Below are 144179 nucleotides of genomic sequence, written 5' to 3'. Positions count from 1 at the left end.
CCCAAATAGCCAAAAGTATCTTAAGCAAAAAGAATAAATTTGAAGGCATCGCACTACCTAACTTCAATCCATACTACAAGGCTACAGTAAGCAAAACAGGATGGTACTGGTACAAAAGACAACGCTTATACCAATGGAACAGTTTAAAGAACCCAGAAATGAAGCTGCACTGTTAACAGTCATCTGATCTTTGACAAAGTCAACAATAACAAGCAATGGGGAAAGGAGTCCGAATTTATTAAATGGTGCTGGGATAACGGGCTATTCACATGCAGGAGATTGAAACTGGACCCCTTCCTTTCACCATATACAAAAATCAACTCAAAATAGACAGAAGACAGGCTGGGCGCGGTGGCTCATGCTGGTAATCCCAGCACTTTGGGAGGCCGAGGTGGGCGGATCACGAGGTCAAGAGATCGAGACCATGGTGAAACCTCGTCTCTACTAAAAATACAAAAAAATTAGCCGGGCATGGTGGCGGGCGCCTGTAGTCCCAGCTACTCGGAGAGGCTGAGGCAGGAGAATGGCGTGAACCCGGGAGGCGGAGCTTGCAGTGAGCCGAGATTGCGCCACTGCACTCCAGCATGGGCGACAGAGCGAGACTCCATCTCAAAAAAAAATAGACAGAAGACATAAATATAAGTCCTAAAATAACTGTTTTAAATCCTAGGAGAAAATCTAAGAAATATCATTTTGGACCTGGGCTTTGGAAAAGATTTCATGATGAAGTCTCCAAAAGCAATTACAACAAAAACAAAAATAGACAGGTGAGACCTAACTAAACTAAAGAGCTCTGAACAGCAAATGATACTATCAACAGAGTAAACAGACAACCTACAGAATGGGAGAACATATTCACAAACTATGTATCCATCAAAGGTTCTAATATCCAGAATCTATAAGGAACTTAAATCAGTAAGCAAAAAACAACCCCATTAAAAATGTGAAAAGGACATGAACAGACACTTCTCAAAAGAAGATATATATGTGGCCAACAAGTATGTGAAAAAATGCTCAAGATCACTAATCATTAAAGAAATGTAAATCAACATTTCTACAAACCACAATAAGACACCATCTCAAACCAGTCAGAATGGCTGTTATTAAAAAGTCAAAAAATAATAGATGTTGGTGAGGTTGCAGACAAAAGGGAACGCTTATACACTGATGGTGAGAATGTAAATTAGTTCAGCCACTGTGGAAAGCAGTTTGGCTATTCCTCAAATAACTTAAAATAGAACTACCATTCGACCCAGTAATCCCATTGCTGGGTATATACCCAAAGGAATATAAATCATTCTACCAAAAAGACACTTGCCTTTGTATGTTCATCACAGCACTACTCATAATAGCAAAGACATGGAATCAACTTATATGCCCATCAATGATGGAGTGGATAAAGAATATGTGGTACTTACACACCATAGAATATTACACAGCCATAAAAAAGAATTAGATCATGTCCTTTACAGCAACATAGATGCAGCTGGAAGTCATTATCCTAACCAAATTAACACAGAAACAAAAAACCAAATACCACATATTCTCACTTATAAGTGGGAGCTGAACATTAAGTACATGTGGTCATAAAGATGGAAACAACAGACACTGGGGAATACTTGAGGGTGGGAGGGGGAGGAGGAGAGGGTCAAAAAACTACCTATTGGGTACTGTGGTTACTACCTGGGTGATGAAATCATTTGCACAAGAAACCCCAGCAACATGCAACTTATCCATGTAACAAACCTGCACATGTACCCCCGAACCTAAAATAAAAGTTGGGAAAAGAAAGAAAAAAGAGTAACGAGAGTGTACATCTGCATGTTGCTCCTGATCTTAGTCTTTTACCATTAGATGTGATGTCAACTGTCTTTTTTTTTGAAGATGCTTTTTTATCAAGTTGAGATAATTTCCATCTATTTATATTTTTCTGAAAGTTTTTGTGATGAATAGGTATTGAATTTTGTCAAATAAATTCATATGATCATATGATTTCTCATTTTTTAGCTTTATGATGGATTACACTGATTGAGTTTTGAATACTGAACAAGCTTGGTATACCCCAAATGTCTCATTTGGTTATGGTATAATTGGTAATATAATTGGCATATAATTACTTTCGTACTTTGTGAGATTCAGCTTGTTAATCTCTTTTGATGATTTTTGTGTTAAAATTAATGAGAGATATTGATCTGTTGTTTTATTTATTTTTAATGTCTTTTTCTGGTTGTGGTATTAGAGTAATATTGACCTCATAAAATTAAGTGGGCAGTGTTCTTTTCTTGTATTAGTCTCCTATTTCTATTAGTTTCCTATTGCTATGGTAACAAATTACTACAAATTTAGTGGTTTAAAACAACCCAACACAAATATATTACCTTACAGTTCAGGAGTTGGTTTATTTGGTGCCATTGGGGCTCCTGCTGCTCTCAGCTATTGCTGCTTGAGGAGGAGAAAGGGATTTCCCGGGGTAACATGGCTGGGTGTCATGGTGAGACCCACCATGCAGTTGTCCCCCTACTATTTGGTTTCTATGAGAAGACGAAGAGAGTTTTAGGCCAGTGAGGACAATGAGACTTCTTGGACCATGTCACTTGCCATGACTGGGTCTCTTTCTCTAGTGCCACCTGCACAACTAGGGGAGTCTCCAACCCATGGGTACAGGCAAGGTTGTACTCTGTACTTAGATAGCTTGTATTTTGGTCTCTACACAGTGGCCTTATTATTTCAGTGGAAAGGGCGAATCTCAGGCTCAGTAGGGAAGGAGAGTACCTTCCCTAGCCAATCTATCTTCTTTGTAGATGCTGGGCTCACTTGATCTCATTTGAGAGACTTCTATTAAACCATGGAGGAATGAGCATACTTAGGCTTTCTTCTGTTGTTAGACTGAGGGTCAGAAAATGCCAGACTGAGTGGGCTTCCTCTGTTGGGTGAGAAGACACAAGATACTGTGCTATTCCTCCAGTCCTGGGTTGGCACACCAGCTCACCTTCTTCTTACTACCTTACTATTTTCTTACTAGAGTTCTCCTTTGGTTGTCTCGAACTATTTTCAGGGTTTAGAGTTTTACTTACCAGGTAGAAGTAGGGAAAAATGGGTCTACACCACCTTGTGTAGACTAAAAGTCCTAATATTGTTTCTTATTTATCTGTTTTTATTTTTAGTGACTGTTACTATTTTTTCTTCTTTTGGCTTAGTTGAATAACCTTAATATTCCATTTTGATTACTCTCTTGGCTTTTTATCTATGTCTCTTTTTAGTAACTTTTAGCTGTTGCCCTGGAGATTACAACAGACATTTTTTACTTCTCTCAATCTTCTATGTTATCTTCTAAGAGATTTATAGTTTTAAATTTTACATTTAGATCTGTGATCCATTTTGCATTAATTTTTGTGAAAGCTGCAAGGTCTATGTCTAGATTTATTTTTTGCATGTGGCTGTTCAATTGTTCCAGCACCTTTTGTTGAAGAAACTATCTTTTCCCCATTGCATTGCCTTTGCTCCTTTATCAAAGATCAGTTGACTCTATTTGTGTCAGCCATATCTAGACTACTCTGTTCCATTGATATGTTCATCTCTTCTTTCACCACTACCATGCTGTCTTGATTTTTGTAGATTTAAAGTAAATCTTGAAGTTGGGTAGTGTCAATACCCCAACTTTGTTCTCCCTCAATATTGTGTTGACTATTCTGGGTATTTTGTATTTACATGTAAACTTTAAAATCACTTTATCAATATACACAAGATACCATGCTGAGATTTTGATTGGGATTGTGTTGAATCTACAGATCAAATTGGGAAGAACAGACACCTTCACAATATTGAGTCTTCCTACCCATGTACATGGAATACATTTCCATTTAGTTAGATCTTTCATGGCATTTCTTTTCTTTTCCAGAGTTTTGTAGTTTTCTTCACATCGATTTTATAAATATTTTGCAATATTTACACTTAAATATTTCATTTTTTGGTGTTAATGTAAATGGATTGTTTTAATTCCAAATTTCAATTGTTCATTACTAGTATATAAGAAATCAATTGACTTTTACATATTAACCTTGTATCCTGCAACCTTGCTGTTAGTTATTACTTATTAGGTTACAGGAGGTTTTTGTTGTTTCTTTGAAATTTTTTACATAGACAATCATGTCATCTGCAAACAAAGTTTTATATCTTTTATTTTTACAAATCTGTACTATTTTTTTTCCTTCCTTTGTTGTAATAGCCTGAATGTGTTCCCTTCAAGACTAATGTGCTGAAACTTAATGAACAATGTGATAGTGTTAAGAGACTGAGCCTTTAGGAGGTGTTTAAGCCATGAGAGCCATGCCCTAATGAATGGACTAGTGTCCCTACAAAAAAGACTTCAGTGAGAGAGCTCACCTCTTTTTGCCCTTTTCATCCCTTTCACCATGTGAGGACACAGCATTCCTCCCCTCAAAAGAGTGCAGCAACTGAGACAAGGCTAGTCCCTTCTACTTATGAGTCTGTACAATTAAAAACAAGTTAGTTACTTCCAAGATACAATGGGAATATAGGCACTGGGTAAGCACTCTCTTTCCAAAAGGGAGTAGAGATGGGGCCCTCCTCAGACACTGAACCTGCTGGTGCCTTGATCTTGGATTCCCAGCTTCAAGAACTGTGATAAATAAATATATGCTCTTTATAAATTACCCATTGTCAAGTATTGTGTTATAGCAGCACAGAGTAAGACACTTATCTTACTGCATTAGATAAGACTTCCAATACTATGTTAAGTAGAAGTGGTGAGAGGTACATCCTTCCCTTGTTCCTAATATTACCAGCAAAGTGTCTAGTTTCTAACCATTAAGTATAATGTTAGCTGTAAGTTTGATGTAGATATTCTACCTATTAGGGTAGTTCACTTCTATTCATAGTTTGCTGGAGAGTTTTTTTACAAATGGGTGTTGGATTTTGTCAAATGCTTTTTCTGCATCTATTGTTATGATAATGATGTCTGTTTTTTAAATCTGCTGATGTGATGAATTACATTAATTGATTTTCATATGGCTAGTTTTTAATAGCATTTATCACTGTTGTGTATTCATACACACACACACGCACACACGCACTTCTGTTTACTTTTTTTCATTCTCTGTCATCTCCACTAGACTGTAAACTCAAGCACCCAGTATATTACTTACTCATAAATATTTGTCAAATGAATGAACTTATCTCCCTTGATATGGTTCGGGTTTCTGTCCCCACCCAAATGGAAAATTGATACTGGGAAGTGGGACATTGCTATAAACCTACCTGAAATTGTGAAAGCAGCTTTTGGTCTGGGTAATGGGAAGAGGTTGTAACACTTTGGAATGCTCAGAAGAAGACAGGAAGATGAGGGAAAATTTGGAACTTTCTAGAGACTTGTTAAATTATTGTGCCCAAAATGCCAATAGTGTTATGGACAATGAAGTCCAGGCTGAGGTGGTCTCAGATGGAGATGAGGAACTTATTGAGAACTGGAGCAAAAGTCACTTTTGTTATGTGTTAGCAAAGTGGTTGGAGGCATTGTGCCCCTGCCCTAGGGATCTGTGGACCACTGAATTTGAGAGTGACAATTTAGGGTATCTGACAGAAGAAATTTCTAAGCAGCAAAGCATTCAACATGTGGCCTGGTTGCTTCTAGCAGCCTATGCTCATGTTTGTGAGCAAAGAAATAATATAAAGCTAGCATTTGTATTTCAAAGGGAAGTAGAGTGTAAAAGTTTGGAAAATTTGCAGCATGATCATGTAGCAGAAAAGAAAAACCCATTTTCAGGGAAGGAATTCAAGCTGACTGCAGAAATTTGCATAAAAAGGGAGGCAAGTACTAATGTCAAACACAATGGGAAAAAGGCATTTCGGAGACCTTTGGGGCAACTCCTCCCATCACAGGCCTGGAGGCCTAGGAGGGAAGAATGGTATTGTGGGAGAGCCTCAAGGCCCCGCTACCTTGTGCAGGCTTGGAACACTGCTCTTTTCGTGCTGGCTGCTATGGCTCCAGCCATGGCTCAAAGGAGCCTAGGTACTCAGACTCCTGCTTCAGAGGGTGCAAGCCATAAGCCTTGGTAGCTTCCACATGCTGTGGAAGCCCATGGGTGTACAGAATGCAAGAGAGCCCCTGCCTAGATTTCAAAAGATGTGTAGAAAACTGGGATGACCAGGCAAAAGTTTGCTGCAGAGGCAGAGCCCTCATGGAGAACCTCTACTAGGGCAGTGCAGAGGGGAAATGAGAGGTTGGAGCCCCCACACAGAGTCGCCCCTGGGGCACTGCCTATTGGAGCTGTGAGAAAAAGGCCACTGTCCTTTAGACCCCAGAATGGTAGATAAACTGACAATTTACACCACGTGCCTGAAAAAGCCATAGGCACACAATGCCAGCCCTTGAGAGCAGTCATGGGGGCTGAGCCATGTAGAGCCACAGGGATGGAGCTGCCCAAAGCCTTTGGAGCCCACCCCTTGCATCAGTGTGCCCTGAATGTGAGACATAGAGTCAAAGGACATTATTTTGGAGCTTTAAAATTTAATGACTGCCTTGCTGGATTTTGGACTTGCACAGGGCCTGTAGCCCCTTTCTTTTGGCCAATTTCTTCCTTTGGAAAGAAAGTATTTACCCAATGTCCATATCCTGCTTGTATCTTTCAAGTAACTAGCTTGTATTTTATTTTACAGGCTTATAGATGGAAAGGACTGGCCTTGTCTCAGATGAGACTTTGGACTTTTGAGTTAATGCTGGAATGATGTAAGACTTTGAGATACTCTTGGGAAGGGCATGATTGTATTTTGAAATGTGGGAAGGACATGAGATTTGAGAGGAGCCAGAAGTAGAATGATATGGTTTGACTCTGTGTCACCACCTAAATCTCATGTCAAATTGTAATCCTCAGTGTTGGAGGTGGGGCATGGTGGAATGTGATTGGATCATAGGAGGACAGATTTGCCCCTTGGTGCAGCTCTTATGATAGTGAGTAAGTGCTCCCGAGATTTGGTTGTTTAAAAGTGTGTGGCACCTCTCCCTCTCTCTCTTTCACCTAATCCAGCCGTGTAAGACATGCCTGTTTCCCCTTCACCTTCTGCCATGGCTGTAAGTTTCCTGAGGCTTCCCAAGCCATGCTTCCTGTACAGCTTGCAGAACTGTGGGCCAATTAAATCTCTTTTCTTCATAAATTATCCAGTCTCCAGTATTTCTTTATAGCAGTGTTTGAAGGGACTAATAAACGCCACTTATATTTATTTTTAATCTACTGAGAAGCTATGCAAGGAGGATAGCAGTTTATTGGAGTCTAGCTACTGGATAGACACAGAAGAGACTTGGAAGAGAGACGGCATGATATCTGTTCCTCTTTGGTTACAGACAGCAGGTTTAAGCTTCACTGGTGAGAGGGCTAAAGTGAACGAGTGATTGAATTGTTTTGCTGTGAGATATCATGGACTTGAGGAACAAGCAGAGTTTCTTTGGGCCTAGGTGACAGAGTGTGACAGAGTTGTAGAGAAGACAGCAATCCTATTTTATAAATGCTATACTCCAGCAGGTGGGAGCTCAGAGCTACTGTAATTTGAGCATTAAATGTGACCTCCTTTGCATCTGCAGTCTGCATTTGAGGTATATACAAAGTACAACTGGAACAGAGCTCTGCTGGATATGTCTTAAAACGTCTAGGTTTTTAAAAAAATCCAACTTGTTTATTTCAGGGCAGCTTATCTTTACCCTGAGTCCTAGTCCTTGGAAATATCAATTCCATTTGATTAGTTTCATAGTTTCAGATGTATTCTCTAATGGTACCCAAAACTAGGCTGGCAAATCCTTCTGGACCCTATGTCCAGAAGATCTGAAATGCTATAATGCCAGAGCCTTCCAGTCTAGAAGGAGCTCTCCAAGAAGCCTGTTTCTTTCATCTCTAGCCATGATTTATCTTATTTTTACTAACATTCATTGTCTAGACTTCTGCCAGCTTGCAACAACTTTTACTCTTTACTTTCAGAAAATCTTAGCCTTTCATGCTGGAAGTCTTCTAATTCTTGTTCCATATTTCTGTCCCTAGCTGCCTACAGTGAACATCTGTGGTTTTTTTTTTTTTTTTTCAAGCATTCATTGACCCATTTCTTTATTTAAAGAAAGAATCTTGAGTTTCCTTTGGGGAGCTATTCTTTCTCCACTTTAAGTTCCTGCAGTATGGGTGGGGTTGATCTCTGCCAGCTCTCAGGGCAGGCCCTTATATCCTAAGCTTATCAGTGCATGGCATAACTTTGAGCACTGGGATTGATTCAAGTGTGATTATTTGGCCTCACTGGGCCACAAAGAGTCAGACCCAGAACTTCTTGTGAACTATTAGAGAGAGAGAGAGGGAGAGATAGAGAGAGAAACAGAGAGAGGGAGAGACAGAGAGAGAAACAGAGAAAGAGAGAGAATATTAGTCTCTTTCTGCTGTTTCTATATTGTAGAGGATGAAAGATCTGATGGTCTTTCTATGGCCACAAAGGAGGCCCCTGTCAAAGCCAACGTATCTGGGAGAATGGGGCTGAACAGGGCTGAAAGAGACAGAGAAAACTGGGTTCTGCTGACATTGTTCAATCTCTGTATCAAACCATACCTGGAAACAATCCAACCCCCTGAACTTTTCAGTTTTGTAAGCTACTAAATTTCTTCCTGATTAAGTCATTTTGGGTTGGATTTTCTGTGATTTGCAGCCAAAAAGATTCTGAACAATACACTGTTTGTCTGGTCTTTAAATACTTCCAACCGAAGGCTGTCCGCTTGCTTTGCTCTGTGTTGTGTGCTGGCATTGGTGCTGACTGCAGTGCATGGTCCTTGACCTTGGTTTCCCCTTGGACTTTGAATTGACAGCACCTGACTGGGCTTGACTTTGGTATCTCCTCATGGGAATGCTTGATCTTGATCCTTCAGTCCCATAGTCTACCTGCAATGCTGAATCCTCACCCACCAACACCATCTCAAGCCAGAGCCCAGTTTTTGATTTCTAATTGAGCACTCCGAATATTTTATTTCTGCAATAAATTTTAGTCAGGTTATTAGAACTTATTAAGAAGTGTCCACAGGAAGAGTTTTTCCTCACTCACCATCTATGCTGATCTGCGTGTGGTCAAAATGAAACAAAGAGCTCCAAGCAATCTTATCTTCTAACCACGGTGTGCATGTGCTTGTACTCGTCCTGAACTTCTTTGGGCCTGGGACACTCAATGTCATCTCATACATCAAGTTTTATTAACCTCAAGAGGGAACTCAAGGGAAAAAGGAGGAGGGCCACGGTATGTATTCAAATGGGATGCTTGTACTTCTTTTAGGAGATATGATGTGGCCTGCCTAGGAGTCACGTTAATCAGTCTCATCTCAACTTCTAATATTAGCTGAAAATCTGTGTGTTCACATATGTTGATAAAACCCAGTGAATTATCCCAAATCCAGCATCTCAGGGTGTCTGTTTCTGCTGCATAGACACGCATATTCTTGAAAGTGTCAGTAGCAGTGAAGGTGCCACTGAGGAAATAGCACTTCATCCTTCTGCATGATCCTGCAATACAGAAAGAATCATGGATTATCCTTTCTTGTTTTATAAGTGAAAGTGGCAGAGACTGAGAATCACAGAACCACAGAATGTGTTGCAGAGCCTGAAGGGCCTAAAATTAGCTAAACTTGCTCTTTCAATATACAGATAAAGGGATCAAGGTCCAGAGATGTCAAGTGACTTGCCCGAGGTCACACAGTCAGCTGGTGGCAAAGTCATAATAAAGACCTAGGTATATTTGTGTGCAAAGCAGCACTCCTTGACCATATCCCCCTGGGGCTTAATAGTCATGAGTAGAATTGCTTTTCCTGAAAGTAATATGTCCTTAAAAGTCAGACATCCCTGACTTTTAGTAAAACAGGGGTGTCCGACTTTTAAGGACATACTACTTTAGGGAAAAGTTTGCATTTAGTCCTTCATGTAAGGAAATGAACTTGTTAGCTCTTTTAAAGCACCCCAAACATAGTGACTTTAAACAATAACCATTCATGATGACCCACAAGCCCATCGACTGGCTAGGCAGTTCCAGTCTGGGAGGGATGACAGTGCTTCCAGCAGTGCCCCCATGTGTCTGCTGTCTGATGGGAACTGATTTGTCTAGAAAGGGCCCAGCTAGGATGGCCTATCTCTGCCTTATGTGGTCTTTCATCCTCTGGCAGCATAGCTTGGGCTTGTTCACATAGCGACTTGGCAAGTTTCCAAGAAAGGGTTCAGGGCTTCTTGAAAGGTAGGCCTGGGACTAGCACATCTTCATTTATGTCACATTTTGGTGATCAAAGCAAGTCACAAGGGCAGCCCAGATTTGAGGGGTGAGGAAATAGATTCCACTTCTACCTGGGAGGAGGTGCATAGGCACTTTGTAAGAGGCATGGACACAGAGAGGGAAATAATTGTAGATATTTTTGCAAACAATCTACTTCAGGTGATGTAATCCCTCTTATTTCCAAAAAGAGCCTAAACTATCATAGTCTTGGCATAAATATAATAGAAGGTTAATGCGTATGTTTCAAATGAGTTTTGCCATCTCGCCCTTCATGAGAGTACATGTGAATGAGTTAATAATGTGAGTGTGTGTTGTACCGGAGTGTGTGTGTGTGTGTGCATGTACATGTGAATTTGTGTACTCTTAAGTCTTTTGAGATGCAGGCTTCTTTCTGCAAGGACACTTTGTAAAGCCAGGGCATTTTAGGACCAAGGAGACCAACCTGACCTAAAAGAGCAGATGATGCCAGGCCCCAGCAGACCCCATCTCAAGTGGCAGATCATAAATGTGAGTCTATTTCTTGGTAGCAATAGCACATTGGGCAATAGAGTTTTGTTTTCTAACATCAGAAAACACATAAATTTGTCTGCACAGGCAAAGTATTTCCTGGAAAACTATCTCAAAAAGAGCACACTAGAGAAGAGACGTTAGCTTCAAATACAGCCATTTTTCCAGAGTCTTCACCATAAGGAACAAAAATCCTTCAGCTCCCAATCCACAGGGTCTCACCTGAGGGGTCAAGGCCACCATCACTGCCAAGATGCCAGTACATTTTCACTTACCCTAACTTTGTGGCCTCAGAGAGGACAATATCCATACCCCTTACCTCATCCCTACTAAGGTTATAGACTTTCTCACAACTAACATTTACTGAATAGCTGCTGAGTACCAGTCACTTGTCTAGGTGCTAGGTTTATAGAGCAAAAATAACAGTCATGGCCCTGCCCTTATATAGCCCACATTCTAGTGGGAAAAGAGGACAATAAACAAAGAGATAGTCTAATACATAAATACAAAAAATGTGATAAATGATATCAAGGAAATGACAGGGTGTTTTTAAAAAGAGAATAAGAAGGGAATCCAGTTGAGTTTAGATGATTGGGCAAGTCCTCACTGAAGAGGTGATGTCTTAGCTGAGATCTGGAGGAAAAGGGGCCTAGACAGGTAGAGAGAAGAGGAGAGGACCATTCTAAGTGGAGGAAAGAGCATGCACCTAAGTCCTGGGGCAAGAACAAGTTTAATGCTCTGGGATTTGGAAGAAGCTCAATGGAACTAAACTCCAGTGAGTAGGAGGGTTCAAGACGAGAGTGTAGAAATAGCAGAGACCAAATTATGCATGGTCTTGCAGGCTAAGTTATGGAGTTTGCATTCTATTTTCAGAGTAATAGTAAAACAGAGATGTGTTTTCTCAGACTTTCTCAGGAAATCCAGACATTCTTCACACGCTGTTGTGAATTCTTGCGTTAGGAAGTGTTCTAGGAAACTAAGGTGGAAACACCTGCAGCTCCATCCCCCTATCTCCTGAAATGAACAGGTTTGTGAGCCAATGTCCTTGTCCTCAAGAACCAGCCCAGACACAAGTCCAAAGCTATCCAGTCTCAGTGGATTGAGCTGTACAACCTTGAAGTGCACGAGGGTCCCCCTTGCCAGGCCAGGTGGGCTCTTTCTCCCTCCCAAGACTTGTCTTCTCTTCTTCTTGTACAATAGGAGCCCAGTATGTGCTGCTCCCACCTGGAGTCTCAGCCTCTATCGGTCTTGTCCTCATTCTCACTTCTTTCTTCCTGGCTCCTGGATTGCACCTTCTCGTACTAAAAGCTTCAGGCCCTTCAGCCAGCGCAAAACTGATAATCCACTCCTTTACTCTCCCAGAGGTCCTGACATTTTCTCTCCACTAGGGCCCATTTATTCATTAAATGGTCGAGTGATTCTGCTCTTTGTGGAAAGCTTATCTTCTTTGCCATTGACGTGAGCCAATGCTGCCAACATTTCACCACCAATCTCTCCATTTATTCTCTCCTCACCTCTTTCTAGCATCTTGCTATGTTGAAAGACATCTCTCAAACATGTCACATCTAATAACAATAGCTAACTTTTATCAAGCACTTTCTATATGCAAAGCATTGTCTTAAGTGCTTTCCATGCAATGTCTTGTTTAATTCATGTACTATACCATAATGCAAGGGTGGCAGACTGTATTTTTCAAAGATGTCCTCAACAATATCACCAGTTTCACATGCCCTTCTAGAACCTCTCCACTTGCCCCAACTCTCATTAAGAGGCATAATTTAATTATCTTCCCTGTGAACCTGGCTTGCATATAACTTGGTCATAATCAATAGAGTACAGAGTAACTTGTTGATTTCTGAGGCTTGGTCATAAATGATACAGCTTCCCCTTGCTAGAAGAGACACTCTCTTGTATAAGCTGCTTTGAGCGCCTAAGCATAAGTGTGAGCTGCCTTGGGTGTCCAGGCACAGGAGTGAGCTGCCTTGGGTGTCCAGGCACAGGAGTGAGCCGCCTTGGATGTCTAGGCATGGGAGTGAGCCACCTGGGGTGTCCAGGCATGGGAGTGAGCCACCTTGGGTGTCCAAGCACGAGAGTGGGCTGCCTTGGGTGTCTAGGCATAGGAGTGAACCTCCTTGGGTGTGTCTGGGCATGGGAAAGAGCTGCCTTGGATATCTAGGCATGGGACTGAGCCGCCTTGGGTGTCCAGGTGCAAGAGTGAGCAACCCTGGGTGTCCAGGCACAGGAGTGAGCCACCTTAGATGTTCAGGTATGGGACTGAGCAACCCTGGGTGTCCAGGCACAGGAGTGAGCCACCTTAGATGTTCAGGTATGGGACTGAGCAACCCTGGGTGTCCAGGCACAGGAGTGAGCCACCTTGGATGTCCAGCTCAACTGAATCTTCAGATGCAGCAGCCCCAGATGACATTAAACTGCAATCACATGGGATTCACATATGCAATCATATGCAATCACATTTCAATCACATATCTGCCCAGCCCCTAGCCTTTCCAAAATTGCTGACCCCCACAGTCATGAGCAGTTGTTTTAAACTGCTAACTTTTGGAGTAATTTGTTACAAAGCAATAGTTATCAGAAAGATAGGCATTCTTATGGGTCTTGCTTTGTAAACAAGTGTTCTAAGACTCAAACAAAGTAAATTCCTTCCCCAAAGTCACAGAGCTCTTAAGTGATGGAATTAGAATCTTCGGTCTTTCTTTTCTTTCTTCTTTCTTTCTTTCTTTCTTTCTTTCTTTCTTTCTTTCTTCTTTCTTTCTTTTTGAGACGGAGTCTCACTCTGTCACCAGGCTGGAGTACAGTGGCGTGATCTCAGCTCACTGTAACCTCCGCCCCTGGGGTTCAAGCAATTCTGCTGCCTCAGCCTCCTGAGTAGCTGGGATTATAGGCATGTGCCACCACGCCCAGCTAATTTTTGTATTTTTAGTAGAGATGGGTTTCACCATGTTGGCCAGGATGGTCTTGATCTCTTGCCTCGTGATCCACCCTCCTCGGCCTCCCAAAGTGCTGGGATTACAGGCATGAGCCATTGCATCTGGCCCAATCTTTGGTCTTTCATACTGCATGGCCTGTGCTATCACTGTCCACCTATTAAACAACAGTCTATGCAACTTAGTTATGGGTTTGGTATAGGTCTGTAAGTCATGGACCCCCATTCATGGACGGAACTCAAGGTTGGAAGTTCCTGTTCTAGGCTCATTTGGGGGATTAGCCTCAGGAGCTACCTCCAAGGAGAATTCACATATCATGAATGGATGGTCTGTGTGCCATGACCACTCTCTCCTGCAACTAGCAGGGGTGTTTTCTTCAACTTCAGAAGGCAGCATAAACTGAGTTAAGAACACAGGGACGGGGCTCTGCCATTTAACAGCTCTATGACCTTAGAGTAGTCAGTTACTCCACTTCTTGGAGCCACAGGTTTCTCAGACGGAAAATTGATGATGATAGTAGAACATAATTCATAGGGTTGTTCGGGGTATTAAGTGAAATAATGTATAAAAAGTACCGATCACATTTCCTGGCAGTTAGCATGCTCCTTCTTAATTAGTTACTATTGTTAATACAGGTGAGAGTCAGATACACACTGAGCCCTGTGAAAAAAACATGTTCTTTCACCCACTGCTACTACTCCATAGAACCCCTTTAACAGGGCTTAATTCACCTGGTTTTCCTCACAAAAGCCATGATTAAAGGTAGAACACCTCGGGTGAGTAACAAAGCTCATGCTGAGTAAAAAGAGGCCGTCCTGATGCATTGTCCCCACTCCCCATTTCTTCACCCGAAGGCAGGATTGCCTCAGCACTATGATTTAGAATTTGAATATCTGACTTCTCTGGCTTCGGTGTCCTCATATGAAAAATAGAAATGGTATTGATTACCTCATGGTGGCTGTGAACATTTGACGAGATGATGAATGTCTGGCACTGGAAAACAGTGCTTGGGGAAGACTAACAGTTCTTCCTGGCTGCTCTTTTCTGGGCCATTCTCCAAAGGGTGCTAAGTATTACACTTCTCCCTCCTCCCTCCTCTCACTGTTGTCAGAAACCTCTGGGCTTGTAGCAAGGGATTTCAAGATGCTGAATTTCTTCTATGGAAATTCAAGCAAAGCTGAGGCACTGCCCTGATCCATCCTTCTTGTGGGAATGAAAAACCCCCTTCCACTCTTGAGGGACAAGGAGATCAGATTTATGGGGCTCCCTGGTATCACAATCACATAGGCTTTGGGAAGCCCATGAAGAAACAAAAGAATGGTAGAATGTGGATTGGAAAGAGCACTGGATTTGAGGGGCAGGAAACCTGAGAATCAGACTCGTGGCTCTTTCCCTTTTGAGCTCTCTCTCCTTGGCAATGGCATTGAGCCTCAGTTTCTCTGTCTTTAAAAATGGGGACAATAGTTATACCTGTCTTACTTGGATTACAAGCTTACTGTGAAGTTTAAAAAGAACAAGAGGGTATGATAGAGTCTCTGCAGGTGTCCTTTATTGCTCTTAGTCTTGGGCAGGAATCTAGTCTACTTACACAAAACTAAGACAGCATTAGCAGGAGTCCTCAGAGAGAAGCAAGGAGCAGAATCTTCGTTCTGTGCACTGGAAACCACTTTCATTCTCCTGAAAGGGAGTAAACTTACTTTCTTTTTGTAATATTCTCCTATTTCTTACTCCTGAGAATGGCATTACCCTAGCCAGCTCCGTAGAAGCAAGTCTAGACACCCTCTAGCTCACTGTCCATACCCAATCATCAAGTCTAATGAAGTAAATAAGGATAATTAGTAATTACAGAGTATATGCAATGTACCAGGGATAGTTCTAAGTGCTTTACATGGATCATCTCATTTCATTCATAGAATAACTACTATCAGGTAGTTGCTTTTATTATCTCTCATTCACAGATGAAGAAAGTCAGGTGCAGAGAGGTTAAGTAACTTGTTCCAGGTCACACAGCTGGTAAGGGATCCCAGCAGGCTTTGAACTCTGGAGGCTGACTTCAGAGCTTTTGCACATAACCACTACCCTGATCCTCTCCCACCATGCTGTCTCCAGCATCTCTTGCTGACATTCCTATGGTATGTCCTAGCTGGCGTAAGTGCCCTGGTCTTACTCTTCTATGAACCATTCCCTGCACAGGTACCAGAGAATTCTTCCTAAAAGACAGCTCTGATCAAGTCACTCTCTGCTTGAAGATTTTCAAGGGCTCCCCATTTTCCACAGGACGAAGTCCAAGCTCCTCCAATCGGCCCATAAATCCCTGGGTGGTCTGGCCCCTGTGAGCCTCTCTCCAGCCTGCTTCCCACTGCACTCTGTGCACTTTATATTCAGGGACACTGGATTGTTCTATGCTCCTTCATTCTGCTATATTTTGGTGTATTAATATTTCATCCCTGATCCCTCCTGACAGCCTCTTCATCAGCTGAAAACTCCTACTCATCCAAGTCAACTACAAACCCTTCCCTACCCCACCCAGGCCCTTCCCCTAGGTTCCTTGAGCATCCTGGGCTTACTCCCATATCACGTTGGAATGCAACAATTTGTCTGCAGGTCTATCTGCCAATAGACCACAAGTTCCCGGAGGCAGAATCCTCTTCAGCTCTTGACACCTTCCTTAAGTCCAGTACTATAGGGCATTCATAAACACTGCCAAAAATACTTTTAGGTGTGGAAAATCATTCCTACTTGCATGATGGCACAATACCAGGTAACAGTGCACTTGGATCCCAACCTATCGTCCTGGTTTCCTCACAAGAAGGAAGCCTCAGCAACTCTGCCTAGTCCCTGCCCTATCAAAACCCAGAAATGCACGGGTTTCAGCATCCACGCACCCTCTCCTCGCATCTCCCTCCATCATCTCTGTCTTCTCACTATCTCGGCTCCTGAGGCTCCTTTCCATCCATGCTAGAGTAGACTGCTCACTGCTTCCATCACCAGCCCAGAACAGACAGGGTCTACTCTCGGTCCACTTTTCAGACCACCTACTTTCTCACCTAGGTTTAGCTTAGACAAGGCACACATTTTTCAAGACAACATGGTGAAACTCCGTCTCTACTAAAAAATACAAAAATTAGCCTGGTGTGGGCCGGGTGCAGTGGCTCATGCCTGTAATCCCAGCACTTTGGGAGGCTGAGGCGGGCGGATCACGAGGTCAGGAGATCAAGACCATCCTGGCTAACATGGTGAAACCCCGTCTCTACTAAAAATACAAAAAAAATTAGCCAGGCATGGTGGCAGGCAGCTGTAGTCCCAGCTACTTGGGAGGCTGAGGCAGGAGAATGGCGTGAACCCGGGAGGTGGAGCTTGCAGCGAGCCTAGATGGTGCCATTGCACACCAGCCTGGGCAGCAGAGTGACAATCCATCTCAAAAAACAAACAAACAAACAAAAAAAAACAACAACAAAAATTAGCTAGGTGTGGTGGCATGCACCTGTAAACCCAGCTACTTAGGAGGCTGAGGCAGGAGAATCACTTGTACCCTGGAGGCAGAGCTAGCAGTGAGCTGAGATCAGGCCGCTGCACTCCAGCCTGGGTGAGACGGAGAGACTCTGTCTCAAAAAAAAAAAAAAAAAAAAAAAAATTCAAGAGGCACATTTATTGAGTAACCAGGGGAAGCAACAAAGAAAGAGGTGGCTAATAAATGTTAATAAATGTGGGATTTTATGGATCCCAGGCTCCTCCTTGTGTCTGCCTTCCACACTAGGCTGTGAGCCTCACAAGGGCATCTTAGATGCAGCACAGTGCCTAGGCTGGGAGTGTCTGTGAAATGAATGAATGAATGAGTGAATGAATGAATGGTGACATGTTGGCAGATTATTTGGCTCAATTCTTTCATCAGGACACTGCTAAGAACACCCAGTAGGGTCACCTGTGTAAGGACTACTAGGAAACATACTTTGCACAACATTTCTGGTGGATGGTGTGAAAAAGTGTTGTTCCTTCAGGACTTCCCAGGGCACAGGATGCCTCAGGGCTGAACTCCAGTCAGGGGGAGGAGAAGCTGGAGAAGAAGCAACATTTCCCTGTGGCTCGAGACTGGAATTCCAATTCTCCACTTGAAAGGGAGAACATCATCTAACTTATCTCTGCTCCAGGGTAGACCTGCGAGAGGCTGCCAGGGAATCTGCCATGTGTTTTATTTTTCCGCATTGGTGTGTAAATGACAACTAGCTGCCTTTCCGGCCGGAGGGAGGCTTTTGTTTAATGCAGGCTCTGGAGAGATGTCTCCGCAACCCGCCCCTCCAGCGGAGAGGTTTATCTAATTGCACATGCAGGCCCACCTCCCTGTTCTGCTTCAGGAGGCTTTGCTGTTTATTGCATGCCCTGCCATGCATGAGCTGTCACCTCTTCTGTGAAGCCTTCCTAGCCCCGTGGCTCACAATCCCCACCAGAGCCCCCTCTCTCCCAGACTGCATCACCCATATATAACCCAAACTGGCAGCAGTCTACTCATTTGCTTTTGCTACGTAACCACCATGCTACAACTTGTAGGCTTAAAACAATAAGCATTTACGAGCTCACAGTTCAGTGGGTGGTTCCTGGTCTAGGCTGGGTTCCCTCTGGCAGCTTCAGTAACCTGTCAGTCAGCTAGGTTCTGCCAGCCTAGTGAGCTACACATCTCTTGTCTTCCAGGAGGTTAACCTGAGCTTGTATGCATGGCTGTGCAGGATTTCAAGGTGAATACAGAAGCTGAGGGAGGTCTCTTGAGGCCTAAACTCTGAATAGGCACAACATCCCATCTGCCCCATTCTATTGTTTAAAACAAGTCACAAAGTCCAGCGTTGATTTCAGCATCTGGAAAACAGGCTTCACTCTCTAAGGAAGGAGATTTGAACCCATGTTGCATAGAGGCATGCATGTAGGAAGAGAAAGAACTTGCAGCCGTTTGGCCATCTGCAGGTGGTCTGTTATACTGGTTTATTATTTAAACTTGGACCTGATAAGGATTAGGTCTGAGACTAAAATCCAGGAATATAAATTCCAAGCAACTGTCACAATAAAGTCTGGCATTTAGCCTATAGCTCGGGCTTTGAAGTCTTCAGACCTAGGTGTAAATTCTCTCTCTGCTTCTTGTTCATTTTGTGACCTTGGGTAAGTCACTTCCTTCTTTTGAGCTTCCATTTTATCTTCTGAAAAATAGGAATATTAATAATATCAGCTTTGCGGGATATCTGTAAGGACCAAATGGCATTTGAGCAGAAAGCCCTTAGCACGGAGCTTGGCACAAGGTAAATGCTTAATTAAAGTGGCTTTTATTATTATGATTATTCTTAAAAACAGTGGATGTTTTCTCATCTACCATAAACTAAAACAACGGAACCCCTCTCTCGTATTCTTACACTGTGAGTTCCTCAAGGGCACCGTCTATACCTACAAACATATTCACTCTAGCGTTGTTTATTATAGAAAAAAATGGAAAGAAGCATAAATATCCAACAGTAGGGGGTTGGTTAAATGAATTTTACTCTATCGACCCAAAGGATTGCAATGTAGTCATCAAGAATGATGTAGAGCTCCGTGTGCTGACATTGAAAGCCGAACATGATGTATTGTCAAGTGGAAAGGAAGGTTGCAAAACAGTACATATAGTACAAAGCCATCTGTGTAAAATATATTTATGTGTAGATGTACAAACAGAGGTCTTGGTGGAAATATGTAAAAAATGTAAAGATGGGAAGCTGTCTAGCTTCATGTTCTAAGATTATAGGATTTCACCCCTTTATCTTAGCTTCCCTAACTTCTCTTCAATGAAATATATTAGTTAAGTAAATTTTTTTAAAAAGTTGCAGTGGGAGAGCCACTTTGGGGCACCACAAAGCCAAGACTTCAGAACCACTGCTATGTGCCAGGCCTTGAAGGTGGCATTAGGAGTTTTTGAGCCTCTTAATGCCAGGCTCTGTACTAGATGCCTCCTCCCCAAGGCTCTGGGGTGTGTTTTCTTTTTTTTTTTTTTCAATTTTATATTCTTTTTCATTATTATTATTATTATACTTTAGGTTTTAGGGTACATGTGCACTATGTGCAGGTTTGTTACATATGTATCCATGTGCCATGTTGATTTCCTGCACCCATTAACTCGTCATTTACCATTAGGTATATCTCCTAATGCTGTCCCTCCCCCCTCCCCCAACCCCACAACAGTCCCCGGAGTGTGATGTTCCCCTTCCTGTGTCCATGAGTTCTCATTGTTCAATTCCCACCTATGAGTGAGAACATGCGGTGTTTGGTTTTTTGTCCTTGCGATAGTTTACTGAGAATGATGTTTTCCAGTTTCATCCATGTCCCTACAAAGGACATGAACTCATCATTTTTTATGGCTGCATAGTATTCCATGATGTATATGTGCCACAATGTCCAACAACGATAGACTGGATTAAGAAAATGTGGGGTGTGTTTTCACAGAAGCTACAACAGTTAACTCCTGACCCTCACTGTGGGATCGCTTTTCCCTGAGGGCACCAACAGCTGCATCTTCCTTTCTTTGCTCTTGGAAACATTCCAATAGTTCCCAGGAAGCCAGTGTTGGAGGGAGAGGTAGGGTAACTGTTCTCAGGGGCTCTTCCATCCCCTTTCCAATCAGCTTGGGAGATGGAGGGACAAGGACCAGATCCAGGTGTCCAGGCTTGCAGCTCAGGCCAGGGCAGTGGATGGGGGCTAGAAGACCAAGAACATTCAGGGTGTAGGACCGGGGACTCTACTACCCTCACTGGTGCGACCAGAAAGGAAGGTACAAGTCAATGGCAGCACCTGAGGTACAGAGACCTGACTTAGAGGGGCTGAGCTACTTAAAAATTAAGAATGTCCACTAGCCATGATGCAGACATCATCTCACCCAGGAGACCCCTCAGGCCGTCAGAGAAATAGATATCCCACCCCAGGCCACACTGTGTTTCCCCACCTCACCTAGATCCCCAGCTGAGTTCGCTCCAGAGACTGTGCACTTTCATGGGACATGAAGCATCTCTGTTAGGTACTTCCCTTACTGATTGACCTAGTTTCTCCTGTAGGAGCCTCTGGGTCAGTGTATCCTCTTAAGGGTTTGCCAAAAGCAAAAAGACCAACCCCAGCCACTTAAACAAGAGGAGATTTGATGCTTCTTACCAAAAGAGCATTTGACACGTTAAGAACTAGCATATCCCAGTAAGAGTGGGTTATGTTGATGATGCAGCTGTGGCTGGATTCTAGCAGCTGGGCAAGTTTGAGTGTGATTGTTGATACAGCACAGTGACTGGGGGCTTTTAGGGCATGGGAACCGGAAGATGAAGATAACTGAGGAAAACAGGGTTTGGGGAGCAACACAGTGATTTTAAAAATATTTGGCTGAGGCATTTCCCTAATAACACTTTGGATAGATCAATGAGGCCATTTCCCTGGTTAACCACAGAGAAGCATGGTGGATATGGCTTCCGCCCTTGTCATGCCAAAATGCAACTTTTGTGGGCGTGTGTGGATGTGATGTTGAGTCACAATATTTTTAATTATGAGGAAGTTTAGAAATTGAGGCAAACTTTCTCCCACCCCCATTTGCCAACAAATTAAGGCAGGCTGGCTGTGAATTACCAGCCATCATTCTTCCCTTTTCCAACTCCCATAATTGGGTTAGAATACCTCTGTTAGACTATGATGCCTCCAGAGCTTGAGCTAAGTTAGAGCCTTTTATAAATTAGGCTATAAATGGGAATATGTTTTCCCATCTGGTATCTAAATTTAGAAAATCTGCCATTTTGCATGAGGCACTGAGATAAACAGCAAAGCCCAGGGTTCTGTGGTATTTGTGTGTGCTCGAGATGCAGCATGTATGCATAGTAGTGGTGGAATCCCTGGGCTTTATAGGAACTGCTGAGATGCCACTTCTGACTCTACTACTTATTACGCTGTGGCCTTGGACAAGTATCTTACTCTGTCTGTGTCTCAGTGTTTCCATCAGCAAAATGGGGAAATGAGAGAGCCAGCCTCATAAGGTTATCATGGAATCTTTGTAAAGTGCTTAGAATGCCTTTACAAGGCACAGTCCCTGGAGCGAAGTCAGCTGGGGATCTAAGTGAGTTGGGGAAACAGTGTGGCCCAGGGTGGGATATCTATTTCTCTGAGGGCCTGAGGGGTCTCCTGGGTGAGATGATGAGTGTCTGCATCATGGCTAGTGGACATTCTTGATTTTTAAGTAGCTCAGCCCCTCTAAGTAAGGTCTCTGTACCTCTGGTGCTGCCATTGACTTTTACCTTCGTTTCTGGTCGCCCCAATGAGGGTAGTAGAGTCCCCGGTCCTACACCCTGAATGTTCTTGGTCTTCTAGCCCCTGTCCACTGCCCTGGCCTGAGCTGCAAGCGTGGACACCTGGAGCTAGTCCTTGTCCCTCCATCTCCCAAGCTGCTTAGAAAGGGGATGGAGCAACCCTTGAGTTCCGTAAGAGAGGGACCGAGTAAACCTTAACAACCACTATTCCTAGGCTTAAACTGCATAAAATTCCAAGGGCACAAAGGCATCCTAGTACAAGAGATCTTCTGGAGCGACACAAAGTGAATGTGGCATTGGTGCGCTGTCTTTTCTGAGAAGGTGGCCTTCACTGTCACAGTTGTCTGCCTTAACCCAGCTAGAGTTACACCCAACTCCCTGCCTGCCTTCACCCCTGCATCCTTACAGTCAGACGTGGCTGGAGGGAAACCTCTAATGGCTCTCCTCTCCAGTATATGTCCACCCAAGTCAAAGAGACCCTTAACACAATCTGATAATTAGGCACCAGACCCTGACTCCTGCTCTCTCTCCATCTCCTGAAAAACTATTTCACACCTCCTTCTTCCTTCTCCTCCTCCCCACTTTTAGTGCTAGCCTTCCTCCCTAGTTCCCTGAGAACATGGACAGGCTCAGAGGATAACTTTCACAGCTTTTCAGAGCCTCGATATCTGCATCTTTGCCCATAGTGCTGCCTTCCCTCCTGCTGAGCTGTGCACGCTCCTGTTCTAGGCCACTCTCAACCTATGCACCAGATTTCATCCCTTCTTGTCTCAGAAACACGTCCACTGATCTTGACAATATCTCCTCTGTTTTCCTCATATCAATTCTCCTTTGCTGTGGCATCATTCCCATAATCATGCAAACATTGTTAAAACAACAACAGTCTTTATGATGCCTCTCCCACCCCAGATCCTCCCAAATCTCTCCACACCTCCTTACAACACTGTTTTGGAAGCATTGCCCATACGTATGCTATCGACATCCTCTCCTCCCATTTCCTCGAATCTGTTCAACTCACTTTTATTCCTACAGCTCTGCAAGGTCACTAGCAACTTCTTGTAGCCTAATCTAAGGTCAGCCCTCAGTGCTTAACCTCCTCAGCCTCTCAGCAGCAGCTGACGCAGCCACTTGCCCCCTCCTGCCTGAAACACTTTCTTCTCTTAGTTTCTTATCCACCTCTTGCCTTATTGGGCAACTTCAACCTACTTAGAGGTTGGTTCCCTCTTTTCTCTCTTGCCTTTCAATGTTGACGTGCAGTTTCACTCAGTCTCAAACTTTTTCTCTTCTCTATCTGAACTAGGTTGTCCTATCTGGTCTCATGACTTTAAACTCCATGTTTAGGCAGAGGACACCCAAATGTGTAACTTCAACCCAGGTATCTCCCCTGAATAGCCACATATCTGATTATTTATTCAACATCTCCACTTGAATAACTAATGGACAGCTCTGACCTAAAGTATCCAAAAGTGAACTTCTCATAGCTATCACCACACTAGCTCCACTTGCAGTCTCAGAAAATGGCAATGTTATTCTTCCACTTGTTCAGGCCTCAAATCTTGGAATTATCTCAACTCCTCTCCTTCTTCCCCCATATCCAATCTGTCAGCAAATCCAGCTGGCTCTTCTTTCAAAATTAAGCCAGAATAAGGCTTCTTCTCACCACCACTGATATTACCACCGTGGCCAAAGACATGATCATCTCTCACCTGGATTATTTCAGTCTTCTTCCAATTGGTTCTCCTGCACTTCTGCATCTATTCTCAGTGTAGCACCTGGGTGAGATTTTGATCCTTTAAAAATACACATCCTGTCATGTCACCCCTCAGCAGCAAACCCTCCCTTAGCCTTCCTTTTCACCTCGAGAAAAAGCCAAAGGCCTTGCAGTGGTATACAAGGGCCAGAGGCCCCCACTGCCTTCTGGACTTCAGCTCCTGAGGCTCTTGCTGACACTGACCCTGCTCAAACCACACTGGCCTCCTTGTTGTTCTTTCAGTGTTTCAAGCAAACACTGACCTCAGGCCTTTTGTATGGGTATTCTCTCTCTAGAAATCTCTCCTCCAGTGATCTGCATGATTCACCTAATTCAAACCTTGCTCAAGTGTCACCTCCTCAGAGAGAGCTCCAATCCCTTCACCTCTGTTGCTCCCAAACTCCTTCCTCTGTTTTATTTCCCTCCATATTTCTTCTCCAATAGCAGAGCTCCTCATCTGTTTTGTTCACTGCTATAGGTCCAGAACTTAGCACACTTAGTAGTTCTCAAAGAACTTTTGCTTAATGAATGGATAAGTAAACCTACTCTCCCCAACTCCTTGTCATGTGAGTTGTCATGGGAATGTGGAAGGTATAGTGTTGGGATGACAGCATGATGGGGTCAGTGGGGAGGACCTGGGAGGTAGATACAATTTTGAAACTTGTAAATTATTTAAAAGCCCTCTCTCACTGAGTAAGGTTTGGCCTGGGGCATGAAGGCAATCGAGTCTTCTAAGGTTCTGCAATTCTGACATCTCTGTCTTAATTTACATAATTCCAAGGGCTACCACTGGTAAGGTACAAGGACATCCATGAATGGTGTATGTACCATGCATTTGCCACAGATTTCCATGGGTATGTTATGTCTTCCTTAAAAACATCTGGTGGGCAAGGAGGGGTGTTTGATGTTTTCTGTATCGTTTGGAAATCTCATGGTTGTAACATGAGTTACGTACTTACTAAAGGCTGATTGACAGATTGATTGCACAAAATGTAAGAGGAGCCATGAAGGCTGGGAGATGTTCTGCAATGAGGTTTACCATCTAACTCTGTAACTAGAGGTTTAACTAATTGATTGCCCTTTGCAGTTACGGTGAGCTTGCCTACCTGTATTCTCTTCCCAGTAGAGCTATTAGACAGTACAGGGAATAACCCCCAAATTCCAGTGGCTTAAAAAAATATAAGTTCGTTTCTCACCCACGAAAAGCCCAGTCAGGTATTTGGAGGGTGCTCTACCAGGAAGGAATTCTTGGACCCAGGTTTAACCATTTTGTGGTTCCAGCACCCCTAAGGGTCTGGGAGTCCTCTGTTAGAACCCCTGCTAACAGATGTGGAAAGAGAGGAGATATCCTGAGTGGGAGGACTGTGTGGCAAACATGCCCACTCCCATTCCCTTGGTCAGAATTCAGTCACATGGTCACACCTAGCTGCAAGGGAGGTTGAGAGACGTCATCTAGCCAGCCATGTGCCTGGCGGGAAAAAGAAATGGTTTTGATGGATAGCAATTAAGTCCCTACCATGACGGAGAAACTGAAGGTCAACATTAGCCTACCCCAGACCACATAATGACAAATTCTGTTTCTCAGATAACCTTGGGTAAGTTAAAATCACCATGTCTCAGTTTTCTCTCTCCAAAAATCCTCTTCCTCAATCCCCTTTTCTCCTGATCCTATTAACTTTCTATGAGGATGAAACATTTACGATTTATTTATCCATGACTTAGCTACTTCTTCTAGGTTCCACTGACTGGTCTAGCTCACAATTCGTGCTGAGATCCAAGATCTACCACACTAGAAGCTTAGCAAAAGCTTCCATCTTTTTACACTGTTATTACTAGTTACTGAGAATGTCCCGGGAACAGGCAAGAGCACATGCAAAGGTCTCAAGGCAGGAAGGAGTTCAAGGGGGCTGGGAAGCATCTATGGCCTGGAGGCTTGGCATGAGGTGCCTGGTATCAGGCATCTCCAATCTACACTGCCAATTGTGTGAGCTTAGACAAGTTATGTAATATCCAGGGCTGTATTCATTTGGGTTTACTAGGGATAATAGAGGCATTGATCTTATAAGTATATTGTGACGATTGAATGAGATACCATATCTGGAATACTAACTATGCCTGACGTGTTAGCTGTTATTATTGTTACTATATCACCGTAATTATGTTAAAATCATCAGCCAACCTTTGCCTGGGTCCTTGTTTCAGAAGACTTTTCCCTCTAGGCAGCCTCTGCCTTTCTAATCCAGCATCTACATGGCACAACCACGGCCTCCCAGGGCAGATCATGTGTTTGTTGTAGCTGCTATGGCTCCATCGAAACCCAGGCTCCGGCCTTGTGGCCCTGCTTTCCAGATGACACGTGCCCTGAGCACATGAACCTCGATCAGCATCAGATCCATCTGTCCACTCTTGCCCTGCTTTTCTATAATTGCATTTGTTTTGTACCACATAGGTTAGAGTTACGTTCATTGGACTGGTCGTTCTGGAAATCCCTACTCTGCCAGGAGTTTCATATTTATCCATGTTGCAACTGTCTTTGAATTTTAGCTCAGAACTACAGCCGGAAGATTCTCTGAGGCTTGTCGGAACGAAACTCTTGTGAATGAGGAGACAGCGTGGCCTGGCTTTCTGACACTCCTGGCTCCCTTTCAGACCCCTTCCCTCAGGCAGAGAGGGAGCCCTCCCTGCCCCTCAGGGATTTGCTCCAGACATCCAGGGGTCAACGGGAGGTCCAGAAACCTGTCAGGTGAGGCCTTCCGAAAACAAGCAATCCCTGTACAATGAAGGGAACCTCTAGTCCCTCCTCTCATGGCCTTTCATTCCAAGCAACAGGCAGTGACAGGACAAAGCAATGCTGACAGCTTGGTGGAGCTCATTGTGGCGGAGGTGTGAGCTGAACGGAGCTGGCTTGCCGCTGATGTGCCCTGTGTGTTTACCTACACACCACAAAGGAAGCAGGTTTAACCCTTCACGGAGCCTGTCTCCAATTTAGCTCTGATTGTTCATTTATTCATTTGTTTAATCAGTTGCTCAAGAAGAATTTGAAACTACTTCTTATGTGGCAGGCACTAAGATTAGTACTGGGAACACCAGTATAAATAAGACTGCTTCTCTCCTTGAGAAACTCATGTTCTAAATACACAAGAGATTACAAAACAGGGTACAAAATGCTGCAGTAAAAGTGAGCGTTGGCCAGGCTCAGTGGTTCATACCTGTAATACCAGCACTTTGGGAGGCCAAGGTGGGTGGATCACTTGAGCCCAGGGGTTTGAGACCAGCCTGGGCAACCCCATCTATACAAAAAATACAAAAATTAGCTGGGCATGGTGGTGTGCAGCTGTAGTCAGTCCCAGCTACTTGGGAGGCTGAGGTGGGAGGATCGCTTGAGCCCAGGAGGCAGAGGTTGCAATGAGCGAGATTGCGCCACTGCACTCCAGCCATGGCAACAGAATGAGAACTTGTCCAAAACAAAGTGAGAATTAAGTATTATGAGAACACAGAGTAGGAAGGGGGGCAATTTTGCCTGATAGGGGATAGTAGGTCAGAGAAGCCTTCCCTAAAAAAAGAACATAACAATCTTGAAGAAATAGGCAGAGAATCTGGAGTGTGTTGAATAAAGTTATTTTGGTTTCAAGTAACAGAAAGTGACTGATTGGTTAAAATAGAAGAGAGTTATTGGGAGAGTCCTTGTTGTTTCAAGGAATCCAAGGAAGAGATGAGCAAGTACATCTCAAGAGCTACAAGAAGCCAAACGCTCTATAGAGCTTGCCTTGAGTTAGCATCTTCACTAACTCCTAGTCTCTGAGTCTTTTCCGGGTCCAAAATTCCAGATTCTTACAAGAACTTGATTGGCCCAGCTTGGTTCAGAGGTCCATTCTTGGCTTATTTATCTGCACCTGAAGACACAATTCAGGTAGTTTAGACTCAACCACTGAATCCATGGCCTCTGGAAAAGAGGGCTTCAAAGAAGATAGGTCACCATGGGTTTAGTGCTTACACCAAGAGATAGCTTTTGGAAGAAGACAGGGCATTCTGGTTGGAGAAAGCAGTGTGGGCAAATGCATTGAAACATGAAGGCTGAAAGGCCCATGCTGTGATTGTGGCAATACAGCAAATTTGGGGTTATTTTCGTTGTGCAACCTCTGTAACATTGCATGTAAATTGAATATCCATTAATCATGTCATACTCCGTATGCGCGAAGGGAACCTGATATTTACAGTCATTTTAGTTAAGCTTTCTTGACTAATTTAAGCCAAAATGGCACTTATTGGAAACTTATGGGAGGTGGGCACAAAATTGAAAAGGAGTGAGAAAAACCATGTTTCTAATTGGCAGGATCTGAACACGTCCTGCAAATTGTGGTGGCAGACACCTCTCTGCCTTACTCTGGTCACCATTGCTGGGTTGAATACAGTTGAGCTGTGTGCAGAAGGATGCCTCCAGAGACGTGCAAGCCAGACATGAGGTGAGGGCAGGATTCACTGTTTCCCAGGAACCTTGTCCCACAATTAAACAGCGAGAGTGCCAATAGGTGGGAGGATTCCGACTTCTTCAGGTGAACAGCTTGCCTCATCTTGACTTGGGCACACCTTAGAGGAATAGTTGTTTTGTAGAGGGGTGGCCGTTCTGGAAACCAAGTCTAATGGCTGGTGTGGATGTGGAGAGTCAGGAATCAGCCATTGCTTCAGGGACTGTGGAAGAGGGTCCAAGATCTCTGTGGAGTCTGGGGAGTGTACAGGTGAACTGCAGACAAGGCCAGAACTGTGCATCCCTCTTCCTTTCCTCCCCCTACATTTTACTTCCCTAGAGAATTTCCACACCTACTGACACCTTGCACCACGGAGATGAAATCCACTGCCACTGGAGTCAGACAGGCTGGGTGTGCCTTCAGACTCTGCCCCTTTCTAATTAAGTGAGCTTAGGTGAATTATCTCACCTCTCTGAACCTCAGTGTTGTCATAAAAAAACATGGATGTAATTGTAATCATGTCATTGGATGGGTGGTTGTGCAAATGAGATAATGAATATGAATCACCAAGCCTATAGTGGATGCTCAATAAATGGCAGTTGCATTTACGGTTGTATTTTTAAACTGGTATTATTGTCGTCACTCAAAAATGTATATGCTGGCTCTCAGCCTATGGGCCTAAAAACAAACACCCATAAAAGGATTTCTCTCACTCTATTCTTCTGGGAATCTTTCCAAGTTTTGTTTCCTAATTCTGCTGGTCCACCTTGCCTGTTCCTCATTTATGAGTGATCATCATAGATTTGCATTTCTATGATCTATCAAGACTAGGAAGGAGATGGGACCAGATGGAACCAGGATTGAGCAGGAGGCTCTACTCTGGCACTGGACTCCCAGAACGATTGCCATCTATCCTTGATGCCACACTCATAGGGGCATGGAGAACTCAGACTGGACCCCTGTCATCTCCTGTATTGCTTAGAAAAGCAATTGGCTGCAAGTAACAGAAAACTTGGTTGAAAGTGGTTTAAACAAATAGGGGTTTATTTTTCTCACATCCGAGGTGCCTGGAGGTTGGAGGCTTCTGGAAATAGCTCAGCACGTGGATAATGTCAGGGGTGGCATCTCTGAGACTCTCCTGGCCTTTACATCTGCATTTTGCTTCATGACCACAGTTGGTTGCTACAGCTCTGGACAGGGCACCTGCGTTCAAGGTAGGAAGAGCAGAAGGAGAAGAGAGAGAGACAGCTCTAGCCCTGCCTTTCCCCTTTCATCAAGGAGGTAGAAACCTTCCCAGAACCACTCAGAAGACTTCCAAGACTTCCAGATGCCACTGGCCAAAAAAAAAAAAAAAAAAAAAAATGGTACAAAAGCCAACCCTACTTGGTGAGAAAGCAAAGCCTGGTCTTGTTATGTTCAGATTAGGGACAAATCTGGCTCATCTACAAGGACTGGGCACATCATTGCTATGAACAAAATCAGGTTCAGTGGGCAAGGAAGAAAGAGGGAATGAATATTGAGGGGGCAAGAAACAGAACCTGCATAATTTCACCCCCAGAAATTTAATCTCTGGGAGTATGGACCACAGCAGGAGAGCTATGGCCAATGAGGGGCTGCATCCAAAGTGGGTGTGTGAGGCACATGCCATTGGAACTCCTCCAGGGCATCGGTAGGCGTGGAGATGCTCTAGGGAGATAAAATGTAGAGAGACACAAGAAAGGGTGTGCACAGTCCTGGCCTTGTCTAGAGTTCACCTGCACACTCTCCACAGAGACCTTGGACCCCCTTCCACAGGCCCTGAAGCGGTGGCTGATTCCTGATGCTCCACACCAGCATCAGTCATTCACTTTGGTTCTCAGGACAGCCAACTCTCTATAAAACAATTGTTCCTTCCAAAGTGTGCCTGAGCCAGGACTAGGCAAGCTGTTCACCTGAGGAAGGCAGGATTCTTCCACCCCACTGGCATTCTTGCTGATCCACTGTGGGGCAAGTTTCCTGGGAACCAGTGAATCCTGCCTCCACCCCATGTCTGACTTGCACATCTCCGGAGGCCTCCTAATTAGATTGCTCCAAGTATCTGTTTGATCCATGTTGTAGATACTGTTTGGGCCTTTTCTAAGTCCCTTTACCTGTTCACACATTTCCCCCTGTGTTGCTGTTACTGCTGCTGCTGCAACTGCTGTGGCTGTTGACTTATGACTAGGACTTCCTCTGAAAATTTGCCCTGGGAATGTAGGAAACTCCTGGCCTGGAGAAGTCTGGGAGGTTACACTCAATGACTAGTTGGTATGAGCAGATAAACACGTGGCCTTTTTCTCTCACTGAATCATTACTCTGTGGTGTAATTTACACTCCAAAGCATCCCCTTGGGTTGGGCAAAGCTAGACTTTCTGAGTCCACAGTCTTGCTTGGCTCTTTTTCCTTCTGTTTCCTGCTTCCTTCTGTCCCTTACAGGTTTCCTTGAGGAGCTCTTCCTCAACAAATCTTAAATATTTCAGACTATCTTTCTAAAGAATGAAACCTAATACAAACCCTGTGCCAAGACTGTGCTTTGCAAGTGTCATCAAGCCTTGGGTACCATTCCAGGGACTATCACCCGAGATCCAGTTGACCCTAGTAGCAGGAATCCTCCAGCCTCACTCGCTTGTCATCTACCATCTTTTACTTCACATATGGAAGACCCTCCTTCACGCTCAGCTTCTATATTCTCCTGCCTTCTCATCCCAACACCGCTCTCTGCCCCCACAGCTCTGATCCAGCCTAACACTCCCTACAAGCTCAAACTCTTCCCAGAACACTCCTTTCACCTCCCACCTTAACCGAGAATGAGATCTCCCCAGAGGACACCGCTGCCTCCCTGGTCTTCTCAAGCTGATGCTTCTCATTCTGCCGAGGTACAAAATCTCAGGTCAGCATTCTCCTTGCTCCTCATGACCACTCACAAGCCATTACGCCTCCACCCTCATATTAAAACACATCTCCTTTGTTTCCCACACCATCTGGCCATATCATTAAAATCAACCAATGGCATTTCCCTTCACACAGCAATTCCCCTTCATACAAAAATATTAGTGCAAACTGAAAGGATGTATTAGTGCAAACTGAAAGGTGAGAACATTTATGATAACATTGCTTGTGACAGTAATAAAAAGAAATTGGAAATAATTAAATATCCATCAACAAGAAGTTGACAAAAAAATTGTAGTGTAGCTGTACAGTGGAAGTGAAGTGGTAAGTTTTTTGTACTGACATAGGAGATGTGTGTGATACATAAATGTGAATTGAGCAGCAAATCTGATTGTAGACAAATGTGGTATAATCTCGTTTTGTTAAAGCAAAAGAGAAAACATGTATATGTTTTTAAGATTAGGAGGATTATCCCAGGCCTAGGCTGAATGTCCCTTTGTTAGCAATATCCCAGCAGATGCTGCTATGGTTTTGGCCAAGGAACTGCTCGGAAGCACCACAAAATATTCAGAGTGCATAAAATTAGAACAGAGATATCTATGTAGCTCTTGATACAGTGTACTGATGCTTGATTTGTCCTCCTGGCAGGAGTCTAATAGGTGGTACTAAGATTCAAAGGCTCTGAAAACCCCATTCATAGAGCTCTTTTAAATATACATCTCAAAATTGTGCATATGACAGAGTCTCCATCTCATCCCTCCAGATAGGAGAGATCCAAGCAGGAAGTCTGCCTGCAGTGCCAACAAGTTGTCATAAAATTCTAGCTTTATTGCCTTCTCTTCCCATATCAATCCCCCTTCCTCCTGCAAATAGCAATCAAGTCAATCTAGCATTGTCTCTTCCCTTCCTATGTCTTGTCAGCAAGGAAACTGACAAGTGCGGAAATGTGCAGGGCAGAGACACCCACAGGGCTAAATGTGAGGATAGGGATGGGGGGAGGGGGGCTTTGACTTCGCATTGATTGCTTTTGTAATCTTTGAGTTTGGTGCTAGAATCGTACATTATCTTTGTAATTGCAAAGAAAGATTAAAAATGAATTTTAAAAAATACCACTTGACCCGTTATGACACAGTATACTTAACTGAGAAGAAAACCCTGATATAAAGGGTCTTATTGAATGTAGTGGTTAAGAACAGGAATCCTGGCCATATGTTACCTGGGTTCTAAGCCCACCTCTTATTAGTTTTGAGACACTGGTAAGTCACTTAACCTCTTTGCAGACTGACTGCACGGTTTGTGCCCTACACAACTCTAGGGGGCACCACTGACATAGACTACCCTTGGAGCTGTGTGATGCAGTGGCACAGGGACGCCCTGCCTCTCTGCTCTTTGTTTTCTTATTTGTAGAGTCACTATAGTAATAGTACCCACCTCCTAGGCCTATTCTGGGTATTCAGTAAATTAACACACATGAAATGCATAAAGCTCTACCTGGAACATAATAAGTATACAACGAATATTAGCTATCACCATTATTACTGTCACCATCACCACCACCATAATCATTATCAGCAGCAGCAGCAGCATCAAAATAAGTCCAGGAAGAAGATCTGTGTCCTTAGGTCTCAATCCATCTGATCTCTTGAACACAAACTCCAAACCGAGCTCGAATTCTATTCAGAGAAAAGATATTCACCTTTACTCAGAGATGAAGGCTCCATTATCTAATGAGGGTCTCCTAGAGAACTCTTCTCCAGAGATGCAGATGGCTTGAAGGCAATGGTGCCCTCAGGAGATGGAGCAGATCTAGAAATCTCTCTGAAATTGCTATAAGCCAGGAAGGAACTCTCCATAATCCTGGTCTTACGATGTCCAAACTGACTTTGCACCATCTATTCTACATAGTTCTGATCATTGGCTTTGCCACAGGCAATCTCATCAAGAAGCTCCCTACACTCTGATAATGTTTTACCTTTCCTTGAAAGACTTACACATTAAAGGATTATGAATTCAAGTTAAGATTTTTTTTTTTTTTTTTTTTTTTTTTTTATTATACTTTAGGGTTTTAGGGTACATGTGCACAATGTGCAGGTTTGTTACATATGTATCCATGTGCCATGTTGATTTCCTGCACCCATTAATTCGTCATTTAGCATTAGGTGTATCTCCTAATGCTGTCCCTCCCCCCTCCCCCCATCCCACAACAGTCCCCGGAGCGTGATGTTCGCCTTCCTGTGTCCATGAGTTCTCATTGTTCAATTCCCACCTATGAGTGAGAACATGCGGTGTTTGGTTTTTTGTCCTTGCGATAGTTTACTGAGAATGATGTTTTCCAGTTTCATCCATGTCCCTACAAAGGACACGAACTCATCATTTTTTATGGCTGCATAGTATTCCATGGTGTATATGTGCCACATTTTCTTAATCCAGTCTATCGTTGTTGGACATTTGGGTTGGTTCCAACTCTTTGCTATTGTGAATAGTGCCGCAATAAACATACGTGTGCATGTGTCTTTATAGCAGCATGATTTATCAGGCTGGGTCCACCCTACAAGTGCCTATCTCCAGCTACCCTAAGGAGAATGCACCCCTGTTTTCTTGCAAAGGTCTTCATTATGGTCCCATAAATATGTTCCCTTAAGTCAAATATTTATATGCAGAGAGAATGGAGATGTGTCACTTGTAGCAGAACCTGTGCAAAGAAGCTGATGGTACCAGGGTAACACTCCAGTGTATTCTGTCATTAGGGCAGGACTGGAGTGCTGTGTATGAGAGTGATAGTCAGGGTTCTAACCCTGCACCCAGGAATGACACAGAGGGTGGGAGTGGTAGGTTGTGGGAAGACTTGGAGTTGCCACACCCAAGGCTTATCTCTGGCACATTGACTTCTGGATCTGGTTGGTTGCAAAGGAAACTTAGGGGAAACACAAGAAGCCAAAGATGCGGGCAGTCCTTAGAACTGGATCTGAACTTTGGATCATCTTGGACTTGGTTAGTGGTGGTGGAGGTATGGGACAGGGAAATAGCTGTCCCACACTCATACCCAGTTCTAGCCCTGTGACAGACTCAGGTGGCAGCCCTATAGAGTCTGAGATTGACATTTCTGGGAAAAACCTCACAGGCTTCATCTCACCTTCCTCATTTCCCCATCCTCTTCCATTGCTTGTGAGTTCACTCAACACAATTCCTCTATCCCAAACTCCAGCTGTCTGACTCCTGATTCACCACCTACCCACCCGACATACATTCCCAGTACAGGCAGCAACTAAATGGTTACATCCTGGTTGTGCTCTGGCGACTTCCCTATTATCTCCTATAACATTGCTGTGCCTAGAATAATCCCACGCCCTTTGCAATCTGTCTCTAATCTTCACGACAAGTTGGTCAAACTTCTTGTTGTGCCCATTTTAAAGTGAAGGAAATTGAGGTTCAATTCTCTTCATTTATAACATGGGGGAGAATAAGAGCTACCTTGTTCAACTACCTTGTTCCTCCTTGTTCAAAGCTTGTCTTTGACATTTGAAGATAATGTTTATGATAGGCACAGAAGATTTGGAGTTAGGTCATGCCATTCTGATGGCTAATTCTGATCAAGATTATGAGCAGAAATAATGTGTGTCCTTTTGGGGAAAATGCAGTCATAAGCTCTAGGATGACTGTCCTGTCCAGCTCTCTCCACTAACATGAGAAACCGTGTGTTAAGATATCAGAGTCAAAGATGGAAGCCCACCAGACTTCTAAGGTGCTGATTAGAAGGGAACTGCCCTGGAGAGCCACTGAGCTTGCTGCAAACTTTGCATGGGTAATAAACAAATCTTTATTGTGTTAGGCTACTGATATTTTGCGGGGTTATTTGTGTATGGAAGACAAGGCACTCAATACACACTGTCATCGCTATTTTATCCAACTCCATTGCTAAATGCTATGCTCCTCAAGGTCAGAAGCAATGCATTTCAGTTTCAAACTCACACTATGTAAAGGAGGTTTTGCTCTGAAAGAGGGTTCTCTAACATGCTGATGATGTGGATCAACAATTCATAGAATAAGTATCTTTGGAGATACTGCCTTGTTATGGTCTGTCGCTTCAGTGTGCTAATTTATTGGAGTAGAATAATCATAATCATAATGATCATTATTATTATTTATTAAGCAACAGCTATAGGCCCGGGACTGGGCTGAGCATTATGTAAGCAGGGCAATATTTAATTTAAACAATGTTGGAGCCAGTCCAAGTTTGAAGTTGCAGAATTTAAAAAGGAGGTTATATCTCCAGATCCCTAACCTCTTCCTTATACTCAGAGATGTATTGACCCCTACCTCCAGGCCCTACTACTCTTGAGGTGCATGCCTGAAATATCCTTACCATCCTGGCTTTCTTAACAGCTTAATTGCTGAGCAACTCATTTGGAGCCTGCAGAAAACTCAGATCCCGAAGTACTTCTGCTTCCCCCTCCCTCTTCTCCTGGCATCTTTGCATTGAGATAGTGAAATACACTATCAAATCCTTGATTAGATATTGACTTCTAGAAATCTATAGTAATACTAATAGCAGCTACTGTTTATTGAGCCCGTACTAACACATTAGCTTGTTTGGCATCACAACCACCCTGAATCAGTACTATTACAATTCCCACTTTAGAGATGTGCAAATTGGAGTTTAAGTCATTTAACCAAGGTCACCCAAATAATCACCGTCAGAGTTGAGAGTTGAACTTACGTGAGCCTCACTTCAAAAACTAAGCTCTTAACTACCGTACTTGAGCCATTCTACCTTTATTGTATGTCTCAACTTTGTAGTCCCAACAAGAGCAGAAATGTTTTTAGGACATGGGCCTTTCCAATGGAAGTGATTTAATGCAGAGGAAAAGATGTGAGATTTTTTACAAAATATACAGTCATGAGTTTGAATCACAGCTTACCAGTTACTGGCTGAGAAGTGTGTCAGTGAGGACAGAGACACGGGCTACGAATTGATCATAGAAACAGGGATGAGAAATGAGAAGCTGGGCTACGATGAGTTGAAAGTTTGGGGCCCCCGATAAGAATGTCTGTAAAAAGGCCGAATAAATACATAAATAAATGTTCAGAGGCTGGACAAACTGTGATAAACATGGGCAGAACTCATAAATATCTAGTTATTTTCTTCCTGGTCATGCCATGTGACTAATTCTGGTCAGGATTATAAGCAGAAATTATGTGTGTGTCGCTTTTGGGAAACTGCAGTCATAAGCTCTCAGATGACTGACCCACTCTCTCCGCTAACATGGGAAACCATGTGTTAAGATATCAGAGTCAAGCATGGCAGCCCACCAGACCTCTAAGGTGCTGATTAGAAGGGAATTGCCCTGGAGAGCCACTGAGCTTGCTGTAAACTTTGCATGGGTAATAAAATTCTTTGCTGTGTTAAGCCACTGATATTTGGGGGAGGTTATTTGTTATTGCAGCATAACCTGTGTATCTTGACTAACGCCCTTGTATACCCTGTACACTTCACCCAGCCCGATGAACAAAGAGCTGGGGAGTGGGGGAGAACAGCCAGGTAGCTGGCAATGCGCTAAAGTGGAATGATGAAGTGTTGTCACATACCAAGAATGGGGACCGAGCAGTCTCAAACGCCTCTTGAGCAAGTAGTGAACATCGAGGAGTGAATACCGAACATGAAGGTCAGGTTTACCCAAAGGGCCAAAGCTAGAGGCAGATCACAAAGGAAAAGGGCTGATTTTGTATGCACCCTCACCACCCCCCAAAGACCTATACAAGCACGAACAATTGTTGCAGCATCTGGTCCCCCCATCGTTCCTGACACTGAATCTCCATGGAGTCAGATGTCATTTCAGGTGGCTAGCCCCTCCTCTAGCTTTATCCTCCATAGGGGTTTTCGAAAGGCTGGGCACTGAGAAGATGCAGTAGGGCTGTCAAGGTTAGATGACGTCTTCAAGACCCTCCTCAAATGCTGCCTCTTCAGAGAAGTCTTCCTACATCACACATGCCAGATTCATCTCTGCCTTCCCAATCTCTCCTAGCACTCAGACTATACTTTTACGATAACATCTACTCCTGCCTGCCTCAATCCAGAGTTCCATGTGCCTGGTTCGGTCTGTCCTCTATGTAGTGAGCTCCTGGAAGAAAAACACCAAGTCTTGTCCAGATCGGAGGCTTGCTTCCCCAGTACTTTGCTCCCTTCTTTGTATACCTTCAGTTGAGTGGAACTGAAAAGAAAGCTTGCTGAGCTGACAAAGGGAAAGCTGAGGCTTGCTGCAACCAAGGCTGCTTTCCAACCTGAAATGTCAGGGTTGGTTGCAGCAAGCTTTTCCTGTGGCTCTCCATGTTGACCTAGACATTTCCATAGCACAAAGTATATAACAATAAGGTTATTCGATTAATATCTGTCCACCCTACTCACACTTAACTTTGTGAAGGCAGGGTCTGTGTCCATTTGGGTCATGATGAATATTTTTAGATCCTACCATGGAGTCTGGTCCATGGTAGATGCTCAATAAAGTTATAGAATGAATGAATGAACTGATCTGTGAATTCAAGGTGAAATATCTCCTCTTCTTGCCAACGGACTCTGTCTCCCGAGACTTTCTTTTCCAGCTTTGTTCTTAGCCAACTTTTCAAAAGAGGTAATCAAATTCTGACGATCTTTGTCCTCAGTCTGCTGGCCTCACTGATTTCTGAAGAGAGCTCTTCATTGGAAACTTCTTTGGCTTTTAAGGACAGGGACAGAGAGAAATGGGCCCTTCATTTAGCTGACTGAACCAACAAAAGAGAAGTTTAAGACAGAAAATGAATATAGATCCAGTTGCAGCAATTAGAGGGGAAATCAATAGAACATCATCAACAGCATCAGACCCGTGTAAGTCAGTGTCTCCAGGGATGGGTCGGCAGAGCAGTGTTCATTTCATTTTTGTTTTCCTAACTTAATCCCCAGCAAGTGAAGATGGATAGGTGTGGTGGGTGGGGAGGCGGTGATAGGAGAGTAGGGAGGAGGAGATAAGGCAGAGGCAGGATGGGTTGGAAAGGGGAGCACAGGATCCCTTCCTACATCACCTCCCCTGCCCATGGTGGGCAAGGCCATGGGGGGGCAAGTCACATCCCTCTCCCAGCACCAGTTTGAGAGTCGCATGGGATTTGCTTGGGTTTGAATCTCTGGACCACTATAGACTAGTATGTGGTTATGGGAAGTTTACTGAGCCTCACTGAGCCACACTTTTCTCATCTGTAAAATAGGGATTGTGAGGCCTGCTCCACTCACGAGGAGGGAATGAAAGAGCTTACGCAAGCCTGGACAGCAGAATGCGGCTACAATACCACAGTCCCGGAGTCCAGGCTGACTTCTTTAACGCTCCCTTGCTCTGCATTTGACCCAGTGAACGTTCTTTTCTACTTTTTAAGCTTCTTCTCTTTGTGTGAACGCTCTCAGCCTTTATTGGGTCACACATGTCTCTGAGATTTTAATAATAAAACTAGAGGTTCAAAGCATAGTTGTGGGATTCACAAAGATCTGGGCTGAAATACTGGTTCTACTTTTTATTTTTTTTTATTTTGAGAAGGAGTCTCGCTCTGTCACCCAGGCTGGAGTGCAGTGGCACGATCTCAGCTCACTGCAAGCTCTGCCTTCTGGGTTCACACCATTCTCCTGCCTCAGCCTCCGGAGTAGCTGGGACTACAGGTGCCTGCGACCACGCCTGGCTAATTTTTTCTGTATTTTTAGTAGAGACGGGGTTTCACCTTGTTAGCCAGGATGTCTCGATCTTCTGACCTCGTGATTCGCCTGCCCAAAAGTTACTGGCTGTGTGATCTTGGCCATATTACTCAATCTCCCTGTGCCTTACTTTCTTCAAGAATAAAGTGAGAATAACAACAGTCTGTATCTCATAGGGTGTGATGTGAATTAAATGAGTTAATATATGTAAATGCATCAGTGCTTAGAGCAGTCCCTGGCACAGAGTAAGTTCTGAGTAAATGCTACTATTAATAAAAGCGAGGGAAATGCCGCTAGTAAAATGCACACGGGCACACACGTGCATTCATCCTCATGAAATTGATCCCTAACTCTTGCTTAGTGATTCTTGCAGGGAAGAGTCCAGGCTGTAGCCTAGCATTTACTCCTGGGCATTGTCTGGCTCTCGTCTACAGAATCAGATCTATAGGTTTATGGAGCGCCTACCTACCCTTCTGCAAAAGGCATCTCCCAACTGTCCCGCATAAGATCAATCCCACACATTTACCTCGGTCCGCTTTAAGCCCAGATGAGGACTCTGTCAGGCAGTGATTTAGGGCAGAGACTTTACTTGGGTCTGAGAGATGGGCCAGCCAGCCAAACTAGGCTCAAGGAATCTTGCAAACTTCATTCGATCTGGGCGTGGGTTGACACAAAAAAGGTTAGCCCGGCGCAGGGAGGGGCGTTCCTGGTTATATCAGGCTGAGAATGTATTTAATGGGCCTGAGGAACCCAGACAATGGCTGGAAACAGGGAATCAGAGCCAGCCTGGAGAGAAGCATGGGGGATCTCAGGGGACGGGAGGCAAGGCGTCAGCCGAGAAAGCTGCAGTATTCAGGACTTAGGAGGCCCTGGAAAACCAGGGGCTGGGTCAGAAGCCTGTCAGTGGGGGCAGAGCACCCACACAGGAGGGGGAGGCTGTGGCTTGGGACCTGTGGGGCTATCTCCAGCTCATGGGGCAAGCATGACTCCCTCTTTCACTGGAGGGACAGGATCCCTCACCATTGCCAGGCTGGTGTCCCATGAGTCCTGGGACTGAGGCTGCAGTGGGAGAGTTTAACTTTGCCTGTCAGAGAAGGGAGTTGGCTGCCAGGAACTGATCCCAAAGGTCTGACTGTTCCTCTCCAAAAGTGCTGGAGATGCTGCTTCTCCTCTGAGCCAGAGGTGGGAAAGGATGTGGTAGCCGGTAGGGTCAGAAGGACCTGCAGAACAGAGCTGGACTTTCAGATACATCTGTCTAAGTGGCTGATGTGTAGGGAAAGTCAGACTCAGCCGATGGAGCTGCCGTCCTCCACCACTGTGATGAGCAGGCCAACCAGCTGCTGGGATGGGTCTTCCATGGATTTCTTTAGCCTGGATTTGCTATGTTGAAGGAAGTGAGGAAGAAGTGGGCAATGCTAACGTTGTCCTCCTCCAGAGGGGACCTCAGTGATGTAATTCCTGCACATGGCATAAGTCATGCACCTCATGAACCACAACTCTTAACCCCTTGCCATAGAGACAGTGGAGTAGAAAAAAGAAAGGATTTGAGTATCAGTTAAGCCTAGGTCGGAATCCCAGCTTAGCTGTTTGTTACCAGTATCACTTTGGACAAGTGACTTAACTTCTATGGGCCCCAGCTTTTACATCTATAACATGGAGAAAAATCATACCAACTTTAACAAGGACCTCAGCTTGAGTCTAAATGAAATTCAGCTATATATGGAGTGGGCTCATCAGAAACTAGTTGGTATAAGAACCGATGAAGCATTTTATCCACACATCCACCCACCTATCCATTCAACAATCCAACTAACCGACCATTTGACATATATTTATTGAATGCCTGTTCTTAGCTAATTAGAAGAAATTCTCCCAAGGAATCAGATGTCAAGGTCTTGACCCGGTAAAACAGCCTAGGACTGAATTTGAGTTGGAGGGGGGGTGCGAAAAGAGGGAAAGAGAAAAAGAAAGGGGAGGACAGGGAGGTGTGATTCTTGAGTACAGCATGGTTTCTGACACTTGTGTTTGTCTCCCAGCCTAGTCCCCACTGGTGTCATGCCACTGTCCAGTGGTAAGTGTAGGGGGTAGGCGAGAGTGGGGGCATTGATGGAACCATTTCAGCAACTGCATAATACATCATGGCACAAACAGAACTGTATCAAGTCCTCACTAACAGATATGTCATAGAATAGAGGGGGAAGAGACAGACATCTTCCTCAAATTTTCTGCCATGCAGAATTGCAGAGTGGAGGCTCCAGTGCAGTGGCAGAGAATGCAGTGTCTTGTGGTTCCACTGTAGGAACATAGGTGCTGGTGAACAGCAACAGTAGACACCATGGAACATGGCAGAGCCAGAGGAAAAGGCAGGGAAAAGGCAAGGAAAAGCAACTATAAGCCAAGATGACAGGACTCCTGGGAAGCTACAGAAATATTTGTAAGCAGCTAGAGATTATGCCCCAGCACTTGAGGACAACAAATCTGTGAAATCTGAGTAGTTATTAGTAATGTGGTCCCATTTGTACCTACAGGTAGGCAAAGCCTGTGGTGGTCCCTGTTATGTTACTTTGCAAGGTTATTGCACAGACATGTGGTGATATGTTTAAAGAGTTTGGTCCATTGTAGATCCTTAAAATAAGAGTTATAATAAGAATACTATTACTGTTGCTACTGAGGTAATTATCATGGCACAGATTTAGGCAGGTATGTTGATGGCCACAACTTCTGGCTGATTGAGCAAAAAGCATGCTGAGAGGAAGAGAGAGAAACCCAAATCCTAGTTTTCTAAGTTTGCATCAATTTCACACATTTCCAGCCCAATGCTCTGGAATGAGGAGGGTGGTCTGACCTGCTGACAGCTGCCCGTAGCTGTAGCATGATGAGGACTGGCAGGAAGGCAGCAAAGGAAATAGAGGGAGCTGAGGGATAAGCCACATGGACACAGAGCCCTGGCTAGGCCACATGAAGTCCTTGAGGGCTTCTGTGACAAGCTCATGCTGTGTTTTCTGTTGGAATGGGGCTGTGGAAGTAACATATATCAATGCTGCTTGTGTGCCAGGTGGTAGGACCTCGTACTGAAGAGGACGTGGTCTGCTAGGGGCATCTGTTCCTTGTGCCCCTCAGCATCCTCACTCCTCTTCTGGTTGCTTCTCTCTGGACAACCATCCCCTTAACTAGTCTAAACCTAAATCAATCAGCCTTCTACTGGCTGTGGTGGTTGAATCGGGGAGGAGCATAAGGTCTGATCAGAACCTGCAGGTACAATGAATCTTTCTTGGGGAATCTGAGATGTTTCCTTGGCTAGGCTAGAAGCAAAGAGGGTGTGACTGCTGGAACTGCTACAGCCCTCTTCCTACCACAGGGGAAATTCCTGTCTGAGAAAGGAGCCAACCTTGAAGACAAAAGTACAAAGATAGAAAAAGAAACCAGGACATGCATGGTGAAATTCCTTGAGCCTCTGCACCAAACTGCACCTGAGGCAAGTCCTATTTCCTGGAACTTAAAGTTACAAGAGCCATAGATTTCCTTCCACTTCATCCAGTTTGGATTGGGCTTTCTTTAACCTGCAACTGAAAGAAAACTGACTGAAACCAAATCACTACCTTCAGAGGGCTTTACTGTCTAGGTGGGGAGAGAAATAAGAAAAGAAGTAGTTTGCTAGACTTTCATAGCTTCTCCATGAGATAAACATGGGCTGTGGGAGCCACCAGGGCTATGTATGAGTGGGGTGTCCCTCAGTCCTTAAGAAGAGCGTGGGCTGACATGTTGGAGTTGGGTGGTTGGTGTAATAGCACAGAATACCTTTGTTCTCACAAGTCAACATTCTCAGTCACTTCCAGCCCTTTCCTACTTCCAGTTTCTAGTGCCTTCTAGTACCTGTTCTACCCCCTGCTTTTAGATAACTTACCTAATATCCACCCATCTATCCATCTATCCATCTATCCATCCATCCACCCAAGCATAACTACAGTGTTGCCATCTCTTCCAGCAGGAAAGCTAAATCAGCATGGTCTATGTTTAAGGTCCTAGGAGTTCCATGCAGTTGTGCCTTGGGTGCAAGGTCAATTCAAAACACCATCATGTAGGGCAGCCAACTATCTCTACCTTGAAGTTGACAGAAAGTTTTTGGAGGGGAAATTTAGCAAGATCCAGAGGGAGGGACAGACAGGAGGGAGAAAACCAAGGTGGAAGGTCGTCTTCGTAGGACCACAGCCTCTGCTCTGAGTCAGGTGTTCTTGATGACAAGAACATCCTGCTGACTCTGCTGGGAGCAAGGAGTGGGGCTCTTCCTTTCCCGTGCAGTAAGTTTTGCATGAGAGATGTGAGGTTAAAAGGCAGACTTACTAATTATGCTGCTCATTCATATCTTCATTCAGCTCATTGCCAGTCCTGTGCTAGTCGCAGAGATGCCCTCAAACAACAGATGGTCTCATACTAACAATTGCTTCACGCTGGGAGTCTTCTGTGGTACTCAGGTGAGTTTCTCTCTGGCTATCAGTCCTCAGCTCCAAACGTGAGACGGATCCAAGTCTGGCTTCTCTCGGAGTTGAGGGTCCAGTCCTGATGCGAATAATACTGATAATTTCATTATTTTTGCTAATTCTGCCAAATCCCATTATTTTGGCACTTTACTTTCTAAATACAAAGTAATTCTTGGTTAATTTAGAAAATTTGGATGGCACACAGGAAAACACAAAGGAAATAAAAATCAGTAACCCACTGCCAAGTGAAAAATCAAGTTAACATTTGGAAAATACATGTTTCTAGGTATATACGCACACACACATTCATAGTGTTGTCTATATTGTTTTATAGCCTGCTTTTTTTCACTCAGCCATACATTATATTCTCTTATGTAAGTAAATATTCTTCTACAACTTTGTTTTAATTATTCCATAGTATCTCATATTATGCGTATTTCATAATTTATTTAGCCAACTGCCTGTGGTTGGATATGCAGGTTATTTTTAGTATTCATTAACATAAATAATGCTTTATTGAATATACTTATACATACATAATTGCACATATATTCCCCTTGATCATTAAGACAAATTCCTAAAAGTAAAATTGCTGAGTCAAAGGTATGGATGCACATTTTTAAGGCTTTTGATAGATATTGCCAAATTGCCCTCTAAAAAGGTTGCACCGATTTAAGCTCCCTCCAGCAGTGTACAAGAATGCCCAATTCCCTATACTTGTTGTTGATTTAATTTGCATATCTTTGTTTCCAGTGAGATTAAATTTTTTCTCATATGTGTATTGTCTATCTGTAATTTTTCTTTCGTGAATTGCCTATTAATGTCAATTGCCTATTTTTTATGGGGGTGCTTATCTTTTCCTTTTTGACTTCTGAGAACTCTTCTTGTACATCAACCTTTTGTCTATAATATATGTTTATTACATTTTCCCCAGTGTCTCATTTGCCTTTTAATTTTGCTTGTGGTGTTTTTTAACCCAGTGAGGATTTTGTTTTTAACTAATCAAATTCATCAATCTTTTCCTTTATTGTTTTTGCTTAGAAATACTTGAATGCTTAGTAATGTGTAGAAAGGCCTAACCACCCCAAGTTTATATAAACATTCTCCTAGAATGTTCTGCTCATTCTTTTATGGTTTAAATTCTTTTGTATTTAACCCTTTAACCACCTGAAATTATTATGTTGCTTGTTATGCAGTAAAGCTGGAATGGCTATAACTTTAATTGTTTTCCTAAATAGTTAAGAAACATTCCCAATGCTGTATCACCCTTTCTCCCCTGGTATGAAGCAGATCTATGGGTGTAAACAATACCTGCGAGCTCTAGAGATAACAGTGATTTATTTGAATGGAGTTGTAAACTGATGATGGGGTGGGGACATCTTTGCCTCAGTTGGGTCCCTGGAGTCCACGGCTATTTATCCAGCAATATTTACAAAGTGCCTACAATGTGCACTCTGGGAAGTGCTGGGAAAAGAGGGGAGTAAGAGAGCCTTTCTGCTCAGTCTTTCTGGTGTCTGTACCAGATAATGTAGGAGACACTGTGGTGTACCATACAGAGCCCTCTATAGGACACGGCCAAGGCACTTACTGACAGCTTACAGTTCCCTCCCTAGAATTTCCCTCCTTCCCCCAAAGGTTACTGCCTGGCCCAGGTTATGTACACTCCCTGGAGACAGCCCACATCCTACAACTGGTCTATGAGTAGAATCAAAAGCCCAACCCCCTTACCTTAATCCAGGACAACTCTGAAGGGCCACCCAGCTCCAGTGCTCCCTGTGGGATCTGCTGAGGTCTCCATTACAACTACTACATCCCAACTCAACCTCTCTCTCGGCCCAGTCCTTCTTCCCTCATTTGTCCCCTTCCAGATGTTCTTGAAACCATTCCCTCCCCCCATACTCTGCACAATAAAGTCCCTGTATGCAAATTTCCATCTCAGAGTCTGTTTCCCTGAGAACCCCATCTGAGACGAGGTGCATGGTTGTGGTTTTTGCCACACTGAAGAGGGGTGGATAAGAGGGTGACCCCTAGGCCATAGCAGGTTGGCCTGGGCAAGGCTCAACCCAGCAGGCTTGGCTCCATCATCTTCATCTTCACAAGAACATTATACATCAAGCTCTATCTCTTGAATTATGTAATGGGCTCTGAATAGAAGGACCATTTAGCATCAAAATTATGAGTTTTAGTTTTAGCAACAGAATTGTGGTTTCAGAAGTTCTCTCCTGGACAAACTTGCAACCATTAGGCCACATGCTCTAGGACAAGATACTAATAAAATGTCACAATTTAATTGGCTTGTTCTCACCCAGTCCCACCTGGTGGTGCTTCATTTAGCTGACCTGAACAAAACTGGGCCCTTGTACTTTAAGCTTTAAACACAACTAGGTTCTTCTCTTAGGAATATTCACATAATTGCTTCCATTTTTGGTGGCTGTTGACATGCATGTGTGTGTGTCCGTGAAGCATGTGTGTGTGTTTATAGGAGGCTAAAGCCTCAGAATAAGGACTAGGTTCCTCTTTAGTTCAATCACCACAAAGGAGACAGAAACATCCCAGCTCCTCCTGAGGTGTCTACATGTAATCACACACTTTGCTTTTTCCCTTTTGGCTGCAGCAGGCCCAACTTTACAAGCCCAGACAATAAGATTTATTACCTCATATTACAATCAGGCCAGAGGCAGGGAAGCTCTGGGGTTGATTAATTCAAAAGCCCACAGATGGCATGGAGGGGAACCTAGGCTTTTTTTATATTTTCTCTCTGCCATCCAGGATATCTTGGCTTCATCTGAAGTCTGATTTACCCCGTGGCTCTACAGCCATTTCCAGCCATCATATCTAGACTCGTTGACACTGAGAAAAAGACAACATCTTCTCTTCTCTGGGTGTCCTTTTAAGAGCAGGTAGATCTCTCCTAGAAGCAATCCTGCAGATGTTCCCCCCAGATTACTGCCCAGACTTAATTCCCAATCATTGGCAATGGGGATGGGATTAGTTTAGACTCATCAGGATGCACCACTCAGGGTTGTGTCCACTTCCTCCAAGGAACATGGGCAAGTTGGGGAAGGTGGATATCCAACAAAATAGGGGTTCCACTGAAAAGGAGGGAAGCAGGGCTGGGAATGGATATTGAGGGTTGGCAACCACCCTGTCGCCACACTTACCAGCTCACATGGGCAAAGGCAGAGCAAGAATGGTTTGCTTCAAGGCAGTGCAGGGGAGACCTGCAGGGCAGGATGGGAAGGTAAGAGGAAAGAAGGACTCTCACACTTCACAAGTGAATTCCCTTGTGTCCAGCTGCTCTCCCCTGCTGTCTGCCCCTCACCAGCCGGGATCCAAGCCCTGCTCTGTTTGTCATGAAATCTTGAGCACATCCCATTTTGCTCCATTCTTAAAGATCTGTAGTTGAGTGATCACAGGAGGAATGGCTGGCTGGAGTAAGACAAAGAAATACCTGAAGAGTGTGGGTCTCTCTGAGCTGCCCATAGATCTTCTAAGGCTTTGAGGTGATTACAAACAGCCCCTAATATCTTTGGGCAGATCTTCAGCATACTATTTAGACTGTGCTGGTTGGAACAAAGATTAATAGGGATAAAAGACATCCAAAAGAGGAGAAGAGGGTGCCACAATCAAACACTGAGCTACCCTGTTTGTCCCTTGTCCACTGGCCCAGACAAGCCACATACTAGAGTAATTAAAACACTCGCAAAGGTGGTTACCAAGCCACAGTTTGTTGATATTTAAGGAATCATGCAAGTCTGGTAGTGACTGGAAGTCTGGGAACTGGTAAATATCATTCACATTTTCAGTCATCATAGGGGGCAAGTTCTATAAGCCATTGTCTCAACCCAGAAAAGGGTATCCGGTGTCTGTAGGGACTGGACTGTGAGGGTCCAGCCAAGGATGTGAGGCTCACTGTTGGTCTGCCTGGGTGCATTTAGAATAAGTCATGTCAGACCGACCTGATTTCCTTCTTTGCCAGGGCCACTTGAGTTTGAGAGCAGGGACATGTGGTAGACACAAGGTCAGTTCCTGCTTGACCTAGCTCTACCCTGCTGCATGCTACTGAAAGTCTCAAGTCTCTCAAGCCAGACTTGCTCAATCTTGGCAGTGAATTCGGTGCTGCAGGGGTGTTTGTCTGGTCCACCCATTTTGCCTTCTGCTGGGATATGCCAGCACTATCCACCAAGGACCTGAAACCAAGACACTGGGCTGCTGAGCCCACAGTCATGCACTCACTCATTCACCTATTCAGTTTCTCATGCATCCATCTACTGCCAAGAATTTACAAGTGCTCCCTGTGTGATAGGAATGAAGCTCCATTCTGAGGACACGGTGAGGAATGAAACAGACACCGTCCCTTCCTACGTGGCTCATGCAGTCCAGTGGGGGCAGAAAGGGAAGGTCACCACATCCACTCCTCTGCGTTTGGATGACAAGAGCACTTTTCAAACTTTAGTGTGCACAGAAATCGCCTGGGGCTCTTATTAAAATGCAGATTTTGATTAAGCAGACCTGGGACAGATCTGAGGTTCTGCATATTGGAGAAACTTCCAGAAGAAACTCATGTCCTTCATCCTTGGACCACATTTTGAGTAGCAGGAGACTAGAGCACCTTGTGGGGTAGAGGGTGCTAATTCTCTGTCCTAAGAAGGCAAAGCCCCAGCCATCTTGGCAACTGTCTGGTATCAGATATCTGCTCATGAGTGCCACCCTCCAATATGTCTAGAATATCTATCCATCATCAACCTCAGCAGGGAAATTACTTCACTCTGGCCAGCTTAGTACTGGTTCTCTGGAGGCTCTTTTGCACATGCGTAGAATCTCTGAGCTCCAAGAACAACGTGGGGAAGATGGTACAGAGCTTGTCACTTCAACCAATTTACATCTTTCTTTGCCATCTCTGTCTGCTCATCCTCCTCCTCATCAATCATCCTCATTGTAGCTAACACTTAACCTCACACTTCCCACAAGCCAAGCATGTTCTTAGCGTATTACCATAGGCATTAACACATTTAAATCCCACAATCAAGCCTGTGAGGGAAGTACTGCTAATAGGTAGGTATGTATTAGTACTCCCATTTTGTTAGTTGGGGAATCTAGGCACAGAGAGGTTAAATAACTTGCCCAAATTCGCACAGCTGATAAAAGAATCTGGGCTTCCTGGCTCCAAAGGCCATGCTGTCAACCATTAGCCTCTACGTTTTATTGGAGATCTATAAAAAGACTTTGCATTCTTCCATTGAGAATTCCAATCAAACAAGCCAAAGCTAAACAGGGGAGAACCTCTGATTCCTCTCTGACAGGTCTCTGCTGTGGCACAGCTTGGGAGGAGGAAGAAGAGGAGGCCGTGGACAGGCAGAGAAAAGCAGAGTTGGGATGCGTTGACTGGAATACTTTGAAATCTTGGTGAGATTAGATCTGCCTATTAAATTGCAACTTGTGAGTGGATTTGGGGAGCTAAGGGGAGGTGGAGGTGTGGAGGTGGAATGTGGTTGCTCTTGCATAAAGAACGGGCCCCACAGGAGACAAATGCCCTGGCTCTCCTTGCAGAAGCTGGAAAGTGATACGGTCTAGGTGTGCAAGACGGTGGGCACACAGTGCTCCTCAGCCCAAATGGGTAATTCTCTTTTTTTACTCAGTGTGGGGACCACTGTAGGGGCCCCTGTGGGTAGATCTCACTGAAGAGGCACCCTGGGGAAGTCAGCCACAGTATCACTTTCTTCTCCGCTCTAGCCTCTGCTTCCCAAACATTTTCTCAGTGTGGGATTGATGCCCTGGAGGCAGAGGGGGAACAGGAAATGAAAACCCCATGAAAAATGCAATGACTTCATTTTAAATGTATTAAAGAGCCTGCTCATTTGTATTACTGTTGTCCCCAAACAATTTTATAAGCTTAACCTGACTTAAGTTGCGCCTTGGGTTTCCCAAACCAACTTTGATTTGTGGGGATAATTCACCACTACATGGAAACAAACTTTGCTCTAAATGTGCTATCCCTAGCTGAATCCTCACAACGATCAGGCTGATGAAAGGCCCATCAGATCACCCAGGCCTCAGAGGCTGGTACTGGGGCCAGGTGATTGCAGTGGTGTGCGCCATCTGCCCCTGGATGTTGATGCTGTGCATGACGTGAAGTGAGCCCAGATGCAGCACAACCCCCAAGAGTCCTCTGACATTAGCATCCAGCCCTTGCTTACCCTGTAGGTGCACGCAGCCCTTGCTTACCCTTGCACATCAGGGAAGAAGGTAATTTCAGGGATAAATGAGCCACAATTTTCCCCTTTCCTTCTAATGTTCCATGTGACCCAAAGTTTCTAACTTTATGTCTCTGGAACTCTATTTTCTGCTTCTGAAAAGTGGAAGAAAACTTTGGCTTTTGAGTAGCATTTGTCAAGAGACAGAGGCTCCCCTACGTAAGCCTTTCTAAGCTTTGGGAACTTGGGCCACTCATGTCCCCTCTCTGGGCCCTAGAGTCCTAGTCTGTAAAACGAGAGGATTGGGCTAGATGGCTTTCAAAAACACTCACCTTCATTGAATTAATGAGCGTGTCAGTTAATGGGAACTTCAGGTGGGGATGGCAGAAAATGGAGCTGGAGAGGCAGTGAGGGAGTAGATGGTGCTGGAGTTCGGGCTGGTGGGGTGTGGACTGGTGCAGCGACACTGCAGAGAAGTATATGCCCTATGAACCTGCAATCCCACATGGAAATTCTCACACCAATCCAAAGGGGACATGTACAATAATATGCATGGCATATGTGATTTGTCAGGGAGAGAGCTGGAGGTGAGCTTAGTGTCCTTGCAAGGCAGTGGAAGTGATGGAACTAAGTGTATGTGCACCAACATGAACAGAAGTTAACACAGTGAATGAAAAAATAAGAAACACGTCAAGGTCTTAACACAATATTGCTTATGCAGATGAAAACAATTCTTATATTCCAAAGGTTCACGCAAACTCAAGGATACCCATACAACACTACAACACGTGTGTGTGGCTGCCTATAATAGGGAGAATAGTGACAAAAGAGAATACACATCAATCAGAAAGATCCTGACGTTAGTCCCCCACAGACCAAGGAGTATTTGACCCTGATTAACTTGACCTTTTGTACGCCGGGTCCACAAAAGAACTCCAAACAAACAAAACAAAAATCCTACACTAACAATAAAAAGCATTCCTGTGTAGGTGATGGGAAACAAAAGAAAAATATTTTTGTTCTTTGTTTCTGTTTCTGTAAGCAGGAGAGTGATAAAATTTTACTTCTGTTTTAGAAAGACTTCTCAGGTGCTTATGAAAAGAATGGACTCGGGAGAGGGAGGGTCTGGGGTTGGGGAGGCCTGTGAGGAGGCTGTAGCCAAGTCTAGGGGTCAGTGGTAAGGCCTGAATGAAGATCATGGCCAGGTGGGGTTGGGATGGGGAGGGGCAGGTAAACCTCCACGATTAGGCCCTTTGAGAAGGGTACAGGCTTATGAGCTTCTGGGTCACCTGGTGGGTCACAGAGGAGGCCAGTTCTGGTGTAAGGGACAAGAGTATGGACCCGACCAGACTTGGGCAGGGGCAGTAAGGAAGTAGAACCTGGGTGGACTGCTCTGCAGTAGCTCAGTCCCTTTGGGAGAACACAAGACCCCAGGGCCAGGAGGGCATCCCCAGAGGCTGAGCTGAGAGGTGCCCACAGACAGGGCACCTGTGGCTAGGAAACAGGGTTAGGTGCTGCTTGCAGGTGCTGTGTGGACAGGGAAGAGGAACTAGATTGGATTATTTTGTCCTTCGCCTGATTCATATTCTCCTTCTGACTCAGCCCATTCATCAAGCCCTATGTGACAGGGGCTTTCCATCCATTACCACATGTAATCCTCACGCCATCCTTACAAGGATAGAGCTGCAGAGGTCAACCTTGACCCTGGCCTTTTAACCAGATTCGCACCCTGCACCACGTAGGTGCCTTCCCCAGCTTCCGGCAAGCACTGCAGATCTTTCTGTCTTGTCCACTCTTTCCTTATGCCTTGCCTGGCTCTACTCCTCTTACCTTGCTTGTTTCTTGAACTCCACCCTGGAAAACATTGCCTCCCCAGCTCCCCAAAGACATACCTTATTCCTATAATCTGGCTCCTCCCCATCCTGTCCATTTATCTCTGACCATCAAGACCCTGAAGCTTTTCTAGCAGTTGTCAGTCAGGCAGGTGAATTGTCTCTCGTAAGGCCACACAGCCAGGGCAACTGGGTTGAATTCAAGGGCAGTGACTCCAGGTGCAGCACTCTGGACACTCTCTGGGCTATGGGGAAAGAGAGCCAGGGTGGCCCTGAGGTCAAGCTGCTGATCTCCAGAGACCCTGGTGTTTGCTCCCTGCCTGGATCCTGGGAGTCACTGGAAACAGAGCTCAGAGGAAACGTCTTTCCATGGCAGATGAGCCTCAAATTCAATTTCCCAGGAGGAGCCCAACAAGGCCCTTGAAACGTGGACATCAAGGAGGAAAATCAATCGTCTTTTCGGTTTTCACCTTGATGATTGATCTGCTGCTTCCAGCCCCTTTTTTCTCTCTCTCAAGTCTTCAGACGTGGCCTCTCTCCCTTCGCAATTTTTCCCCTCTCATCTTTAAAGTGTAGGGTTCCCTGATTCTGATCTGAAACCAAAATACACTGCCTTATGCAAACTGACCAGATATTGGTCACGTGATTCTGAACTTTTTATTTTCTCTGAAGGAGGCCCTAGTTAGCCCATAGCAGGGACTCACATTTGCCAGGTCCCTGCTATGTGCTGGGTCTTTTTGCAAGCACAGCATCACCTCATAGTTAATTCTCCCCCAAAGCCTGTCCAGATGGATTTTATTGACTCCAGATCTCAGATAGGGACACCAGAATTCAGGGGAGAGAAGCAACCTGCCTGATACCATACACATGGTTTGCAGCAGGTAAGGCAGAACTGAAACAGAAACAGTGCTTGTCTGCCTCTTTTCTCAGGACCAGGACTGAGCACCCCAAGTGGAATGGGCACTTCAGCTGGGCAGTGTTAGAATCTCTCTTGACCTTGACCACAAAGAGGTTGAGTTATTTAGGAAAGCAGCTCCTAAGTAATAGAGGGGCTGTGGGGTGCTGTTCATTCGTTCAATATATACTAAATACGACCTCTTTTCCCAGACACTCTGCAGGGCACGGAGGGCACATACATGAGCAATAGAGATTCCTTTCTCTGCAGACGTTATGGTCTAGTAGGAAAGCTGACTAAGAAAACATGACCAAGTGAGGTAAGAGCTGTGGTAGGGGAAGTACAAGGCGTTTGGGAGCATACACCAAGGACTTCCAGTCTCATCCACGGAAATATTGGAAGAGGAGTCCCAAAGAAGAGACTGATAATCTGAGATTACCACTTTGCTATAAAATGGGTAAGAGTCAATCTGGCCAAGTGGGCCAGTGGGACTGGGGTGGGCGTGTCCGTCGGAGTGGGCAACAACAATCACAGTGAAACTTCAGTTTCTTCCACCATGAGCCAGGTAAGTCCCTTAGGACGGGGACTGTTCTAAGCACTTGACATGTGTTAAGTCATTTAATTCTCACAGAAGCGCCATGGTAGAAAGTCCAGAGGAAGAAAGAGGTTTAGTATGTCTGAGGCAGATGCTTAGGGAGAGAGGATGCTGCAGAAAAAAGCAGGGACACAGACAAAGTAAACAGGGTTGTTGATAAAATTGGAGATACTCACTTTGAATTTCATATAAGCAACAAGTTTGTTTTTAGTATATCTCAAATATTGCATGAGATATACTTATGCTAAAAGAATTGATGTTTATCTGCAATTCAAATATAAATGGGTGTCCTAGATTTCTATTTGTTAAATATGGCAACCTTTGTTTGTGAGCCATGTTGAAGGGTTCAGCTGCTGGCCTCAGAGCAGTGAGGGCTCTTGGAAGGTTTTAAGGAGAGTGGCATGGCCAACTCTGTGCAGTAGAAAATCGCTTTGGCTGCATTATGGAGAGAAGCCCAGAGGCAGGGAGGCAGTTTAGAGAGCACAATTCTAAGTCTATGGAAAGCACCTGTTCTCCAGGTCACAGCACACATTAGCCAAGCGTGTTGCTACCTTTCCCATGCCCAGCTCAAGTAGCCCAGGTGCTCACTAAGTAAGCATTGAGCACCTGCAACATGGAGATCCCCCAACGGCTCCTGAACCTGGTTAGACCAGTGCCACGATAACGTGATAGGCCCCTGAAGAGCCCAGGTAATGGGCTTCTAAATCAGGCCTTGGGCAGTGAGCCACAGAGCAAACCAAAGAAGGCTTTAGGGAGGCTTGAGCTGGGTTCTGAAGGATGCATTAGGAATTCAGTTCTCTCTGCTACAGCTGCTAAACTATATCCTAACTAACACTCTCTTAGACTGTGCCTGCTTCTGTACCCCTGGCTCCATGAGTCGGTCTGTGTGTAGTTAGTTGTATCTTCTACTTTATATTAAAGGAACATGTTTCCTTTTCCTGTGGCTGTTGGCATCTTTCCATCAATCATATCACTGTCACCTTGAGACAGTCACACCCCAGGGAATAAGGGAAGGGTGTGCAAGCCATGGAAATGGCACGTGCACCAGTGTGGAGACAGAGAGCAGCATGATGCCTTCTGGAAAGTGTGAGGAGCTCTCTGGAATAGGAGGGGCGAGCAAATGAGGGGAACAGTAGTAAGAGCTGGCAAGACCTAACAGTAGTAAGAGCTGGCAAGATCTGGAATTGGAGGGGCTGGTGGGTAAGGGGAACAGTAGTAAGAGCTGGCAAGACCTAGGTCATGAAGAGCCTTGTGCCTTAAGACATGGAAACTTTCACTAAATACTTGTGGAGAGACACTGAAGGATTGCAAGCATAGAACTGACATAATCAGACAGGATGTTCTCAGGAACCACTCAAGACAACTCTGGCTGCATTTTGCTTGTTCTCTGAAGACAACTCTGGCTGCATTTTGGTTGTTCTCAGAAGACAACTCTGGCTGCATTTTGGAGGGTGGTTTGAAAAGAATCTACTGCTGCTGAGAGAACATGAGGGCACTGGGTCTTGGAAGGAGACAGCAGCAAATCAGAGGGAAGAGACTCTTCTCTGGGTGGGTTTTGGAGCCACCCCTTTTCACATTCAGGAAAGAGAGAAACCAAGAGACAGAGAATGCCAGAGAGAGGCTGGGGCCTGTTCCGTCCTTATTTACAAGGCTGAATTAACATCCAGTGGATTTTGAAGGTCTCTTTCCACCCAAGGACTCGAGAGCTGCTATAAGGCATAAGAGAGACTTCTCAATGTATTGGCTAAGCTTTTCCTGAAATCATGCTACGTCCAAACCCCCACAAATGTAGTAGCTGAAAACAGGAGTCACAGATTGGTATAACTAGTGGAACTAGAGCGGTTGTAAGGGAGGAGTATATATTTATTACTTTTATTTGGAGTTGCACCTATTTTCAAGCTGCCGGTCTGTAGGTTAGCTGGAGTGCCCTTGCTTCAGACCCTAGGTCTGTAGGTCAACTGAAGAAATGCTGCCCCATGTGTCTTATTCTGGAGCTCAGAATGTTCTTACCACGTAAGTTGAATGCTCCCAGAGGGCCAAGCAGAAAAGTGTTAAGATATCTCATCTTAACACTTAGACCTCACCCCTTGCCACCCAGATTCTGTTGGTCAAACAAGTCCCATCGCCAAGCTTCACATCAAGGGGGTGGGAGGCTATATTCCTCTCACAAAGGTGGAGGAGAAATTACATGTTGAGCAAGTATCTAACTATCATAGTTACTACCGAGGGGCACTTACTAACCCAAGGTCAAACCTGCCTGATCACAACAGGAGAAAGTGCCACACATGCAGTCATACCCTTCATTATGACGTGAGTGCTCTGTGCCTTGGGATTCCAGCTGAAGACGAGCATGCCTGCAAGAAGTCTAACGCTCTCCTGGTCTTTCCATGAAAGGCACCTTGAATGAAGGCCAGAAATTAGGTAGGATCTGCATGTATTTTACAGGGGAAAGAGTATAGCAAAACTTGCAGCTTTATCATGAAGAGTATTCACCCCAAAATTAAAGCATAGCCAAATGAATACTGAGGCTGGTCTACTAGAGATCTATTTTGATGGGAGGCAGAGGAGCCTACTGGGAAGTGAGTCACCCCAAGGAAAGAATGGGTGAGATGCATAAAGTGATGAGTGGTCCATGGGGTGAAATGAGAAGGGGGAGCTCCTAGCAGAGTGACTCATCTATTGCTCAGTGCCACTCAATTTCATGAACCCCTGTCTGGGTACAGGGTGAAAGGACGTTCATGGAGAGTGAAAAACTTCACAGTGCTTTTGCTGTGTGGTTTCTAGAAGCTTTGGAACCAGGACTTTTTACAGCAACAAGTGTGTATCAGTGTAAGGTTCAACTAAAGACCCAAAATGAAAGCGGCTTAAACAAACTTGTGTGATGGTTCCTTGGTGTCATTATGGAGCGAGACCGTGTCATTCTCAGTAGGTGACTTCCATTCTCAAGGCCAGCTCACGGTCTAGGAGAGCTGCTGGAGCTCCAACCATCACACCTGCATTCCAGACAAAGTAAGGAGGAAGGGAAAAGGAAGCGAAAGGGTATACCTTCATTGTGTTAAGATGCCTTTGAAGTCTCACATTGCATTTCTGCTTCAATTCTATCAGTCAGAACTTACTTTCACAGCTACTTGTAGCTGCAAGGACTACTGGGAAGTAGGATCTTTTTGCTGGATGGCAATATGTCTAGCTAAAAATTTAAGATTTTTAATAAGAAAAAAATGATAATGGAAGACCACAGCATTCTCTCCCACAAGGAGAAAATACCAATGTAGATACCCTTGATGCTGGGTGGCATTAACTTGATCTAGAGTTGGCAGTTCCTCTGGTTGAAGCACTGGTATCTTCCGTATTGCTGCAAGAACTGACTAGTTTGCTACTGTGAATATCAGAAGTCATCCCATAGTGACCTAGAGCGGAGAGGAGAAACAGGATGCACACTGATGGTTGCCAAGAAAAATAATATGTAGGCACAATCAGACCCTAGCAGGAGGCTTCCAGAGAGCCCCACAGAGTCTGTTAGGATTAAACTAGGGAAATACTGTATGTGCCTGAAATTGTGAGTTCCTTCCTATCCCAGATGGGATAATCCAGGAGCCAAAAGTTATGAGCCTTAGTCTAGACCCATTGCTGTGCTTCCTTGGTCACACAGCATCCCACGCCCTCCACCTCCCTGTGCCCCTGCCCCATGACTCTGCCCCGGATTCTTCACTGTCTGTGTTACTGAGCTATGGAAATTGTGTTCTGATCCACAGGGACTTCTTAAAGCTAAGAGCTTCTTGTGGGACCTGAAATTGTCCTCACAGTGATTTCATTCAAAGTAATAACAGCATCAGATGCTATAGAAATCTCATGCTCATGATCATAAGCATTTATAATAGCCCATCATTGAGCAAGTGCTTACATTGGAGAGGAATTTCCATGGAGAAAGTCAATCTTTCCAAAAATGTTAATTTTTTACGTGAGGAAATTAAATGAGATGCCAAATTGTCTCTGTCATTATGTTATGTTGCCCTTCCCTCCTGAGCATTTACTACTCTGATCAGTATGACATTTTCACATGCAGCAATGCAGATGGGGAAATTTGCCTCCTGATGGAGACCCCTCATTTGCCCATTAGCCAGCTCTGCATAAGCAATCAATCACCTGTTCCAATTTTAGGGCAGTCAGAGCATCAGAGCAGAGTTAGAGATCTCCAGACCCTGAAGATTTGGCCACCTTTTGAGAGGTGAACAAGGGAAACTCTCCTCCTGGCAACAAATGAAATCAAGCCTCTGGGAGACAACAGTCTTGGAATATGTGCATGAGGAATTTGGGGACACCCAAATCCTGACTTGTCTTGTTCCTTCATGAAAGACCAATCCCGGGTGATGTCCCTTAGTCTCCTTAGCCATGGCTGGCTTCTCTGTACGATCCATTCCAGTTTCACACCCTGCTCTGCTGCCTCAAGCTACCTTGGGAAACACCCACCCTGGGGACCCTGGTGAACCAGTCCTGAGCACACTCCAGCTCTCTCACCCACTCACCTCGAGAGTAAACCCAGGCATCCAGCAATGGGTCATGTACACCGAGTTACTGCACCCCTTGTCTACTCTAGTCATCTTCTCTAGGGATTACAAGCTTCTCAAAGCCCTAAGAAAAATATGAGGCATGAAAAAGGAAACGATTGACTTCAAAATGCAAAAAGAAAGCAGCAAAATCAAAATTAATGTGTTTATGTAAATGCCTATGAAGTATAGCATTATGTCACCTTCATTAATTGTTAAATTTAATATTCATAAAAATGTCATTACACTTAAAAGCTATTTGCAGGTTAAATAGTTACTCAGAGCCAAATGATTTTAAAAGCAAAATCATAAAAATCCGTTCAATTTTTACAGGAAAAATTTATATTTAACGTGGGATGTGGGTATATTTAAATATGCTTGATGTGGTGTGGGGTAGAACTTCCAGAAATGAGCACTTAGGGCCTTTGAAAGTCATAAAATGCCTGTGAGTATGTGGTCTTGAAAGAATGTAATTAAATATTAAAGAATCTGTTAGATTGTACACCAAGCCATCTAAATGCCACTATGGCAGTGGTTACACAGATTATAGCAAACAATGGATTGGCACGCAACCATTACAAAGAATGAAGTGAACTTATATGTGCTAACAGAAGAAGATATCCAAGATACAGTGTTACGTGAACAAAGCAAGTTGTAGAGCAATATCTACAGTGTGGTTTATTCTGTATCAAAATACTTTGTGTGTGTGAGTACACAAATAATCATGTAAATGTATGCTGTTATATAGGTGAAAAAAGTGTTAAAGGATCCACAGAAAGAGCAGTAATTTACGTCTGAAGGTCAGAAATGAGGGGTTAGGAGATGGGGGACATCTATTTTCATGTTTATAATACTCTATAATATTCATCTAAATTGCAAGAAAAAAATGATAGGTGCATATATTACTTCTATAATTTTCAAACAACAGCAACACAATTGCAGAAGGGAGTGATATGCAGGAAGACTTGAAAGGGAGAAGTTTGCAAATGAGGAATTGGCACTGTTGATCTAGCACTGTCCATGGGCTACACCTCCGAGCACGGCTGACATGGCTACAGAGGTGAGTAGAAGGGGCGTCCAGGGGTGGTTCAGCTGACTCAGCAGAGCCTGGAGGACACAACCCTGCAGATTTTTTGGCCTTCCTTTGCTCAGATTCCGCATGCATTAAGCAACCTTCTGATTCAATGTAGTTTCATGATGCAACCAACATTTATTGAGCATTAATTGTATTAGTTTTCTGCAGCTTCTTTAACAAATAGACACGCATTTAGTGTATTTTCTTATAGTTCTGGAGGTCGGAAGTTCTAAATGAGTCTCACTAAGCTAAAATTAAGGGGTTAGCAGGGCTGCATTTCTTTCTGGAGGGTATAAAGGAGAATCCATTTTCTTGTCTTTTGCAGCTTCTAGAGGTTGTATTCCTTGGCTGGTGGCTTGTTTCCATCTTCAAAGCCAGCAGCGCTGCAACTTCAAATTTCTCTCTGACTCTGATCTTCCGCCTCCCTCTTCTACGTATAAGGACCCTAGTGATTACATTGGGCCCCCCTGAAAAAATTCAGGATGCTCTCCCCTTCTCAAGGTCAGAGAATTAGCAACTTTAATTCCACCTGCAAATTTAATTCCCCTTTGCCATGTCACCTAACATATTCACAGCTTCCGGGTATTAGGACATTTTGTGGGCCATTATGCTGCGACCACACCAATTAAATGCTAAGTGCAGCTCAAGAATCTAAGAATACAGTAGTGAGCCAGATACAATCCTTGCCCTCAGGACCTCTCACTCTAGAGAGGAGGCAGGCAGTATGCTGGACCCTCCAGGTAGACCTGCAGGGGTAGAAAGGGGTGGCCAAAACTAGTTTTGAGATTTTTAGCTCACCCTCCATCTCCAAGGTATAATGAGTCACATTTGAATGTCAGAGGATGAGAGGTGGGGTGATTTATTAAAGAGAGCTGTCTGTGAACTGTGTGCCCACCACCACCACCCCATGGGGAAGGGAGGTACAATCCCCCTCACCTTAAGCCAAGTGGAGAAGGAGGCTTTGAGGGGACCTCTTGGAGAGCTTGATATGTGTGCCTTGGAAATAGAGGGAGACAATGTTCTGGTTTCTGACACTCATTTAAAGCAAAAGCTCAAGGCTCAGCTGATGGGGTGCAGGAGGCTGCACTGGGGATACCAACAGAGTGTAGTGACGTGGAGGCCAGGTTGCCCAGGAGTCAAGTGGACTCACGGAGACAACTAGTCTGGAGACATCTTCAAAAGGAATTTTCCCAAGAAGGGTCCTTAAGTTAGAATTGTACATTACTCAAGCCCAGAGGGAATCCATGCCAATCACTGCCAGTCCAGCAGGGCCTGACCTTTCTCTCTCTCCCTCTTCCTGCTTATCCCTGAGGAGTCACTGACAGCCTGGGGAGGGGTGAAGGTGGAGGGAGGGATAGGCAAAGAGAGGAATGGAGAAGTAACCTCGCACCCTCCTGCCTCTGCTCCCACTCCCCTAAAGCAGGCTCAAGCTCAGGAGAGGGAAGAACTGTCACTTTAAATACAGCTTTGAGATTTAACTTCTACACTGCACTGGATATGGTCACTACTGAAATGAGATAATTTGGGGCCTGAAAGTGACCACAAGACTTTATTATAAAGGTGTGACCAGCCCACATTAGGAGATCAGCCGAAGATTTCACCCAAGAGGTAGGGAAGTGGAAATTCGAAGGAAAAGTTTAAGCAAAGGGTGTTTTTTGCTTTCACCCCAGCATCCTGCTCATTCAGTGGAAGCATCGCAGGTGCTTTGCTTCTCCTCTGAGGCCAAAGTCCACGCTGAACTCCAGGCCGCTTGGCTGGGGCCCTGGCATCCAGTCCCCTTCTTGCCAAAGCCTCCCTCTAGGGCTGCTGATCCCCATCCTAGATTTTCTACTTCTTGATTGGTGCTCACCCACTGACTGGCTCCTAATGGCCCAAATCCATCCTGCCCTCAGGGTTCCAGATTTCCTTCAGTAGCCAGGTTCTAACCCCACCCAGTTTCTCCCCTCTCACCCCACCATGCTCCAGGCTGTCCTTCAGATGCACCAGAGTCTGTCCAGTTTGGACAAATAAATCTGCGCTTTCTCTCTCAGGCCCTCGTGACCAAGGCGGGGGCATTTGTAGTTGCTCCAGTGGCCTCTGGAGTACAGACTGAGCCTGCTGAATGGTTAGAGTAGGGAGAAGCTGGGCTCCCGCTCTGAGGGGCTTCCTTCCAGGTGTCCAAGACATGGGCACTTGTAAGCCTCCTCTTAATTGCACCTCTGGCCTGTTTGTGAAAATACATCCAGGGAAGAGAAGGGTTGAAATCCTCAATGGATTCACAGTTTCACTGTCTAACGCTGGTTTGCCTTTGCAGTCTCACATCTGACCACACATACACCTGCAGCCTCACTGAGTCCACACTGGGCAGCTGTCCGAAGACAATGTCGATGACAGCAACAGCAGCTAATACATCTATAGAGCTTACTGTGTGCCAGACACTCTTCTGAGCTCTTTATGTGTATTAACTTTTAAAATCTCCACTCCTATCCTATCCAATCGGTACTTTTATTATTGTTTGTTTATAGGCGAAGAAGCTGTGGCACAGAGAGGTTAACATGCCCAGCGTCGCACAGCTAGCAAGGGGCAGAGTCTGGTTCCAGCCTTCACACTCTGGCTCAAGTTCTTCTGCTTAACCGCCATGCTCTGCTATTTGCCTTTGCTCATACTGTTCCCTGTGCCTAAGGCGCTCTTTCCCTTCTTGTTCTCTCCTCAAAGTCCTACTCGTCCTTCAAGGTCCAGCTCAGAGGTGTCTTTCTGTCTTCAATTCCCCGGTCCCCACCCCCATTCCCCAAGGAAGACTCCTCGGCCTGTCTGGGCTGTCAGTGCACTTGCTACCCACTTCAGTTAGAGGAGTGCATTGCACTGCCTGCACTGTTGGTTCCCAGGTCTGTCTTCTCCTGTGGATGGTAGCTCCAGAGGCAGACACAGTTTCTCTGCAGCCTCAGAACTTATTGCAGAAGTGTTGATGAGCTGAAGTGAATTTTCCCTGGGTCTCACACCTATGATTGTATCCCATCCCCCTGATTCATGCAAGGTGATTGTGAAGATGTGGGCTGTTGGGCTCTTTGATATGGCTGGGGCACCTTGAGAAGAGCTCAGAGTCTGGATCAAGAGCTGAGGCCAGTGCAGTGTTTAATGCTGAAGGGCTACATGGAGCCTGATGGACTCCTTTCATCTCCTCCCCTGGGGAGCCGTGTGCTTCAGTTTGCTTTGTTCTCACAACCTCAGCCAAAGCCTCGCTAGCCTGGCAGGCTCAGGGGACTGTTAGGCACTAACATGTCTGTGCATGTTGAAAATGTCAACTGGAGCCAGGTGCGGTGGCTCACGCCTATAATTCCAGCACTTTGGGAGGCCAAGGCGGGCGGATCTCTTGAGGTCAGGAGTTTCAGACCAGCTTAGCCAATGTGGTGAAATCCCATCTCTACTAAAAATACAAAAATTAGCCCAGCATAGTGGCACGTGCCTGTAGTCCCAGCTACTCGGGAGGCTGAGGCATGAGAATCACCTGAACCTGGGAGGCGGAGGTTGCAGTGAGCCGAGATTATACCACTGCACTCCAGCCTGGGTGACAGTGAGATTCTTTCTCAGGTTGATAGATGATAGACAGACAGACAGACAGACAGAGAGAGAGAGAGAGAGAGAAATAGATAGATGATAGATAGATAGATAGAAAGAAAGAAAGAAAGAAAGAAAGAAAGAAAGAAAGAAAGAAAGAAAGAAAAAGAAAGAAAGAAAGAAAGAAAGAAAGGAAGAAAATGTCAACTGGGCTCTTTACCCCTGCCCAAACTGCTGCCTCCATTACTCAGAATCTTGGGAATGAGGCCATTGTCCAAAAGGCCAACTCTTGGCCAAGTATCCAAGTGGAGAAAAATCCCTAGTCCAGGCTGACTGGGAAAAAGGGATGGGGCTGAGGCTGAAAGCTATTGCACAGGTTGGCAGTAGGGGAGCCCCAGTGTGTTCTTTTCCAGGGCCCTCTACAGGCATCCCTGGACACCTTCTCAGGCTTCTCACTTGCATGCTACAAGCAGAATCACTCACTATTGCCACTCATGTATTTCATAGAGCCTCAGAACCAGAATGAGACTGCAGGCAAGGCAGTGTCCAGCTGCCAACTCCTCATTCATACTAGATGTTCAAAGCATGAGGCATCTGTGGGAGAGTCAGGTAAATCAACCCTGTAAGCAGCTGCATACAGGGGTCTGGGCCAAGGCCAGGGAAGAAGTGGGACCCTTCAGCTGTACACTATCCACAGGATGCACTGCTAGCTTATCCATGGACCCTGGAGTCTAGCAGAAGGCTAGAACATGCACATACATTGCACATACACACATGTTCCCACACACATGCACACATCACTGGAAGAACTGTCTAGCTCTGAGAAGGAGGCAATAGTATGTGCTGGGAATGCCAGGGAAGATTCCTGGAATAGTGGGCTTGGTGGGTAGGTGGAGCCAGGCTAAGGAGAATAAAGAAGCTGAGTGCCATTTAGAGTGGCTGCTTCTCCTGCCCATTCATGTTTCAGCTCAACTGTCACCTGGTATGGCCTTCCACTGCCTCCCTAGAAAACAAACCCCCCGTCACTTCCCATCCCATTACTCTGTTTCGTTCTCTTCTGAGGACTTATCCTATTTGAAATTATCTATTTTTATTTGCTTGTTGACTTGTTTGTTTATATGTTTACATGTTTATTGTAAATCTAATTCCGTCAGGGTATAAACCTCCATTCAGGCAGGGACTTTACTGTTTTGTTCATCCCTGTATTCCCACTGCCTGGTACATTTCAAGTATTCAATAGTTTTTGAGTGAATGAAGGAATGAACGAGCTCAGGAGTGGAAAGATCAAATAGAAACATGCACAGCTATACTGCCAGCAGGAGACTTTTCTGTGCTCCCTTTGCTTTATTTGTGAGAGAGGCAGCCTTTAATTTTGCTGATTTGAAACCACTCCCTCCCCTTGAGATTTATGAAGCCCTACCCGCTGCCTGTGGGCCACGGCCTTAGGAATAGCTGTGACAGATCCACCTGTGGTCATCATTGTGGCTACGTGCCCCAAACCAGCCAGCCTAGACAGACACCCTAACACCCACTTCTACTTTTAGGTCTCTCTACAGCCCAAATCACCTGCTGCAATAACCTGATCAGGAACTTGAGGGTTTTAATTTCCTATTAGAGAAAATATTCATTTGTGGAAATTCTGGAGACAATGCCATGCATTTGTCACTTTTATCCTGGCTGGAGTGGAGCTGGAGGCATTCAGACATATCAATATGCAACCATGAATATCAGGACATATATATTTAGCTGGGGAAATGCACAGGGGCTTCAGCCTCAGAATAAAAACCTTAGCCAGAGGGAGGACTTAGTGATCTGAGGAATGTCTTTTAAGCCTGAGTCTCTCTGGACCAAAGGGTAGAATTATTCCAAGGTAAATAAATCAGTCCTGTTCCTCTTCTAGGATCAGGTAGCTTTGAGAACTTTAGCGACCCCAGAAACCTTGGACAAACCATTAGAGTTTGACTGTAAATCTGAAGGCAATCCTTCTTCTCTTTTAAAAAGAAAACCTTTGAAAATGATGTCAGTTATCCCGCCCCCTTAAAATAAAATTTTATTTTATTCTATAAGTGCATGCTCATTGAAGAAAATTTGAAGACAAAGGATGACAAAAAGAAGGAAATTACCATCATTCTATAACCTAAATAGAGAAAACCACTGTTAGCAGCTTTCTTTCTTCCTCTCTGTCTTTCTCTGCTTCTTTCTTTCTCCCTTTATCCTTTTTTTCCTAGGGAGATACACATATATTATATATGCTTTTCTCCAAAATCATATGGCCATATGTTTAGTACCCTGTTCACACACAGACTTACAAATGTACTGTGAACATTTAGTGATGTCTCTCTGTATTCTTTGAGAAATATGGTTTTAAATGGCTTTACTACATTCATATTTTGTTCCATGATATGTATAATCATCCTCTTCTGCTGGGCATTTGAGTTGTTTTAATCCCCTACCTTCTCATCTGTAAAATAGAGATAATAATGGGATGTACCTCACATGGCTGTTTGAGGATAAAATGAGATAATGCATGTGAAAGGCTTGGCAGAGTGCCTGGCCATTTTACACGCTCAATAAATAAATATTAGATTTGCCTATTATCATCCATTTTGACCCACCTTAAAAATGCTGTAAAGATCACTCTTGTAGCTAAATTTTAATGTAAATTTCTGAATGTTCCCTTAGAATACATTCCTAGGGAGAGAATATCTACACCCGAGGCTATATTTTTAAGGGTTTTGATATAGGAGTACCTGTTTCTTGTACCCTCTCCAGCACTCAGTAATATATGTACTTTAATCTCTTTCAATTTGATAGACATGTTATTTGAATTCGAATATCTTTGTCTACTAGTGAAGTGGAATTTTTTTTCATATGTTGCTTCGCCACTTGTGTTCCTTTATTTGTAATTCATCAGTTTGTGTGTTTTGTCAAGTTTTTTCCTGCTGAGTGCTTACTTTTGTCCTAATTGATATTAATTTCTATATAGTCAGGACATTAACCTGTGTGTGTGTGTGTGCATGCATGTGTGTTTGATATCATTTTCCAGTCTCATTTGTTCTCCTTTAAACTTGATTTATGAACTTCTTGGCAAAGAGAACTTATTGTCTAATATTTATGTAGTCAAGTCCTACATTTTCTTGAATTGCATTTTTTTTCTTCCTTTGCTTTTTGGTTTAGAAATCCCCTCTTCACCCAAAGATCAAGCAAATATTTATCCTGGTTTTACTACTATTTTATTTCAGTTACTTTGTACTTTTACATTTAACATTTGTTCTACATCCAGGTAGTGGTTATGATGTAGTGATCGCCGGGCGCGGTGGCTCAAGCCTGTAATCCCAGCACTTTGGGAGGCCGAGGCGGGCGGATCACGAGGTCAAGAGATCGAGACCATCCTGGCTAACATGGTGAAACCCCGTCTCTACTAAAAATACAAAAAATTAGCCGGGCGTGTTGGCGGGCGCCTGTAGTCCCAGCTACTCGGGAGGCTGAGGCAGGAGAATGGCATGAACCCGGGAGGTGGAGCTTGCAGTGAGCCGAGATCGCGCCACTGCACTCCAGCCTGGGGGACAGAGCAAGACTCCGTCTCAAAAAAAAAAAAAAAAAAGAATGATGTAGTGATCAATTTTATTAATTTCCAATAATTAGCAATTTACTTCAGCATGATAATCATCTATTCTTTACCCAGTGTCATGAAATACTACCTTACTTATGTAGGTCTATTCTGGGGGTTTCTAGAGTGTGTTGCAGTGATATTTTCATTCTTTCACCTATACCATACTCTTAATTAATGCACCTTTAAAGTATTTTTAATATCAAAAGATAAGTGCCTCCTTTATTCTACTGCTCAATTTTTATTTGGATTTTTCCCATATTTATTTTTACAGAATAACTTAAAACTCATTTTGCCATGGTTTAAAAGATTCTATGTGAATGTTTATTAGAATTTTGTTTTATTTATGAATTAAAAATAAATCAAATCTTTAAAAAGTTGAGACTTCCTATCAAGGAACATGGTATATTTTGACATTAATTCACTTCCTTTCATGTCCTAGAGCAGGGTTTTAACTTTTCTGTGATATCAACTTGGACGGACTTCAATTCATCATTTAATTGGGAGTCTTTCAATTTTAACAAGAGAACTTAGCTCATTTATATCTGTTGTCACAATAAAAAAAGGTGTCTTTGTTATTTTAAGCTTTTTATGCTTACTTACTTTTTTTTTTTTTTTTTCATTTTTTTGTGGTTCCTCTATGGAAATACATTTTCTGTGTATTTGCCTTTCCTTTTGCCTCAAGGATTTGGAGTTTATATCCTGTTTTTGTCCTAAAAGGTTGTTTTTAAATTTAAAAATGACTATTCTCTCTACTTCATGTCAGAAACCTTTATCAATACTTACGAAAGAGAAGAAATCTAGGAAAGTTCTGCTTCCCTCCTATTACTCCCATTTCTCATTTAAAAGAAAAAAGAAATATAGGTTATTAGAGCTGGGTTGGCATTAACTTATTTTATGGTTTTTTAAAAAAAATTGCAAATTATGAAACTCCATTAAAGATCATCATTTTGCCGTGACTCCATTGCATAGTTTATTCTACGGTTCTTTCAATTATGGCTTCTGCAGTGTTAAATTCTATCTATAATTCATTTCTTAAGCATTAAGCTATATCTTCAAGTGATTCTTTTTATCGCAGCCCCTTGGGAAGTGTACTCTGAGACCTTTCATGAATGAGAAAACCTCCCTGCTGCTCTCACAGGAATGATAATCTGGAATGACAATCAGAATTCGCCATCATGCTTTTCCTCTCGTATTGCTGCTTCTTGTCTGGTGTTTGCTTTTGTGGAGAGATCCAAAGCTGGTCTGATTTTCTTCCTTTGCAATACACTTCTTTTATTTTCTTTTACATTTGGCAAATCATTTTCCTTATCCCTGAAATTCAATCTTTTCCCTGAGATGTTTTTAGTTGTCAGTCTGTTTTCCTTTCCTGTAGTGTAGTAAGTCCTTTCAACCTGCAGAAACAGCAGAAAATGTGTTCCAATTGTTTTTTTAAAAAAGATTAATTAATTCCCCTTCATTTGCTCCAGCTTCACGTACTCAACTTCCTATATCTGTCTTGAATTTACTGGCCCTGTGATTGATGCCTCTTCTTTTCAAACCTCAATATTTTCACCTTTCATTTCTTTTCTTTTGAAATGAGGGAGAATTTCCCCCTTCTTGCCTCCCACTTTGCTATTGGTTTCCTCAAGAATCTAACTTGCTGTTCTTTGCCTTCATTGTAATCACTAAATTAAGCAGTTGTGTTCCATTTTCATGAACTTTCTCAAAAAGAATAACGTGCATTGGGTGCTTCTTGTGTGCCTGACATTGTGCCAAGTGCTGTTCACACATTGTTATCTTGTTTAAGCTTTGCAACGCTCCATGAAGAAGGTACTATTTTAAATCCTCTATTTATGGGAGATTGATGGGTTCTAGAACTTGTCCAAGACCACAGAGCCAACAAGTGTGGAGCCAAAATTCAGCCCAGCCTCCTCCCCCTCACCCTGTGTCATCTCCTAGTCTAGTCTGTCCTAATTTGTCCTCTCTTCATACCTTTGTGGATGAGTTTCTGCTTTAGATTCATAGATGCAATGACATTTGGAATCTCGTTGAGAGGACAATTAAAATTTGTCTAAAATTATCTCTTGCTTCTTTCAGTACCTTTACTATTTAGGGAGACATGTTATCCAATGTCTCAGATGGTCCTCTTCTTTTGAACTTCAGTTTCCTTCCTCATGTCTGGTTATTTTCTGTCCCTTCACCCTGCCATGGGAAAGTTCTGGCTGAGACTGTCAGGGTGGCCTTTGTTAAAATACATCAGGTTCAGACACAAGGGAGAAGAGAGAAGATTAGGTTCACTGAAAAAGTACTGGATGGTCCAAACTCAGACTCAGCAGTTTGGGGTAGGAAGGTGGGAAATAGGGGAGTCAGATGCTGTGAGGTCCTTTGCCTAAGAGAGGTGGCCTGGCTGTTTCTGGTGAGGCAGGAGGCAGTGGTTCTTTCTTCCCCTGTCCCTGTCAGGAACTGGGGTCACTAAGGCTCCCAGCCCAGTGAGACCCTGTGCCCTGGGGACCTTCCCTAAGCCCTGGCTGGATCCATCCATGCCCCTGGACATGCCCACACCATCTTTGCCTCTAGGATTTCCCTCTGAGATGTTGGGGGGCAGGGGTGATAATAGTGGAGTTCTGCCAGGATCTCTTTAACTTCATGGGAGCCCCCAAATCCATTTTCTATAGACTGGGCGCGTGTCAGGCCACCCCCATCTCAGAACCTCTCTGGAATATTCTTCCCCTTGCCCTTCTCAGGACTGACTCTTTCCTGACATGCAGGTATTAGCTCAAAACTCACCTCATTTGGAAAGCTTTCCAAACCACCCTGGAGTAGCCTGCCTACCCATGTGCCTTTCCCATCACATCTCACAGCACTGCTCATTCTGAACTATCTTGTTTATGTACTTGTGTATTAGTTTTCTGCCTGTCTCTCCAAACTAGAATAAAATCTTCAGGAGAACAGGGATCTTGTCCTTCCTATTCTCTTCTGTGGATCCCCAGTACTGAGAGCAGTGTTGGCACATAGAAAGTGTTCGGTAAAGAGTGGCTGGAAGAACAAATAGATGTACCCCATTCTCATGCAAACAGTCTTCCCTCCTTCCCTCTGAACTCATCTGCCTCCATCTTTCAAAAATCCTCTAACATTCCTATCAGCTTTGCTCATGTTACAGCACCAGTGTACACCCTCCCCTGTTCTTATATTCCACCAGTAGTTTTAACCTGACCAGGGTGGAGGGCTAGAGGTGAGGCAGGTGGAATCTGTGATGAGAGCTTTGGCTTTCCTGGAAGTTCAAACTGAATTTAAATCAAACCCTTCCTCTCTATGCCTGGCCTCATAGGTCATGTTCAAGAAGTCAGTGAGATCATTGGGGAGATGGATGAAGCACAGTTCTGCCTGGAGTGACATCTGATGGGCCAGGTGACTTCTAGGAATTCCCTCCACACTCAGGGTCCCTGTTACTACTCTCCAGTCGGGAGGGTCCCAGCGGCTTTGAGGAAACCAACTGTCACCGCAGCGTGATATCTCATCAGATGCACCCAGTATGTGGGTCACCCACGAGAAGTTGATGATCCCTTCTGCTCTGCACCCTCCCCAAGTTAGAACCTCCCCTCCATTCCCTGAAGTCACCTGAGTTAGGGTCCTTTGAGCAAGTATCCCAGGGAGGCTCAAGCTCAGATGCAGGGTCTCTGCTCCACCTGGCGTGTACAGAGTGGAGCTGGGCATACATCTGTGTAGCCCAAATAACAAATTCACAGATTAACAAACTCTGAGCTGAAGGGACCTTGCCCATCTTGCCCAGGCTCCTCACTTTATAGATGAGGCAGCTCCAGCCAAGAGAGGTAAAGAGACTTCCCCTAAGGTCATATGATGAGCAAACGGCAGAACCTCCACTACATCTTTAGAGTCCAGATTCCAGTCTAGGACATTCTCGCTCAATTGCACCTCAGTTTTCCCAAGGATGTAGAATTCTGAGCTAGGTAGAATGGAAAGCAGTAATTGTTACCTCCACCCCTCCAGCCTTACTACCCAGAAAATTCATTCCCCAGGAAGAAAGTGGGTCATATTAACCCTATGCTGCCCTGTTCCAAGAAGACAGAATCCCTTGCAAGGAGGGGGAGAAGCCTGCCCTGACATTACGGGATGCTACGGGGGAAGGGACGTTGGTTATCACTTAAAGCCTGCTGTTCTGGAGTGGCCTCTCCTGTGAGGGGCTGACTCACCAATGTGGGGAGGTTTGGACCCGGTCTGGGCAAAGCATTATTAGCTCAGTGTTCTGACTCATGCAATGATGTCAGGACCATTGCAGGGCACATAATCAGGCACTCCAGAGAAGAAAAATGGCCACGATTACAAGTTGGAGAGGAATATTTCAAACACCTTAAGTCGATAAGGCTTAAACTTGGGGGCTGTTTCTCCTCCTTTCTCAAGGCAGAAACTGTCATGGAAAACCCCAGTGCTATAAAGTGCATCCTCTCACAGGAGCCAAGTCCAATAAGATCTCAGGAGATGAACCCCAGGAGGAGGCCCCGGTTAGGAAGCTTTGCGTTTTAAGCGGGGCCTGACTTTACAGCCCACGGCTGGCAAGGCCCATCTGAGGAGAGCAAGCTACCCATTAGTCTCTATCACAACATTTCATTTGAGGGTGTGCTAAGGAAAACCACCTGATTGGCAAATAGTAAACTCACTTAATAGCCTCTCTCCCTGCCAGACATAGATTAAAAGTGAGATTTTTTTTGCCTAAATTACATTTTATTTTCTCACCAGCTGCTAACTCTCTGAGACAGATTGGGAGATAAATTATCACAGCAGTGAATGAATCTAATTTTTCAATATAATTCACGGTAATTCTATATTTTCCACACAAGATGGAAATAGCACTGGCTCTTTGCCAAGAGCCAAACTTTCAAAAAAAAAAAAAAAAAAAAAAAAACACAATATCCTGGACTCCCAGAAGTCTATGAGTTTGGAAGGTACAGAATGAGGAGCTGACGGAGAGAAATCTTGTTGACTTGAGCAAGGGACAAGGGACAGGGATGAGGAAAGGGGTTGAAGGGAGGAGGAGGGAAGACGGCAGAGGAACAGGGCCGGGAAACAGAATGTACTCAGATGCCACCACCCCTTCCTTGGCTCACAGCAATTCAGCTCCGTGCGCTTCTCTTCGCCTCCAACATTCCTGGCTTGTCTCTTCTCTCTGGAATGTTCTTCCCCTGGCTCTTCACATAGTTCATTCCTGTTCTTCATTCAAGTTATGACTCAGATGTTGCCTCCTGAGAGGTCAACCTTGACCACTCAGTAGGAAATAGCTTCCTCGCAGTTAGCTCCTCTTCTGTGACCCCATTTTGTGTCCACTGTCTGAGATGCTGAGTTTCTTTTTCTTTGCTTGGGTCTGGGCCCCTCCATAGAATGTCAGCCTCACGTGAGGAGGGGGCCTTCTTGGTCTTGTTCAGTGTCTGGCACAAAGCGGGTACTCCATAAATATTTGCGGACTCTGTGAAATATGAACAGGAAAGGAAAGGAGAGGAGTCCAATTTACTGCAAACACCTCTTCAGGTGCTTAGTCCCAATAGAATGTTGAGGGTGTCATGTAGCAATTTGTTATTGTTAGTGGGTTATTGATGGGAATTTGGGCAGGGGAATGGATAGAGCAGCCCGTGATAAGGCAACCTGGCTTGGCCGTGAGCATGACTGCGCCTTGTGTCAGTGAATAATCTCTCAAGGCTCATTTTTCTTCCACAGAGCCTTCCCCTGTCAATATTTCAGGAGAAATTAAAAACGGTAACTACGAGGAAGGTTGTTTTCTAAAGACTCTTTCCCAGTTGGAATCAGATCAAACACAGCTGGGGCTGCTGGCCTGGCGCTGCCTGACCTGCCTTCCAGTTGCCCCCAGTGACCCCAGGAATGGGCCTGCACAGAGTGCTGAGGCCTGGCAGCCCGGGCCCCAGCAACCCATCCAAATGAGCTTAAATAACTGAAAGAAGTGGCATCTGCCATACGGGAAGAATGTGGCCGCGCTGTTTGCTTTAAAGAGGCTGAGACCAGATCTGGCTTGGATCTGCAGGGAATATAAATGATGCAATTAATTCCCTATAATTTACAAGTCGTCATTTGCACGGAGCTCTGCGAGAAAGGATTTGGAAACAGTATATTGAATGCCGTGGGCTCATGTGAGAGAATCATCATTCTCTCCACCTATGGAAAACCAGCTCAGTGTGGAGGGCTCAGCCTGAGTGCTGCCTTGCAAAGCTTTCCTTGAATGGCCCACCTGCACCCCAGTTTTGTCTCTTCAGGTTATTATACCTGCATTTAGTCCTCACTTCATTTCTGCTTTGAATTGTGGTTGTTTCCACCTCTTTCAAATATTGAGAACTCACTGAGGGGTGAAACCATGTGTAAAACCTCTGGATATCCTCCTCCTTCCCCTCCAGCACCACTGTTGTTTCTTGCCCATCGTGTATAATCAATAAATATGTACTGTATGGCACTGCATTGATGACAAGGCTAGCTACCCATTTTCTGCCAATGCCAGCCAAGGACCATACATATAAGAAAACGAGTCCTAGATGGATTTAGTGAGCCTGATTAGGTGGAGAGAAAGAGAGAAGGTTTTTTGTTTTTGTTTTTTGTTGTTGTTGTGGTTGTTGTTTAGATGGAGTCTTGCTCTGTCTTGCCCAGGCTGGAGTGCGGTGGCGTGATCTCGGCTCACTGAAGCCTCCGCCTCCCAGGTTCAAGTGATTCTCCTGTGTCAGCCTCCTGAGTAGCTGGGACTATAAGCTTGTGCCACCATGCCCGGTGAATTTTTGTAATTTTAGTAGAGATGGGATTTCACCATGTTGTCCAGGCTGTTCTCAAACCCCTGAACTCAGGTGATCCACCCGCCTCGGCCTCCCAAAGTGCTGGGATTACAGGCTTGAGCTGAGAAGGTTTATTTGCTTTCTTTGTGGTAGAAGTTTTGCCTTTTTGCCCCACATAGATAATAATATCTCAATGTTCAGCTGAGGCACCCCCACTTCCCTTCTCTCAGTCCATCTGTTTCAGATGAGGCTGACTCTACCCCTAGTCCTAAGGGCAGAATACATGACTAGAGGAGTCAATCAATGTAGTCAAGGAAACATTCAACCGCACTTATAACCAAAGAATAAAAAATTAAAACAATGAGATAACATTGTTTCGCTATCAGCCTAGCAAAGATTAAATACAAAGATAATACTCTGTGGTGAGTAGATAGTTCTTAATATGGGTGCTGTGGGGTATTCATAAACTGCTGGTAGGAAGATAATTTGAAGAATGATTAATAAATGCATATTAAAATCCTTAAGAACATGCAAACCTTTCATATGCATCTAGGAAAGTGTTCTTAACAAATTGCATTGATGACAAGGCCGGCTATAAATAGTCTTATTTATTTAAGTGAGACTGTGTATGTCTAGCTAATAGAATAAACATTGCAGTAAGTGTTCATAAAACAATGAAAAATTGAAAATAGCTTAAATGTCCAGTAGAAGAGAATGGGTTAAGTAAATCTTGGTGTATCCCATAATCAAATATTATGTATTTATTAAAATTGTTTTAGAATAAAATGTATCTAAATAGAAAAATGTTTATAATAAGTGATAAAGCAGACTAGCAAATAAAATATCTTATATATATTAAAATTGAGAAATATATACAACTGGTAATAAGAGTTTTCATTCTGAATGAAGATATTATAGTATGTTGAAATTTTCTTCTTTCGTATTTTGCTCAATTGACTCATCTTTCTAAATTGTCATATATGTGATGCTATTCCCCATCCCTCATGGCCACCAGCTTGGTTTTAGCTGCCACATATCCAGGAACACCAACCAGAATAAATACCAAAAAAAATACACCTAGGCATGTTATATTTAAACTCAGAAAACCAAAGACATAGAGAAGATCTTGAAAGAAGCTGGGGGAAGAGAGTGTGAGGGGAGGAACATCTTACCTATAGAGGAAAAAGGATAAGAAATACATAGGACCTCTTTTCAAAAGCCATGCAAGTAAGAAGTGCATGGAGTGAAATAGTGAAAGCATTAAAAAAATAAGAAGAAATCCACCAACTGGCTGACTCTCTTTTCGGACTCAGCCCGCCTGCACCCAGGTGAAATAAACAGCCACGTTGCTCACACGAAGCCTGTTTGGTGGTCTCTTCACACGGACGCGCATGAAATTTGGTGCCGTGACTCTGATCGGGGGACCTCCCCTGGGAGATCAATCCCCTGTCCTCCTATTCTTTGCTCCGTGAAAAAGATCCACCTACGACCTCAGGTCCTCAGACCCACCAGCCCAAGGAACATCTCACCAATTTTAAATCTGGTAAGCGGCCTCTTCTTACTCTCTTCTCCAACCTCTCTCACTATCCCTCAACCACTTTCTCCTTTCTACTCTTCAATCTCTCCCTTCTCTTAATTTCCATTCCTTTCATTTTCTGGTAGAGACAAAGGAGACACGTTTTATCTGTGGACGCAAAACTCCGGCACTGGTCACGGACTCGGGAAGGCAGCCTTCCCTTGGTGTTTAATCATTGCAGGGACGCCTCTCTGATTATTCACACACATTTCAGAGGTGTCAGACCACGCAAGGATGCCTGCCTTGGTCCTTCACCCTTAGCGGCAAGTCCCGCTTTTCTGGGGAAGGGGCAAGTACCCCAACCCCTTCTCTCCTTGTCTCTACCCCTTCTCTGCTTTCCTGAGGCAGAGGCAAGTACCCCTCAACCCCTTCTCCTTCACCCTTAGTGGCAAGTCCTGCTCTTCTGGGGCAGGGGCAAGTACACCTCAACCCCTTCTCCTTCACCCATAGCAGCAAGTCCTGCTTTTCCATTCCTCCTTCTCCCTTAGACTGTGTTCTTAAGAACTTAAAACCTCTTCAACTCTCACCTGACCTAAAATCTAAGCATCTTATTTTCTTCTGCAATGAAGCTCGATCCCAATACAAACTCACAGTAGTTCCAAATAGCAGGAAAACGGCACTTTCAATTTTTCTATCCTACAAGATCTAAATAATTCTTGTCGTAAAATGGGCAAATGGTCGAGGTGCCTGACATCCAGGCATTCTTTTACACATCAGTCCCTTCCTAGTCTCTGTGCCCAATGCAACTTGTCCCAAATCTTCCTCCTTTCCCTCCCACCTGTCCCCTCAGTCCCAACCCCAAGCGTCGCTGAGTCTTTCTAATCTTCCTTTTTCTACAGACCCATCTGACATCTAGCTAGGTCCCAATTCTTCCTCAGCCTCTGCTCCTCCACCCTATAATCCTTTTATCACCTCCCCTCCTCACACCTGGTCCGGCTTACAGTTTCGTTCCATGACTAGCCCTCCCCCACCTGCCCAGCAATTTCCTCTTAGAAAGGTGGCTGGAGCTAAAGGCATAGTCAAGGTTAATACTCCTTTTTCTTTATCCAACCTTTCCCAAACCAGTTAGCATTTAGACTCTTTTTCATCAAATATAAAAAATCCAGCCCAGCTCATGACTCCTTTGGCAGCAACCCTGAGATGCCTTACAGCCCTAGACCCTAAAAGGTCAAAAGGCCATCTTATTCTCAATATGCATTTTATTACCCAATCTGCTCCCAACATTAAATAAAGCTCCAAAAATTAAATTCCGGCCCTCAAACCCCACAACAGGACTTAACCTTGCCTCAAGGTGTACAATAATAGAAAAAAGTTGCAATTCCTTGCCTCCACTGTGAGACAAACCCCAGCCATATCTCCAGCACACAAGACCTTCCAAATGCCTGAACTGCAGTGGCCAGGCATTCCTCCAGGCCTGCCTCCCCCAGGAGCTTGCTACAAGTGCCAGAAATCTGGCCACTGGGCCAAGGAATGCCCACAGCCTGGGATTCCTCCTAAGCCGCATCCCATCTGTGTAGGACCCCACTGAAAATCGAACTGTTCAACTCACCTGGCAGCCACTTCCAGAGCCCCTGGAACTCTGGCCCAAGGCTCTCTGACTGACTCCTTCCCAGATCTTCTCGGCTTAGCAGCTGAAGACTGACACCGCCCAATCGCCTCGGAAGCCTACAGGACCATAACAGACACTCTGGGTAACTCTCACAGTGGAAGGTACGTCCGTCCCCTTCTTAATCAATACGAAGGCTACCCACTCCACATTACCTTCTTTTCAAGGGCCTGTTTCCCTTGCCTCCGTAACTGTTGTGGGTATTGATGGCCAGGCTTCTAAACCTCTTAAAACTCCCCAACTCTGGTGCCAACTTAGACAATACTCTTTTAAGCACTCCTTTTTAGTATCCCCACCTGCCCAGTTCCCTTATTACGCCAAGACACTTTAACTAAATTATCTGCTTCCCTGATTATTCCTAGGCTACAGCCACACCTCATTGCCACCTTTTCCCCCAGTTCAAAGCCTCCTTCACATCCTCCCCTTGTATCCCACCCACCTTAACCCACAAGTATAAGATACCTCTACTCCCGCCTTGGCGACTGATCATGCACCCCTTACCATCTCATTAAAACCTAATCACCCTTACCCCACTCAACGCCAATATCCCACCCCACAGCACGATTTAAAAAGATTAAAGCCTGTTATCACTCACCTGCTACAGCATGGGCTTCTAAAACCTATAAACTCTCCTTACAATTCCCCCATTTTACCTGTCCTAAAACCAGACAAGCCTTATAAGTTAGTTCAGGATCTGCGCCTTATCAACCAAATTGTTTTGCCTATCCACCCCATGGTGCCAAAGCCATATACTCTTATATCCTCAATACCTCCCTCTACAACCCATTATTCTGTTCTAGATCTCAAACATGCTTTCTTTTACTATTCCTTTGCACCCTTAATCCCAGCCTCTCTTTGCTTTCACGTGGACTGACCCTGACACCCATCAAGCTCAGCAAATTACCTAGGCTTTACTGCCGCAAAGCTTCACAGACAGCCCCTATTACTTCAGTCAAGCCCAAATTTCTTCCTCATCTGTTACCTATCTCGGCATAATTCTCATAAAAACACACGTGCTCTCCCTGCCAATCGTGTCCGACTGATCTCTCAAACCCCAGCACCTTCTACAAAACAACAACTCCTTTCCTTCCTAGGCATGGTTAGCGTGGTCAGAATTCTTACACAAGAGCCAGGACCACACCCTGTAGCCTTTCTGTCCAAACAACTTGACCTTACTGTTTTAGCCTAGCCCTCATGTCTGCATGCAGTGGCTGCCGCTGCTTTAATACTTTTAGAGGCCCTTAAATTCACAAACTATGCTCAACTCACTCTCTACAGCTCTCATAATTTCCAAAGTCTATTTTCTTCCTCACACCTGACACATATACTTTCTGCTCCCCGGCTCCTTCAGCTGTACTCACTCTTTGTTGAGCCTCCCACAATTACCATTGTTCCTGGCCCGGACTTCAATCCGGCCTCCCACATTATTCTGGATACCACACCTGACCTTCATGACGGTATCTCTCTGATCCACCTGACATTCAGCCCATTTCCCCATATTTCCTTATTTCCTGTTCCTCACCCTGATCACATTTAGTTTATTGATGGCAGTTCCACCAGGCCTAATCGCCACTCACCAGCAAAGGCAGGCTATGCTGTAGTATCTTCCACATCTATCATTGAGGCTACCACTCTGCCCCCCTCCACTACCTCTCAGCAAGCCGAACTAGTTGGCTTAACTCAAGCCCTCACTCTTGCAAAAGGACTACGTGTCAATATCTATACTGATTCTAAATATGCCTTTCATATTCTGCACCACCATGCAGTCATATGGGCTGAAAGAGGTTTTCTCACTACGCAAGGGTCCTCCATCATTAATGCCTCTTTAATAAAAACTCTGCTCAAGGCCGCTTTACTTCCAAAGGAAATTGGGGTCATTCACTGCAAAGGGCATCAAAAGGCCTCAGATCCCACTGCCCTAGGCAACGCTTATGCTGATAAGGTGGCTAGACAAGCAGCTAGCTCTCCAACTTCTGTCCCTCACGGCCAGTTTTTCTCCTTCACTTCAGTCACTCCCACCTACTCCCCCGCTGAAACTTCCACCTATCAATCTCTTCCCACACAAGGCAAATGGTTCTTAGACCAAGGAAAGTATCTCCTTCCAGCCTCACAGGCCCATTCTATTCTGTCGCCATTTCATAACCTCTTCCATGTAGGTTACAAGCCGCTAGCCCGTCTCTTAGAACCTCTCATTTCCTTTCCATCGTGGAAATCTATCCTCAAAGAAATAACTTCTCAGTGTTCCATTTGCTATTCTACTACCCCTCAGGGATTGTTCAGGCCTCCTCCCCTCCCTACACATCAAGCTCGAGGATTTGCCCCCACCCAGGACTGGCAAATTAGCTTTACTCACATGCCCGGAGTCAGATAACTAAAATATCTCTTAGTCTAGGTAGACACTTTCACTGGTTAGGTACAGGCCTTTCCTACAGGGTCTGAGAAGGCCACCGCAGTCATTTCTTCCCTTCTGTCAGACATAATTCCTCAGTTTAGCCTTCCCATCTCTATACAGTCTGATAGCAGACCGGCCTTTATTAGTCAAATCAGCCAAGCATTTCTTCAGGCTCTTAGTATTCAGTGACAGACTAATGGTCTATTAAAAACACACCTCACCAAGCTCAGCCACCAACTTAAAAAGGACTGGACAATACTTTTACCACTTTCGCTTCTCAGAATTCAGGCCTGTCCTTGGAATGCTACAGGGTACAGCCCATTTAAGCTCCTGAATAGATGCTCCTTTTTATTAGGCCCCAGTTTCATTCTAGACACCAGACCAACCTAGACTGTGCCCCAAAAAACTTGTCATCCCTACTACCTTCTGTCTAGTCATACTCCTATTCACCATTCTCAACTACTCATACATGCCCTGCTCTTGTTTACACTGCCAGTTTACACTGTTTCTCCAAGCCATCACAGCTGATATCTCCTGGTGCTATCCCCAAACTGCCACTCTAAACTCTTGAAGTAAATACATAATCTTTGCTGGCAGGACTACACTGAATCTCCTTAGGCACTCTCTAATCAGATGTCCTGGGTTCTCCCAATTCTTAGACCTTTTATATCTGTTTTTCTCCTCTTATTCCATTTAGTTTTTCAATTCATACAAAATCATATCCAGGCCATCACTAATAATTCTACACGACAAATATTTCTTCTAACAACCCCACAATATCACCCCTTACCACAAAATCTTCCTTCAGCTTAATCTCTCCCACTCAAGGTTCCCACGCCGCCCCTAATCCTGCTCGAAGCAGCCCTGAGAAACATCGCCCATTCTCTCTCTCCATACCACCCCCTAAAAATTTTCGCCACCCTAACACTTCAACACTATTTTGTTTTATTTTTCTTATTAATATAAGAAGGCAGGAATGTCAGGCCTCTGAGCCCAAGCCAAGCCATCGCATCCCCTGTGACTTGCATGTATATGCCCAGATGGCCTGAAGTAACTGAAGAATCACAAAAGAAGTGAATATGCCCTGCCACACATTAACTGATGACATTCCACCACAAAAGAAGTGTAAATGGCCAGTCCTTGCCTTAAGTGATGACATTACCTTGTGAAAGTCCTTTTCCTGGCTCATCCTGGCTCAGAAAGCGCCCCCACCAAGCACCTTGCCACCCCTACTCCTGCCTGCCAGAGAACAAACCCCTTTGACTGTAATTTTCCTTTACCTGCCCAAATCTTATAAAATGGGCCCACCCCTATCTCCCTTTGCTGACTCTCTTTCGAACTCAGCCCGCCTGCACCCAGGTGAAATAAACAGCCATGTTGCTCAAAAAAAAAAAAGAAAAAAAAAATCCACCAACCTAGAATTCTGTATCCAGCAAAAATATCCTTCAAAAGTGAAGGAGAAATAGACTTTCTCAGATAAACATAAACTGAAATAATTTGTTGCCAATAGACTTGCATTGCAAGAAATGTTAGAAGTTCTTCAGAAAGGAGGAAAATTGTATAGGTTGGAAACTCATAGCTACATAAAGAAAAGAGTGTTGCAGAAGGAAAAAATGAAGGCAACATAAAATCTGTTATTTTCCCTATTCTTAACTGATCTAATAACTCTTTGCTCAAAACAATGATAGCAACAATGTGTTGGGTGATTATTATAGCTTGTGAATAAGTAAAAGAATTACAACAATGTTATAAGGGACAGGAAGGAGGAATCAGGAATAATCTTTTATAAGGTACCTGTACTACCCATAAAGTGGTATAGCGTTATTTGAAAGTGGATTTAGATATACTGCAACTCTAGGACAATCAGTAGATAAATTTTAAAAAGAAGCATTATTGATATGGTAAGAGAGGAGAGAAAATGGAATCACATAAAATCCCCAATTACAACCAGAATATTGAGATGGTCATAAAAAAAGAGAGACAGATTTTTTTAAAGAAAAAAAGAACAAGCCCAATGAATAGAAAACAGAAACAAATATGGTTGTTATCGATTAAACTGTCCCACTAATTGTGTTGTCTTTTTAAAAACTTACTTTAAATATAAAGACACAGATAGATTAAAAGTAAAGGGACAGACTTCTGATTTCCAGTCCAGCACGTAAGGAGCTTGGAAGTCACCACTCCCATCCTCACAACAAGATAAAAGCTGAACAAACAGAAAATCAAAAACTCTTCATAGATCTGTCAGAGAATTGAGGTCACAGAGAAAACTGTTGCCCCCAAAATTGGCGATGCAGGCAAATACAAAAAATCACAGCTTACTGGAGCAGAAGTTCAGGAACAGAAGCCTGCTGCTGGACCCAGAAGTAGGGTAGGAGAACTTATGCTGTAACTGACGAATTGCTGAAGCCTCAGTGCGGACAAGCTTGAGAGATAAAAACTCCAGGAAGGCCAGTCTTAGGGAGGCTCCCACATCTACATGAGTTTTATCTCCAGCAGTCCCAACGGATAGATTCTCAGGGAGTTAACCTGAGAAAAATCTCCTGCTTATGACAAGAGCACGGGGAAAGTAATCATCTGAAAAATGCCCAGAGCATTCATTTTTCTTTAATGAAAGTCATCATCAAAGGAAACTATTTTACTAGAGCCTCACTGACCTGGGGAAGGGAAACACCCAGCTCCAACTCCCTGTAGCATCCCCGTCTTTCATCTAAGGGGTCGGGGTGGGGGAGAAGTGAGAAGTACTTGTGAAGGTCCCAGCCCAAGGCACTGGTTCTCTTAAAGATTGACACCTGCCAGGCACGGTGGCTCACGCCTGTAATCCTAGCACTTTGGGAGGCCGAGGTGGGTGGATCACAAGATCAGGAGATAGAGGCCATCCTGGCTATCACGGTGAAACCCCATCTCTACTAAAAATACAAAAAATTAGCCGGGCGTGATGGCGGGCGCCTGTAGTCCCAGCTACTAGGGAGGCTGAGACAGGAGAATGATGTGAACCCGGGAGGCAGAGCTTGCAGTGAGCCAAGATCGCGACAGAGCAAGACTCTATCTCAAAAAAAAAAAAAAAAAAAAAAGACTGACACCTAATCATAGGACTATTGAATACTTCCCCTACCCCTACCCCTTATCATGACATCAGCAGGGCCTCAATATACTCCTAGGGGATTACAATAGGAAGAACTACGTTGTCTCAGTCCTTATTAAAGAAAAAGTCTCCAGGGAAAGCCCAAGATAACAAGAGAGACGAAAACAAGTACCAGAGGAAATTTTAGCCTCTGACACCTATAGCTACAGCAAAGAATAAACAGCCTAACTCTTGCCCAGATAAACAAACACAAAACCTCACATCAAAGGCCTGTTTGACTCATTTCCCTTTTATGTAGTACATCACGTCTGCTTTCAACAAAAAATTAGAAGACGTACTAAGAAGCAAAAATGAAATTTTGAAAAGACAGAGCAAGTGTCAAAGCCAGACTCAAATAGGGCAGAGATTTTGGAATTATCAGACCAGTAATTTAAAATAATGAAAATAAATATTCTAAAGGCTCTCATGGAAAAACTGGACATCCCGTGAGAACAGATGAGTAATATAAGCAAAGAAATGGCAATTCTAAGAAAAAATCCACAGGAAATGCCAAATATATATTAAAAAAACACTAACAAAAATGAAGGACTTCCATGGGCTCATCAATAGCTGGACACAGCTGAAAAAAATGAACGAGCTTGAAGAAAGGTCAATAGAAACTACTACTCATACAAATATGCAAAGAGAAAAAAAAAGAATGAAATAAATAGAACAGCACACCCCAAGAACTGTGAAACAATTGCCAAAGATGTAAAATACATGCAATGGGAATATGAGGAGGAGAAGAAAGGGAAAAAGGAACAGAAGAAATATTTGAGGTCATAATGACTGAAAATTTTTAAAAATGAATGACAGATCCATAGAATGACTTCCACCAGAGACACAAGGAGCACAGAGAAGAGCAAATAGGATAAATACTCCCCAAAATCTGTACCTAGGCATATCGTGTTCAAACTGCAAAACATCAAAGACAAAGAAAATATCGAAAGAAGCCAAAGAAAAAAAAACAAAAAAAAGATTAATAAAAATAGAAACTATACTAACACAAATCAAAAGAAAGCTGGGGTAGCTATATTAATCTCAGACAAAGCTGACTTCAGAAGGAAAATTGTCAAAGGCATTACTTAATGAGAAGAGCTCTATCCTCCAGGAAGACATAACAATCCTTAACGTGTATGTGCCTAACAAGAGAGCGTCAAAATACAGAGACAAAAACGAGTAGAAATGCAAGGAGAAATAGATAATGCCATTATTATAGTTGGAGACTTCAGCACACCTTTATCAATAATTGACAGATCTTGCAGGCAGAAAATCAGTAAAAATAGTTTAACTGAACAGAACCATCAGTAAACTGATTTAATTGATGTTTACAGAATACTTCATCAAACAACAGCAGAATATGTATTATTCTTAAGCTCATATGGAACAGTCACCACGACAGACAACACACTGGACTATTAAACATACCTCAACAAATCTAAAGGACTAAAAATGACACAAAATATGCCCAAGGACACAGTAAAATTGAAATAGAAATCAATACCAAGAAGACAGCTGGAAAATCCCAATGTATTTGAGATTGAACAACATAATTCTAAATAACACATGGCTCAAAGAGGAAAACTTAAAGATATTGTGAAGTATGCTGTGCACAGTGGCTCATGCCTGTAATCCCAGCACACTGGGCGGCTGAGGCAGGAGGATCACTTGAGCCTAGGGGTTTGAGACCAACCCAGACCGTATAGTGAGACCCTGTCTCTACAAAAAATGAAAATTAGCTGGGCATGGTAGTGTATGGCTGTAGTCCCAGCTACTTGGCCATTCTGAGATGGGAGGATTGCTTGAGCCTGGGAGGCTGCAGTGAGCCATGATTACACCACCACACTCCCGTCTGGGTGACAGAGTGAAACTCTGTCTCAAAAAAAAAAAGATAAAGAAAAAAGAAAAAAGATATTGCAAACTAAATTAAACTAAAAATATAGCTTATCAAAATTTGTGACTTATAGTGAAAACCATGCTTAAAGGAAAATGTATTACCTCACATGCATATATTAGAAAAGAAGAAATATCTAAAATCGATAATCTAAGCTTCCAGCTTCCACCTTAGGAAATTAGAGAAAGAAAAGCAATATAAAGCTAAAGCAAGCAGAAGACAAATAATAAAAATTAAAGCAGATACCAGTGAAATTGAAAACAGAACGCACTCTATTTTGTGGAAAGAGAAAATCAACAAGACCGAAAGCTGGTTTATTGAAAATTAATAAACCTCTACCCAAGCTTACTAAGAATAAAAAAGAGAAAAGACACAAATTACTGATATTAGAAATGACAGAGGGGCCATCAATACTGATGCAATGGACATTAAAATGGTAATAAAGGAATACTATAAACAACTCTATGCTCACAAATTTGATAACTTAGATAAAATGGAACAATTCTTTGAAAGACTCAATTTACTAAAACTCACACAAGAATAAATAAATAATCTTGATAGTCTTAATAGATGTATTGAATAAATTTAACCCATAATTAATAACCTTCAGAAATGAAAACACCAGGCCTAGGTGGTTTCACTGGTGAATTCTACCAAATATTTAAGGAAGAACTGCTACCAATCCCTACAACCTCTTCCAGAAAATACAAGCAGAGGGTACACTTAGTGACTTGTTTTATGAGGATGATATTATCCTAATACCAAAACCAGATGGAGACATTACAAGAAAGAAAAATCATAGATCAATGTCTCTCATGAACACAGATGCAAAAATCTGTAACCAAATATTAGCAAATCAAATCCAACAATGTATCAAAAGAACTGCATATCAGAACCAAATGGGATTTACTCAGATGTGCAAGACTTGTTCAAAACATAATAAATATAAATCATCACATCAATGGGTTAAAGGAGAAAAATCATATGATCAAATAAATAAATGCCAAAAAGTATTTGACAAAATCCAACACTCATTCATGATAAAAACTCAGCAACCTAGGAATAAGAAGAAACTTCAGTTTGATAAAGAACATCTGCAAAAAACCTAGAGTTAACGACATACTTAATGGTGAGAAACTAAATGCTTTGCCTTTAAGATAAAAGATAAGAATTTCCTCTCTTACCACCCCGATTCAACACCATACTGAAAGTCCTAGCTAATGCAATAAGACAATAAAATGAAAAAAATGCTTACAGATTGGGAAGGAAGAAAGAAAACTGCCTTTGTTCACAGACGGCACGATTGTCTATGTAGACAATCCCAAAGGATCAACAACAGCAACAAAAACTCTTGGAACTAATAAGCAATTATAGCAAGGTTTCATAAAAGGTTAATATACAATGTCAAATTACTTTAATATATACTAGCAAAAAGCAATTGGAATTCGAAATGTAAAACAATACTATTTAGAGTAGCCCCTCCACACATTAAATACCTAATCTAACAAAATAGGTAGAAGATCTATATGAGCAAAACTACAAAATTATTATACTGTTGAATTCTATTTGCTAATATTTTATTAAAGACTTTTGTGTCTATATTCATGAGGGATATTTGTCTGTGGTTTTCTTTTTTTAATTTTTTTTTCTAGAGACAGGGTCTGCCTATGTTGCCCCAGCTGGAGTGCCATGGTGCAATCTTGAACTTACTGCAGCCTCAAACTCCTGGACTCAATCCTCCCACCTTAGCCTCCCTAAAAAATCTGGCTATTTATTATTATTATTATTTATAGAGACAGACTCTTACTATGTTGTCCAGGATGGTCTCAAACTCCCATGCTGGTCTCTCAAAGTGCTGGGATTGCAGGAATGAGCATCCACTCCCAATCCAGTTTTCTTTTTTATGTTTTTCTCTAGTTTTGATATCAAGGTAACACCAGCTATGTGAAATGAATTGAAAAGTGTTATCTCTTCTTTTGTTTTCTGCAAGAAATTGTGTAGAATTTCTTGAATTATTAAATAATTATTAAAATAATGAAAGAATTATAATTATACAAATAATTAACATAATAATTATAATATATTATATTATATTTAACATAATTATAATATAATATATTATATTATATTTAACATAATAATTATAATATAATATATTGTAATATAATAATTATAATATAATAATTAACATAATTAAAATATAATGTAGTAATTAACATAATTCTATTATAATATAATATATTATAATAATATAATATATTATTATAATATAATAGAATTATTATAATATAATTAAATAATTATAATTATAATATAAAAATCATTAAAGAATTATTCTTTGAACATTAGGCAAAATTTCCTATGAAACTATCTAGGCCTAGAAATATTTTTTGGCAGCTTTAATTAATTATTATTTATTATTTATTTAATTAGGATGAATTATTTAGCTATAGGCCTATTCAAGTTATACATCTCACCTTGAGTGACTTATGGTAGTTTGTGTTTTTCAAGAAATTGGTCCATTTTATCTAAATTGCCAACTGTTTATGAATAATATTCACAGTACTGTTCATAGTGTTTTTATTTTTCTTTTGATGTCTGCAGAGTCTATAGTGACATTCCCTCTCTCGTTCCTGATATTAGTACTCTGTGTCTTGGCTTCCTTTCTTTATCAGTTTTGTTAGTCGTCTGTCAATTTTATTGATATTTTCCAAAAAAAGCCTTTTCTTCCATGGATTTTCTGTGTGCTTTTTTTCTTTTTGACTTTATTAATTTCTGCTCTTTATTATGGTCTTCCTTCTTGCTTTGGGTTTGTTTTGCATTTTCTCCCCTGGGTTGTTGAAGAAAGAACTTAGATTACTGATTTAAAACTTTTCCTCTTTTCTAATGTGTATATTTAGTGCTATAAATCTTCCTCTCATCACTGCTTTATCTGTGACCCACAAATTTTTATATGCTGTATTTTCATCTCCGTTTAGTTTAATGTTTTCAAATTTTTTTCCTTGAGATTTCCTTTTTGACCTATGAATTATTAGTAGTATATTGTTTGGCTTCCAATGTTTGGATATTTTTCTGTTGTCTTTCTGTTAATGATTTACAGCTTGAGTCTATTATGGTTGGAAAACACACTGTATGGTTTCAATTGTTTAAATTTGTTGAAGTTTGTTTTATGACCCAGGACATGGTGTATCTTGTTATCTGTGGACATTTTAAAAGAATGTGTATTGTGCTGTTGTTGGATGGAGTGTTCTATAAATAATTAGATTCTATTGTTTGGTAATATTATTGAGTTCTTCTATATTCTTGTTGATTTTCTGTCTAGTTTTCCTATCAATTATTAAGAGAAGCGTGTTGAAGGTCCAGCCATAATTATCAATTTGTCTATTTTCCATTTCAGTTATATTAGCTTTTCCTTCACATATCTTTACAGTTCTTTTGCTTTGTGCCTATGTATTTATGATTTGTTATGTCTCCTTAGTGGATTGACTCTTTTATCATATATAATGTCCATTTTCAGCTCTGGTAATTTTATTTGCTCTGAATCTACTCTATATGATATTAATATAACCACTCCTGCTTTGCTTTAATGTTTGCATAATGTATCAATTTCTATTTCTTTTACTTTCAACCTGCCTATATTGTTATATTTGAAATGAGTTTCTTGTAGACAGCATATAGTTAGATCATACTTTTTAATCCACTCTGCCAATTTTCTCTTTCTCTTTTAATTGGTAAATTTAGACCATTTACATTTAATATAATTACTGATATGTCAGGGCCTAGGTCTGCAATTTTATTTTTTGTTTAGTGCTGTTCTATTTTTTGTTCTTTTTCTTTTTTCTGCCTTCCAATTGGCTACTTTAATATTTTTAGAATTATATTTTGATTTATTTATGTTGTTTTTGTTTATGTGTCACTCTTTGTATAGGTTTTTAAATTGTCACTCTAGGTATTATATTGTGTATACATAACTTACCATATTCTACTGGTGTCATCATTTCATCAATTTAAGTGAAATATAGGAGCCTTACTTCCCTTTATGGCCTTGACCCTCTCTCATTTGTAATATACATTGTCTTAAATATTTCTTTTATATACATTTAAAGCCACATCAGATGCTGTTATAATTTTTTGCTTCAACTGTCAAATATAATTTTAGAAACTCAAGAAGAGAAGAAAAATCTATTGAACTTTCCCATTTTTTTGTACTACATTCTTGCTTCCTTCTGGATGTTCCAAATTTCCTTCTTTTATCAGTTCCTTTCCGTTTAGAGAACTTCCTTGAGCAATTATTTTAAGACATGTCTGCTGGTGACATATTGTCATAGTTTTCCTTCATCTGAATATTTCTTAATTTCTCTTCAATTCCTAAAAAACAGTTTCACTGTTCTGGGTTGACAGTTCTGTTCCTTCAGCACTTGAAAAATGCTATCCCACTTTCTTCTGGCCTCTCTTGTTTCTGCTGAGAAACCAGTAGTCATTTGAATTTTTTTCTCTTACAGATAAGGTATCATTTCTCTTCAATGCTTTCAATATTTTTTTTTTTTAGTTTTTAGAACTTTGATGTCTTAGTGTGGAATTCTCTGGGTTTATTTTGTTTGGGGTTTGCTCAACTTCTTGAATCTGACGTTTATGGTTTCTGCCAAATTTGGGGAGTTTTCAACCATTATTTCTTTTAGTACTTTTTCACTCCCACCTTCTCTCACCTCTCCTTCCAATATTCCTGCAACATGAATATTGTAGTTGCACAGGTCCCTAAGGCTCTGCTTATTTATTTGTAATCTACTTTCTCTCTGTTGTTCAGATTGGGTAATTTTTGTTATCATCTTTCAGGTCACTGATTCCTTTCTTTTTCTCCACTTCAGTCTGTTGTTGAGCCCGTTAATAAGTTTTTAATTTTAGTTATTCTGTGTTTTAGTACAATTTGCTTCTACTTTATATCTTCCATTTCTTAGTTGAGAATTTCTATTTTCCATTTGCTTGAAGTGCATACATGATCACTCTTTGGAGCATTTTTTAGGATGGCTGCTTTAACATTTTTGTCAGATGATTCTAACCTCTCTGTCATTTCAGTATTAGCATGTATTGATTGTCGTTCTTTATTCAGTTTGAACTTTTCCTGGTTTGGAGTATGACAAGTAATTTTCTCTTGAAACATTTTGGGTATTATACTATGAATCTTATTTAAATCTCTTTTAGCTGGCTTCTTCTGACACTTGACTGCCAGGAAAAAGGGGTTGGGGCCACCTTGTTACTGCCAGGCAGGGATAGAAGTTCAGGTTCCCAATCCAGCCTCCATGAGGGGGTGTCCCTCATTACTACTGGAAGATTGGGAGTCCTGGCTCCCCACTAGGTCTTCACTCATACCTTCCTGGCTCAGAAGGGTAGGGGTGCCTTGTTACTGTCCCCCAAGTGACCTCCACTGACACCAAAGAGGAAGTGGTGGCCTTCTTGCTTCTGGGTAGTGGTGAAAGTCCTGTATCTCCACTAGGCTTCGTCTGACACCACTTCAATGGGAAAGGGGAAAGGCATCTAGTTAATGCCAGGTAGTGGTGGATGTACAGGTTATCCAATTGGTTTCCATTCACACTGCAGGGGGTCAGGGGCTTGTTACCATCTGTCATGATGAAAGTCCCAGCTCCCTACTTGGCCTTCTCTGACACTTCCCCCACAAGGGTGTCGTGGTCCTCATTATAGACAGTAAAGGATAAAAGCCTAGGCTCCCTACTTAGCTTTTGCTGGCATGGGTGTGAGTGACCCACAGCTTTTTTGTGGTGTTTGGCTAGAGTAGAGCAGTTATTGTCTAAACGTTTTTTGTCATGCTAGCCGGCCTCTTTCCTGGTCCTTTGCCTAGAGAGTAAGTTTTTGTTTGGGCTTTTGTTTGTTTGCGGCTTTTTTTTTTTTTTTGATGTCTTGTTTTTCATCGGTGCCATTTTCTGAGTTGCTGGCTTCTTCAGCTCCAAGTCTGGGATATATGAGGCAAAAATTAAAATTTACAGAAACAATAAGAAACACCATTGATGATGTCCTAAGGTCCTGAGGTCCCCATCCAGCCTGCTTCTTTCTCTCTACCTTTAGGAGTGTTCTTACTTTTGTTTTATGTATAACATCCAGGGTTATTAGTTGTACTTAGTGTCAGGAATAGGGAAAAGTACTTTCATTCCATCTGCCCAGAATGGAAGTCCTCAAGTTATCTTTTCAATATATAAAACAAATCACATTACTTCCCTGCTTAAAATGCTCCAGTGGGTTCCCATCAAACCTGAAAATCACATCCCTTCCTCTGATCTGCACGTTCATGAACTGCCCTGTAGTCAACTCTCCGGCCTCATCTCTTACTTCACTTTCTCTCCCCCACTCAACTCTGGCCACACCGACCCTCCTTGTCTTTCTCAATATCCACACTTGTTCTACGTTAGGACCTTCACGCTAGTGCCCCTGCTGCCTGGAGTGATTTCTTCCATATTTTCAGATTGCATTGTAAATATGGCCACTGCAAAGACACCTTCCTGAAAACCCTATCCCTATCATATTTCACGTAAACTTGTTTTTCTGGGTAGCTCTTGTTTCTATAAATTGCACACTAACTTGCTTGCTTAGCTTCCTCATTAGAATATCAACTCCATAGAAACAGGGGTTTTATCTGTCTTGTTAACTTCTGTATCCCATCCTCAGACCCTAGAGCAGTACCAGCGTGCTGTAAGCCTTACACAAATAATTGTTAAAAGCAATGAATGAACAAATCTGCCCGTATCAAGCACTTATATTCTACCTACGCCTAGAAAAGACGGATCAGAACCAGTAAACAGAGTAGATGCAGAAGAGCCAATAACCAGGGTTGTGACCCAATTTTCCCTCAAGTCTAGTGGTCAGGTAAAAAAAATGATCTATTAGTAATATAAGTTAAAATAGATAAAACATGTTTAAAGCTTGTAAATTAAAAAAAAATCCTCTGCAGAATTACATTTGGGCCAAATAATAGCAAATGCGGAAATCAATGAAAACAAAAACACTATACATAAAAACTTCTGTTTTACAGCAAAGTCAGACTCAGAAATTAATTGTTCATTTTTTAGTCTCATATAATTTCATTTATCCGATTACAAAATAATGCGCTCTCATTGTTTGCAGAAAACAGAGAAGCACAAACAAAATAAAAACTGTGAATAAGCACTGGTAAGACTTTGGTCTATTTTCTTCCTATCTTTTTTTCTCTATGGAGACATAGATATATATTCACAGAAATATGGATTTTATTTTTACCTAATTTGTATTTGTAATTCAGAGAAAGAATGAGATGAGAATCTGGTACTTTATCTACTTGGGAAACCATTAAGACAACCATTGAGAATAAATTGTGTCCTGGTGTTGGGTGCTAAGAATAGGTAGAAAATGGACAAAGCAAAGATTATTAAAGAATCAGAGGGTCTGGAAGATTTGAGTAATTAATGAGAGAAATAATAAATTGTCATCCACTTCAGCCTCTTAGTTACTTTAAAGTATTCAATTATTTAAAAATCAAGTAAATGAAGTGAGCATTAAGTTTAAAAACATAAGAAAATATCTTAAGACATGCTTGATAGCATTAAACAGGAACTCTAGCCCAAGGGTAAGATAAATAGTTACACAAAAATAGAAAGGGATCCTCATGGAAGTACGTGGTAGGGAAGTATAGTCAGACCTCATGGAAACCAGAGGGATAAAACGTGGCTCGACTGTCCACCTTCATCTCCCCGGGATTACATGGCTCTTGGTTCATGCTTTTCTCCACACATGTCTTCTTTCTACCAGTTTTCACAGCTCAAGCTGATATCCTTCTTTCCCTTGATTTCAGCTTGCATGGGGCTTTGCTGGTGACAATATTGGTCCATATACACTCTGACCTTGCTTATTGGCTCCCTACAGTTAACATCACAGTCTTTGGGGTTCTTTTTATTATTTTATTTTATTTTATTTTATTTTTTGAGATGGAGTCTCACTCTGTCGCCCAGGCTGGAGTGCAGTGATGTGATCTCAGCTCACTGCAAGCTCCGCCTCCCAGGTTCACGCCATTCTCCTGCCTCAGCCTCCCGAGGAGCTGGGACTACAGGCTCCTGCCACCACGCCCGGCTAATTTTTTGTATTTCTAGTAGAGACGGGGTTTCACCATGTTAGCCAGGATGGTCTCGACCCCGTGACCTCGTGATCCACCCTCCTTGGCCTCCCAAAGTGCTGGGATTACAGGCGTGAGCCACCGCCCACGGCCGTCTTTGGGGTTCTTAATTGCACTTCGATTGAGTAAGACTCTAATGATGAATCCTACCTTTTGGAAGACCTTTGCCTGCGTCAGCCAATTATCTCTGATTAGGAAAGGGGTCAGTTACATGGACAAGGGACACTATTGGCAAGGATAACAGCAATAGAAACCCTAAGTAAATAAGAAAGAAAAATAGAAGTGACAAAATAAGAAAACCTAAACTAGTAAAGCCAATCAAAAACAAATTCAAATTAACAAAATTAAAATCAGAAAGCTAATATAACAACTGACATAAAATAATTTTAAAAATTATAAAAGCATATTATCCTGAATTGTCAGATAATTTGAAACCTCAATAAGGTAGAAAAAAAAATGTCCTTAAAGACATGGCATTCTAAACCTGATGCAAGAAAAAAATGGAAAACAGTGTTAGATTTAACCTGAAGATTATTTACAAAGGCCATAAAGATGTGCTGCTAATTATTCCTCATATGAATGATTTTTGTGTGCTATAAACTGTTCCAAAGCAAGAAAAATTTTTAGGGTGACTATATTAGTCTGTGAGGTCAGTATGATACAGAGCCTGAAATCTGATAAAGATACAGCCACAAAGCAAAATCTGTGCCAACGTCATATTTGAATACAAATAGAAAATATTGAAATAAAATATCAATAAGTAAAATCAGCCTTACATTAAAGGAATAATGTACCAGGAATATATATGATTTATTCCTGCAAAACAAAGGTGGTTTATAGTGAATAAATCTATTCACATCAGCCATACTTGGTAATAACATATGCTGTTCTAAAAGCTCTTAACAGTTATTAATATTGCCTGTTCTACTTATTTATGCACACATTACTTGTAAACACAATTAACTATCATATTCCTACCAGATAAAACACTTAATGAGTTCTGAAAAAAATTTTGAGTCATGCAGTGTTGTCTGTGACTAAACACACGTTTCCAAGGATACAAGTAGATCTGTCAAATGTCTGCTCATGTAACAGTCACAGAATCATATACAAGAAACCCTTTTAAGTTCAAAATAGGTAAGTTATTTAACATTACACATTGTAGAAATGCTAAGATTAATTTTCAAATATTAAGCAAATAAATACTCGAATACATTAAATTATTTTAATTAATACTTGTTGCTAGCCATCTATCATTGTCACTTTAGAAGTTAATAGAATTAGTTTTCACTTCATCACTTGGTTCTTGTCCATTCACTGGCTGGAGTACTCACATAACCTCCAGGCCCAGATAAACCTTGTCTAAACTTTCCTCCTGGGATGGTCAATTTGAGGTGTCAACTTGACTGAACTAATGGGTATCCAGATAGCTGGTAAAACATTGTTTCTGGGTGTGTCTGTGAGGCTGTTTCTGGAAGATATTCACATTTGAATAATGAAGATCACCCTCATCAATGTGGTGGGCATCATCCAATCCACTGAGAGCCCAAACAGAGCAAAAAGGCAGAGGAAGGGAAAATGTGCTCTCTGCTTGAGCTCTGTTATCCACCTTCTCCTCCTTTGTTCTCGCTAGTTCTCAGGCCTTTGAGCTTGGACTGGAACTATACCACTGGCCTTCCAGACTGCAAATGGCAGATTGTGGTATTTACTGGCTTCCAAAATTACATAAGCCAATTCTTACGTTAAATGGGCCTGTCGTGGGGTGGTGGGAGGGGGGAGGAATAGCATTAGGAGATATACCTAACGTAAATGATGAGTTAATGGGTGCAGCACACCAATATGGCACATGTATACATATGTAACAAACCTGCACGTTGTGCACATGTACCATAGAACTTAAAGTATAATAAAAATATATATATATTAAAAAAATCTCCTCTTATATACCCTATTGGTTCTCTTTCTATGGAGAACTCTAAGATACCTACCATTTACCTTATGTGTAGAGATTACAGGCAGAGCAAGAAAAGGACAACAAGAACAAAGATCCAAAGGAAATCAAAAGGAATGATTAGATAATACACACATCATTTCAATAGTTAAGCAAGAAACAACATAATCATTTCAATGGGTGACACAAAGCATTTAATACAATCTAACATCTATTCCTTATGTCAAGAATTTTTAAAAAGGGACAGAAATGTCCACTTTTATATAAAAAATAATACCCATTGTACACAAAAACCCAATTAATGACAATTATAAAAACTTTAAAATATCAACTTTAAAATAAGCAACAGAACAAATATGCCAGATAAGCTTTTAATAATTTATTATTGTGGGAATTTTAGATAAAGCAATAAGACATGAAATTTAATTACTTGAAAGGACTGATTCTCAGACTTTGGCAAAGACCCAGTGTATCAGAGAGGAATAAAAATAAGGATGATGACAATGACAACAACACATGTAGGACTTAACTCATTTAATTCTCATGACAAACCTATGGTTTAGGAATTACTACCATCCCCATTTTATAGCCGAGGAAACTGGCACACAGAGGGTAACTTCCGAAATATAGCTAGATAGAGGTGAAGCTGAGATTCCAAGCCAGGAAGTCTATGTCCAAAAACCATGCTCTCTACCAATCCTGTAGTATGTTAGGTACTGAGCTAAGCACCACATATCTTTATAATCCCCTTAACAACTCAGAGAAGTAGATATCATTCTCTCCATTATGAACTCTGCCAACTGCAGAGTAAAATATAATACATAAATTCAATAGGCTTTTATGCAACTCTTAAAATTATAATTACAAAGGTGTAACTACATGGAAAGAATTCAAAAATAAAATTTTAAATAAAAAGGTATGTTTGGTATAATTACAAATAAGGAAAAATATATTCATTTGAACAAAAACTAAAAGGGATTCTGCTAAAATGAGGACAGTTGTTGAGGCAGGGTGATGAGTATGAGTAACTTTGTCTTTACCAAATGCCCAAAGTGAACATTTAATAAATAATCTGAGTTTGCAAAAATGATATATAAATGATGAATAATGGAAAATACTGCAAGGATTTGTGTTGAAACAATTCTTAAAGCATTAAACCAGAGTAAGAAAATTTTTAGGTATAAATCAGTATATACTTAAGGTAGACGTTGGAGAGGATGGGAAGAGAGAGAAATAATTACCCATGCAAGCAACTGCATCCTCTGCCACTCTGGGGGCTTCTTGCCTTTGCTCAAAGCAATCTCATCAAATCATAGTGTCCAGCTCCCTAACCTAAGGCAAGACAGCACCTGAAGCAAACCAGATGGACTGGGAGCTCATTGGCCTCCAGCATTCCGAGTCCACTTCTTTCCTGGCAGCCAAGCTGTTGACCACCACTGTTTATACCGAATTGCTTCATACACGTTACACCTAGGTGAATCCAATTATATCCAAGAGACAAGAAGAAAAAGTTGAGGGAGAGTGGAAAGAAATAAGCATGTCTTAAAACATATTTTTAATAGAATAAGGTCCCTAAATGGCAATCCTCAACAAGAGCATGACCAAAGAAACAAGACACCTTTCAAAGCTAGAGGAAATGCTGTCTGCACTGGATCTATTCAGAGTCCATAAGAATATTTTTCTCTTTTTTTTTTGGGACGGAGTCTCGCTCTGTCACCCAGGCTGGAGTGCAGTGGTGCAATCTCGGCTCACTGCAAGCTCCGATTCCCGGGTTCACGCTATTCTCCTGCCTCAGCCTCACCGAGTAGCTGGGACTACAGGCGCCCGCCACCACGCCCGGCTAATTTTTTTTTGTATTTTTAGTAGAGACGGGGTTTCACCGTGGTCTCGATCTCCTGAGCTCGTGATCCGCCCGCCTCGGCCTCCCAAAGTGCTGGGATTACAAGCGTGAGGCACCGCGCCCGGCCTGCTGAATATTTTTAATATTAACAGTTCTTACCTTATGGCCTAACTATAGAAACAAACCCCAATTTAAGATGCAATTCCACTGCATAATCAAAAGCGAAGTAGAGATGGGGGTGGATGATCCAGTTTGTAATCCATCTGGTCAAAAAAAGAAAAAAAAAAACAAGGCATATGCCCAAAATGATGTCATCCTTTCTGCACATATAAAGCCTGGGTAATTGCTCTCTTGATGCTTCGTAGAATGTAGTTACATTAATTAGGGTAAAACTACTCAACTGCTGTAACAAAAATACCCCACAACAGAGTGGCTTACATAAAGTAGAAGTTTATTTCCCACTGGTGTAACAATCCAGACAGCCTAGATGATGGGCAGCTTCGTTTCATGAAGTCAGTCAGAAACCTCAGTTTCAGGAAGGGTAAAATAGACCCACATCCAGGAAAGTTGGCTTGTCTTCTGTTGGGAATGACCCTGAAGTTATACTTATCACTTCTGCTCACATTTTATTGCCCTATGCCTAGTCATGTGATCGCAACTACCTGCAACTTGGCAAACTGAGTTTTCATTTAAGCAACTTTCTAAGCAGAGATGGGATATTTTTCAGGCCCATAAAACTGACATTGCCAGGAAAATGGCCACTGAAGCCTCCTCATTCATGCACAGCCCTATTCCTATCTCCAAGCTTCATGAATAGATCAAAGACTACAGTGGCCTCTAGGCTTGAGACCTTTGGGCTAATCCAGCCATCCTAAAGGGATTATACAGCAGTCTAGTAGTCACCTGTGTGCATGTGTAAACACACACACACACACACACACACACACACACACAGAGGCATACTCAGGAATGTGCTGGTAGCAACCCATCACAGTTTCCTTGCAGAGGCCCTCTGACGGTTGCCTCTGATAGGACAGGCGGCAAGCCAGAAGGTTATCATCAGCAGATGGAGGAAGAAATGTTTGCAGAGGAATTGGAGCTGGGCAAGAATTGCCCAATTCTCTGCAGTCACTAAATGCGGAATACAGGTATCTCTGGCATTGAGGAGGTGGGATTCACCATGGACATAGGATATTGACAGGAGGGAGGAAAGGAACTATGGTTGTGTGCTATGAAGGGAAGGATTGGCTGAAACTCTCTTTACAACTATTTTCTGAGGAAATTGCCATAGAAGAAGCAGAAACTTTGATATCACATGGACTTGCGTTACAAACCCTTGCTCCATGACATACTAGCTTTAGGGTCTTGGAAAAATCACTTAGCCTCACTTGATTTCTTCATCAATAAAAATGAGATGACCATGGCTAGCTGTACCGTTCAACTGATCCCTTGCATGGAGCCTAGAATCAAAAACACGTCTCAATAATAAGTATTTATGATTGTTGATATTATTATTATTACCTCCTTGGGTTGCTGTGAGGCTCAAATGAGATACCATGTGAAGGCACCTCAGGCAGTGCCTGACATAAGAATGTGATTTTCTTTTGTTGGTGCTTCTAAGGGATCTTCTAGATGTTCTAACATTAAAACCTGTATTAGGAGATTTCCTCTTTACTAGGACCTTCAGGGCGGCCTGAGGGGTCAGTACTTGGGATTGATTGAACAGGGAGGAAAAGAGAAGGGGCTAAACCTTTGTTAAATGCCCATGCCATGGTCTGAATGTTTATATTTCTCCCCATATTTATATATGGAAATCCTAACCCCCACGATGATGATGTTAGGAGATGGGACCTTTGGAAGGTGATTAGGTCTCATAGATGGGACTAGTGTCCTTATAAATGAGGCCCCAGTGAGCTTCCTTGTTCCTTCCCATGTAAGGAGGGCAAAGCACTATCTATGAGAATGTGAATCCTCACCAGACACAGAGGCACCTTGCTGCTGGCACCTTGATCTTGGACTTCCCAGCCTCTAGCATTATGAGAAATACATTTCTGTTGATTATAAGCCACTCAGTTTATGGTATTGTTACTGCAGCCCACACAGACTAAGCCCAAACAGACTGCAGCCCAAACAGCCCAAACGGCCCAAACTGACAGCCAACTTGTCAGACATGGTACTGGGCATGTGGGCACACCAGAGACCAGCTTTGCCTTCTTAATTTTTGCTCTGAGTTGGCCTTACTTCTTGTATAGTTTCCTCTTGCTGCTGTAACAAATTACCGCAAACTTGAAACAACATACATTTAATATCTTACAGTTCTGGAGATCAGAAGCCCAAAGTGGGTCAACAGGCTGCATTCATTCTAAAATCTATAAAGGGACAATCTACTTCCTTACCTTTTCCAGCTTCTAGAGAGCCTCCTGCATTCCTTGGCTCATGTGCCACTCTTCACTTCACTCTGATCTCTACTGCCTTCATCACATTGACTTCTCTGACTCTGATCCCTCTGCCTCTCTCTTATAAGGACCTTGTGATTACATTGGGCCCAGGGTAATCCAGGATAATGTTCCCATCTCAAGATCCTTAATTTAATCACATCTACAAAGTCCCTTTGCCATGGAATTTAATGTAATCCTAGGTTCCAGAGATTAGGAGTGGACATCTTTGGGAAGGCCATCATTCTTTCTATTGTTCTTATTCACATAGTATTTGCACACAAAGATCCAAAAAATCTCAGGAGTGACTGAGATGGATGAGGGCCAAGAACAATATTTGTGTCCTCTAACACATCTGTACAACATATATAGCATGAGTAAATTTCAGGTGACCTTTGAGACCAATTTGGCAACAGCTAGTAGGATGCGAAAGTGCACACACACTACAACTCAACACTCACTTTTAGGTGAATGCAATAGAAGCTTGTGTCCATGTGCTCTAGGACACAGGGTCATGAATCTCCACAGAGGCATCTTTTTACATGTGGAAAAATTGAGCTGGGCTTCACCATGAGGCTGGATATCTAAATTCACATAAGGAAACATTACATAGACCAGAAGAACCCAAAGCTACCTAAAGCAGTCTAGGGGATTCTGAGATACATTACAAAGAAAACAAGTCATGAGAATACATACCACATGATACCATTTATATGAGTGTATATAAAATATTTAAAGAAATATATTTAGGAATACATGAAGAGAAGATACTATACAAAAAATAAGCATGAGAAGATAAGCACCAAATTTAGGAAATTGTTTTCTCTTGAAGAGGGAGAGGAAAGTGCTATTAGGAAAGGGGATATATTTCTTAAGCTGGATGGTGGGCACTTATTCCGTAGGTCTGAAATAGTTCATACTAAAATTTTTAAATTGTGATCTTGAAATTTTTGGGCAAAATTGTAAATGCTTTCATCCAAGTATTTTTAAGACTTGAGAAGATGGGATTTTTTTATGGGGATTCCTGGAGTGGAGGACACTATTTCTAAAAAGTGTCTACCAAGGAGGTAGAAAGAGTGACTATGTCAAGAAGGGTGATTCCTGGGAGGGGCCTGCAGGCCTTAGGTGAGGCTCTGAGGAGGGAATTTGGGAATGGGAAGGTGTTCTGTTTTAGGAACTGTCAGTCAGGATTCTTTCAACTGCAAATCATAGGAAAACCAACCGAACATTAAAACAAATAAAATAAACACATTGGCTCATATAATTGAAAAGTCCAGATACAGTTTTGGTGTTAGAACACAGTTTTTTAACCTCATTGCTACTGACATTTTGGGCTGGATGATTCTTTGTTATGGGACCTCTCCTGTGTACTGTAGGGTATTTAGCAGCATCTCTGATCTCTACCCACTAGATGTCAGTAGCACCTTCCCCGCCTCCCAAGTTATGACAATCAAAAATGCCTCCAGATACTGCCAAATGTCCCCTTGGGGAGAAGGAGCAAAATCACCCCCAGTTGAAAACTAGCTTTAGGAAACCTTACCTGGTGACTCAAGTGATGTCACCAGGACCTGATTTCTCATGACCAAGGCACAGAGCCTTCTGTGGTCTTGGCTCATCCTCAGGGTCCACATGGTGGACCCTCGTAGCTCCACACTCTCCCCTTGTGTCAGTAAAATGGCCATCAAAATTGCAGACCTCACAGCTTCCTACCTGACTGTCTAGGGGAAGAGAAGTCTTTTTTTGGTCATCCCCACAGAACAGAGACTGCATCTTCCCATGCAAAATCCTCAGCATGTTTCCTCACCTCTCTCTGTGCTGATTGTTTGGGTGCTGTCCTAGTCCACTTTGTGCTGCCATAACATAATACCTGAGACTGGGTAATTTATAATGCATAGAAATTTATTGGCTCCTGGTTCTGGAGCCTAGGAAGTCCAAAACTGAGGGGTCAGCATCTAGCAAGAGCCTTGCTGCTGCATCATCCATGGCAGAAGGGCAAAGAGAGGACAAGAGAGAACAAGAGATTGAACTTGCAGCCTCAACCCCTTTTATAATTCATAACTAGCATTAATCTATTTATGAGGGTGGAGCCCTCATGACCTAAACACCTCCCATTAGGCCCCACCTCTCAACACTGTTACATTGAGGATTAAGTTTCCAATATATGCTTTTGGGGGATACATTCTCTCCATTAAACCATATCATTTCACATCTGGCCCCCAAGATTTATGTCCTTCTTACATATAAAATATATTCATTCCATCCCATAGCCCCAGAAGTCTTAACTCGTTCCAACATCAACTCAAAAGTCCAAAGTCAGAGACTTATCCAAATCAGATACAGGTAAGACTCAAGGCAGGATTCATCCTAAGGCAAATTTCCTTCCAACTGTGAGCCTGTGAAACCAAGAGAGTTGACTACTTCCAAAACAATGGTGAGACAAGCATAGAATAGACATTCCCATTCCAAAAGGGGGAAATAGGCAAGAAGACAAGGATGACTAGTCCCAAGTAAGTCCAAAACCCAACAGGACAAATAACATTAAATCTTAGGGCTCCAGAATAATCTTCCTTGATTCCATGTTCCACCTCTGGGCACACTGAGGTGGGGGTTGGGTCCACAAGGACTCCAACAGCCCTGCCCCTATAGCTTTACCAAGCTCAGCCCATACAGCAGCTCTCACTGGCTAAAGCCAGGTATCTGCCACTCTCCCAGGCTGGTGTTGCATGCTGGTAGCTCTACAGTTCTGGAGTTTTGGGGGTGATCCCATCCTCATGGCTCCCCTAAGCATTGCCCTCATGGGACTCCCTGCAGTGACTCCACCCCTGGGATGAGTCTCTGCCTGAGCACCCAGGCTGCCTGAGATAGCCTTTGAAATCTAGTGGAGGAAGCTGTGCTCCACAGCTTTTGCATTTGCACACCTGCAGACTTAACACCACACGGATGCTACGCAAGATTTGCTGTTTGCACCTTCTGAAACTGTGGCCTGAGCCACACCTGACCCACCTTGAGCCACACGTGGAGTGACCTAGGAGCATTTTGCCAAAATTCCAGGAGCAGAGACTTGAGGCAGCTCTGGGCAGTGAGCCTCAAGGTCCCCAGGGTGTCCTAGGCCTCTTTTTTGGCATACAGTCATACATCACTTAATTTGGGACTAAGTTCTGAGAAATATGTTATTAGGCAATTTTGTCATTGCGTGAACATCATAGAGTGTACTTGCACAGATCTAGATGGTCTAGTTACTACACACCTAGGATATATGGTATAGCTTATTTCTCTGCTATGACCAGAAGTCATTTGACTTTGGCATTCTGGGCCTCTGGCAGAAAGAACAGCACTAGTAATCTACAAAGTACCTTAGGGTTTGTTCTTCCATTGTCTTGAAGAATAGCCTCGGGCTTCATTTTATGCATACTAATTTCATTATCAGTCCGTGGCCTGGCCACAGCCTTGGTTTTCTCTCCTGAAAATGCTCTTTCATTCTCTATCACATGACCAAACTGAGCATCCTTCAAATCCCTAAGTTCTGTTTCCTTTTAATTATAAATTCTCTCTTTAAATCATCTCTCTCATTTTACTGCATGCAGTTAAAAGAAGCCATGCAGCTTCTTAAATATTTTGCTTAGAAATTTTTTCAACCAGATACTCTAGTTCATCGCTCTTAAATTCTGCCTTCCGTAAAGCCCTAGGGCATAGACACAATTCAGCCAAGTTCTTTGCCACTTCATAACAAGGATGGCCTTTACTCCAGTTTCCAATAAGGTATTCCTCTTTTCCATCTGAGACCTCATCGGAATGGCCTTTGCTGTTCATATTTCTACCAACGTTCTGACCATAGCCACTTAAGTAATCTCTAAGAAGTTCCAGATTTTTCTTACAGTTCTTCTTTTTTCTGAGTCCTTACCAGAATCCCCCTTAATGCTCCATTCACTGCAATACAGGCTTTTTCTAGCCTGCTCCTCCAAACTCTCCCAGCCTCTGCCCATTACCCAGCTCCAAAGCCAAAGTTCACATTTTCAGGTATTTATCATGGCAACACCCACTTCTCCAGTACCAATTTTTTGCCTAGATCCACCTTGTGCTGCTATAACATAATCCCTGAGGCTAGGTAATTTATAATGAATAGAAATGTATTGGCTGATGATTCTAGGGGCTGGGAAGTCCAAGATTGAGGGGCAAGCATCTGGCAAAGGCCTTGCTGCTGTATCATCCTATGGCAGAAAGGCAAAGAGAGGGCAAGAGAGAACAAGAGATTGAATTCTCAATCTCAAGCCCTTTTATAGTTTGTAATCAGCATTAATCCATTCATGAGAGTAGAGCCCTTATTACCTTAATACCTCTCATTAGGCCTTACCTCCCAACACTGTTGCACTGGGGAGTAAATTTCCAACACATGCTTCTGAGGGAACACATTCAAGCCATAGGAGGTGCCCATGGCTGAGTCAATCCCCACGGTTAGAGGGAGAGAATATGCTGATTGGCCTACACCCATCAGGACCCACTGCTGGAGCTGGGATGGGGTCATCTCTCTGTCAAGCCACATGGCTAAGGAGGGAGGTAGAGCAGCTTCCCAAACCTGTGCAAGCACCATTCCCAGAAGGAGAGAGTGCAGCCACTGGGCATCCAGTGAGTGTCATTACAGGATGTTAAAAAGGCAATTTCAACATAATTGATGCTGCATACCAAAGTGAAGAGGCTGAGAACAAATTTCACAATCCTTAGACCTCTCAGCAGGGCCTCTGACCAAGATTAAAATATGCAAGACAGAGTGAAAGAGTGACTGGAGTTGAAAAACAAAAAGCCGGGGATGGTGGGCTATATTACCTCCTTCACCTGCAGCTATAGAAGGACCCTTAATGGGACCCACAGAGGCCCCACGATGTGGCCCCTGGAGTGGTGGGAACACTTAAACTGATGTCTGACCCACACACAAACTACTGTGGAATCTCAAGTGAGAGGCAGTGCCTGTCAGCCTGAGAAAGCAAAACAGAGGGAACAGTGTAGGCAGAGATGGGAAGTCCCTACCTGAGCAGGACGATCTGAGCCCCACTTTCTCAGCAAGGAGAGTGCACGGTCCTGCAGCCACCCAGATTTTCTAAGAAACAATCTGAACCTGGGCAAACAGATTCCAGTGAGTTGATTCTGCTGTGTGGCAGATAGTGCTGCAAAACTGGAGGTTAAGGGGTCTTCATGAGGCTGGAAGAAGGTGTCCAGAGAGGAAGCCTCAGCCTATAGACCCATGTCTGCTTCCTGGAGACACTCCCTGTTCCTCCTACCCCACCTTCCACCAGTCAAACCCTGAAAGGGTCAGAAACTTCAGAAACTCCCAGGTCAGTGGGCAGAGAAGGAGAAACACTGGGCTGGGAAGCCAAAGACCCTGCCCCTTCTCCACTGTAAGGGACCCCTTTAGCTGGCATTAAAACAAGTCCAGAATTTTTATTATCTAGGAATAGACCATTTTAATTACTGAATGGAGACAGTATTTGTGGTTTAAAGTGACCAGAGATCTTTTTATTACCTTAAAGCCAGGAGAAAATTATGGGGCCTGCCTGACACAGACATTTCATCCTCAGGCAAGGGAAAAAATGGTCCTCACCAAATAAATTTTAAAAGGAGAACGGGAGCAAAAATAAAACTGTTCTTCGGTCGTATCCTCAGGTTGTGCTCACCCAATGAGCAGGCTCCATGACCTTTAATGAAGCCCACGGAAGAGACTCCAGCAGGACTGTGTGCACAGATGACAGACTGGGGGGCAACCCCACTGCCTCCCACCCAGGGAGGCTGAGTCTGATTCAAGGGCTGCAGAAACTCCTGCAGGAGCAATCAGAGCAGGACTGGGGTTCAGGGAACAACCCCCAGTGCAAGGTCAGGTAAGAGCAGGGGTAGAGGCCCAGCAGGCAGCAGCGACTGCAGACAAATGTCCCCTAGCAGAGAATAGTGCCCCTGCAGAATAATTTAAAGACCACCCTGGGACATGCCTGGGGAACTCTAACTTCCCGTCTCCCCACAGGGCCTCAACTGGATTACCAGGCTGACACTGTGATTGTTTACTGTCTGCCCTGATTTTCTTGGCCTCTGTCCCAAAGCACTGCGACTCAGGAAGCAAAAGTTACAAAAGGTGCTGGTAGACTAGAGGCTGAAGGATCCTTGCTGAGGCCCTCATTTCCCCTTTCTCCAAACAAAATCACACGCAGGTACCTGATTCCTCTCTCACCTCCATGGAGACCTTCAAGGGCCATGGCATGCTGCTCCTAAACGCTCTCCACTGCCTTCCTGTTTATTGTTCTGCTTTGGCCATTAATGGGGCAAACAGCAAATGAAACTGTAATAATCAGTCCAGTCTTAATAAAACTAAGGCAATAAAGGGCTCACAGAGCCATCTCCCATTCTGACAAGTGTATGCTAATTGCATTCTGTCTCCTTGCAAATTACAGCTGTTCCTCAGGTTTTTAACAATTTGACATTTCATTTTGATTGCAGTGGCTTCATGTTTTCTCTAGCACTGGGAAAGGGGAGGGGGCTGGTAGGGCTGAGCACAGACGCTGACCTCATAAGGGGAGTGCAGATGCTGCTATAGGCTCAAGGCCTTTGGGAAGAGTTATATTTTTGAACTTACAGCCATAAGTTTGAACCTAGATGGGGCCTTCCTGCTTCTGGCAGATTTAGACGAAGTGGATCCAAATCCTCAAATTTCATACCTCGCATGGATCCAGGGCCCTTTCTGTGATTTCCCCAAATTCCTGACTGTACTTCTCTCTGGAGCCCTCTAGTTTTGTGCCTCTGGCTGAGTGAATCATTCTGACTTGTTTGCACATTAACTGGTACACATAGCTCAAGAAATCCAATCGCAGTTGTGATCACATGAGGTCACCGCCTTGTCTGAGGTCTTGAAGAGTTACAGCAGGATTCCCATCAGGCGTAACATTCTGCCACGTCTGTAGTTCAGAGGTTCTCACAGGGTGGGCCAGGGAGTATCCAGGTGTCTGAGAGATCTAACCTGTTTTCATAACCACGCCACATGTGGTTTGCATTTTCCACTCTCATGCTCTGTCAAGTGCACAGAGAAGTTCTCCAGCATCTACCTGATGCCTGATGATGTCACTGATTGGAGGGCCAATGAAATGTGTGCTTGTGCATTCTGGTGTCTTAAAATGTCCTCAGTTTGAATTACCAATATATATTTTTAAAACCAATGGGTTTAAAAAAACATAAAAGTTTTTGGAGTCTTCCACAATTTTTTTTTTTTTTGAGATGGAGTCTTGCTCTACTGCCAGGCTGGAGTGCAGTGGTGCAATCTCGGCTCACTGCAGCCCCCACCTCCCAGGTTCAAGCGCTTCTCCTGCCTCAGCCTCCCAAGTAGCTGGGACTACAGGCGCTCACCGCCATGCCCAGCTAATTTTTGTATTTTTAGTAGAGACAGGGTTTCATCACGTTGACCAGGATAATCTTGATTTCTTGACCTTGTGATCTGCCCGCCTTGGCCTCCCAAAGTGCTGGGATTACAGGCATGAGCCACTGCACCCAGCCAGGGTCTTCCATAATTTTTAAGGGACCAAAGACTGCATACTGCTGTTCTAGTGCACTCCCTCAAGCCCTGCTTTCATTCAAACCTGCTGCTCCTGCCAGGCGACCTTGACCCAAACATGCAGCCGCACTGGGAGGGATGGTCCAGTTGGCCCTGCTCCAATTGCCTCTCGAATCAAGAGCCCCGTGAGGCTGCTCCGCCTTCCACAGCCTTCCTGGAAGTCTGGCAAATTAACTATTTCTCCATCTCAGTATTAAGCTGTCTCAAACTTGCAAAACAACTCACCAAGACTTGTGACGTTCTTGAGAAGGAATGTACCACATTCTTGATCATGCCTAAATCCTTCTTCATGGCAGAGTTTAGCGTGAAGGGCAAGTTCGTTACTGCCCATTTTACAGAGGCAAAATTGAGACTCTGAAGACAGATGGTAGAGATTCTTTTAGAACCCTCTAATCTGTAATTGCTTAACATCCATGCCACAAAGCCTCTTGAAGTCAGCTTTGAAATATTCTCTCTCCCTTCCCCCATGCTTTTGCTTTTTTCCCATCTCCTCTTCTCTCTTCTCCTTCCTTTCTTCTTGCCCCCTCTCCTTCCTTTCTTCTTGCCCCCTCTCCTTCTTCCCTTTTGTTCTCTTTCCCTCATGACCTTCCTCTAAACTGGTTAAGGTGCTACCATGTGTATCTTTGTCATGCTTCCCCTGGAAATAAGAGTGAATTTCAATAAATGCAAATGTCAGAGAAATCCGGACAATGATGCTTGGACAGAATCAGGGGGCCGACCCTGTCAACATCATTGCATATCTGACTCTGGGAAGAACCATAGCCCTGATATGAATTCCTCAACTCCTTAAGTCCCCAGCTCTCAGTGGAAATGCAAATGCCACTCTCCAATCTCCACTCATCCAGCAGCCATGAGGTTTATCTGCACCCCACTAATCCCCTTAACTTTTCCCCCTGGCCCTATTTCCACCTCGTGCCTGAGCAGAGGTTTCCCACTACTCTGAGTTGGGATCTGAGGAGAGAAAGGTAAGTAAGATCCAGTCTCTGCCTGAAAGGAGTGCACAGGCCAGTGAAGAGACAGAGGCACCATCAGATATAGATGGTGCGGTAGGATCCATGAGGGAATGGAAGCCTAGATCGATGGTCACAGGACCGTGGCACAGGACTTGGCTCTTCAGTTTTTTGGTTGTTGTTGTTCTGTGCCTGCTGGAGGACTGATGGAGGGGGTGAGAGAGTAATACAGGTGAACAGAAGATTAGGAATTAACTGAGGAATTAACCAGGTTACTCGAGAGGACTCAGGAGCCCAAACTACAAAGTTAAGGTTACCACAAACTTCAAACTACAGTAATAGGTGCCTGAAAGTGGTGTGTGTGTGTGTGAGTGTGTGTGTGAGTGTGTGTGTGTGTGTGTGTGTAGGAGGGGCAGGTGGCAGAGTGAAATAGAGACAGGACTATCTAGGCTGTTTTGTGGAGGCTATATGGGGTCATGGCTAAGGACATTGGCCATGGAGTTAGATGAACCTGGATTTATAAACCACCTCTGTCACTTACCAATCTGTATGACTTTGGACAAGTCCTTTAAGTTCAATTGTACAATGGGAACAAGGATAGTACCTACTCACAGAGTTATGATGGTTACATAAATTAATATGTATCAAGTTCTTAGGAAAGTGGCTAAAATGTAAGGGGCAGTAAATATATAAACGTTAGCTGAAATGATTCACGTATAGCATTTAGCACAGTGCCTAAAGCATGGTGGCTCACCCATTGGAGGAAAGGAGCTTCAGCTCAATCCAGGGGCTCAGATCCTCAGGGACAACAGACACCAGGTGTGATAGGACCAGGTTTCCAGACCCCCTTCATCCCACTCACCAAGCAGAATGGGGCTCTAAATACACTAACAGGCAGGACTGTAGGATTTGGGGATGGCAGTTGGAGGTGCATGTTAGGTGGTGACAGCTGAGGTAGGCTGTGGGTGGCTAAGTCTGTCTCTGGACATCCATCATCAGTGGTCACCCTGTGATGAGTCCCATAACCAGGCCTGGGCACATTAGGGCAGCCTTCACCAAGGACGCAACATTTCGGTTACACGTGAGAAGGTTAAGTAGGCGTTTTCCAAGATTGTGTATGAAACAAGTCACATAAATGTCATTCCTACCACACTTCTTGAAATAACTTCGCATAACTCTCTAAAATACTGATTCATGCTTTTTAAAGTTGAGCTTTGTTATTACATCGTTGGAATCTAGTTTATTAACAAAGCTAGAGCTGACTGGTGATAAGTGAGGAACACTAGTCTTACAAGTGAAGACATTTAGACCTGGAGGCTGATACGTATAAATTATTTTATAGTCTCTATCAGAAACTCTGATACATATGTATAGCTGCAGTTTACAAGTTATTTCTAGCTCATTTCATCCTCAGAAACACCCTCTGAAGTGGGTATCAGTACCCTCATGTTACACCTGTGGCAACAGGGAGCTCAGTTCTTTGCAGCTTCTGCCTGGGGCCATGAAATCCTTCTATGGACTTTCGGGCAAATGGGTAACAAGCCACCCATGCTCCCTCAGTTGGCTCCTTGCTACTTTAGGTAGTGACTGACAACCAGCCAGCTGGAGCTTGCTATGCTATTGTAGCCAACATCAAGGCACAGCCAAAGAGCCCCTCTAATAAGTCTTGTTCTAAATTATCAGGGTCTCTGTTATACGGAGAATGGACAAAGCCCTTTGGAGTGGTCATTTTATGTGTCAACTTGGCTAGGCTGCAGTCCCCAGTTACTCCGTCAAGCACAAATCTAGGTGGAGATTTTGTAGATGTGTAGTCCGTAATCAGTGGACTCAAAGTAAGGTAAATCACCCTAGATATTGGTGTAGGCCTGATTTGATCAGTTGAAAGGCCTTGAGAGCAGAGCTGAGGCTTCCCTGAGGAAGACAAATGTCTACCTGTGGGCAGCAGCTCCACATCACACCTAGGAGTTCCAGCCTGTCCTTTCCAGTGGTCTGCCCTGCAGGTTTTGGGCTTCCCTAGCCAGCCCCCCACAGTCATGTCAGCCGATTCTTTGCAATAAATCTCTTACATACATCTTCTACCAGTTCTGTTTTTCTCTTCAAGCCCTGACTGATGCACACCTTTTCCCAGGCATCATCTCTGACTTGGATTTTGCATAGTCTTCTAACTGGGCCCCTTGCTTTCAACTCTGCTCCTCCAAACCACCATCCTTCAACCTGCTTCTCCAAACCATCCTGAGTAGGTACTATCCTTGTTCCCATTGTACAACTGAGCGTAAAGGACTTATCCAAAGTCATACAGATTGGTAAGTGACAGAGCTGGTTTATAAATCCAGGTTCATCTATTTGGGTTCTTTCTATTTGGGTTTTTTGTTTGTTTGTTGTTTATTTGTTTTGTTTTAATGTTTTTGCTTTTTTGACGGGGACAGGGTCTCATTCTATTGCCCAGGATGGAGTGCAGTGGTATGATCTCAGCTTGTTGTAGCCTTGATCTCCTGGGCTCAAGGGATCCTCCCACCTCAGCCTCCCAAGTAGGTGGGACCACAGGCATACATCATTACACCCAGCTAATTTTTGTAGTTTTTGTAGAGATGGGGTCTTGCCATGTTGTCCAGGCTGGTCTCAAACTCTTGGGCTCCAGCAATCTGCCCACCTTGGCCTCATAAAGTGCTGAATTACAGGCCACTGCATCCAACCAAGAGGGTTCATTACAAAACACAAATCTGATGTTTTCTGTTTCCTGTCCTGGGACTCTCTTGACTCTTACCCTAATCGTGGTCAGGGGTTACAAGGCCAATATAGGGAAGACAGAAACCCTATGGCTTGCAGGCCTTGAGAACTTGTTAATGCTGCATGCTGGTCATTAAAAGTGCTGATTACTAACCCTTCCTCCTTCTGAAAAGGGACACAAATTGCCCAATGGGGAGCCAATTATTGGCTTCATTGTGGGCTCTCTAGTAGCAGCTACACTGAAGAAGATGGCTTGGACCTAAGGCCAAAATGAAATGTCCTACTCCCTATCCTGTGAATTGAAGACAGCCAGGTTCACATCACAGGACCAGCTCCAGAAGGGAAGACGGCATTCTTGGAGGTCAAGATCTGCCCTGGTGAGCTAACAGCATGGAGGAAGAAGACAGGGGACCTGGCTCTTCTCATCTCTCTTTGAGATAGACTGTGTCTGTGTGACAGATCGCGGCATGAAAGAGAGACCAGCACTGCTGTGTGATCCTGCTCCCTAGAACCCTGGCCAACAGTGTCAAGCTCACCAACAGAAAGAATACAGGTCCCAGAGGAAGTGAGCACAGTGATGTAGGCAAGAGGGAGGTCAACAATGTTTTCTCCGACATGTGTCCCTCTTGGGAACCAGAACTGAAGTCTTCTTTCGTCTGTACAGGCAGGAGAGAGAGTGCTAAGGGTTCTGCCCAGTGGGGGCACTGTCTGTGAAAACTCCTCTGTAGCAGTGCAATGTTTCAAACATGGTTCCAAGGACTCAACTTTGACAAAGGTATTTTAGGTTAAGCCCTTCCCACATTGCAACTCCTTCCACCGCTCCCTCCCTGCCCAGCCTCCTCTCTTTATGTTGACGAGGGAATTATCTGAGAGATGGGAGATGGGAAGTTGAAAACGCAGCTGTACACCCTCTTCAGAGACATTTGTCCTCAGAAGTCTCATCACAAAGTCGTATTGCCCTCCTTCGGTCTTGTGGCGACTTGTGATGTACAGCCTTAATGAGGGCTCTAAGAATGACCTCTGATACATCCGGGAGCTGCCAAGCTCTCAGCGCCAATGATATCATTTATATATGTTGTCTCCACAGTCCAACAAAAAACATGATTTCATTCACCCAAACTGCCCCAGTCACAACAGCAGGTTTCTAAAATCTTTAAAATAAGAGCAAGTGCTGGATATTGCAGAGTTATAAAAAGCATTATCCAGGGAAACAAAGACAATGAAGGCTGAGGCCAGCTGACTGCAGGCCTCTGCTCAGGAAGCTGAGTGCCCGATATAGCTCTCCCCAAATCCTCCCGGGCATTTCCTTTTAAGCATCCCCGGCACCGTGCTGCTCAGAGACGTCTGCTGCCTGCACATTGCTGGAGGATAAACTGCAAATCACCAAGCAAGGCTCACAAGAAGCTTTACACTGAGGCCACCCCTCACCTCTCTCCCTCCACCACCCACTGCCCTTAGGCTTCCTGGAACACACCTTACATTTTTATGTCTCCATGGAGCCTTTGACCCTGGAAGGTCCTTCCCTTCTCTGCCTCATTGCCTACTTCTTCATTAAACCCCATCCCAAAATTCTTCTCCTCTGGGAAGCATCTCCAAAGTTCTGTGGCATCCCTGAGTGCTGCTCACCAGATTTCTCATTTTCCCCATGTGCTGGGCACACTATAAGACTGCATGTCCAAGCCCTGATGTAAGTCATGGGTGAGAGTGACAGTTGCCAGTTCTGGGCCTGAGCATTTGCTCACCCATATGAGGCTCTCTAGAATTCTCTTTCCCCCTGGCATGGTGACTAGCAACAGCCAAATGCCTGCTGCTCTTTTAACCTGGGTCCCAGAGTAAGAATGATAGTGTGGGATAGAGTCTCCTGCTAACCCACAATGGAGAAGGAAACCTTGGTTTTAAACCTTAAAAGTTGAGGTGGTTTGTTGCTGCAGCAGAACCTAGCCCATGCTAGGCCTCCCCGTGTGGACTTCCTGCCCATGCTGCCTGGTCTTGCCTTCTCTAGGTTCAAACAGCACTCCGTCTTTCATCCCATCTCAGCGTGCTGTATTTACGTATCTATATATGTGTCCCCTGTCCTCAACCAGACTATCACCAGTTCCGGGACATGCACTTGTGCATCCCATTGTTCAGCCCAGGATCTGCTACATAGCAGGCATCAATACACAATCATTGTGTTGTTATTGGCTTGGTTTTTTCTCCTCTTCCCTGTCGTGCAGGTGAGAAAATGGCCTTGATGGTTTCCCATTACTCTTGCCTGCTTTCTGCTGCTGCTCAGGTTACCAGAATTGATTTCACTTTTCCTGGTGCCAGTTCAATGGGGGATCAAGGAGTCAAACTTGTTCTGGTTCATACATTCTCATCACCCATAAAACTCCCAAAGATCTGGCTCCTGAACAGTTGTTGTAAGTGAAGGATAGGGCCACTGGGACTACCCATAACTCTGCAGTGGCATTGGCAGGCAGTAGGGGCAGCCCAGATGGTTCCCACTCTCTAAGAAGGAGGGAGGAAGGGAAAGAAGCAGAGGAAGCTCTCACCTGAATGTCCAGCCTTCTGTAGTACCTACCTGCCTCAGCCTCATTGAAGTACAATGATAAAATACACACACACACACACACACACGTGCACATGCACACACACACACATATACACACACATGCATGAAGGTTCCATCCCATGGCCCTGGGCCAGTTGAACTTGGGCCTGAAGCTGACTCCTCCCAGCTTCATCAGCTGGATTCTAATCCCTGGCTCCACTTCATGCCAGTCCTTTCTTCCTCCTAGATGGTGGTGTGGTGTTGGCAAGCAAGGCTAACAAGGTGTGATGCTGTTGCACACAGCCTGAGCTGTGGGTCTTGGAGAAGAGGCTGACAGAGTGCAGCCTTGTACACTGTAGGCTCTGTCTTCAGAAAAGCAGCCAACAGTGTAGCCTGCTGCAGCCTAAGCTCTCAAAAGGTCTGTCAAACTCTTAGGTTTCCATGTATTTTGAAGTCCACTGGTTCAGGTCAGTAACTCATATATGGGGTCTGATAAGATGTGATGTAATAATCCCAAAGGCAGAGGGAGTTCACTCCAAGCTCTTATCATAGCAGCACATATATTATTCATGTAGCAAACCATATAAGTGTTTGGAATCACTTTGAAGCTACACAACACCACAGCTTTGGAAAGCATGTGCACAATTAGGCTTGTCATCTTGCACTTTGCCACTCCCATGAGAATAGCAGGACTCGGCTGGCCCATTAGTCCCAAGAGGAAAATGAGAGATGTGTAGAGCTGAGTTGCCACAAACAGAGTCCAACCTAGATCAGCCAGTCCCCAACCAGCTACAGATGCAAGAGTGAGCCTCGATGAAACCAGCAGAACCAACTGGCTAAGCCCATCCATATCAGCCAATCCCAGGTAACCAATAGGTGCACAGGCTACATAAATACTTGTCATATGACACTGAGATTGTCTGGGTATTTGTTATGCAGTATTTTTGTGACAATGGTAAGCTGATACTATTGTGAAGCAGTGATTCTCCCCATTTCTGTTTGTTTTCAAGTTCCTCGTGACCTTTCCATTTCTACTTTGCTCTGCTCTTCCACCTCATCCTTGTCTCTAAACATCAGCTTCTTTGCTTTCTCTTCCATTTACATATCGCCTCATGGATGCTATATGTAAATTGATTCTTAGGACTCCACTGTTAGCCCAAGAGTGTCTCCCAGCATCAGACCAGTTTATTTGTCAAATTCCAGAACACAGAGGACTACTTCCGCCTCTCTCTTCCACAGTGGAGTAGCCAGGCATAAAGAAACTCAATCTTAGACACACAAAGGAGAATTTTCCCCTTCCCAACATAGGGTGGAAGGTGAGGGAGCACCATTTCTTTCTGATTAATCCCCCCAAGGAAATTTAGGGAAATGTCTTTCTACAATAGTGAAAAGCCAAAAATAAGTTCTCTGTAGGTTACTCTGCTAGTTATGCAAATGGTCATCCATCCTAGGCAGGAGAGCATTCTGAGATTCCAACCTAGGTCGGATGGCGTATATGAGGCAGCAAGGAGGAATAAGTAGCTGAGTTTGAGAGGACTGGGAAAACTGAGGCCCTGAAGGGCTGGCACTGGAGATGAGAAAGAAGCACAGCTATCTTTGGAGTCAGTTAATCAAGGTCTAGAAGGAATATTGATACAATGGGCACATCCTCAGGCACAAGAACACCAAATCACACAACTAATTCTGAGTTCTACCTGATGCTGATGGGTGGCTCTGATTAAACAGGGCAAGACAAGTCAAGACTGACAGAAAAAGAAGGAGATTCACACATGCCACAGGGCAGGGCACGGAAGGTGTGTGAATAGTTCTCAATGCCAGCAGCCAAGGAGGAGCTGTTACCCTGGGGTAGGTGACGGGCTCGGCCCTATGGTCTTGTAGCTCCCCTTGTTTGGGTACCAATCAATCTCACAATTAGAGTAGCAGCTGAAACTACTTCACAGGTGTTGTGAGCTCAACCTGTTGTGAGCTCAACATGTGAGCTCTACATGTTGGAAGAAAAATGGAGAGATGGGAACCTTTGCTACTAACAAAATAAGTGTCCACAGCCATTCTGAAAATGTTGTGGAAATATTTAGTGAAACTAAGTTTGTATAAAGTCTATGACCCAAAAATATTCTCCTGGGAAAAGAGTCCAGAGCCATTTCGGGAACAGATTCATAAGGGACATATTTCAGAATGATCACCCAAGCACTGTGCCTGTTTGGCTGAAGCCTGGGACAATGGAAAGGAAAGAGATGGGGGAAGTGGTTGAAGCTATGGACTAGCAGTATAAAGAGCAACAGGGATAAATCTTAAAAACCTAGTGCAGAGTAGGAAAAAAAAAGTAATAAACAGAACAAGATTTATAGCACAGCACCATTAGTGTAAATTAAAAACACATACACACCACGAAACAACATTAGATTTTAACAAGGATCCATGAGTATGTAGGACCGTATATGAAATACCCTATGGTGAGTACCCAGGGGAGGAAAGGGAATTGGAGTGAGGACTGTGGATAAAGTGGGAAAGGAGCCCATAAAACAATGGAAGGCTTTGCACAGACTTTTTATGATAATGAGCTATGAGACAAGGAGTATGGTTAATATAATTTCTGTATCAGAGATTTTTTTCTAAATCTCACTGAGCCTGGCTCTGGGGTTGATTTGGGGATGGGAGCATCCCACTGTGACTGATGAGGTCACGAGGGGATGTAGTGCAACAAAGATCCCTGATGGAGCGGTCCACGTGCACAGTCAGGTGCTGGGAGACAGGAAGTGGAGGGATCATCAGCACAGGCTTTAAAAATCACACAGACCTGGCTTTGCATCTTGACTTTGCCACATACTAGTGATATAACCTTGGACAAGTTGTGTGACTGTGGACACGTCACTTAACTCTCTGTGCTTCCATCGCCTCATCTGTAAAACAGAGAGAGTAATACTCGGGGGATTGTGGAGATCAAATGAGATGATGCATGCAATTCTCTTTGCACAGTGCCTGGCTTCATAAATAACAACTCCAATTATCCTGGGTTTTTTTTCTCCCAGGATTCCAAAACCTCTCTAATTCTCAGAGTCTAAAATGTAACTTCATTTCCATGTTTCTTGGTCAGCTGCTTTCTGCTGGGAGAGGTGCTGGATCAGCAGCTGGGGTTGGGGGAGAGGGTTCGTGGGACGGGAAGGGAGTGCCTGTGACCAGGTTGGGAGGCCTGTAGGAGCACCTCAGGAGCTAGGCAGACCTTGAGGCTGCAGTCCAGGGACAGGCACGTCAGGCCAGCCTGGGGTGGGACATGGGGAAAGGGACAGAACAACCATCAATCCAGAGCATTAGGTGAGGGAGGTGGAGGAGAAGGGAGATGGTCAGGTGTTGCAAGCTCAAAAGACCAGAAGCAGATCATGTGGGATGGAGACCCAGAGCTCCTTCTGCCTAACGCATGCCATAATCCCCTCCAATCCCTACCTGCCCATGCAGCATTCCCTCGTTTCACCCCAGTCTTAAAGGTAGGTCCTGGACTGGGATTTTTGTCTTTTAAGCTTGCTTCCTCCAAATAATGTCATAATTTGTGGCTGCTCCATGTTGGTGGAAACCTGACTACAGCTTTCTTTGAAGAACAACAGGCCCCTCGCCCTCTGGGCATTTGGCTCCACACTGTGTAAATGCCATGAGCATTTTACATCAAAGCCCAAAACATCTTTGTACATGCTTTATGTAGGGGGCCCCCTCCTTGGCATAAGCTCCCCTGGGAGGTGTGATCTGTCCCCTGTGGGAATCCCCTGGGCCAGAGGCCTGCCTGCAACCCCTGAAGCTATGGACTAGCAGTGTCTCCCCACACCCCTTCAATCATATGGTCTTGTTGATTCCACTACATAAGTATCTCCACAGCCCATTCTCTTCTCTCCACTTCCTATGTCCTGACCATACTCGAAAACATCTTCTTTACCTTGGACCATAACACAGGCCTCCTCACCTGTCTCCCTGTCCCCAGGTGCCCTCTCCCATCAATTCTCCTTATAGCCACAAGAGTGATGTTTCTATAATACAAATATGACCGTGTCAGTCTCTTCCACAAAGGTTTTCAGCGGCTTCCCATTCCCCTGAGGATAGAATCCAAGTCCCTTAACATGAAGCATGGGGTACTATTAAACCCTATTTCCACCGTGTATCACTCTTACTGCCAGTCAATGCGAGATTGCAGGTTACCTTTATCATCTGAAATGCTCCAAGCCCTCTCTTGCCCCTGGACTTATCACATTTTTCCCTCTTCATTCTTTAGCTGGCTAACTCCTACTCCCTCTCAAAGGTTAATTTCACTTCCTCCAGGTAGCCTGCCCTGATGATCCAAGTCCAGGTTAAGGACCCTATTGTAGGTTGAATTGTGAACCCCCAAAAGATATGTTCAAATCCCCAAATCCCAACTACCTGTGAATGTGACCTCATCTGGAAATTGGGTCTTTGAAAATGTAATCAAGTTAAAACGAAGTCATCCTGGATTGGTGTGGGCCCTAATCTCATGACTGGTGTCCTTAAGAAGAGGGAAATTGGGACACAGACACACAGGGAGAATGCCATGTGCCTATGAAGACAGAGATGCAGCTGCCAGCCAAGGAATGCCAAGGGTCATCAGCACCCACCAGAAGCGAGGAAAACACAAGAAATGCCCTCCTCTGGAGCCTCTCCAGGGAGCAGGGCCCAGCCAACATCTTGATTTTCGATTTCCTGTCTGCAGGACTATGAGACAATACACTTCTGTTGTTTTAAACCAAATTTGTGTTAATTTGCTACAGCAACCTTAGGAAACAAATGCAGGCCCCAGCTCGGTGTTGCCATAGCACCCCTTACTTCCATATATGAGTTAGAATATAGAGTATATGCCCTTTATGTTTTTATCGTTGCTTTACTCATCATTGACTGTTTCAGTTAGTCAATGAGCTAAGCCGGGGCAAGGGTCTTATTTGTTCCTTCCTGCAGCTCCAGCACATTGTCAGAATCTGTGTGCTGTATCTGTTGAGTGGATGAATAATGAATGAACTGGCGAGAGGGAGCTAAGGCTTGAGCAACATACATACGGACATGGTGGGAAACAGAGTGGGAGACAAGTCAGGAAGTCCTCATAGATCCCCAGGGAATTCTGGACCCGTCTGGGGCCAGCAGGAGGCCAGCGAGGTCTTCATGCTTCCTGCAGACAAGAGGGCAGGGCCAGATGCTATGGCTTCTCGGGCTGCTACACTCTAGGCGTATCACGTGGTCTCTGATGCAGGAGAAAAAGCTTCTCCCACAGGACCTGCAGGGATGTCTCCCTCTGGTGCCCTTCATAGGCAAAAGCTTAAGCAAGGGAGGATGAGGCAGGGCCACATTTCAGCCTTTAACAGGGGTTTGCAAGAGAAAGGGAAATGAGGCCCCCTTGGAGTGAAGGAGCTCGGCCGTTGCACTGGGGACCACGCGCCCTAGCACAGCTGCTGGCTTGAGAAAGCTCTTAGCAGCCAGACCACAGCAAGCCCTGCTCCAGGGGAGGCAAAGAAAGTCGGCCTTGCTTGAGATGAGGCAGCTGCTCTCAACCTCTGCCTGATCTGGTTTCCTCCCTGCTGCATCTACCCACAGGGCTGCTGCTCAACAAACCCAGACTGAGAGTTCATTTAGTGTCTTCTCTTCCCCAGCCCCAAGTCCTTCCACCCTTATCTGTCTGACTCCTGCAGGGGCCAAGGGAAAACTTCCCTTTCACCCTCTGAAGTTTCATTGAAAAATCAGCTCACAAAAGGCAGATTAATTGGAGAAAAGGCACATAAATTTTTTAACGCGTGCATCTCCAATGGGGTGCAGAACCTTATATACCATTTTGAGATTACAGAAAGAGTAGGAGTCAGAGCCTGGCCCAAACCAGGTTATGGTGGTGATCAGGTTATTGAAGGGAAGAGAAGAGGAGGCCTGGCTAGCAAAGGTGGTCTTGCTCTGTAGATGGAACCTCAAAGGTAGCAACCCTCAGAGAGAACAGACGGTAAATGTTTCTTTCAGACCTTTAAAGATGTCAGATTCTCAGTTAATCTTTCCTCGATCCGGACAAGGGAAGACCTGGCTGCATCAATGCACATTCTGTACAGATGCAAATCCCCCCGACAAAAGACAGCTTTGCAGGGCTACTTCTGCTGGCAGGCTCTTTGAACAGCCACTTCAAAATATGTCAAACAAATACATTTTAGGATAAAATATGTTGATGTTTTCGCCTCATTTCCCGGCTTGTCCCCTCCCCAGCATTATAAAGTGGAAGTTCTCCAAGGGAAATGCAGGGGAGATTGAGGCAAATGGAAAAGGAGACTTCCGCGGGTTGCTGCACCTTCCTAACAGGCACCCAGGACCCGAACCTGGATCCAAGCAGGTGGGAATTGGTGGAGGGTCATGGGGTCACACTGAGGAGCTAAATGGGGTCCCACGACAGCTGCTCAGGGCTCAGGGAAACCTTTTGAGTAATGACTGGGTGTTCTAGAATGGTAGAAATGTCTGTGATTTTTCTAATCAAGTTTTCAGGGACATGAAGCAAGCCCAAATTCAGCTTCGATTATTAAGGATTTTGGTCCAAAGGGGATGGGATGAGGAGGGGTGAGTGGTGGCCCCCCAGAGTTTCAAACAGTGTTTGGGATCATCCTGGCATAGGAGATTATTAGAGCCTGAATTGTGTCTCCCCAGAATTCCTGTGTTGAAGCTCCAACCCCAACATGACTGTATTTGGAGCTAGGGCCTTTATGGGGGTAATTAAGGTTACATATGGTCATGAAGGTGGGGCCTTCTAATAGGACCCCCAGTCCAATAGGACTCCCATCCAATAAGACCCCCATCTGATAAGACAGAGGTCCTTACTAGAAGTAGAAGAGACACCAGAGCATGCTCTCTCTCTCTCCCCACATGCACTGACAGAGAAAAGGACACATAAGGTCACAGATAGAAGGTCTGCAAGTTAGAAAGAGAGACTTCACCAGTAACCAGTCCTGCCCTTGACCTCAGACTTCTGGCCTCCAGAATAGTGAGGACGTACATTCCTATTGTTTAAGCCACCCAGTCTGTGGCATTTTGTTGCAACAGCCTGATCAGACCTTTCTAGAGACTAACTTCACTCTACTAAGTGTGCCCTGGTGGATAAAGGAAGAGCCCTAAAACAGAGTCCGGCTCCAGTAAAGGGGGCCACTAGGATCTGGAGGAAGACCAGCATCTCAGTCTTCTTTGGGTAAGGGAAGGCAGAAGGGAGGTGCAGAGACCTATTCTTTTGGGGAGGGGGGTTCATAAGAAGGGCTGACAGGCAGATGGGCCAGTGGTTTATCAGCTGATGGGTTCATTCACAGGTACTTGGGTGCTCCAAAGCCTACTTCCTAGAGGGGAGGAAGCTTCAACTATTTCCTCAGGTGAGCTGGCAGGGCTGTCTGGTTATGGCAAGCAGCAGGGGCTGAGCAGTAGACGTAGACATCTACAGCCACCCAGACATGGGGACAGAGTCAGTCCAAACCCTCCTTTCCCCAGTTGCCAGCCTAAGGTTACTGCTCCTACCCGGCCTGCCTCAGTCTCCCACTGTCACCCCCCCATGGGAAAAGGAAGCTTGGTCAGTTACTGCTGATGTGAGCTAGATTTAACATCTCAGCAAGTAAAAGCTGTTCCAGGTTCCAGTGGAAGGAGCCCTGGAGGTTATTCTGAAAGGCACTGAGAGAATCTTGAGTTGAGAGATGATTTCCAAACTCAGGTCTTAAAATGGGAGCATGGGGAAGGGGGACAGCTATGGCAAAAGCAATCATTTCCAGTGCCAGGGTGGAGGAACCTCCCCTAGTAAGAGGTTTTGGGGAATCCATCACATCTTCAGTATCTAGGGATGGGCGTGTATCATTTAAGAGCTGCCTCAGTCTGTGCAGCCCAAGCCCAGCAGCCCCAGGCAGAGCCAGGAAAGACAGAAAAAAGTGCATTGGATGCATCCGGTGTGCGTTTATTTATCCCACTAGAGCCTCAAGTCCATTTTCATCAGGAAGCTAACTGAATTCTGCATAATTCTTGCCTAGGGCCAGAGAACAGACCACCTAGGGATGAGATTTTGGTTAAGTTCCTGACACAAGAAGCAGCATCAAAGGTTTACTGTTGGTCAATTCTGGTACATCATAGGTGCTCAGTAAATATTAGTGAAATGCACTGCTCTCTTTCTGAAGACATTTACCAGCTCTGACATCTTGGCCTTGAATAGACCCATATGGGTAATTGGTATTGAAATAAATGTTTGGAAAGGGGTAGAGTTATTTTTATATTTAGCAAACTGTCCAATCCCAAGACTGCCCTGATCTGCTCTGCTATGCTTACCCCCTTGTTAGACGTCCATGTGGTTGATAATTGTCAGTGACTTGCAAATAACAGGAAGTGGCTCTCACAAGACAGCTGAAAACACAGAGCAGGGGAGCTGGGAGCTGGGACAGAAACTTGTGAGTTTCCTCCAGAGCTGGGGCAGGAGGACCTGCACTCTCTTTTAATTCCTTCTTCTCTTCCTCAAAATTGGAGTATGTTAAAACTAGAAGCTTAATTTAAAACACAAAGAAACACTCTTTTCCCAAATTTTTAGAACTACCTATGACCTGATTCTGCTTAATTTGACCATGAGTTTGTGATTCTAGGAAGATGCCCCCAAAGAAGGAGAATTCAGAGGAGATATAGGATTTCCTTTTCTTTTCTCTCCCAATGGCCTTATATTGTTGGCACACTTGTCCCAGAAAGTCACCCCAAGCCTCACTCTAACCATGCCTACCCTGCCTGACCTACATACCCTCCCTGGGGCAGTGCAGAGCAGTGGATGGCTCCTAGGTTTGGTTGTTCAAAAGAGCTGGAAGCAGGGCTCCACCATTTCCTAGTTCTGTTCAATGTGAGTAGGGCCTGAATCCTGGGGGAGCACAGTGAGATCCCAGCTAAGTCTACATCTGAGTCTCTGAGCTTCAGTTTCCTTATCTGTCAAGTGGGCACAATAATACTGATCCTCCAGGATTCCTGTGAGCAATAAATGAAGAAAAAGCAAAGTATATGGTGGAGCACAGTGGCTCATGCCTGTAATCCCAGCTACTCAGAAGGCTGAGGCACAGGAATTGTTTGAACCCGGGAGGCAAAGATTGCAGTGAGCCAGGATCTCGCCACTGCACTTTATCCAGCCTGGGCAACAGAGTGAGACTCTGTCTAAAAAAAAAAGAAAAGAAAAGTATATAATGCACCTGGCACAGTACCTGGCCTATAATAGGTCCTACTATCATCACTTTCTTCTAGATGGGAAACCAACCTTTAACGAATGACTTCCTCCTAACCCAGAACCTTTTGGATCACTGGTGATAAGAAATAATTAAAACTAGATTTAGCAAAATAGATAATTTGTTGGCTGTAACTGGAAGTCTGCGGACTCCAGGCCTCAACCAATGACATTGTCATCATCTTGTTGATGTCTTCCTCATCGTACCATTCTCTCAACCTCTCTCCCTCCCTTCCTGTCTCCCCACTCTTTTCTGAACATTTGCAGCACTGTTTCATAAAGCAGATGAGCTTTTGTGATAGGTGGCTTAGAGGAGCTCTCTGGCTACAGACATCTTCAGGCTCATGTCATCCCAGCCACCTAGCCCCCAAATAAAGAGGGAAGCATGTCTCTCCTTTTGCCAATACATTAGATCTCAAGGAGGGAGTCTTGGTGACTCAGCTTTGGTCATGGTGCCTATCCGTGGGCCAACTGCCAAGATGGGGCTGGTAGGCAGGAGAGTCATGACAGGGAACTTTGATTGTCTAGGTGTGGACCAATTGCCCATCTCTGTGAACAGGGGTCTAGCGCTCTGACTGGCAGTTTTCCAAAGTTCGTTATGGTAGACTAAAAAGCCTAAACTTTTTTGGCATGCCCTGCATTGAGAGGTGGAATATGATTCTGGACTATTTTGTGACTTGTTTTGGCTGGTAGAATGTAGTAGATGTGGTGCTATTTTATCACCAAAGCTGGACTTGAGAAATCTGCAACGTGCTTTCATTCACTTGGAATGTTCCCTCCTCCAACCCAACCAACACGCTGTGAGAAGCCTAAGCCACATAGAGTGGCCATATGGAGAAGAACTGAGGTGCTCAGGTCCATAGCCACAGCTGATTTCCAGCTGACAGCCAGTCCCAGCTACTATTATATGAGGGATCACCTTGGACATTCCAGCCTAGTCAAACCTCAGATAACTGCAGCCCAGTTGATACCAGGAGAAGTGGAAGAACCACCAAGCTTAGCCCAGTAAATCCACAGAATCATAAAGGATAAAATGGTGTTTCAAGCCACTAAATTTATTTCATTTATGTGTTCATCATTGAAACAGAAGATGTGGTTGTACAAGAAGGGAAAAGGAAAGTTGAATAGACAGAAACAAGAGATGTCTGTTACATACAGTAAAGAAAACTGAGGATCTACCCTTCCTAGCCCCATGACTCACCAGAATTAATAGTAAAACAGTTGGTCATCTGTTTAGGCACAAAATTTCTCAGTACCCACAGCACGCAGGATACTGTGCCAGGTACTCAAGGCAATAAAGTGGTGTAGCCAGGTTTTAAAGTCAGGTTTATTAAACTCCTGAGCTGGAGCTCTCTCTGCCTCTATAGCAGCCCAGAAAAGCCATATACAGAGATAACTAGGAGGTCCACTGGCAGCTCTGTTTTGGGAAGCATCCAAGCAGCTCTTATCTTGCAGTGAACACAAGAAAATGATGGAGTTTCTTCCCTGACATTCCATAGAACATCAAAACCAAAAGAATGTACAATGAGAACAAAGAAAAGCTGAATTCTGAAACACAGAGAGAGATGGGAGGAGCCACCAAACTGCAGAGCCCAGAGCAGGTATGAGTGCAGGGGCAGGAGACCGGAATCTGTGATGGAGAGGCTGAAAGCCCGGGGGAAGGGGATCAGGTGGCCCAATGTCCAGGGGCTCTCTGACGTCTCTAGCATGTGGACAACATCTTCTCATCACTGTGCTGACATAGCATCCTCCCTATGTTTGTATCTTCTGCTGGATGCACCAGTGGGAAGGTCACGCAGGAGTTACATGCATGCATACAAGTGGAGCATTCAACCCAGAAGACACAGCTTGCTTTCAAATCAACTGCTTATGAGACCTCATGAGTTATAGACATGCAGCCCTTGCATCAAGCTAGGGATTGTCATATTGAGTTACATTTGATCACATAGTAAGAGGATTTGTATTTTTGTACTAGAAAATGGACACCTCCAGAATTAGCAAACAGAAGGATGATTGGAGAAAAATTCAACCAACACAGTCTGTTCTAAGCAAGAAGTCTGGGATGACTCCTCCGTGCCTTGAGGATATGACATGAGGTAAGTGTTGGCAGACACTGAGATGGGAGGAGTTGCTGACACTGGCTGAAGTCCTGATTGTGATCCCCAGGGTCACGCTTGTATGATCAGTAGGCAGAGTGTGCTATCTGTCCCCTCCCCTGCCTGCCACCTTCATGGTTATCTTTAGATTCAGATGACTACCTGTCTGGAGGTCCTACCCGCATAGACTCTGAGCTCATCCTGCCCTATCCCAGCCTGGGTGAGAACCCTACAAGCAGACACATCCAGGCCTAGCCATGCTGCCAGCAGTCCAGGATCCTGTACGCTTAGGGTGGATTTTGAAGCCCAGAGCCCCTGCTTCCTGGTTGGAATGTGATGATCAACCCTGTGTTTGGGCTTGACATGGGCAAAGAGGAGTCACCTGATAATGCATCTCCCTTCATCATCTCCCACCAAAAAAACTACTTGTGCTGGGCACCATTCTATAAACACATTGGGCCATGCAAACAACACTACCAAGACTCAAGGCAGAGGCCAGTTGTGTAAGCTGGGCACACAGGAGGAGGGTCAGGGGAGGGTGCAGTTCCATGGTCACATGGGCACATGCTACATTCCAGAACCAGGAAGACACAGTCCAGGTCCAAGCCTTGTGGCTGGTGGAACTCACACAGGACCTAGATGGGCCAGCTTGGACTCAGTCTATTGGAGAGAGGTCAACAGAATTTGCCAATGGTCAGAAAAGGGAGGGGCAGGGACGGACAAGAAGTTCTGGTCCTGGATGGATGACTCACTGGTTCCCAGAAGAGACTTCAGCAGTTTCAGCAGCTCCTCTCTTCCAGGTGTTTGCTGAAGCCCTGTGCTGTGTCACAGCCAAGACTCCTTTCCTTCTGAATGGATTGATTAGGTTTTTTATCCAGTAATCCTCTCACATGTTCTTTCCAATACTGTTTATTGCGTGGCACAAAGATGGAAATCTATTTACTAATCTGTTCCGTTTTAACTCAATGCTGCAATCATCCCGGGAGGATCTGGGAAGGCTGGGGCCGATGTCAATCCTGGGGGAGCACAATGGGTTCTCAGCTGAGTCTACATCTAAAGACACTTCAACACAATAGGTTTTGGTTGTTTTTTTTGTTTGTTTTTTTTTTTTAAAGCAACTGAAGTAGAGAATGTAGGATTTTAAAAGAAGGTGCCACTTGCATCTCCCTATCTCAATGGCCACCTTGTGGGGACTTTTGCCTGAATAATCTGGGTAATTGCTTCAGTTCTCTGCTTTGCTCAGGCTAAGTAAGGAGGGGGCCTCCTGCTGAGTCCCCAGGGGACCAAAGGAGAACACTCTTAACTTGTCAGGACTCCGATCAGTAGACAAATGACAAGTCTCCCAACAGCTACCCGCTTACAAGTCTCTTGCAGTAGACCTTCCCGAGCCCGTCAGCTGCGTGGGTGTCTGTCGGAACACACTGCCTGGCCCCCACCGGCAAGAGACATCAGGTCATCTGCGTTCCCGCGTTGGCAGCCTGTGACTAGAAGGTGAGAGATCTCCGGAGGTGGACCCCCCACCCCAGGAGCTGGAGCATGCTGAGTGCTGCCCAGGCCCAGAGAGGACCCCGGAGCTTCCTGAGGTCGCCCAGGTCTTCACCAGGGCCCTCAGTCTACCATGGGCATGGTGACCTGCCTTTGCCCCCCCGCTGCCACCCCGGCCAGAGCCACCTGAGTAGCCTCACCTCCAGGATGAATCCTGATCACCATCAGAAGGCCCAGGAGTTCAGCGGTCTCCACCTCCAGCCTGTGTGGCCAACATGCCCACTCTGACCCATGTCCAGGCTAGTGGCTGGACATTTGCTCTTCTTACTGTCCAGGGCAGGCAGGGGCTAGGACTGAGCAGAGCCCCTGGTACCTTGCCTTTTTTTCCTTATTTCAGCTTCTTACTTCTGCTCCTGACACCACCTCCGGAATGCTTGCTTGATGGCTTATTTTGGACACTTGTTGCTAGCTTTGGCCCCCGCTCCTGGCAACATGATTCTGGTGCCTGCTCCCAGGTGCTGCAGGTGTGCATGAGAAACACTCCTCCTTCCAGTCTGCTTGAAGGACTGCATGGCTGCACCTCTTTTCTCTCTCCTTCCCCATTGGAAAGAGGGAACTACCTTCTTTCCAAATAAATGGCCCCTCAGCCCCTCCTGGTTGACCAGCAGCAGCACCACAGTTTCTTGCATTAAGACAATAAAGTCCACTGCCTTGACTGGGAGTTCCACTGGTGCCATCGCCATCATTCTCATGGACACCCGAAAAAATTACCAAGAGAGTGTCCTAACCACCCTACTCCTTGCTCCCTGAAGGTACTGAGTTTCCCACTCACTGAGAAGATAAGGCTGTCATCCTAAGTGTGGCAGAGGCAGCAGAGATGAGGAGGTGCTTGACTCCTCTAGCTTTCTGAAACAACTTCTGTGTTTCCCCAAGCCTCCTGCTGGCCTTAGAGGAGAGGCAGGAGGGGCCTGCCCGATACTGGAAGTGCAATGTGGTTGGCACTGAGATATACACAATCCACAGGTGTGTGTGTGCTGGGCCATCCATATATAAAGCATTCAGATGCCCTGTGTAGAAATGTTCCTTATTTCAATCACGGATCGCATCCACATCAGATAAAACGGGCTTGCTAAACTGGGTTCCCTGCACCATCCTGCTGTGTGCCCTGGCATACAAAATCAATTGCTTAAAGGCAAATCAGTGAGCCAAATGAAGTCTACAGTCTCAGGAATTAGGTTCACTGCCTGTGCCTCAATTTTTCAGATTCCAATTCAACTAACATTTATTGAGCAACTACATTTGCCAGGCAATGAGCTCAGTGTTTTCACATATGCTGTTTTATGAACAGTTGCAAAAACATTGCCAAGGGGTAATATTATGGCCAGAGTAAAGATGAGGAGGGTAAGTGAAGGCCTCAAGGTCACCCAGCTCTCAGTGGCAGAGCTGTGGGTAGAGCCAGAACTTTTCCATCATTTTGTTCCTACTCAATACCAGCTTAAGGGATGGAGTACAGGTTTCTCATCAAAGTCTGGGGTTTCTGCTGATACAACAGTTCTGGAGTGAAAATTGCATAGAGAAATTCAGCTCCTAAGGCCAACCTGTCCACACCCACTGGGGTGTGGACAGATGTTCAGATGACATCTGTCAGTGTTCAGATGACAGATGCATGACCATCGGGGGGCCCTGGCTCCACGGGAAGAACGAAACTTTGGAGGCAGACCAGGGCACTAAACTACAGCTTCTGGTGGCGACTCAACCTCTCTGTTTCAGTTTTCTCACACTGAGAAAGGAGGTTTCATAGGTACCTCCCCAGGGTTGTTGGAGGATCAAACTGAAAACCTGCCAAGCCCAATATAATGTGAGCTTCATGAGAACAGAGAATCTTCTTTCTGTTATGCTCACTGCTATAGCCCTGGAACAGAGGCTGGCACATAGTAGATGCTCAGTAAATATTTGTGGCGTGAATGAACACACTAATGCTGGTTGCCTTCCATTCTCCTCCACATTGTGAATAGGTATGCTCTACAACCCTTTGGAATGTCCCCAGTGCGCAAGACACAAGAGGCTTGGGCCAAGGCTCTGTGAGATTTTTTAATTCACTACTGAGAACAGCTACTGCCCGCAGCAGCCCGTGCCACCTCATCTCCTTTCCTTGATCAATACCCTTCATGCAAAAACCACAGAAGCCCAGAGCTCTTCCCAAGTTCTGATTAGGAAGAGTTAGGAACTCTTCCAAATCAGAGTTTAAATATAGGGAAACTTACGAACTTTTTTTTACTTTGTAAGAATTTCCTTTTCTTTTGGACGGGGCTTCCCTCCATTGCCCAGGCTGGGGTGCTGTGGCGTGATCATAGCTCACTGCAGCTTCAAACTCCTGGGCTCAAAGTGATCGTCCTGCCTCATCCTCCCAACTAGCTGAGACTACATGCCCATGCCACCCACACCTGGCTAATTTATTTATTTATTTGTTTGTTTATTTGTAGAGATGGCGTCTCCCCATGTTGCCCAAGCTGGTCTCAAACTCCTAGGCTCATACGACCCTCCCACCTCAGCCTCCCAAAGTTCTGGGATTGTAAGTGTGAGCCACCACATTCAGCTCCAGGATATTTTTTTAAAACCTACTATTGCTATTATTTCATGAAAGAAAGGACATTTTAATAGCAGAAACCAGGAGGGCATACCACCAGAATACAGGACAATCCTTTCCAAAAACAAACAGCTGGTAAACTTAGATGAACATATCCATCCCCCAACAACAAACAATGGTCTTTAAACTTTCTTTGAGTGCAGAAAAATGACAATGTAGAATTGTATTTTATGATATTATATGGTGGGTTTTTTCTTGATATAAATTTGTCACCTTGAGGATCTATATTCAAAACATAGTGATAATAATAATGATAGAAAAGACTCAGTGAGTACTCGCTGTGGGCCTTGTGCTCAGCAACTTGCAAACCTTAGCTGGGAGGTGGAAACATGGCCCCAAGAGGCTCCTGCCTTCTCCCTGATAGGGGCTGCAGGGGCGTGTGGGCCAACGAGGGTTGTCCCACCCAGTGCGTCCTGGAGCGTGGATCAGCCTCCTGGATCAGCCACCCCACAGCAATCAGGAACATATCAGACAAAAACACTGCTGCCGGGCGAGTCTGCATCACAGCCCAACAAAAGTCCACAGACGGGACTTGGAACCTTCTGCTCTAAGTAACCATCCACCAACAAAGCGAGGAAGCCAATAGCATTTTCCAGAGCCCCCAGACAAGGTGCATCAAGATCCAAGTACCCTGAGGCCTCCAAATATCATTCTGAGGTATTCTGAGGCAAAAGCTAATATTTATTACAGAAAATCCAATCTAATCTGAAGTGAAGATATCACAATGAACATACTGATTTTTTTAAAAGAAAAGTTACCCATTTGGTGTGGGGGAGGGAGACAAAAAAAAAAAGAATTGTTACATTTTAAAAAGAAAAACACCGCCAATATCATACTGAATGGGCAAAAACTGGAAGCATTCCCTCTGAAAACTGGCACAAGACAGGGATGCCCTCTCTCACCGCTCCTATTCAACATAGTGCTGGAAGTTCTGGCCAGAGCAATCAGGTAAGAAAAGGAAATAAAGGGTATTCAATTAGGAAAAGAGGAAGTCAAATTGTCCCTGTTTGCAGATGACATGATTGTATATCTAGAAAACCCCATTGTCTCAGCCCAGAAACTCCTTAAGCTGATTAGCAACTTCAGCAAAGTCTCAGGATACAAAATCAATGTACAAAAATCACAAGCATTCTTGTACACCAATCACAGACAAACAGAGAGCCAAATCATGAGTGAACTCCCATTCACAATTGCTTCAAAGAGAATAAAATACCTAGGAATCCAACTTACAAGGGATATGAAGGACCTCTTCAAGGAGAACTACAAACCACTGCTCAATGAAATAAAAGAGGACACAAACAAATGGAAGAATATTCCATGCTCATGGGTTGGAAGAATCAATATCGTGAAAATGGCCATACTGCCCAAGGTAATTTATAGATTCAATGCCATCCCCATCAAGCTACCAATGACTTTCTTCACAGAATTGGAAAAAACTACTTTAAAGTTCATATGGAACCAAAAAAGAGCCCACATCGCCAAGTCAATCCTAAGCCAAAAGAACAAAGCTGGAGGCATCACGCTACCTGACTTCAAACTATACTACAAGGCTACAGTAACCAAAACAGCATGATACTGGTACCACAACAGAGACATAGATCAATGGAACAGAACAGAGCCCTCAGAAATGATGCCACATATCTACAACTATCTGATCTTTGAGAAACCTGACAAAAACAAGAAATGGGGAAAGGATTCCCTATTTAATAAATGGTGCTGGGAAAACTGGCTAGCCATATGTAGAAAGCTGAAACTGGATCCCTTCCTTACACCTTATACAAAAATTAATTCAAGATGGATTAAAGACTTAAATGTTAGACCTAAAACCATTAAAATCCTACAAGAAAAGCTAGGCAATATCATTCAGGACATAGGCGTGGGCAAGGACTTCATGTCTAAAACACCAAAAGCAATGGCAACAAAAGCCAAAATTGACAAATGAGATCTCATTAAACTAAAGAGCTTCTGCACAGCAAAAGAAACTACCATCAGAGTGAACAGGCAACCTACAGAATGGGAGAAAATTTTTGCAACCTACTCATCTGACAAAGGGCTAATATCCAGAATCTACAAGGAACTCAAACAAATTTACAAGAAAAAAACAAACAACCCCATCAAAAAGTGGGCAAAGGACATGAACAGACACTTCTCAAAAGAAGACATTTATGCAGCCAAAAAACACATGAAGAAATGCTCATCATCACTGGCCATCAGAGAAATGCAAATCAAAACCACAGCGAGATACCATCTCACACCAGTTAGAATGGCCATCATTAAAAAAGCAGGAAACAACAGGTGCTGGAGAGGATGTGGAGAAATAGGAACACTTTTACACTGTTGGTGGGACTGTAAACTAGTTCAACCATTGTGGAAGTCAGTGTGGCGATTCCTCAGGGATCTAGAACTAGAAATACCATTTGACCCAGCCATCCCATTACTGGGTATATACCCAAAGGACTATAAATCATGCTGCTATAAAGACACATGCACACGTATGTTTATTGCGGCACTATTCACAATAGCAAAGAGTTGGAACCAACCCAAATGTCCAACAACAATAGACTGGATTAAGAAAATGTGGCACATATACACCATGGAATACTATGCAGCCATAAAAATGATGAGTTCGTGTCCTTTGTAGGGACATTGATGAAACTGGAAAACATCATTCTCAGTAAACTATCGCAAGGACAAAAAACCAAACACCGCATGTTCTCATTCATAGGTGGGAATTGAACAATGAGAACTCATGGACACAGGAAGGGGAACATCACACTCCGGGGACTGTTGTGGGGTGGGGGGAGGGGGGAGGGACAGCATTAGGAGATATACCTAATGCTAAATGACGAGTTAATGGGTGCAGGAAATCAACATGGCACATGGATACATATGTAACAAACCTGCACATAGTGCACATGTACCCTAAAACCTAAAGTATAATTAAAAAAATAAATAAATAAATAAATAAATAAATACTATGGACCTATAAAAAAAAAAAAATACTGACACCAACTACTGGTGAGGATGTTCATCAGCAGGAAATCTCATTCATTGCTGGTGGGAACACAGTATGGCCCAACCACTTTGGAAAACAGTGTGATTTATTAGAAAACTAAATGAACTCTTACCCTACATTCTGACAGCCACACTCCTAACACAAATAAGTTGAAAATTTATGTCCACACAAAAATCTGCAAAGGAATGGTCATAACAACTTTATTCATAATGACTAAAACTTGAAAGCAGGAAAGATGTCCTTCAGTAGATGAATGGATAAATAAGCTATAGTACATCCAGGCAATTGAATATTATTCCCTGCTAAAGAAATTCAATGAGCTATCAAGCCATGAGAAGACATGATGGAATTTTCAATGCACGTTACTAAGTAAAAGAAGGCAGTTTGAAAAGCCTACATACTGTATGATTTTAGTTATATGAAACTATGAAAAAGACAAAACTGTGAAGATAGTAAACAGATCAGTGGCTGCCAGAGGTTAGAGAAGAGGGAGGGAGGAATAGGCACAGCACAGAAAATTTTTAGGGTCATGAAACTATTCTGCATGGTAATGGTAGATACCTGTCATTATACCTTGGTCCAAACCCATAGAATGTACAACACCAGGACTGAAACCTAATGTAATCCATAGACTTCAAGTGATAATAAAGCATCATTGTAGGTTCATGGATTGTAACAGATGCGTTGCTCTAATGTGGGATGTTGATAGTGGGAAAGGCTGTACCAGTGGGGGGACAAAGGATACAGGGAAACACTGAACTTTCTGCTCAATTTTGCTGTGAGCCTAAAACTGCTTGATAAAAATGAACTACGTTTTTTAATGGATGATACCGATTCTGAAGATGGCATTAAAAAGTCATATATTCCTTAAAAAAAAAAAAAAAGAAAAATACCCATTTCACAAGCAAACTCCAGCCAGATTCCAGGCCCTTAGGATAGCTCACGGCAATTCATATGTATATATATATATATATATATATATGAAGAAGAAAGAAAGAAAGAAAGAAAGAAAAATCTTGAAAAAGGGGGCTTTTCATATAGAGACATCCAGGAAAGTAAATAACATCAATTGAAAATACTAACAGAGAGCCATTCATTTTAAGTGTTATGAAAATTCCAAAAAGTGCATCCTTATTTTCAGGTTTTAGGGCTCAGGACATTCCTTTTTCTGAAAACTGACATCTATAAAGAGGAAAATATGAATAAGGAGAAAAATAATCAATGCCATTTTTTTTTGAAGGCCCTGAACCGTCATGGAATGAAAAAGATGTAACCTTATTAACTATGCAATTTTCATCCCATCTCAGGCGCTGGGGCACAGCGGGTGTGACCTCTTTGCAGACAATCTTTTGGAAGAAAGGGGATCCTCACTGGGATTCAAGGCTGAGTTCTGTAACTAAGATCCTCAATCAGTCAAAGGTCCTGGGCTCAGTGTACCAGTCAGGGTCCCAGCAGAAAATACGTGGCACCTTCCACTACAGGCCCATGCCACCCACTTCTGCCTGATTAATTTAATTTTTTTTTGGTAGAGACGGAGTATCGCCATATTCCATACACAGTGATAATAAAAATGATAGAAAACATTCAATGAATACTCAGTGTGGGCCTCGTGCTCAGCAATTGCAAACCTTACCTCCTTAAGGTGTAATCTGGGAGGTGGAAACATGGCCCCAAGAGGCTCCTGCTTTCTTCCTGATGGGGGTTGCCTGGGCATGTGGCCCAATGAGGGTTGCAGGAAGGGGCCCTCCAGTGCTTGAAAATATTTTGGAAGCCCCTTTCCCACCCACGATATAGAGATTGGAATCACTCTTAATGTCTTAATCCTGAGGCATAAAGATTCTGGGAGACTCCTGCCTCTCTAAGTCAGATCCGCACCTAGGGTCAGTGAGGAGCATTTATAGAGGCACCATTCATAAAGGAGAGGGCAGGGCATAGGGAAGCCCCAGGAGGTGGTGCAGGACCCTAGGAACAAGAAATCTGGAGACAGAAAGAGCTCTGGTTTTCCATCAAGGGTGTCAGCCAGCTTACAATGATCCCATAAGCAGAGAAGCAGGGGAAGATGTACCCACCCTCACTCACCTCCTTCCTGGGATCGTCTGCTGGTGTCCCCCATTGGCCAAACCCAGTAAGAAGTAAGAAGGCAGAAATCCAGGCACAGAGCTGGGCATCTTGAAACCAAATATTTCTGTTCACTGAGGCTGATCTATACAAGAGTTCAACGATCCAGATATTGACTTGACCTGGAAATAAATATTTCCGAATGGATGTGTAGTTTTCATTTAAGTAGGAAGTCATTTAAAATTTAGCTGTCTCTTGTTAAACTTGAAGAGGAGGGTCATAGGGCACTTTGGGTTCTAGTGTAGCACCACACAGACTGCCCTGAAACCCAGCCCTGCATGGATTTTCCCAAGTTCCTAAAGAAAAGGGACAATCTGGGCGTGCAAGTTCAAGTCCCTTTGAAGTGTTCAAACATAAGGGGACCCTGAGAAGCTGAGAGCTGTGAGAGCCTCTCCCCGGCACTGAGAGCTGTGAGAACCTCTCCCCGGCACTGAGAGCAAGATGGGCGTTTCTCCAGCAGATAGAAGGGATGAGTAGAGGAGCCTGATGCCTACGCCAAGGTCACGATGGGTCCAGTATCAGTTAAATCCAAAGGGTGCAGTGGGACGAGCTCTTTGGCCATTGAGCAGAATGTGTGAGCCACCAGGGATTCTGTGGGGGACATAAGAAACATGGATGACCCTGAAGCATGAGGGATCTGTGAGTGACTTTAAAACACTCTTCAGTTCACTAACTATAGGGCAGTCTAAATGCAGTCACAGAGCTTTGAAAGAACATTTGTCTTAATTTCATAGGCCCTTCTCTACTCCTCAAACCCATCCAACCCCAGCTGACCCTGAACTCCCAAGGTGACTTCCAACATAAACTGACAACCTTGTCCAGCCATCCCCCAAACAACCAAACACACACACCGTGTGCCAGATCCTTCCATACATTCATACCACAAAGTGCTCTCAGTGGGTTGATCTTCTCATGTTTAAGACAAGAAAACTAAGGCTCAGAGCAATTAAGCAAACCTGATCCTATTCTAATTCCCTCTTTAGTGTTTTGCAGTTCCTGTTAAAATCAGAAGAGGAAGACCGACTCCAGATCCTTTAGGCTTTGTCATTTTGAGCTCCAAGTCAAATTAGAGAGACAGCACACCATTCCCAAATTGCTGAATGGCCGAGCAAACCTTTTGCACCCTCATCTTCACACATCTTTCACGGACCACCTCAATCAGATGTGAACTGATATTCCTAAGAGACAAGTGAGGAAGGGGATGCTTCTGCATCTGTCTTTTGAGGAGCAAAGCAGCAGATCTCTCTGACAGCATAATGTTCTATCATTCCTTTCAACTCAGGAACTGAGCTGACAGCTTCCCCAGAAACTGTGCCTCCTCCATCTTTTCTCACCCCCAGAAAGTGCTCCTGGAAACAAAGAGGCCAACTATAATCAGTGTGACCCAAGAAGTCCTAATGGGCAGGCCAAATGAAGAGCAGACGGATGGGGCTGAATCAGATCTGAGACAAGGATTTGAGTGCAAGTAGTTTATAGGAGAGCTGATTCCAGGTAAGAGAGTGCAGAGTGAAATACAGGGCAGGGAAGGAAGCCAGTTGCAGGTTTTCAATATGGGCAACTAGGACTCAGCCCCACAGGGAACCTCTGGGAGACTGTGTGGAACATGCTCACATTTGTCACGCCCAAGGGCAAAGAAGCTGGGTATTTATGTTCTATTCTTTCCCTGGTTGAGAGCTGTTCCCAGGGGTGCTAACTCCCTGGCAGTACTACCCTCTGGTTGAGCATGCTTCAAGTAGAGAAGACCACCAGGCAGAGGGATCAGGTGCTTGCAGAAGAAAACCATTAGCTGGGAAGGGAATTGTGAGTGCAGAGAGGATAAGTTTAGAGACACCAGCTGTGTCTGCCACCCCCAGGTGATTCCATTCCATCATCATTTGATCCCAGGTCTGGGGAAGTAAAAGAGAAGCGTGAAGAGAGAGAAAGGAGAGAGAGACAGAGGAGAGGGTAGAGGACACCATTAGGAACATGGTGGGCTGTCTATTCATGGGCAGTCACTTTGAAGTTATCTTCTTTGCCATCTATGCAACCTGTTTTCTCATCTGTTGAATGAGAATAATAGAATTCTGTATCCCATGAGGTGGGATTACATGAGTTAATGTGTGTGAAGCACTTAGAACAGTGTCTGGCACACAGTACATTCTCAATTGTTGACTCAGCTTTGCCTGGTTCGTAGGGTTGAGAATATATTGGAAACCCCTTTCCCACCCATGATGTAGAGATTGACATCACTCTTAATGTCTCAATCTGAGGCACGAAGATTTTGGGAGACTCCTGCTATGCTGAGTCAGATCCTCAAGCTCTTGGATGGGCCTCACCTCCTAGACAATTCCTTTCCCATGATTACCATCCTGTTGAGCAGTCTATACGACTAGCCTCTGCTTTGGAGTCTTGCCCAGTGTTCATGATCCCACCAATGGTGGAGCCTTGCCCTGCACCCCCGTCCCGGTTGGCAAGAACCCTGGGCTCTACTAGTCCCTCCACTAGGGATGAACATTAATCCACACCCCAGGTGGTGACATGGTCTGGCCCTAAGGAAAAAGCCCTATGTCCCTTCTAGGATCAACTACTACTGAATTGCTCATCTGTTCCTACCACTACACAACAGTCCCTCTTGCACAGGACCTAAAAGGTGTGGGACAACAGATGGAGTGAATTTAGTGCAAGGAGAATTAACAAGGATCCACAATAGCTCCCACCTTTGAGCCCCAAACTGAGTGTACACAAACAGGATGGGAGAAAGGTCAGCAATGGCCCGAGGCTTGGCGAAGACAAGGTGGGACGGTATGGTGAGCCTATGGTGAGGAAACTGGCAGGCACAGTACCATGTGGACCCCACCTAATTGAGCTCTGCCCACCTCACACAGAGCCAAGAATTGTAGGAAAAACTGCCAGGCTTATTCCGTCCGGACCTCTCTGGAAACCAGAACTGGTCTGGGAAGCTACCCTTTGCAGAAGTGAGAGCCCAAGGGATCAAGCATCCTGAAGGACTGGGTGACAGGGCTGGGGTGCACCTTCCTGAACCACTGGAAAGGGGGTAAGAGAGGAGACCTAGCATGAGCATCTGAGCACCTTCAGACTCGTCCTCAGATCTCACTGCTAAAGTCCCAAGTCGTCAACTACATGGAAGCCACCTGGGCTCTGTTGGGTTTTTTTCCTTTTCTTTTCTTTTCCTTTTCCTTTTCTTAATTTCTTTTGCGGGGGACGGAATCTCACTCTGTCACCCAGGCTGGAGTGCAGTGGTGTGATCTTGGCTCACTGCTACTTCCACTTCCCAGGTTCAAGCGATTCTCTTCCCTCCCGACTTGCTGGGATTACAGGTGTACAGGTGCACACCACCACGCCCAGCTAATTTTTGTATTTAGTAAGGACGGGGTTTCACCATGTTGGCCAGACTGGTGTTGGTTTGTGATGCCCATGTCCCTCAAGCCCTTCCATAGCCCCGGACCGTGCCTCCCTCAGACACTCCTGAGAAAGCCCTCTCTGTTTCTGGTGCGCTGGCTACCTCTGCTTTGCTTCCCAAGTGTCCCTATCCTTGGGGCTGCCTGGAGTTGGGCTTCTCTGGGATTGTTCCCCTCCTTCGGGCTTGGTGGCCACTATTACAGGCTTTTCCCAGGATGGGGATGGCAGGAAGGCAGGAGACAACCTGGGGCACTGCTGCAGAGTACTGCTTCCATTTCTATGGCCCCTTTCCTGCCCAGATTTCAGAATAAATGTTTGCTGATGCTAGCCTTTTTTGAAAATCCATCCACATTTGCTGGGACATCATAATGGACTGAAATTAGCTGCAAAGTTGACGGTTGGGGAAATCTAAAGCATGATGAATTCTCTTAGGGGCACAAGGCCAGCAAGAGGCAGTATCCATACCCACAGCATTTAGCATCTTTATTAAGGATCTGGTCGAAGGAACATGAACAGTGTGCCTCATCATTTTTCTAACTTTAAAACATGTTTTTACAAATAATACATGTTTATTACAGATAAAAGCAGATAGGCCAAAGGAAAATTAAGAAAAATCACTCTTCATCCCACTACTCTGAAATAGCCACCTCTTTTTAACATTTTTGTGCAAATTTTCCATACCTAAATACATATATAAATTAATGTCTAGCGGAAATTCTAGACCTAATGAGTTTTGGGGTTTTTTTTTTTTTTAAAACCTTGATGGTTAAAGCTTTAATATAAACAGTTTTTGTCCTAAAAGGACTGACTTTGACCTTAGGAGTAGACTATTTATTTTGGGAAAACCCTTTAAATGGGATTTTTGTTACAAAACGTTAAGCAAATAACTCTCTCCCGCAGCCCTGGAGGAAGGAACTGATATTGAGCTACTGTACTCAATGCCATTGACTGCTTAGAGGCCATTAGACAGGACTGCCCAGCTCGCTGAAGGAGTAATGAGCATTTGTAGCATCAGCAACTGCCAGAGAAGAAAAGATCCCAGGAAAGCAAGCCAGGCCTGGGCAGGGAAGCCTTAGAGGAGGCCCCAAGGAATGCCTGCCTTACTCTTCCAGGTCCCAGGGCTATTGGGCCTGACCTTGGGAGCACAGATGTCTCAGAACACTCCTTGTGCTGGGGGGTGGGGGGTGGCCTCCTACTCGGTAGGACAACGTGAGCAGGCGGTGCTCTTGGGCACCCTCAGAAATGACTGTAAGACCCTTTGAGGGAGGCTCTGCTCCTGCAGCCAAGCGGCACTGGGAGCCTTTGTAGTTTAGGCTGTTAGCTGAAAGACATTCCCACAGCTCATGAAGTCTGAGACATCCTAGTTACAAACAGATATTTGACAAAAGTAGAACGAGACTCTACTTGCTTCTTAGATATCTGCTTCCCCACTAGCACCTCATCAATGTATCCTATGCATCTTTCCATCTCAGCAGCCATAGACATTGTCACTTTAATAGATGAATCATATTTCTCTTTACACATGCATAACCACAATTTATTTCAACAGTCACTTTTGTTGGGGCAACCGGAAAGCATAGCGGTTTTGAGATAAGCAAGGCAGGGATGAGAAGAAAGGCGAGCATTGGCCTTTAAGTGTAGTAACTTGTGACCTTGGGGAAACAGCGCATTTGGCTTGGTCTCAGAGTCAGGCCCACGTACTCGCTCAGGTGCTCACTCTCAGCCATGCCCTTCCCTTGTTCTGATCCTGACCCTGCTGGTCTATGGCTCAGCCTTGTGACACTCTGCTAGGCTTCTTCTTACAGGACAGGTATTGGCACACAAGTCAGCTGCAACTGATTGCCCCGTGTGCATGGCAAATCCTCTCACTCCAGGCAGTTAGGCACTCAATTTTAAGTATATCATCTCTTCTGCTCATGGAATATCCCACACTTCCCTCAAGGCGAGATGCAGGCCACCTGTTCTGGTTGTCTCTGTCTCTGTCTCTTTCTCTCAGTATGTGTGTATCTCTCTCTGTTTCCCCCCCAAGACACACACACACACACACACACACGCCCCTTTTTCCACATCTCCTTGTTGTTTTGATCATAAAGAAGCAGTGTGGCACAGTGTCCACACCAACATCATGTGTGCTGAACTCTTTCAGTTAAAGAGAGTGGATTGGTCACATGTGTTGATTTTCTCTACTTCTCCAGACACCATGAAAATGATAGCAATGAATTTTTTTTTAGAAGACAAAAAGTATAGGGAGAGAAAACACAAGTGAAAGGTTTCAACAGTTTTTTAAAACGCAAAGCAAATGGAGGTGTAGTAACTTCTATCAGGGAGAAGGAAGCTGCACTGGAAACTCCTTCCAGAGGCGAAAACGCATGAGCGTAAAGAGAAGAGAGCTGATTTGCCCTACCCAAGAGCCCTTGGAGATGTCATGACTTGAAGGCCCTAGACGGGGTGGAGGGCAGTGGGGGAAACTCAGGGCTAAAAAACAGATTAATTGAAAGTCTCTACATTTAGTGGCCAAACTCTCCTGTGGATTGTATAGATGGTTCACTGAAATTTCCATTTCACTCTCTTCCTCCTTCCTAGCAGATCCCTGCTTTTGTTAGACTATCAGTCCCTCTTCCATGAAGCATATGCTTCAAGGGAAGATGCGATCCTCAGATCTAAGGGATGGAGTTTGATTGTCTAAGTCAGTAAGCACATGACAGTTCAAATGGGCTCCGATGGGGTAGGGTGAGGGAGGATCATACCCCAGGTTAGTCCAATCACATATAAAATATGTACTAGGAGAGAGATTTTTCTCTAGTTATCTTCAGTTGAATGCAAACATGAAAGTATATAGCCCAGTGCTTCTCAAACTTTCGTGTGCATTTGAATCACCTGATTATCTCATTAAAATGCAGGTTATTCTCAGTATGCCTGGGACAGGGATTAAGATTCTGCATATATGACAAACTTTTGGGTGATGCCAATGCTGCTGGTTCAAGAACCACACTTGAGTGATAGAGACATAGCTCAAGTCCTAGTGGCACAATTTTATGGTTGTGAAAGGAATCAGCTCATTCAAATCAGATGCTAAGGAGAGCAAAGCAAAGAGCCTGAAAAACCCCTAGTGCTAGATGCCATCACTGAGCCACTCATCCACATCACACCGGGAGTACTTCCTACCTTTGAACTTCCAATTATGTGAGACAATATTTTTGCTGAAGCCAGTAAAAGTTAGGTCTCTGTCAATTACAGCTAGACTCTTGGTAAAGAGGGAGTTATTCTCTGGAGAAGGAAAACAGAAGAGGACCAGGATTCAGAGACATCAGGTATAGGGAAGCTGGGAGCCAAGTATAAGACTGAAAACAGGAATCAATTAAAAGTCTGCACACAGGCCGGGTGCCGTGGCTCACATCTGTAATCCCAGCACTTTGGGAGGCTGAGGTGGGAGGATCACGAGGTCAGAAGTTCGAGACCAGCCTGACCAACATGGTGAAACCCCGTCTCTACTAAAATACAAAAATTAGCCAGGCGTGGTGTTGCATGCCTGTAATCCCGGCTACTCAGGAGGCTGAGGCAGGAGAATCGCTTGAACCTGGGAGGTGGAAGTTGCTGTGAGCTGAGATTACACCCCTGCACACCAGCCTGGGCAACAGAGCGAGACTCCACCTAAAAAAATAAATAAATTAGTAAATAAAATAAAGTCTGCACACAAATGAGGCATCAAGGAATTTTCAGGATGGTTGAAATATAAACATTTATCTAATGTTTATATTAGATACAATGAATATTTTTTCATTTATATTTACTATACATAAATTATACTCCAATAAAAAATGTTTTAACAGCCAACACATGGAAAGGTGATATCCCCTGGGTGGGCCCATCCCTTGCCCCATGTCTAATTCTTTAGAATTTAACACTCTACCAGCTAGGCAAAAGATAAAAGGATTCTTTTTCCAGTTAAATGGAATGGGGCCAAAGAAAAGACTTTACATATTGTCATTTGAGAATTTCCAGATGAAACATCATCATGGTGTCTGATCATCTTAAAGTGAATCCCACTAGCTGATAATCCTCCCCTCAGTCCCATATACAGAGATTTCAATCATCTATTTAGAGCCTATTACATTAATGGACAATGAAAGACACTTAAGAAAAGACTAAAACAAAAAATAAAATAAAATAAACAAAATAACACCAATATCAAAACAGGAAAAAAAGAGCTGAAGAAAATAGAGATAATATAGGACTCAGAAAAAAACCTTAAAGATAATATAGAATTAGTATACTCAGAGCCATGGGAGAAGATATTGATGCATTAAAGAATAGGGTTTATAAAAGAAGCAACAGTAAGGAGACAGGAAAGTACTATTAGAAATTAAGAATAGGAGAAAAAACAAAACACTTCAATAAAAGGTATAGATAGTAAAGATAATAAAGTCTATTAGAAAGGAGAAGAAAAAGACAGTGATGGAAAATATTAAAGAATACATAAGAACTTTCAGATAACCAATCCAGCAATTCAATATCTGACTAACGGGAGAAATATAAAATGAGAACACAGAAAAAGGGAGGGGAAGAAATTGCCAAAAAATTGATTTGATGTGAATAGTATTTCCTGGAACTAGGCTTCATCTTCTACTTTAGGGCTTATATAAAATTTCAGAACACCAGGAAGAAAGAATAGATCCCAAAAGATTCCAAAGAGAAAAAAAACTATATGCAAAATAATAATCAAAATAGCATTTAACTTCCCAAGAACAAAACTGGAAGCTAGATGCCATCACATTTTTGAATAAAATATTATTTTCAGCCTTAAATTTTACATTCAGTCACATTAGAAATTGTGTGACGATAAAATAATATTTGAAGACATAAAAGACTCAGAAAAAAAAAAATAACTTTTATGCACGCTTTCTTTATAAACTGCTGAAGGATGTGCTCCAGCAAAGTTAGGGAGGACTCTAAGAAGGAGGAAGACAAAGGATCAAGAAACGGTGCATCCAATCCAGGATAAGGGCAAAGGAAGTCCATGCAGGATAACTGTGCAAAAGGCCTATAGATTAACTGGTTCAACTGAAAATAAGAGGAAGAAATTCTTTACAATGAAGATCTCCAGCAATTTTTTACATGGGGGAATGATAAAAAAAGTGATATGATGGAATTTTTGTAAAAAATAATAATAGGTAGATTATAACCTGATTAATTTTGAAAACTTTAAAGACATATATGTGAAAAAAATAAGCAAGTGAAATAGGCAACTATAACTCTAAAGAATCAAAATCTGTTCAAGAAAGGAGATAGAGTAAACGCTGACCATTTATTTTAGTAAAAACAATAATAGGACTATATTAGGATGCTGGGGTTGGGGTGAAGTAGGGTGTGGGGAGACAGTGAAATTCTCCCTCCCACAAATCAAGAAATAGAAGTCCTGTATAGGCATAAACATGGAGATACAGAATTAAAGTTAATGCCAGGAAAAACACCCTAAAAGAGTTTAAAATGATTAGGCCAGGGACTGCTCTTTTTCATTATAAGCTTTTTTATATTATTTGACTTGTTTTTAACCATGTACATTGTTTTAAGACACTTATAAAAGTCAAGATTTCTAAAATAGTTATTTTTTAAAGTTGCTGAATAAATAAATACATGAGAATATCATCAGGCCATGATGGTCTGGGGTCTCTTCTGGTCTCCCCCCTCACACGCTGAGTGGCTGTCAACAGGGCATTGGATCTCTCTAGGTTTCTGTCCAAGACTGAAGCTCTCCGTCCTCTCTGACTTTCCTTGTTTCTCAATCACCTGAAGACGCACAGGAGTCAGACAAGCCTGAACTCCAGATATGGTCCCATTACTGTCACCTTGAACAAATTACCCCTTTCCCTTCTCTCAGCCTCTGTTTCTGTAAAATGAGGGTAATGATACCACCTTCAAAGAGGGCATTAGGGGGATGACATGAGGCTGTGCCCACCATGGGGCCTTTTAGATGCTCAGTGGATATCAATAACTTGAACCACAAGGGCTGGAGGGAAATCAGATCAAAACAGCAAGACGGGGTCAAGCTTCAGGAAGCCGGATGGCAGGGGAGGGGCCTGATGGCACCGCATCCCCTTAGGCGGGACATACCTAAATCCTTCTCCTCTGCTGTACAGGCCCCTGCACCACTGAAACTGAAATGAAATTTCCTCCCCACCCTCCTTCATTTTCATATTCAGTTATTTGCTTAACAGGGAGAGAAGGATTTTTCTTTCCGAAAGTTCAGTCTGTGATTTCTGTGCCCCCAGGGCCTCTGGAATCCCGTTCTGCTCAGGCGAGAGTGCTCTTTTCAAGCTGTCAGTAGGGGGGAAGATGACAAGGCTTTAATGAAGTCAAGTCATCATTTTTTCATGGCGCACAAGACTGCAGGCCGGCGGCTCCGCTGGGGAGGGAAGATGGAGGTGGTTTCTTTTGCCTCGGTCTCCTCCCTGATGCCCCTACATCCTGTCCCCAACCCTCAGAGCTGCTTCACATAAACCAGCCTAATGCTGCGGGGGTTCCCTAAGGCCACTGGCTGGACCGCTAAAGAGGGCACCGATGCCTAATGCCATTAATCACCCAGACGCAGCACTGGCGGATTCTTGGCTCAGCTGGGAGCTCCCTCTCCTCCCTGCCCCCAAGAGAATGAATCTGTCGATTTTCTCCCTGTGATTCAACCAGCAGCTAATATTAACATGGCTTAAATCATAGAGACTCCCAGAAGTCAGGTTTTTGCTGGTTTTCCTACAAATGAGCCACCAAATTTAGCCAGAAATGCTTTCTATTTAAATAAAGACTGCATCCATTTGGAAAAAATATATTTCAAGGTCTAGTTAATATATCTGATTCCCTGAACTCCTCCCACGGTCCTGTATAATTCAGAAGCCTCAGTGAAAGGAGATACTCATCTGCTGATAGGAATTCACATCCCTGAAAGCAGAAAAATAAAAAGCCTCCTTTTGTGCACAAGATTGCATTGGATACAGCTGTGAACATCTTTGGACAATCTGCCACTGGCGTGGCATGGGTGGGGAGGAAGAAAATACAAAGGATTAGTCCATGACCCCAATCTTCCCAGGGTAACCCCATGATCTCCTAGGTGGGGGTCTAGGTTCTTAAACTTCATCAGGTAGCAGAATCACCTAGAGGGCTTATTAAAAACACAAATGGATGGACCTCCGTCCAAGTTTCTGATTCAGTGCGTGTGGAGCGGGGCCTAGGAATTTTGCATTTGTGACGAATTCCCAAGAGATGCTGATGCTGCTGGTCTGGGACCGTACTTTGAGAACCAGTGCCCCAGATCTTCCTGAATGGTCATGACTGGGGGAGTTCCATCTGAGGGGTCTCTGCTGCCAGCCTGCCTTCTCCTGCCCACCCTCCTGCCCCACTCAATTGCAGCATCCTCCTCTGAGTTGGTGCTGAGCACAGCTGGGAGCCCACGAGGAAGCCCAGCCCCAGCCCCTCACTTGCAGACCGAGCTTGCTGCTGAGTTTAGCCCAGCACAGGAGGAGTCTGGTGGCCTGGGACAGGGCCTAGCCATCTGCATGCCCAGTGAAGCACACACTTTCCCAGCGTCTGTAGAATGGGTTCAACCCAAGTAACTGAGTTCTGCCATGGTTTCCTGAACCAGCACCTGTCTCCTTGGGACCAGAGCCCTGTCCCCAAACCCATAACACTTAAAGGAGGCACTAACACCCCACTGGCCCTTGTCAGCTCTACCCCATGCCAAGGTCTTAGACCTGGTGTTCTGCCTCATTCACTCCTCAGGCAGCACCTGGGCAATACCCTCCCTGGATGGGAAGCACTGTGCCCATCTGACTTGAGGGGCTGCAGTCACACACAACTCCCAGCCCCTCCTAGCGTGGGTTCTCTGGGAAATAACACCTTTAACACTGGCTCAGTCACACAGAGGTGCCCACAGATATTCTGATGCTCACCACCAATTTCTGGATCGGCACCTCCACCCCTGTTCTCACCCTTCTTGGTACCTCAATTATCTCTATTTCCCCATGGCTGAGCTTCCACCGTGTCTATCCCAGAACCTAACTTCCATGCACTTCCCCTCCCTGCAACATCTTGATTGTGACACCTGTAGCTGTGTCTCCTCCTTCTCTTCAGGGGGCTTCTCTCATGACAGTGTCTATACCCAAGGACACTCCATGAAGTAGTCTCAATTTTGACTCCATGATTTCTTAGCCCAGTCTTGCAGAGGCTGCCCAATTTCTTTGCCGTCTTCATCATGGCCAGTACTGAGTTGTGGCTGCAAGACATATAGCCTTATGGTGAAGGACATGAGATCAAGAGACAGACAGACCCGAGTTTGATTTTCTGCTCTTCCACTAGCTAGCACTGTTGACCTCAAGCAGCCACTTGGCCCCTCTGAACCACAGTTTCCTCAAGTGTACATGGAAATCGCAATAGGGCCTAGTTCACAGGATGGAGGAGGAGTCAATGAGCCAAGGTGTATATGTGTTTGGTTTCCTATTGCTGCTGTTGTTAATTACCCCAAACTTTGTAGCTTAAAGCAACAGAAATTTATTCCCTTACAGTCTTGGAGGCCAGAAGTCTGAAATGAGTCTTGCAGGGCTAAGATCAAGGTGTCAGCAGGCTGGTTCCTTCTGGAGGCTTCAGGGAAGAATCCACTCCTTTCCTGTTCCAGTTACTGGTGGCTGTGGCATTCCTTGGCAGTTAGCTACATCCCTCCACTCTCTGCTGCCATGGTCATATTTCCTTTTCCCCTCTGTGCCAAATCTCCCTCTGCCTTTCTCTAATATGGACACTTGTGATCACTTTTAGGGCCCACCTAGATAATCTAGGATAATCTTCCCATCTCAAAATCCTTAACCTAATTGCATCTGCAAAGTCCCGTTTGCCACATAGGGTAACATTCACAGGTTCCAGGGATTAGGACCTGGATATTTTAGGGGGAGTATTATTCAGCCCACTGCAGGTGCTAAGCAGAGTGCCTAGCATATAGAAGCTCCATAAATTACTGCCACTATTCTTATTACAGTTATTATGATTACAATGGTTAGCCCCTAATTCTGC

The 144179-nt window shown here is 43.9% G+C and overlaps 2 long non-coding RNA genes across 6 annotated transcripts; both read left to right on the top strand.

The window, feature by feature from the left end:
* The first annotated feature begins 55162 nt into the window (after positions 1 to 55162).
* On the top strand, positions 55163 to 117475 carry LOC129469123 (uncharacterized). 5 transcript variants are annotated; one of them, XR_010117724.1, is made up of 5 exons: positions 55163 to 55273; positions 58325 to 58456; positions 59895 to 60079; positions 68926 to 69005; positions 71325 to 73236. It is a non-coding gene; the product is annotated as an uncharacterized lncRNA (long non-coding RNA). The 5 variants fall into 5 exon arrangements; XR_010117723.1 differs by lacking the exon at positions 71325 to 73236 and having other exon boundaries at positions 68926 to 69190; XR_008652915.1 differs by lacking the exons at positions 59895 to 60079; positions 68926 to 69005; positions 71325 to 73236 and adding an exon at positions 117370 to 117475.
* Positions 117476 to 118400: 925 nt separating this feature from the next.
* On the top strand, positions 118401 to 123500 carry LOC134734593 (uncharacterized). The gene is made up of 4 exons (XR_010117728.1): positions 118401 to 118511; positions 121870 to 121971; positions 122346 to 122466; positions 122615 to 123500. It is a non-coding gene; the product is annotated as an uncharacterized lncRNA (long non-coding RNA).
* Positions 123501 to 144179: the final 20679 nt, after the last annotated feature.

This window comes from Symphalangus syndactylus, chromosome 12 (assembly GCF_028878055.3).
Source record: "Symphalangus syndactylus isolate Jambi chromosome 12, NHGRI_mSymSyn1-v2.1_pri, whole genome shotgun sequence".
Taxonomy (NCBI): domain Eukaryota; kingdom Metazoa; phylum Chordata; class Mammalia; order Primates; family Hylobatidae; genus Symphalangus; species Symphalangus syndactylus.
This window is presented reverse-complemented; position numbering and strand designations above follow the sequence as displayed.